Raw genomic sequence first — 144,179 nt, forward strand, 5'->3', positions numbered from 1 at the left:
ATTCAAGCCCACTCCTAAATTCATGCGCAGTGAACTTGCCTAACGACATCCTCCACGTACATTTTAGATTATCAAACCATTTTTGTCAAACAGTACATGTAATCATCATATTAAAGCAAGACAGATATGTCGCCAACAATTCTGTTGTTAGGATCAGTTAAGTTTCTGTGACAGCAAAACCAAGCAAATCTATTAGATATTGTATCAAACACATTCTAGCCTTATAGGCAACGATGCATTATGCTTTGATTTTTCAATCCAAGACTGATATCAACAGTTACAGCTTAAATAGGCTGACGTAACTCTTCAGACTAGTTAAAACTGGACATGGGCCAACATCAAGCCACTTACAAGTTGTAGCTACGTACCTTTGCATAAATTTATGGTTCTAATGAAGGTTCATCGTATCGGTGCATACAACCCCATAGCAGGAGAACCATGCCTTAAAGTATCAAACCAAGACTAAATATCGGGAGCATACCAAGTATAGGTTCGCCGAACCGGCTCCAATTCTAGATGTATCGACTCTATATCAACATGGTAGCGATACAATATCCATTTCCAAGATTGTGAACCTTGGTTCTAATGCCAATAATAAATAGGACCTAAAACCATTGTCCATAAGAACCTGCAAAAATTATATTCCCCCAAACAGTTTGTGAATGAATCTTAGTATAAACCAGTGCCCATAGGCATCAAATACATTGTCAAGATTACACTAGAAGCACTCCATCTAAATCTATCTGAAGTCGCCAGTGCTGATACCTCAGCCTCCTCTTACTAACACCGTTCCAACACACGTAAACGAGAAGTCCTACTACACCTAGAGGTGGGCATTGGGCCGAGCCGGCACGGCCCGGCATGAAGCGAGCCGTGCCTACAGTAACGGGCCGTGCTAGGCACGGTCCATAAAAGAGGGTCGGGCTAGGTTAAGAATTTCTGGCCCGCGGGCCGAGCCCGGCACGGCCCATAAGGGCCTGGGCTGGCACGATTCGTGGGCCAAGCACGGCATGGCCCGCGAGCCAGCCCGGCACGGCCCACAAGGGCCTGGGCTGGCACGATTCGTGGGCCAAGCACGGCACAGCCCGCAAGCCAGCCCAGAACGGCCCATAAAGGCCTGAACCGGGCCTGGGCCGGGCCTGGGCACGGCTCGTCCCCCTTAAAATAAATGAAAATAATTTTTTTAATAAATTAATAAATCTTAGGAACTAAGAATTTATTAATATAAAGCCACCTTAATGGTGGAGGGTTTGGCATAGACCCCTACCAGTTTATTAATTTAAATCAAAATGGTACATGAAGGGAGGTTTGGACCTTGGTCTGACCTCCAGAATACAATAAGAAAGGAGAAAAAATAGAGATGACTCACTTTAACAATTAAAAAAATAAAAATGTACAATTATAAAAAATTAAGAAATAAAAATAAATGATCAAAATCTTACTAATCATCAGTATTCACTATTCAGTAGTGTTTGTATCATCATCATTAGAGGATGTTGTATTATGTCCACCTTTATCTTGAAGTCTCGCCTCAGCATCCAACTAATCTTTGTAGCATAGAAGCATCTCAACCGTTTCGCCAGTCATCCTACTTCTCTTTTCGTCAAGAATACGCCGACCTGCACTAAAAACGGATTCCGATGCTACTGTGGACATCGGCACAGCTAAAATATCGCGTGCAATTGCAGACATAACAGGATATTGATTTTTAACACTCTTCCACCAAGATAATACATCTAGACTCTCTATTTGATTTTCATCATATGCAGACTGAAGATCATTTCGTAAATAAAATTCTAGTTCACTACTTAAAGATGAAGAAGATGAAGATGAATTTGAACCATGTGTGTGTTTTCTCTGTGCAATGAATGAAAAAATAGATGACGAACGAGAACTACTAGAAGAAGAAATAGAGCTTTGTATGAAAAATCTAGATCCACGGATTTTTTCATCATATATAGCATAAATATCATAAAGAAGTTGTTTTACCTCAATTTTAGCAGGTTCAGGATCTTGAATCATATTTTCACAATATGCATCAAGTAAAATTAGTACGTCATTCAATTTAACTCTTGGATCAAATACAGCAGCTAAGTTATGCATAGGACATATCTTGTCCCAATACTCATTCCATTTAGATTCCATTTGTTTAATAATAGGCATTAAAACATCATCATATCTATGTTCTGCAAATTTTTGACTAATCATATATGCTTGTTGTAAAAATGAACATGAAGTTGGATAATAAATACCGAAAAGAATATTAGTAGCATTATAAAAATTAAGCAAAAAATCTTCCAAAATTTTTCCTTTATTCCAATCAATTTCAGTCAATGTAAAGCCTAATCCACGATCATTAATATATGCACTTAATAAGTTTTTATATGGGTATGCATCATGTATCATGCTATATGTTGAGTTCCAACGAGTAATTACATCAAGTTTAAATTTTTTAAAACGTTTACCATAATTTATACATGGTTTCTTAAATTCTTGAAGTCTTGATCTTGAAGCATGAATATAAGAAACTGCATTTCTAATTTTTGAAATGACATCTTGAATCATGCCCATACCAGCTTGAACAGAAAGATTTAAGATATGACATGCACATCTAATATGCAATAAATTTCCATTTAACATGAGATGCAATGAGTCCTTTAATAATGTAACAGCAGAATTATTATTAGATGCATTATCAAAAGTAATAGACATAATTTTATAATTAATATTATATGAACATGCAGTTTGATAAATGGCATTTGAAATTTGTTGCCCAGAATGTGGAAAGTCAAAAGCACGAAAAGCAAGAATACGTTTATTTAATTGCCGATCATTATCAATGTAATGAGCAGTAATAGCAATAAAACAATTACTACCTATAGATGCTGACCAAATATCAGAAGTTAATGAAACTTTTACATTTAAAGTAGAGAGTGTTTCAATTAAACTTTGTCTCATTGCTAAAAAGTTAGTCATAGCTACTCTTCTAAATGTATGCCTACTAGTTCTTTTGTAAGCAGGTTGTAGGTTTAATTGAACATATTCTTCAAAATTAAAAGATTCACATAAACTAAAAGGTAATTCATCCTTAACTATCTGTTGCTGGTGGTCCAAACCGAGAACGATTGGCACAGCGGTGTGAACGGGGTTCCGTTTGAGTTGCCTTGGTTGGTGTTGATTGCGCTCCACCTTCCACCGGGAAACCTGCAAGCAAGCCTCGCACCACCACTGGGGTAGTGGGGGCCCTCCGACGATCAAGTCAGAGGAGATTGGAGGAGAAGGAGAGATAATAGTAGCAAGTAAGAGAATGCTCTGGAAGTTCTTGCTTACCCTCCCCCTTCTCCCCCCAGCCGCATATATACCAGGCTGGGGGGTCCTTTTGGGGGGTTGGTCATCGTGTAGCACGATGGAGCTGCCACTGACATGGCCGTTACAGGGCGTCGTGGGGCAGCGCTGGGTACGGCCATGACAGGGCGTAGTGGAGCTCCGCTTTGTACGGCTGTTACAGGGGATCGTGGAGCAGCGCCGGATACGACCGTTGCTGGGTGTAGTGGAGCAGAGGGCCGCGGCGTGCCTCTGGGGAATAGCCTGTCGTTGTCGAGAGATGCCCGACTCGGGGTCGGTCTGCGGAGACGAAGATGTCCGACTCGGGGTCGGATTGCTGGATCAAGGGGCTGCCGACTCGGGGTCGGGCTGCGGAGCCGAAGATGTCCGACTCGGGGTCGGATTGCTGGATCAAGGGGCTGCCGACTCGGGGTCGGGCTGCGGAGCCGAAGATGTCCGACTCGGGGTCGGATTGCTGGATCAAGGGGCAGCTGACTCGGGGTCGGGCTGCGGAGCCGAAGATGTCCGACTCGGGGTCGGATTGCTGGATCAAGGGGCTGCCGTAGTCTTCCTGGGCGCGCGTGCCGGTCACGTGGGGCATGGTGGCTAAGTTCCCCCGTAACAGTAGCCCCCCACTTCCGAGCCTGGAACCAGAAGGGGAACGGGTGAAGGGAGTGATGCTTCGAGATTGCCGCCATCCCTCGGAGAGGCGCGCGCGCTTCGAGCTCCCCGCCTTCTTTATGGCGTATGGCGGTTGTTGCTGACCTGGCAGTCTGAGGATTTCGGCGGACATCCTTCCTTAATGGCGTCGATTCGCCTTTGGGGCGCGAGCGACCCTTCGGCAGCCAGGCGTCCTCTGGCGTCACCGAGGCGTCACCCACCTTTCCGCCTATTTAACCGGGGGCCCTCCTCCGTCCGCCTTTCTCTTTACAGACATCTTTGAGTTTCTCCTTTGCGCTGCCGTCATTATCGTCGGACTGTTCGCTTGCTCCTCCTTTGACGCTCTCGGAGCCGTTCTTCCTTCTCTTCCGGTGAGTTGCCCCATTCTTCAATTTAAGGCTCTCCATACTTTCTCCTTTTGTATTAGTGTACTCCAGTCGTTCCGGTCCTTTCCCCCTTCTTGACCCCGTCCTGGCCGTAGATTCACTGGCCATTAGGGATGGGCGAAGTGAGAGCAGACCGCATTAAGTCGGAGCTGGTCGCCGAAGACCTAGATAGGTTCGTGGCTCGATACCACCTTCCCGAGGCCTGCAATGTTACGCTCCCGGGGCCTGAGGAGAGGATGTCCCATCCTCCTCCAGGGAAGGTTGCCATCAATGAGGGCATTCTTCAGGCCGGGTTCCGCTTTTCCCCCTCGGACTTAGTCGTTCAGGTGCTTCGGGGTTTAAGAGTGGCGCCGACGCAACTGGTGCCGAACTCATGGCGCGCCCTGACGGCCTTTCAGGTTCTCTGCCGCATGCACGAGGTTCCCGCCACCCTGAATGTCTTTTGGGAATGCTACGACCTGAGCGGCCACCCCCAGGACAAAGGGTGGTGGTGCTTTGCGGCGCGGCGAGGGTGCGGCCTCGTCAAGGAGGCTCCTACCTCCATTCACGGCTGGAAGGGGCGCTTCTTTTTCGTTGACGCAGATCCCTCTTGGGGAATCAGGGCAACCTGGGAGACGCCGATGAAGTCCCCGATTGGCCTATCGAGGTTGTCGAGGGAGGAATCCGATGGCGTCGCCGTCTTGAAGGGGTTGGTTGCCGAGGGCCGGCTCCCCTCGGTGGCTCGCCTTATTTTCGAGGATACCTTGGTGAACGTCGGTCTGAGCTCGGTCCCCGCTGACCGTGAGCCCGCCACCATTTCTTTTTTAGCTCTTTTCTCCTCTTTCGTCTCGTTCTTTCCTTCAGTTTCTCAACCTCCGACCACCTCGTCCTTTTTGCAGAGATCGACGACGTCATGCGGTCGGACAAGGCAACGGCTGTTGGTAGGACGTCTCTACTGGAAGCAGTCCGGAGGAAGAAACGAGCTCCTCCGAGCGGGGCCCCACCGGCGAAGAAGTCCCGCCGGCAGGCGACTCCGACGCCGACAGACGGGTCCGGACCCACCGATCAGGAGGACGCCGCGGGCGCGGACCGGCAGTTGACGCTGTATCAACCCTCCGATGCCGAGACTACCGTTTCTCCGGAGGCATCACCCGGGCGCGCCCGAGATGGACGGGTCGGACGTGATCGGTCCCCAGCCCAGCCTTCGACTCGGTCGGCTCCGGATGATACGAGGAGGGACGCGCCGAGGCCCCGGCCGAGCGGGACCCTGTCAATTCCAGGGGCGGTCCCCGCCCCGAGCATGGTCAGCATGACTCTTCCCCAAGCGATGGGTAAGGGTAAGGCTGCAGAACCACCATCCGACTCCGGGGAGAAGTCGGGGTCGGCCTTCACTTTCGCCGGCGCCCGAAACCTCATCGAGACGGTGCTGCTGGAGAAGGACCGCAGGCAGGTCCGGGAGATGAGGGTCCCTGACATTGGGGCTGCCAGCTGCGTCTGTCTCATGTCGGTGAGTGTTCTTTTGGTCGCTTTCATCATTTATAGGCTCTGTTGATCCCCGCCTGACGCCCTCGTTTTTCCTATCTTTTAGCTCGCCCAGTACATGATCCGCCTGGAGGAGTGCTACGAGGAACAGGCGAGGCTTCTGGCGAGGGCCGAGAGCCAACTGAAGGCAGTAGAGGAGGGAGGTCAGGCTGCGGCGGGGAGGACGACCAGGGACCTCGAGATGAGGCTCCAGGTGGCCGAAGAGCGGGCACTCGGCTTCGTCACCCTCAAGAAGCAACTGTTGGAGGCTCAGGAGCAACTCAAGGTTGCCTCGGGTCTCGAGGGCGAGATCAAGAAGGCGGAGGAGCGGGCCGAGAAGCAGTCCCGGAAGGCTGCCGACTACCGGGAGAGGTGGGAGAAGGCCCAGCGGTCAGCCGACAACGCCCGCAACCGAGCCCGGTCTCTTGAAGCCAAGCTGGGCGAATTGGAGTCGGCCTTGGAGAAGTCCCGCGCGAGCGACCAGGAGCTTCAGTCGCGCCTGGAGGAGGCTGAGGCTGCTCGCATTGCTGCCGAGGCGAAGCACAAGGAGGCTCAGGCTGATCTGCTGAGGATCTCCTCCGAGGCGGACGACCGGATTGTGGCGAAGGTCTTGGAGGCGAAAGCTCAGATTATGGAGCGGGCAGAGGCGGCGCTGGCCGAGAAGAGTGCGGAAATCGGGCGTCAGGCGGTACAGGCTTATCGTCAGTCCGCCGAGTTCACCCGTGATATGTCGGAGGCGGTACAGGCCTATCGTCAGTCTGACGAGTTCGTCCGTGACATGTCGGACGCGGGGTCCGACTCCTTTATCTTAGGCTTCGAGGAAGGCCTGACAAGGGTGTCGGCTAAGTACCCCGAAATTGACCTGAGTGGGATCTCTCTTCTAGACTCCTCTCCGGCGCCATTGCCTGCTGATTCTCCAACCGCCTCCCTACCCCCTGCGGACGTGCCCGGCATTCCCGACCCGGGGGTTCCTCCAAGCTGACCTTCTGTATTTTTGTTCTTTTCTTTGTGTGTTGGCGTTTTGCCAAGTTGTATGGGTCTCGGCCCTGAAACAATGAAAGTTAATGCAAATAGAGTTTCTTCATTTCACTTTCGTCCTTCTTCTTTTTAACTCTTGGTAGCGTCTCGCTGACTCCCGACTCTTGAAATTCTTCTGGCGCTAGGCCAGGTATCTGAGGGTTAGGCCTCAGGGAATTCTTCCGGCTCTAAGCCAGGCATCCGAGGGTTAGGCCTCAGGAACTTCTTCCGGCGAGCCTCGGGAAATTCTTCCGGCGCTAAGCCAGGCATCCGAGGGTTGGGCCTCAGGAAATTCTTCCGGCACTAGGCCAGGCATCCGAGGGTTAGGCCTCAGGAAATTCTTCCGGCACTAGGCCAGGCATCCGAGGGTTAGGCCTCAGGAAATTCTTCCGGCACTAGGCCAGGCATCCGAGGGTTAGGCCTCAGGAAATTCTTCCGGCACTAAGCCAGGCATCCGAGGGTTAGGCCTCAGGAAATTCTTCCGGCGCTAAGCCAGGCATCCGAGGGTTGGGCCTCAGGAAATTCTTCCGGCACTAGGCCAGGCATCCGAGGGTTAGGCCTCAGGAAATTCTTCCGGCACTAGGCCAGGCATCCGAGGGTTAGGCCTCAGGAAATTCTTCCGGCACTAAGCCAGGCATCCGAGGGTTAGGCCTCAGGAAATTCTTCCGGCGCTAGGCCAGGCATCCGAGGGTTAGGCCTCAGGAACTTCTTCCGGCGCTAAGCCAGGCATCCGAGGGTTAGGCCTCAGGAAATTCTTCCGGCACTAAGCCAGGCATCCGAGGGTTAGGCCTCAGGAAATTCTTCCGGCGCTAGGCCAGGCATCCGAGGGTTAGGCCTCAGAAAATTCTTCCGGCGCTAGGCCAGGCATCCGAGGGTTAGGCCTCAGGAACTTCTTCCGGCGCTAAGCCAGGCATCCGAGGGTTAGGCCTCAGGAACTTCTTCCGGCGCTAAGCCAGGCATCCGAGGGTTAGGCCTCAGAAAATTCCGCTCGTTGGTCGGCCAAGGCTGGCGCAAGCCGAGGCGACCGGTCGGGGCTTCAGGCTAGTTTGCTCCCGGGATGATCATCGGGTTAGCCTGGCATCCGAGGGCCAAGCCTCGGGAGATTCCGCTCGTTGGTCGGCCAAGGCTGGCGCAAGCCGAGGCGACCGGTCGGGGCTTCAGGCTAGTCTGCTCCCGGGATGATCATCGGGTTAGCCTGGCATCCGAGGGCCGAGCCTCGGGAGATTCCGCTCGTTGGTCGGTCAAGGCTGGCGCAAGCCGAGGCGACCGGTCGGGGCTTCAGGCTAGTCTACTCCCGGGATGATCATCGGGTTAGCCTGGCATCTGAGGATTGTCAGGCCTCAGGAAATTCCGCTCGTTGGTCGGCCAAGGCTGGCGCAAGCCGAGGCGACCGGTCGAGGCTTCAGGCTAGTCTGCTCCCGGGATGATCATCGGGTTAGCCTGGCATCCGAGGGTTGTCAGGCCTCAGGAAATTCCGCTCGTTGGTCGGCCAAGGCTGGCGCAAGCCGAGGCGACCGGTCGGGGCTTCAGGCTAGTTTGCTCCCGGGATGATCATCGGGTTAGCCTGGCATCCGAGGGCCAAGCCTCGGGGGATTCCGCTCGTTGGTCGGCCAAGGCTGGCGCAAGCCGAGGCGACCGGTCGGGGCTTCAGGCTAGTCTGCTCCCAGGATGATCATCGGGTTAGCCTGGCATCCGAGGGCCGAGCCTCGGAAGATTCCGCTCGTTGGTCGGCCAAGGCTGGCGCAAGCCGAGGCGACCGGTCGGGGCTTCAGGCTAGTCTGCTCCCGGGATGATCGTCGGGTTAGCCTGGCATCCGAGGGCCGAGCCTCGGGAGATTCCGCTCGTTGGTCGGCCAAGGCTGGCGCAAGCCGAGGCGACCGGTCGGGGCTTCAGGCTAGTCTGCTCCCGGGATGATCATCGGGTTAGCCTGGCATCTGAGGGTTGTCAGGCCTCAGGAAATTCCGCTCGTTGGTCGGCCAAGGCTGGCGCAAGCCGAGGCGACCGGTCGGGGCTTCAGGCTAGTCTGCTCCCGGGATGATCATCGGGTTAGCCTGGCATCCGAGGGCCGAGCCTCGGGAGATTCCGCTCGTTGGTCGGCCAAGGCTGGCGCAAGCCGAGGCGACCGGTCGGGGCTTCAGGCTAGTCTGCTCCCGGGATGATCATCGGGTTAGCCTGGCATCTGAGGGTTGTCAGGCCTCAGGAAATTCCACTCGTTGGTCGGCCAAGACTGGCGCAAGCCGAGGCGACCGGTCGGGGCTTCAGGCTAGTCTGCTCCCGGGATGATCATCGGGTTAGCCTGGCATCCGAGGGCCGAGCCTCGGGAAATTCCGCTCGTTGGTCGTCCAAGGCCGGCGCAAGCCGAGGCGACCGGTCGGGGCTTCAGGCTAGTCTGCTCCCGGGATGATCATCGGGTTAGCCTGGCATCCGAGGGCCGAGCCTCAGAAAATTCTGCTCGTTGGTCGGCCAAGGCTGGCGCAAGCCGAGGCGACCGGTCGGGGCTTCAGGCTAGTCTGCTCCCGGGATAATCATCGGGTTAGCCTGGCATCCGAGGGCCGAGCCTCGGGAAATTCCGCTCGTTGGTCGGCCAAGGCTGGCGCAAGCCGAGGCGACCGGTCGGGGCTTCAGGCTAGTCTGCTCCCGGGATGATCATCGGGTTAGCCTGGCATCCGAGGGCCGAGCCTCGGGAAATTCCGCTCGCTGGTCGTGCGCCTGTCGCTTGCCGCCCGACGGGATTTCTCCGTGGCCAGCTGCGACCGTGTTTCTCCTCCTCTCCAAGCGTCGCCTGGGGAACACCAGATGGGCATTAAATGCTAATTGAGGGGTTACCTGGGAAATCGGATCGCCAGTTGCTGCTTGCGAGGAGTGTCAGTTAAGCGGCCGCGATACGCGCGTTCTTCGAGGCGGATGCGGCCTGGGCGCGAGCGGAGATATGTGGACCTAGGGGTACAGGCCACCCGGAGTGTCCTGCACAAAGAATGCGATTAAGGAGAATAACGCTTAGGAAATCGCGGAAAGATACGCCTCGAGAGCCAGATCGGCTCTGGATTCAATGCGCCCGCATTTATTGGAGCCACCCGCATCGGAACGACCGGGGGGCCGCAGTTTGGCTATAAATATAGGTGCAGGTGCGATGGAGCCTGCCAAGCCGGAGCTGTTCAGGTTGCCATGGATCGTGGGCCTCCTCTCCGGCGCATGGTTGAGAGACCCCTACCGAAGGAACGGGAGGCGCGCCCTTCGCGACTTCCGCCAACTAGTCGTTTCATCTGGGATCAACAAGGAGGTTCTCCCCGGCGGAACTCCGCTCTAGGCGTTTCATCCGGGATCACGTCTCCCCTCCTTGAAGTTCAGCCTCCCGATTGAGCTCCGCACCAGACGCTTGATCCGGGACCGCGCCTCCATATGCTCTTCTCCCTTGTATCCCTTCTCTCCCCTAACACTGGGGAGGACCGGAATATCCCTTGGAGGGGGCGTTCCCCTGGAGGCAACGGGAGCTTCTTCTGCGGCGGCTCCTCGTCTTTTTCGTGAGGCGTGGATGGCGCCTCTGGGTAGGAGCAGTGTGGACTTCTCCTTCGTCCACTTCTTCTTCATCCGCGCCGGCTCTTCGTCTTTTTCGTGAGACGTCGATGGCGCCTCCGGTTGGAAGCACCCACTTCCGGTGGGATTGCAGCCGCTTCGGATGGAGGTTTCGGGATCCCAGATCTTCAGCTCCTCGGAGTCTCCACCTCTTCTTTACTTTCTTTACACCCTAATTTTCCTCTGGGAATTCCTTGTAATCACACGAGCACGCCATTGTAACCAAAAATTATTGAAATGAAAAGTGTTATACATTTTTGAACTGTCTTTCTGGCATTGTTGTTCTACTGGTAATACATCCGCAGGTTAGCGGAATTCCAGCTCCTTGGAATTTCTCGACCATCTAGGGCCTCCAACTGGTAGGAGCCAGGTCGGTTTACCCAGCGAACCCTATACGGGCCTTCCCAATTTGGCGCTAGCTTCCCACCTTCCGCAGGTTGAGATGCTTTAGCTCGCCTTAGCACCAGATCTCCGATTCTGAAAAGCTTCGGTCGGACCTTGGAGTTGTAATATCGGGCCACCCTCCGCTGATACATCGTCATCCGAACCTGCGCCATTTCCCTCGCTTCTTCCAAGAGATCCAGGTTCCCTCGGAGTTGCTCCGAATTGGCCTCGGGTTGGTGTGCGGCCACCCGAAGTGAGGGGAGTCCGAGCTCCACGGGGACAACGGCTTCCGTGCCATAGGTTAGGCTGAAAGGCGTCTCCCCGGTAGGGGTCCGATGCGTGGTCCGATACGCCCAAAGGACATTCTCGAGTTCTTCGACCCAAGCTTGCCCCGTCCGACCGATTCGCGCTTTGATTCCTTGGAGGATTGTCCGATTTGTGACCTCGGCCTCGCCGTTGGTTTGGGGATGCGACACAGATGTGAACCGATGCTCGATTCCGAACTCCTCGCCGAAGTCACGGAAATGCTTGTTGTCGAACTGTCGACCATTATCCGAGATGAGGACCCGAGGTACCCCAAATCGGACAATGATGTTCTTCTTCACGAACTTCCGGACTTGTGCCTCCGTGATAGTGGCCAGCGGCTCTGCCTCCACCCACTTGGTGAAGTAGTTGATTGCAACAATCAAAAATTTCCGCTGAGCTGAAGCGACGGGGAATGGTCCGAGGATATCCATTCCCCACTGGGCGAAGGGCCAGGGTGCAGTGATTGGTGCCAAGGGGACAGAAGGGACTCTCTGGACGTTGGCGTGGCGCTGGCAGGCGTCGCATTTCCGCACGTGATCCTTCGAGTCCTCCAACAAGGTAGGCCAATAATAGCCTTGCCTCATGATCTTGTGCGCTAAGGACCTAGCCCCCTGCGTTCCTCACGGGCCGGGGGCAGCCCCCAGTGATAGTGTGGATCACGCCCGCGACGGGTCGATTCTGCTCCCGAGGCTCCTGAGGAGCCGGATCGGCCGGACGCGGGTCTGCGGGGGGACGTCGGTCGTTCACATATCGACCGAGACGCCCTCGGCGGATGAGAGCCTCGATCTCGTCCCGAAGCTGGAAGCAGTCTTCGGTGTCGTGGCCGTGGTCCCGGTGGTACTCACAGTACGCCCGAGAGGGCCTCCTCCCAGGAATCTTCTTCATCTGTCTCGGGACCGGGAGGTCCTCCCGCCCCTTGATTTCCATGAGGATCTGGGCCCGGGGAGTCAGGAGAGGAGTGTACCGGTTGAAACGTCGGGGCGGAGAACGAGGGCGTAGGGCGCCGTTGTTCTTCGCCGGCGACAGACTTCTGCGCCGACGTTGAGGCGTCGGGCTCCTCCTCTGGCGTGCCTCTTTTCGCCTTTTCTTCCCGAGCTTTGGAAGGATCTCGGCGGCCTCCTTGCTCCGGTGGGCGGACGCCTCCTCGGCGTCCGCATACTGGTTCGCCCGGGACAACAGCTCCGGGAAGCTCCGCAGCAGGCGTTTGTCCAGGGAGAAGGTGAGTCTGCCCTTTCGGAAGCCACGCTTCAGGGCTGAAAGAGCCACCTCCTGGCTCAGGTTCCGGACTTCCAGCGTAGCCTTGTTGAAGCGGGTAAGATAATCCCGCAAGCTTTCTCCCTCGTTTTGCCGGACATCAAAGAGGGAGTCGGAGACCAGTCGCCGCCGGCTACTGACGGCGAAATGGGTGATGAAGAGGCGAGTAAACTGGTCGAAGGACTGGATTGAGTTAGCCTCCAAGCCGGCGAACCACGCCCTTGCCGGGCCACGGAGGGTCGCCGGGAAGGCCTTGCAGAGGAGAGGATCTGATGCTCCGTGGAGGAGCATAAGGGTCCTGAAACTCTCGACGTGATCCCGCGGGTCCGCCGCCCCGTCATAGGGCTCGATCGCCGGCATTTTAAACCCCGGTGGATTCGGGGTCCGCAGGATCCTCGAGGCAAGCGCCGGCTGGGAGGAGATCTCCAAGTCGGCGAAGGGATTTTTGGAGTGGCCCTTCAGGACCTGGAGTTGTTGGTGGAGATCGTCCACCCGCCGGTCCAGAAAGCGCGACCGATGGGTGGGAGACAAGGAGCACCGAGAGGGGGACCGACTGGAGCGCGGGTTCCTTGAGGACTGGGGGGTCTGGGAACGCGCCCGGGCCCGCTTCTCGTACCCTGCGCAGCTCCGATGGGAAGGTCCCGGCCGAATGGACCGTGCTCGAGAATCTTCCTCGCGCCGGCGCTCCTCCCCATGGGAGAGGAAGGAGCGCGGGTTGAGGAGGACAGGTGAGCGCTCAGGGAGCAGCGGCTCCTGGGCCCGCTGCGGCGCCCGAGACATCACACCCTGCAGGCTCTGCACTGCCTCCGCGAGGGTGCGAACCTGCTGGGCTAACTGGTCGAACTGAGCGGCTTCGACCATCTGAATGGGAGGTGGAGCGGTGGAGTGCTGCTGAGAATGTGTTGGAGACGCAGCGGCCTCCCGGCCGGAGGCGCGAGAGGCCCCGCGACCGGAGGCATTGGAAGCTCCACGACCACCTCGCCGTGCCATTACGACCGCTCTGAGATTCGGGCCCTTCCTCTAGCGCCAACTGTTGCTGGTGGTCCAAACCGAGAACGATTGGCACAGCGGTGTGAACGGGGTTCCATTTGAGTTGCCTTGGTTGGTGTTGATTGCGCTCCACCTTCCACCGGAAAACCTGCAAGCAAGCCTCGCACCACCACTGGGGTAGTGGGGGCCCTCCGACGATCAAGTCAGAGGAGATTGGAGGAGAAGGAGAGATAATAGTAGCAAGTAAGAGAATGCTCTAGAAGTTCTTGCTTACCCTCCCCCTTCTCCCCCCAGCCGCATATATACCAGGCTGGGGGGTCCTTTTGGGGGGTTGGTCATCGTGTAGCACGATGGAGCTGCCACTGACATGGCCGTTACAGGGCGTCGTGGGGCAGCGCTGGGTACGGCCATGACAGGGCGTAGTGGAGCTCCGCTTTGTACGGCTGTTACAGGGGATCATGGAGCAGCGCCGGATACGACCGTTGCTGGGTGTAGTGGAGCAGAGGGCCGCGGCGTGCCTCTGGGGAATAGCCTGTCGTTGTCGAGAGATGCCCGACTCGGGGTCGGTCTGCGGAGACGAAGATGTCCGACTCGGGGTCGGATTGCTGGATCAAGGGGCTGCCGACACGGGGTCGGGCTGCGGAGCCGAAGATGTCCGACTCGGGGTCGGATTGCTGGATCAAGGGGCTGCCGACTCGGGGTCGGGCTGCGGAGCCGAAGATGTCCGACTCGGGGTCGGATTGCTGGATCAAGGGGCAGCCGACTCGGGGTCGGGCTGCGGAGCCGAAGATGTCCGACTCGGGGTCGGATTGCTGGATCAAGGGGCTGCCGACTCGGGGTCGGGCTGCGGAGCCGAAGATGTCCGACTCGGGGTCGGATTGCTGGATCAAGGGGCAGCCGACTCGAGGTCGGGCTGCGGAGCCGAAGATGTCCGACTCGGGGTCGGATTGCTGGATCAAGGGGCTGCCGTAGTCTTCCTGGGCGCGCGTGCCGGTCACGTGGGGCATGGTGGCTATGTTCCCCCGTAACACTATCCATTTTACAAGTGATTTTCTTTGATTTTCATGATTATATGCAAAATTACCTAAAAGTGATCCCCCTTGTATATTAAGGGTACTTTGAAGACGAGAATCATGCATCCTATGACTCTCTTGATGTCTTTTTAAATGGCATGTTCCCCCACTACTACTACAACTATAAAGTTTAGCACATTTTTTACATTTTGCTTTCCAGACTCCATCAACCATAATTCTATCAAATTCATTCCATACAGCACTAGTCCTCTTACGAGAAGATGTTTGATCTTCACTCGGTTCACTGGTTCTAGAGGAACTAGGAACATGGGGTTAGGGATTAGTTTCTTCTCCCTCAGAAACAGGAGGAATGCCAAAATGACTTTCATCAAAAGATGACATATCTAAATTGATGAATGCAAAAAATAAAAACTAACCACAAGGAGGAATTGAGTAGATGACCAGAGGTAGAGCCGAGATTTGTGAGCTTTCTCTTATGCTCTCAACAAGGAGTGACCTTCTCTTTCTCTTGTACTTCTAACTTCTCAACAAGAACCTCCTCTTGTGTAGCACTTGAATACTTGCTAAATGCAAACTAAAAATTAAATTGCTAGAAGCCTAGAGCACTTGCTAAATATTGCTAGAAGAGAGAAATAGTAGTAGTAGAAAAGGAGAAAAGAGTTGGTTTGTTGTGGTGAGAATGAGGGAGAAAAGGGGTATTTATATGACTCCAAATTTTTTTCCCCCCAAAATACCCCACAAAATAGCCGTTTTATGACTGTTGGGAGGGATATTTTGGGTAAAAACCACAAATAGCCGTTATGGGTAACGGCTAGTTTTTTTTGCCAGACGAGCCGTGCCAGGCACGGCCCGTCTCGGGCCTAGAGACGGGTCGTGCCAGGCACGAGACGGGCCGTGCTAGGCACGGCCCTTCTTGAGCCAGGGCCCGGCATGGCCCACCACCCCACGGGCCTAGGACCGTGCCAGGCTTAGCCTTTAGGCTAAGCGGGCCGTGCCAGGCACGGCCCGTTTAGTAACAGGCCGGGCCAGGCACGGCCCGTTTAGTCTGTGGCCCGGGGGCCTAGGCTGGGCCGGGCCCGGCCATCTCAGTCTGCACCTATACATATCATGAATTTTTAAATCCTGTTTCACCAACTTTAGGTCCTAACATCAAGCAAGTGCTTTGATGATGATTACCATCCAGTTTCTATATTGCTTAGCTTAAATTCAAGTATGATTGTTCTGTCTAATTTTCAAATATAGTCACATTTTCTAAAATGAATCTATGCGTAAAGTTGCCAACTCCAAATAGTTAGGAAGAGATTGGATGGTTATGGTTATGGTATCTATGCATAAATTTCCATTTGCAACGGGCAGCAATAAGATGACCTTGTACTAGATGTATTAGATATTAGATCAAACACATTCTGGCCTTGTATGCAACTATGCATTACGACTTTGTTTTTTTTATGCAAACCTGATGTGAACAATTAGGGCTTAGGTAGGCCCACATAACTCTTCAAACTAATTTAAGCAAGAAATAGGCCAATCTCAGTCTGCTTGCAAGTTGCAGCTATGTCCCTTGCTATAGATTTACAGTTATAACCAAAGTTGCCGGGTTGGTCCATACAGCCCCATATCAAGGGTACTATACCGTACAAATATCGAACTGAGATTCGATATTGAGGGAGTACTAAGTATCGATATGTTGAACCGACCATTGTTCCAGGTGTACCAATATTGTATCATAAATTGTTGGTACCGAGCCTCGTACGTGGTTATGGTATCTACGCATAAATTTTCACTTGCAATGGGCAGCTATAAAATGACCTCACCCATACCAACTTTTCATATAAATTGTCATCACAAGGCTATTTAGGTCATTTGCTTCCTAACACTTCTGATGCAATTGACAAAAAAAAATGTCTTATAAAGTCATATGTAAAAATGATAAGGTTATGGAGGTTATGCATAATGTTTAGTTTTCTTAAAAAGTAAGACCCAAAAATTAAAGGCCCGGCCTTGACCCACACATGGTTACTTGTACAACATACTCTTTACATTAATATCTTTGGAGAATCTGAAAAGAAATCTAATTTATATTCTAAAAAAGTTGTTAGGAATGCTCAAAAGTCAAAATCATTAACAGCGTCTAATAATCTCCACTTGGGCTTGTTTGTTCCTTCTTCACTGGTGTGTCTTTCGAATAGAATCTAGCTAGTGAACAAAATAAGTTGGAGGAGGAGAAGTTAGGTGAAGGCTTCTTACTTCTTAGCTTTCAACTAACCCCTCTTCTCTAAGCTATCCTCCCTCTCTGTCTCTAGAAAAGAAAAGAACAAGGGCAGACTCCACTAGAAAGAAAATGGAACCCTTTATCATGGATTGATGCTACCAAGTGCCATTAACTACCATGGCAAGAGCATATGGGTGCAATTTGTCGGAGTAGGTGTTCAAAAGGTTTGTGTGATAGCCCAGTCTTCTTGGGCTACTGGGCCGGCCTGAAGAGGCCTAGGCCCATGGCTTAGCGTGCTCTGTTGCACGTGAGAGGCGAAGAAGAAGACTCTGTTGGGAGTCTTCTTCCTCCCCAATCTCGCTGGAATTCGGCACTCCAAGGGCAATCCAAGTTTATCTAAAACTCTAGGATCTCATCTATTAATGGTCCTCCACCTCCTCCTAAAAACTCCATCATTGAATGCTCGAGTAATAGCCACCAATTCTGAGTTATATTTCTAAATTCCTTCCTTGATTCTGCACCAGAAATGCTGTCAGATCACCTCGTCGGACCGAGGTAAACATCACTCTCTTTCTTTTCCAGTCATGCAGCCACTGTCACCTTGATTTGCACCGACGAATCGCTGGGATTCCCATCCAAAATAGGGGTAGCCTGTTTTGGCCCATTTGTTCCACGTTCACCGCTCTCGGCCATCGAGTTTGGCCGAGTTTTGTGTGGCAGCTAGTCCATGGGCTGGCCAGAATTTAGCCAACTTTGGAGTGGATCATCCTTTCTACCTTTTTCTAGTTCTTTCGCTCTTCTTTCTTGCACCGATGACCACTGTCGATGGTGGTGCCATGGCTGAAGGTTGCCCTTGGCCGCGATCGTCGAGGTTAGGCTGCCACCACCCTGATTCGAAGAGGAAAGAGAGAGATGGGCTTTCCCCTAATTTGGGGAAGAAGAAGAGAATCCTCTCTCTTCTCTCTTTTTCTCTTTCCTCTTTCTTTGTTTTCTCTTTTCTCTCCTTGTCTCTCTCTACATGGAATTAGGAGCCCTAGAGAAGGGTCCTAGGCTTTGGCACAGTTGTCACACAGAACACGAACACACAAGCACAAAAAGAAGAGTTTTTAGCACACGTAACTTGATTAGGAGAACGTCTCAGCTGTTGGCCTATTCGCTGCAGTCTTTGGCCCCTCAATAGGCCTCTGGTTAAACCTCAGTAAACAGGATCCTGAATTATGCTTGTTGTTGCGCAGTGTGTCAGCCCTCAACCTGATCCTTGTTGGAAAAGACTGGACTTTATCATCATTAATTCCTATAATGTTATCTGTACCATAGTCTAATTCTTCTTTCATGAGTTGACTAGTTGGATTGGCCAGGATGGACCGACTTAGATCGCCGAACGCTACTATCTAGTTGACCCTATCCTTCCTTCACTCCGACTTTTATCGGCTACCATTTAACCCATAACTGATAACCACTGATCTATTATCCTTTTCTTCGATATATATTTTTTGATCAGATAAATTGAATTACGTTATACTGACCGATTCAAATAATTGGGTATTGTTATCTAGCTAACCTCGTACATCTTCCTATACGAATCTCTTTTCATAGATGGCCTTGATTTTGTATAGAGGTACAGTCATCCAGGCAAGAAGAAGTCAGCAAGTAATTTTAATTAGTCTCTAAGTCGAGGTAAGATCCTAACTTTTTATTTATTTTAATTATGGGTTAAGGAAAGATGGAAGAATTATGGATAATTCAAATATTAGAACTCTGAAATTAGGTAATTAGTGAATAATTGATTCATTTATATTACGAGTGATCGAGAAGGGACAACTTGGTTTTATATTGATGTTAAATTAACTAAATATGCTTAAGGCTGCAAATGGGTCGGGTCGACCCGTGACCCGACCCGACCCGACCCGCGTAGACCCGACCCGACCCGAATTTTAGGACCCGCGGGTCCGGGTCGGGTCCTAAAATTGGACCCGAATCATTTTCTGGGTCGGGTCCTAAAATTGGACCCGAATCATTTTCTGGGTTGGGTCTGGGTTTACCAAACGGACCCGACCCGACCCGAATGGACCCGAAGAGAGAGAGAGAGGAAAAGCAAAAGAAAGTCTTTTCTTTTTCTTTTTCTTTTTCTTTTTTTTTGGCGTGGGTTGTGGTACTGTTGGTCAGTGTGGGAGGATAGCAAGTTAGCAACAAGCATAGGTTCACAGAATCCAAAGGAACGTCGGCCCGTCAGGATTCTCTCTCGATCTATTACACTGTTGAGACCTCTGGTGTCTCGGTAGCTGCCTTTTTTTTTTTTCCTTCTGTTTTTTGGTTTTTGTTTCTTTTAACTTTTGAAGGGAGAAAGTGAGGGAACACTGCAACTGAATATGGGTCATGTGCCAGTTTTCTGTAATGGAATTGGATTTTGGAAGAAGGTCTGGGATTTTTTTTGTCCTCGTGAGAGGGGAGCTGGGAGACACCGAGTTCCGTCCAATCAGTCATATAGGTAAAAAATAGTGTGATATGAAATTTGGCTTGTAGACCGACTTAGTTAGTAAGTCATGGGTCATCTGTTCTGACTGGAGCTCAATTGCAAAGTCTTTCAAGTCATGGGTCACCCAGCATCTCATAATTATGATATGACCAAATTAGATTTGCCCAAATTTTTTCCCAAAAGCACAAAAAAATTGGACCCGATCGGACCCGGACCCGACCCGAATCAGACCCGGACCCGACCCGAACCCGACTCGGACCCGACCCGACCCAACCCGATCTTCAACCGGGTCGGGTCCGGGTCCAAAATTGGGACCCGAACAAAAAACCGGGTCGGATCGGGGTCACCTAGGACCCGACCCGACCCATTTGCACCCCTAAATATGCTAGGTGTGGATTGGTAGCATTATAGCTGAGTTGGTTGTGTTAGAGGTAAGAATCCCTACACCTGATCACCAGTATATATACATGTTTATCGATTTGTACCATTAGTTTTGCATCATGAGGTTTGTGTTTATGGATTTGGTTTTGTATGAGATGATATGTTTTGTGTGATTTTCAGTATGAACATACTTGTATAATTGTTATATGTATCAGATATTGAAAACATGACTATATGAAAATAATCATAAATACCTTGAGATTGTAAAAAATACATTGTGTAATTGAAATTTGATTTGACAAGGATAGCATGTAAATCAAATGGATAAGAAGTGGTTTAGACTAACCTCGTTATAGGATAGCCTCCATGGGCTTCATATGGGATAGCCTTCACGAACTTATGCATGGGATAACCTCCACGGGATTATGCGACTCCATAGACATATGCATGGAATTTTGTTTAACGGTCTTGGACTGGGTCATGATCTTGGTTGGTCTAAAGCTAGAAAATTAATTACTATGGAACTTGAAATTAAGATAATGAGAAACGAATGATAAAACAAATAAAACTAATGCTGAATAAAAGGTTTACATATTGATATTTGTGATATATCTTTTTGATAAGTTGGATATTTGATGCATATGTTTGCAGATATTTGTCAGTTAATTAAGTTATATTGCATGTTTGAAAAGAGATTTCATAATTTATGTTTTCTTTTTGGTGTTGCTTATTACTATTTTCAAACTATATTACTATATTGGTGTGAATGTGTAGAGATACTTACTGGGCTGTAAAGCTCACAACTTCTTTTGCCTTTTCTTTTTAGAGTTGCAGGTTGCTTAGAACTTGGCTATGGTTGATATCACAGGTGAAAGGGATAAATAAATAGAGCATTATTACCGATTATATGAATAAATTTTGTAATTGTATAAGTTTTGTTATTTGTTATGAATTGAGACCATTATTGTTTAGTAATATTAAGGTTGTAATAAATTTTCAAGCCATGCATATTCTCTGTGGCCTTGCCTTAGGGTTGATGTGGCCGTGTCATATTGCTGGCCTGGGTGCCATTAATTGAATGACACATCAATGTCACTAAGAACTATCACGACTACAGAGTATTTATTCTTTACTCTACAACTATAAAACATTTCCACTTTCTAGACTATTAGGCCAAAATAATGGTTTTTCCAACAAAATTTATCAAAAATCTTATTTACCGCATTTGTAAATATATTTCATAGGATTTATATTTTATGTATATGTATTATGCATACACAACATTTATGTACATGTATAGCCATGTCCCCATGTCTAATGTTTTTTAAGACTATTGTACCGGATTCCTATAACACTTGAACATTTAGCACTCATGTCTGGATAACAACGGCACTAAATTAAGTTTGACACGCGCGGATGGGCCATTTAATCATAGTTTGCTGCCCGATTTCCCACTTCCCCAATATGAATGGATCTGATGAGCAATTGACTTTGATGATAATTAAATGCTAATTTAATGCCTAAAACTGACACTTCACCTGCATTTTTTCCGAGAGCAGAACCAGCCAGAAAAATTTGGCCATGAAAAGCAAACACCTATGCAAAAGTCTAGGTCAATGACTTCACCAAACTACACTTTCTACACTTCAGAGACTTCATAACAACATGCCGGTAACAAAAATTTATTTCATGGCCCTATCATATGTTTTTCCAAGTATAATAAGATGGCCAAAGGTTAAATCCGTATAAATGTTTCAATATGATGGCCTGTCTTAATAGGCAAACCTTTGGTACTGTACTTGCTTCAATATTACGACGGCACTCCCAATCCTCCACTTAGACAACTCTAAGCATACTAAATGCTCTTATACTAGCTTTTGATACCATGTATCTTTCTAAATTACCTTTTAAGTTAGCTAAATTGAAGACTCCTTCAATCGTTGTGCTTTTTAGATATAAATGCTATTTAATCTTGTCAAAGAGACGCTAATGAATCAGCCTTCAGTCATGATTTTAGGTAGTAAATAAGCACTATTTCGAACGAGTTATAGGTATCTTGCCTCCTACTATCATATAAGATTAACACTTGCCCAATTCCACACCCAGGTCCTATCATTCTAATTTGTAGATGTAAAGTTCAATTATGTACAAACGGCAAACTACTCTCCCCTACCTATGTTACATCATTGGTTTTTGTCGAAAACAACTTAGCTTGTTGGAATCAAATATTCTTAGATGACTACTTGAATTCCTTATTCTTTTTCTTTAGAGAAGAGCTTGATTAAAGAATCTTTACGTTGTTCACCACCCTTATGAAGAAAGTATTTGAAATGCTATTTCTAGAGCATTATCCAGCACAAAATCATTTTATTTTTAACATCAGCTGGTATCGTTTTGTACCAGTGTTGCAGCTATGTGCTCTGCTGCATAACAATGTGCAGTTCATATCAGTGCAGGTGACACTTAGTCTATCTCTTAACATTGTTTCCTCATTTAAGTTTTATTAATGCTGGTTTTCATTTAGAGTCCAGTAAACTCATCAAAAACAACCATCACATATGTAAAGGTATGAGCATGATGTGATAATGTCAGAACATGCCTTTTCATGAACACAAGGCCTATGCATGTATTGAGCGCAGGTGAGGGTCTTCATGTTGGATCCTTCGAGTATCTAAAATTTTCTGTCTTATGGATCTGTGCACAAGAGTTATACTGATAAACATGTTAAAGTCTACTCTCAGGTGTTGGAACTTAATGGAAAAAACAAAGGATCTGGATAATATAGCATAAAGCTTTACAAGTTTTTTAAATTAGAGTTTAGGATTTTAAAAGTTGATCAATACATTAAATAGTTAGCCTCCTAGTGAATTGGGGCTTACCTTCATGATCATATCCTAGTAGTCTTGAATAGGGACTAGATAGTTATAACTTGGATGGCTCTCCCTCTCTCTCTCAAAATAGGTGTTAGCTTCCCATAAAAATGTAGAGTTTTTACACACACGATCTAATGCCTGTGGCACACGATCGGAAGCTTGTGCTAGGAGAGGAGGGTGAAGAGGTGTTGCAATTTCTCTTTATTTTTTCTCTTATTGGGACGATTGGAGATGCAGGAGATTTTTAAGGTTTTTCTAACGTAGGGCTCGGCTTCACATATTGGAGCTAGCCATATGAAGCCTACGTTAAAGCCCTTCTTGTTAATGTACATGCTGCACCTCTTTTTGATTGTTCTTATTTATCAAAATCATATGTTAACATTTTTTTTATTGAAATTAACATTAAAACACTATCAAATTAAAGTTATTTAAGTCTATAATCCGAAGAATAAGACCAAGTTTTGGATTCAACTACTCCTTGAATGCAAGGAGGAATGCAGACACTCGGTAATGGCACGATTTACATAACTTATAGATTATGAACAAAGTCAATGATGGCACAGTCTTGGTTTTGGAAGATGTTTATGGGAACAAAGAGGATGAGATTATTTAATTTTAAAGAAATAAACTAGGATATTGATTCGTTAATGAGTTGGAATCCTCTGCAGTTCATGATCAGTCCCCCAGTCATGACTATCTCCGTATACGCCATGACCATGACCTCATACTCATAATAGCATCCCCATGTATTGCACATATTGAGTTGTGGATAATTCAAATAATCCATTATAAATAGAAATATCCTTTCATGGAACAATGATACTTTCAACCATTTGGAAACAATATCCTTTTCCCAAAAAAATAGAAAAAAATTCTTTTATTAGGGAAGATGAAAATTTATGTAATTACCAACCCGAATAACTTATAAATATTATATGGCAGATGATCTATGCCGAAAAATAAAGAATGACATTACCCTCAAAGGTGTTTAAAGAATGTACAACTCATGCATTATCACAAATATGCATGCGAGCAAAAAAAAAAGTGCAAAATGCTATATGAGTTTGTCGATCCCATAATCAACTGGTCTCATCTCATTTAATTTAGAGGTAACAATCTCATCAGACCGTATATATAATAGATTAAAAATTTGTCAATCCAAATCTGACTTATTTAATAAATAGGTCAAAAATATAGGTTCTAACATAGCTTTTTTATTAAACAGATAATATAGCTAGATCTATAATAAGTTAAAATAAGTTAAATAGGTTAAATGGTTAGGTATTATCGAAAATTTAAAATTTTAAAAAAAAAAATCTAGCCTGACTGGGTAATACCACGTTCTTTTCCCACCACTCCAACCCAACCAAAAAAAAACATTCATGAATAAATGAAGAATGTGCTGCCCTTGGCCGACATTATTTTCTTAAGCCGTAAGCCACCCTAAACTGAATATTTTACTCACACTACGTGATGCAGCTGGAGATTCCCTTCAATCATATCCCAAAGTGGCTTGAATGGTCCCAACGACGCAACCCAATGCCAGCTTGGTTCTTGGCGTTCCAATTGGATTTCCCTGTTCTCCGTTCATCTTGTTTGGGCTTTTTAAGCGGCTCTGCCAAGGTCTGTTCAAATCAAAACCAACAGCTTGCTTCTCGGATGCATGAAATGGGGAACCTCCTGCATGTGACGTTGATGATTAAACAATAAGGAAGGTATGATTGAGCCCCCGTGACACTGATATGAATTTATCTAGTCTCTTCTGGAACCTACTGGCTGTGGACATTAATTAAAAGAATAAAAAATAAAATGCCAGCCGACAACACTTTGCCAAGGAATATAAATAGTTATAAAAAAATCTAATGTGATCCGAAGGCCGGTGTCCGAGGAACCGTAAACGTGGCCATGCACTATACCAATCAGCTTGTCTTCTTTTGGTGGATCAATCACCGAGATGAGCTTATGATAAATGGGATCCATGAGATGATTGGGATGATATGATGCATGCAGTGTAGAGTATAACTTTTCATGCATGAGACCTAAGTTAGGGCTGCGTCGAACATATAGTGCAAGGCTACAAACTCATTACAAAGCATGCCTAATAATTAGTCGAAGAATTATTATACTTCAACTCTGAAATTAGTTGTAATTGCAAATATAAAGCCTAGAATCCTCTTATCTGTAAATTGTAACAAAAAATTTCTTCAATGGATGGATCTTGCTTAAATTAAGGAAATACTGTTTGATCCAATCTAGATTTGGCACGCCATGTGGCACGAGGTGATTGGTGTGATTCACAGGGTAACATATTGGGGCAGCGCTATAAACATATGGCAATGGATCTTTTTTTTTAAAAAAAAAACAAAATACAACATCTGAATTTTTTTAGATTCCAGGATGGGACTGTGTAGAATATTTCATAAAACAAATTAATATTCCATGGCAACTCGAATATAGTTTACAACTTGATCAATAGTTCACATTAAAGACTCGTCTGGTACATAGAAAGAGGAGGGAGAAATATATGGTTAACGAAAAAATGGAAAGATAACTTATATTTGGTTGAAGTTTTCAAAGAAGAAAGATAGAAAAATAGTTTTTCTATATAAATAAAATTTTTATATTTTATGAAAAAGAAAAACTCATATGTGACATTAGAAAGTCCAATTTCTACTAGTTGGAAATTGAGATAAATGCTTTTCTTAAAAATTTTCTTAAGCTTTTAGATAGAATAGAATCAGTTTTTTTCCTTTTACTAAGGATGAAAAAGTATTTTATATAATTTTTTTAGAAAAGTAGATGCTCGGCCAGATATAAGCCATTTTGGAATATTCGACCCTTTCATAGTTAACTAAACATGCAAAAATTATTTTCTAAAGCATCATATATCCAAACATTAGCTTTCCAAAAAAAAATATTTTAGTAAAAAAAAATTCTCTCACAAACCAAATGAGTTCTAAATATTTCTCGAATGATACAATTCCAATAAATTATAATGCTACAAGCATACTAACACCAGCCTGCACATGGCATTTAGGACAGATCAGCAGAAAGTTGTCAATGGATAAGAGCAGTTGAGGGGTTGGGAAGTAGGATTTGACTCAGATTTCTTTGCCTGCAACTAAACAAACCAACCATTTTATCTTCAAACTAAAGTTACTAAACTATCTATTCTTAGACTTTCCTCCCCGTTTTTTTGCTGACGTAGGTAGATGAGAGCCTCGGCAGAAACTAGCCCCTTCAAAACCCCAGTTGATCGATCTTTGGTGACCACCAAGGCCACATGGCACCCCACCTCACATCGTTTTCACAAAGAAACAAGCAAACGAATCAAAGAAGAAGTAATTCCCACATTTCCACCTTTGAAGCTGGTAATATAAATACAAGGAAAAAGACCTGTTCCTGCCCCCTCCCTCCTTAAATGAAAAGAAAACGGCCTAGAGAAACACTAGAAGGTTGACGAGCCTTCTTTCATTTCCCTTCCCCTCCTCTCTCTCTCTCTCTCATTGGTAAGTTGTATTCCCATTGACAGGAGGAGGAGAAGGTGGCGATGGGGATACTGAGCTTGGCAGAGCTATTCGTGAGCGCGGCGGTGCATCTGCTATTCGGATTCTACGTATTTAGCACTGCGGTGGCGTCGGACCTCTCGCAGGCCGTGACGGATCGCTTCAAGCCTAACGCATTTAATTTGGTGGCGAAGGAGGAGGAGGAGAGCAAGGAGAAGGTGGCGGTGTTCGAAGGGTCGCCGCCACCTATCGTGTTGGTGCATGGGATTTTTGGTTTTGGCAAAGGGGTGTGTGCGCGCGCGCTTGTGGATGTGGATTTCTTCAACGCCATGAATGGCTTTTTTTTTTATCGATGAACAATGGATCAATTGTGTTTGATGTTTGGGTTGCAGAGGCTTGGAGGGTTGTCGTATTTCGCCGGAGCCGAGAAGAAGGACGAGCGTGTTCTGGTTCCAGATTTAGGATCCTTAACCAGCATACATGATAGGTAGAAATTTATATTCTTGTCGAGGCTTCTTCATCTCTGCTCTTCTCTTAATGGTATTGTATGTATTTGGCTGGAAATGACTCTGTTTCCTCTCTGTTTTCCTGGAAAATGGTGTATATGGAAATTTAGAAGTAGTCTTTTGGTGGTGTTTATGGATTCAGGGCGTGCGATTTGTTCTACTATTTGAAGGGAGGGCAGGTGGACTATGGAGAGGAGCATAGCAGGATATATGGGCATTCACAATTTGGGAAGACCTATGGGCAAGGTAAACAATTGCCTTATGTTGAAGTAGGATTCATTTCATAGGTAAAAGAGTGTGACAACCCAGGCCTTCACCCAAAAAAATACTAGCCAGAAGGTAAATTTTTTGGGTATATAAGTACCCAAGATCTTCTCAGCAAATAAGGTCACAATAAAGCAACCTTAGTGTTGCATCAAGGCCGTCCCTCTGGAATATTTCACCTGATTTGTATCCTTATTCTGATTGGAATGTAGGACACTATCAAGAGTGGGATGAACACCATCCAATTCATTTTGTTGGTCACTCAGCAGGGGTGCAAGTCGTCCGCGTGTTGCAGCAGATGCTTGCTGACAAGGTACTTCATCTTTTGTTTTAGTTTCTTCTCCTTAAGTCTGAAATCCATATTAGTAAGATCAGAAGACTCAACACTTATATAGGGATCATTGTTTTAACTAAAGATCAACATTTTTCAGGCCTTCAGTGGCTATGAGAATACTTCTGAGGACTGGGTATTGAGCATCACTTCCTTATCTGGTGCACTAAATGGAACCACTAGGACCTACTACGATGGAATGCAGTAAGTGGAGTTATTTGAAAAATTATTCCTTCGGAATTCATATTTTCTTTTATTTCTCATTTTCTCAAAAAAAAATCAGATCTTTTGCAGATTTAAGTTTTGAGTGTTTTGAGAAAAAAATTCATCAATTCTGTCACAGGCCGGAAGACGGAAGGTCTATGAAATCCATATCCCTGCTCCAGCTCTGTCGAATAGGAGTCATATTCTATGACTGGCTCAACATTTCATGGCTTAAGAACTACTACAATTTTGGGTTCGATCACTTCGAGATGGGATGGAGAAAGACTGGTGTTGCTGGTCTCATTGATTTACTCTTGGGGAATACCGGACCTTTTGCTTCTGGAGATTGGATCCTTCCTGACCTCACAATTCAAGGTTCTATCAAGCTAAATTCTAGTCTCCTAACATTCCCCAACACATTCTACTTTAGCTATGCAACCAAAAGAACAAGAAAATTCATGGGACTTACACTACCTTCTAGTGTGCTTGGTATCCACCCAATGCTCTTCATTAGAGTCCTGCAGATGAGCCAATGGCGCTGCCCTTCCAATGTGCCTCCACCTTATAAAGGATACAGGTGGGTATAAAGCTGAACTAAAACCTTGTGCAATGAAGCTCTGCTTTATCTTCTCTGTTGAATGCTAATGTATGATCTTTTTGTACCATGACCACAGGGATGAAGACTGGGAAGACAATGATGGAGCGCTCAACACAATATCGATGACCCACCCTCGCCTACCCGTCGAACACCCGAGCCATTTTGTCATGGATGACTCAGAATGCCAGCCTCTGCAACCAGGAATCTGGTTTGTATCATATTTTCATCATCCTCACCTTATTTGTGATAAATACTGCAACATCGTGGCATATGAACACACATTGAAGTATCTATAAACTGTATAAAGCTCTTATTTTCGCTACTAGCTATAGTTTTTGAATTATTTGTTCATTTTTTGTATGATGAAAATCTTTCCAAATCTTACTACACCTTCAGTTTGTGGAAGTAATTTATGGATATCGACTTCTGAAACTTCTTAAATGTGTCTACAACATAAATTCCTGTCTTAGTTGCTTTTTTTTTCATAGTTCTTTGTCCTTGTTATTCTTCACTTCTAAAAATTTCATTACTTGACCTTATCATGGATCCTAAATTCGTCGATTATTCAGATTTCAGATTTTGGGCTAATGCATAGATCATTTAACATGCTCCTTTACAAGTTCCAATATTAATCTGATTCCACAGTCAAAGCTTGTATTTGGATATTAAATTGTAATTTGTTTACAATCAACCTTGTTCATAACTATGTCAGAGGAATAAAAAATCATTGTTCATGGCCTCCTCAACTTATCTCATGAGGAGATAATAGCTTGTCTTTGATTATTATGTCACAATTTGTTTACAATCAACCAAGTTGTATGAAAATGCTGTTTGGCCGCTTTCATAAATCACATTTTTGAAAAGCTTCATAAATATGGTAACATAAATATAATGAAACCTGAATAAGGTTTTACTAACATATAGTGTCATATTTCCCGTTACCAACTGCCCAATAACCAAATATGTCATTTAGGTATTATGTGTGAAAAAAAATTATATGGTATGTCACAATATGTCAAGGAGAAGGTTCTGAATTATGATAGACTAACAGAAAATAGAGAAAAATTTTGGCTGTCCATTTCTCCTAGAAAACAAAAGAGAAAAATTTCATGATCTTATTTAACCACTTGCCCTCTGATTTAGTAGGAAAACTGAAGAGCACTTTGGCCACTAGGTTCTTGGACCTGAGATTTTGTAAATCCTGACTAACAACAAAATTTTGCTTATCCATACATAATGAAAGATGCTAGAACAAATACTAATAAGAAAATTATCTCCCAAAGCCAAATCTAATGAAATTAGATATTAGGTACCTAGAAGCCCATGTTTCTTCTCAAACTCATTCTAATGATCTGAAATTTCACTGTCATAAAATCTAAATTTTTTACACCCAATCACATCCTTCCAACTCAAGAAAGAGACCTGTTTCCACCTCACCTCCTCTTCTCCATCCAACCCCCTCCTATTTGTTTGTTCCACCTCTCAAAACTCCTCCATCTACCACCTCATCTCCCTCTTTTGTCTCCCTTTTCCCCCTAAACCCCACTTAAATCACTTCTTCGATCAAAGAAGTTAAATAAAAGAAGCTGTAACCAGACCACTGTGAAAACCTGTTTTTATGATATTGTTTTAAAGAAGTAATTTTCAGCAAACTGATGGCCAAACAAGTTACAATCCATAAGAGGTCATGCCTACTTACAGGCAAAACAAAACATGTCTTCAGGTATTTCAGAATTTATTCAGGTTGAATAATGAGAACAGAATGTATGGTTCCTCTTGGCTCCCATTAATAATGCTTTGGAGCATTTGCTTGATAATTGCTGGGAACTCAGGTCTAGAGGTGATTGTATTTTGATCAGAATTCTGGCTGTATAGCTAATTTTTTTCCATTTACAGCATCAGACTTCATCATTTTCAGCATCTCTTGTAAGCTTAATTATTACCATCCCATGCCACATCTAATTGAATGGCATTTATGAATTTGCATAGGTATTACAAGATCATAGAAGCCGATCACATTCTTTTTATTGTGAATCGAGAAAGAGCAGGAGTACAGTTCGACCTTTTATATGATGGCATCTTCCAGCGCTGCAGAAAGCATGCATTTAGGACCAGTCCACCAATACTACCAAATGAAAGCTGCCAATAGCCCCATGATTTCCAATCACTTGCACAGAACATCAAGAAGTAAGAGAAAGAAGTCACCTAATAGCCAATAGGTGTTCTTAATTTTTCCTTCCAAGGTCTGTGTAAATTAATTTATTCACCAGTACCCAATTAAGCTGAGCTTCACAAAAGAGCTAGAGTGTCCATGAACCACAAAAAAAATGCATATGTTGTCATCAAGGTAGATTTCTGATTCTTATTTTTCCCCTTCTATTAGGCTTTCTGAAAATAGAATTTGATATTTTTGTACATAATTTTTGATTCATTAAAGAACACCAAATTGATTACAATAACTCCCTTGAAGGATAGGTAAATGTCATCATATCAGAGGCATCTGGTATAATATGTGCAGGAGGCAGCTCATCAGTACAGATTTTGAGTCAACTAAAACCCTAATAATGTCATTTGAGAGACCATAAAGATTAGCATAGTCCACAGCAGCAGAGCCTTTGAAACTTAACTTTGCATCAAAAAGAGTAGTATTTGTGGTGCACCACTCCTGTCTTAAATTAAAATGCAGTTAAGAAAATGACAGCACCATTAGTGAAGCTTTAAACATGGAAACCATTCTCTGGGGGCAGCAATTGAAGCATCAGGGGGATAGAGATGTTACAGTGTTTACTTCCTCTCTTGCAATCCTTGTCTGAGGAAAAAGCTGAAGTGGAGAATGACAAGCAAACAAAAGCAAGAGCTAGATATAACACTTTTTTATTGAAGGAAACTCATTACGTTCGCCAAACCAAAATGGTGGAGCCGACGGTCCAACTCCATTTCTACTTTTTTACAGTTTTACTGTCCCTGGCAACCATTTTCAGATTAGATTCGAAAAGTACCCATTAGATGAACTCTGACTTACAGCCTTGTCTCATTTATCGATCGAGGAAAGATGAGATCTTGTGCATAACTACTCTCATTTCCTTTATGGCGGGGCTTCAGCAACTCTAGCTCGAGCGTAGGACTGTTTTCTAGAAGTTCCTTCATCTTGGGTGAATAGTATCGAGGGATCTTGACACGCTCAAAAATATATTCGAACGGATCTTACATTTCTTCGTGCCATAGGAAATCTATAGGAGAGTGTTCCCCTACCTATTGGAATGTTAGTCTGGTGACCTTGTGTAAGAATCGAGGAAAGGGCGGCTCCCTATTTCTTTGCTTTTTTTTGAAGAGAAAAAGAGCATCGCAACCGGCCCACCCCCTTTTTCAAAAAAAATTCTTTGTAGTTCTTTTTCCAACCTAACAAGAAAAAACTCTGCCATTAGTGAAGAGAAACTAGAGTTCGAAGCGGAACAAGGATTAAGGTGTAAAAATGCGAATAGCTTTTTGCTCCAATTAAGGTTGCAAGTGGATTGGATTAGGCTTGGATTGAAAAATATGTCTCATCTTGAGGATAGATTGGACTTGGATAACTAAGTATCTCAGACCGAACCGGAATCAACCCAAAAAGATTGAATGTATAAAATGTAGAGCATAAAATGTAGTATTTGTTGTAGATATAATTACAGTAGCTTGTAAACGATAACCACATACATTTATAATGAGAAGATGGGATTTTTTTTTTTCTTTCTTTATTTTTTGGCGGTGATTTTTTTTTTTTTTGAGATTGGTTTGGAGGGATAGGGGACTTCGCCCTAGCTTCTTCAAAATATCTCTCTCTCTCTCTCTCTCTCTCTCTCTCTCTCTCTGCGCGCACGCGCGTGCGTGTGTGCGTGTTTTGACATGGTATCGTAGCCAAACCCGGTCTCTTGTGGTCAGTTTCTTCTCTTGGAGGTCCCACTCATCAAACACATTCAAGTTCGACGATCCACCTAGGTTGGAGGCCAGATTTGGTTTGATTCCTCTTGAGAATAATTTGGTTTAATTCTTGAAAACCCCTATCCATTTGCTCTGTGCTTAGGGGCTGTCTTGGGACTTAAATCTTTGAGCTTGCAACCTTTGGCTACGAGGATCTGTTCCTGAAGAGCCAGAACCGGTCTCCTTTAAGATGTCTGATTTTGTTTGTCATGCTATTTCTCATGGTTTCAAACTTCCGTCTTATCTCCTCTCAGTTCTAGTTCTCCTGAAATTTATGTCAATTATTGCATATCATTAACTGTTTTAGTCTGAGAGGATAAAACGACTGGCATCATTGATGGACTCTTACAGCACTGATCAAATTGAGACTCAAAAGAATTTTATTTTATTTCATTTCTTTGCACATGTTACGGTAATCATATGGAAGTCGATGTTTAGGTTGGACTAGACAGGCCTTTTTTTTTTTTTTTTTTTTTTTTTTTTTTTTTTTTTTTTTTTTTTTTTTTTTTTTTTTTTTTTTTTTTTTTTTTTTTGAAAACGGCTACTCATATCATATAGTTCGAATTTGAGTACAGCCCTCCAAATCACAAGAAAGTAAAAAGTACAACTGTGGGGGGACGTCTGCAGCAGACGTCCACAAAAAATCACCTGAGTGCCGAGCGACAAAGGAGGCGACCCAATCTGCTGCCCGGTTCGCCTCCCTAAATACATGCGCTGCCCGAAAGTCAGCCATCATCTGAGCCATCCTACGGGACTCTCGGATGAGGGGATGGCCATCCCCAAACCGATCCACACCCCGAATCCAATCAATCACCACCGAAGAATCACCCTCGAGGTACACCCGCTCGGCCCCGAATACCTGCCTCACATAGGATATACCCTCCCAGGCTGCCTGCAGCTCTGCTCCAACCACTGTAGACCCAGGCGTGCGCCGTCCTCCTGCTGCTATCATCCTGCCAAGATGGTCCCTGATCACAAATCCGACCCCTCCAAACAAACCATCTACCGACCTGCTGCCATCAAAGTTCACCTTGAGATAGCCAAGGGGTGGGGGTGCCCAAGAGACATAGGCAAACCGTGGCGCTGAGACAGCGTGATGAGCACCCCATATATCCCTGACCAGCCCAGAGGTGACTACCGAAGTCGCCCCGATAACCTCCCTCGCAAGCACCGCCGCCCGATCTACCACCATCCTCGGAGTCGCCCTCCTCCCCTCAAAAATACCTGTGTTCCTGTCCAACCATATATGGTAGGACAAGTAGGCCACAAAAATCCCCACCTCAACAAATCTGGTAGGACAGGCCCTTTTGATAATGGTTCCTCAATGAACTTTCCATCCTAACCATCAACTTTTTGCACACATTGAGCGCTTCTGAACATGTGTTCATTCTTGCATATTTTTAAATAATCAAATGACGTGGAAATTTTCCTCAAGCCCTAATGGAGGATTATACTCTACACGCGACGTACCAGTGCACCAGGCTAATGTTATTTCATCAACATAAGTTAAAAAAAAAAAAAGGCTTATCAAGTGAATGGTGAGGATGAGAGGCGTCCATCTCCTAAGCAAACAGTCTTTGAGTCCCGAACATTGGTAAAAACGAAGAAAGCTTTCGCGTTTAGAGCCGCATAGAAGGGCATTATCTATGCGAAGTTTGTTCTAGATGAGGACTGCATCATTCTCAAGGAAGACTTGACTATGGCGATTGAGTGGATTCGAGGTCGGTGCAGCGCTACTGGCGGAATGACGCTTCTCTACAATATGTGCAGACTCTTGAGAGAGTGTCATCTTTTTCGGGCCTTTGATTTTGCTAGCTGCACTCACACCTATCATATGTGAGATGGTGTTGTACCAAAAAAGAAAAACAAAACTTTCGAGCTGCTCCCTATGCCACCCTCAACAGTCTCCACCTCCCTCTCCTACTTTCGATCAAGTGCTCCACCCCACTCTCTCACTTTTCGATCGAGCGCTCCAGTTTTTGTCGTTGTTGAGTGTTAACCCTCTTCTAAAAGGCTTCAGAAGAGGTAGATGCAGAGGTGGTGCCCCGGTAGCCCGCAGTCGCAGTCGTGGTACTTCTTGTAACCCCGGTCGAAGACGACCTCGTTGGCACCCTTCGACCCTTGTTGGTCATAACGAAGACGAAGACGATGGTCAGTGAAGCAGAAGAGGTTAAAGAGGACGATGAGGAGAACATGTAGAAGAGAAGGAGAAGGTTTATAGCTTTACAGCGATTAGCCTGGTTTCCTGGTTGCGAGCCTACAATGGTCATGGCCGATGGGCGATGGCATTGGGACGGCGACTCACCCTCAGTCGTCTTGTCGAAGTAGTTGTTGGCTTTACCTCTACGGACTGTAAATTTACAATTCAATGTAGCTAGGAGTCACCGACTATAGTGGCCGATAGGTGTCAACTTTTTTAGAGGCTGGAGCCTTAGGTGACCACCTAGATCACCTAAAGCTTGGGCCGGCCATGTTCTGCTCCCATCCTCAGCCCTCCTCCTCCCATTTTTCACCGACCATATCTCAATCACCCCCATTAAATTCAAGATGGCCGCCACCTCCGAGAGCCCCCTTCTCTAAGCGGTGCTATTTTTCTTTGGGCGCCTAATGGCTCTTTTTTTTTGAAATTTATATTGACGTGGCGCGCAGTGTGATAAAATAGTATTGGCTCGGTTTACCGCTAATTTCGTAGCGCTTATGGAGGGAATTCCACGCTGGCGATCCGGCGAGACTCAATTCGACCAATAACAGCGCAGCTATACTAGTTCTGTGGGAAGACTTCTTCTGCGGACTGTATATAACAAAGCCCGACTCCTTCCCCTGTTTCCGAAAAAGCTCTCCTCCCATCGTCGGCGTTTTCTAGGGCTAGGGTTTCGTTGGCGCGATGAGTTCCACGGCTTCGACGAAGGGCGGAAGGGGGAAGCCGAAGTCCTCCAAGTCTGTCTCCCGGTCTCAGAAGGCCGGTCTCCAGTTTCCTGTTGGCCGTATCGCCCGCTTCCTCAAGGCCGGCAAGTACGCCGAGCGCGTCGGCGCTGGCGCCCCCGTGTACCTCTCTGCCGTCCTCGTGTACCTCGCTGCTGAAGTCGGTGAACAGGGCCGCTAGTGTTAGGGTTAGATTTAGCGTTTTTCGATCTTCTTCTTCTGTGCTCTTTTCTGATGTGATTTGGTGCGTGTTTAGGTTCTGGAGCTGGCTGGGAACGCGGCAAGGGACAACAAGAAGAACAGGATCGTGCCGAGGCATATACAGCTCGCGGTGAGGAATGATGAGGAGTTGAGCAAGCTCTTGGGGGCTGTCACGATTGCAAATGGTGGCGTTCTTCCCAATATCCATCAGACTCTGTTGCCTAAGAAGCAGGGTAAAGGAAAGGGAGAGGTCGGCTCCGCCTCGCAGGAGTTTTAGATCCTTCTTTTGTTGTTATCAAGGTATCTTGTTATAAATGCTTGAAGTAGGGCGATTGTTAGTATATCTTAGGGTGCTTGTTAGGAAAGTGGTGGTGTTTTGATGTAATGAGGGCGGATCGTGTCAATAAATCTGGATTTTGAATACAATCAGGATACTCGTCTTTTTTTTCAAGTAAATTCTTGGGGCTTGACTCAAGCTTTTTTTTTCCCCTTGCTTTTGATTTTGGATTCCTGGAAGAAAGTCAACTTAAGATTTACAATCTTAAGTTGTTGATTTTTTTTGTTTTTGTTTTTCTTTGTATAGATGTTTGGTGATGAGAAGGCTTCTTGATCTATTCCACTTCTTGTTGAGACGTATTGGGATGTTAAAGCTTGAAGCTTTTGGTGGATGTTACATGCTAGTGTGATTGATCTATCCAATTGTTTTTGAGGCTGTCTGCACTGTGACTATTAATTCATGCTTGGTGGGTTTTCCGCTTCCAGATTATAAAGAAACTGATGCCATCTTCTGGTGTTTTGCCCTCAGATTGGGTATCTAATATTAGATGGTTGATCAGGTTGCCTGCTGTTCTGTGTGGCTTACCTGCAGAGGTAGCAACTTGATATTCCTCAATAAATATTTGCCTTGATAGTTGTATGCTGGATAACTAATGATGGTGGTGGACTCAGATTTTATTGTGATTCTTTCTTATTTATGACTACTTGGTTAATGTTTAAAGCTTTTGATTTTTGAGAGTTGGTTCTCAGTGCAAAGAGAATGAGTTGTCTATCTTGTTCTACTTGAGGGTTTGCAGATGCTGTTTTTTTGGAGCAGCAAGTCATGTTGTCTAAACAGATGCTGTACCTGATCGCTTTGTTTTTGTTTGGGTGATTGATCCATATCTTGTTGGCTGATCTGCTGCTTAACATTTGCTGTAGTTGCTTTAGAAAGCTATCAGTTTATGGTTGGCAGTAATTTATTACATTGAGTGCTGCTAGATGCTGTATAGAATGAAACAATAATCCTTGTCTGTATATGAAGTGACAGTAAGTGAGGTTCTTTAGATCTTCATAAGATGAATGCCAATTTGGAAGAGTTTCAGTTGCTTCTTGAGTTATTTCTTTCCAATATGGGCTTCTAGCTTTAAATGATTGGGTTAGGTACAAGGTTTGCTGGACCATTATCGGGGGTTGTACTGGTCGGCAATTGATTCAATATGGTACTGATATATTCCTTAACTATTTGATGCATAGAGAACTAGGGAGAGGGAGGAGAGAGTCCCGTGGAGAGGGGGGAAGAGAGAGAGAGAGAAGGAAGGAGGAGAGAGAGGGAGAGAGAGAAAGGGGCCTATGGAGAGGGTGGAAGGGAGAAGGCAAGAGGAAAGAAGAGGGAGGGAGGGTGAGGGAGGGTTTACAGTGGGAGGAGAGGGAAAGAAGGGGGAGAGTAAGAGAAAGAGAGGGAAGGGGGCTTATCTTGTCAGGGGTGCAATCAGAACCCTTGAATAGTGTCGGTCGGCATCGAAGAGGAGAGAGAGAGCGCAGGTGAGCAAGCTAGGGCAGTGAGTAAGAAAGAGAATCCACTGGGGGAGGGGATGGGGGAAGTTTTATAACCCGAACCGCCTGCATTTGGTGCCAATTTGGGTTTTAGGTCGGTTCGGCGATCCTTCGTCAGGTATTTTAGTGACTGGCTGTGAAGATTTGCCATTTGACCTAGAGAATACCTGTAATTTTTATTAATTCATGCATCCATAATGCATGGAAAATTGGTCTAATTAGATATTTCCTTTATAAAACAGAAGATTATTGTGACATCTCTTTTGTTCTTGCCAGGGCCCGGAGTGTAATGTGGCTGCTGTAGTATTTACAAATTAAGAAGGTGACCTGTTATTGATGACAATTACGAATTGGCTGGAAATTATCAAAGCCCTATAACTAGAGCAACTGATCAGTATGCAGTATCAAGATTGATAATGTATGACTGTGATTTATGATACACCGTGCCTCTATGTAGCCAAAAGAAATTGTAGATGACTCGATATTTGAATCTATTCATTTTCTATCCATTTGGGGATGTGTAATCAGTACCGAAAGGGCTAAAGGTCCAGTTGTAGTAGAATACAGATTCACTAGCATATTTGTTTTCTAATTTGGTCCATTACTGCGATGTGCTCACTGTTAATCAGATTAACATGGTGTGCTTCTTAGACATGCTGTGCTCATTGTTAATCAGATTAACATGGTGTGCTCATTTGTTTTCTAATTTGGTCCATTACTGTCATGTGCTCATTGTTAATCAGATTAACATGGCGTGCTTCTTGGACAAAGTTCTGGTTCTTGTTTGATTTGCATTATGTGTTAACATGGATTTGAAGGCCAAAAAAATGAAAAGATTTCTCTTCTAATTAGAAATTAATTTGTCTAAGCAGCCGATGATGGCAATAGCAGGCTAAGTTCGATTTTGGGGATTTGCTTTTTAGCTATCCACCTTATTGATATTTTCTCCACTTTTGCCACAAGCTAATTTTGCACCAACTTCTGTTATTCATGATTTGTGACGCAGAGCAACTTGTTTTTGGAAATTTGTTGTCATTGTTAATAGCCAGCACGTGACATCTTTCTCAGACCTTTTATTACTTGTCTGAAGAACATAACTTTGATGCTTTGAAGCATCATTTCGCTGTTGAATTAAGCAGGTAATATTGATTTTCTGGGGTGCTTGAGTCCCACTTTTGTCAGTTTTAAAAATGCTTATGATTGTTTAGTATATGAAACAAGTAAGCAGTTGCATCTTTGGGAAGTTATAAACAGATCTTTTTACATCATTGAGCCAGTAAAACAAACTGGTCAATCGTCACTCATTTTCAGTTTTGAACTTCTATCTAGTATTTGTTTCATTGTGTAATCATGTGGAGGCACATTTAGTCTTTTATTTTACTATAGAGCAACCTTGTTGTGAACTACTGTTGCTTATGGAAATTTATAAGAGTAGAACGTATGCAAGAGTATTTATCAAATAAGGAAGGCTTTGTGACATGGTTTAGATTGAAGGGATTTGAAATCCTATCACAGTAAGTAGGCATATCTTTTGGGAACTGAGAAGCAAATCTTTATTGGCTATTGAGCCAGTAAAACAAACTGGGCAATCGTCACTCTTTCTCAGCTATAAACTTCTATCTGGTATATATATTGCATTTTATAATCTTGTGGAGACATTTAATCTTGAAGTTTACTGTAGAGCAGCTTTGTGTGAACTAGTGTTGCTTATGGACCTCTGCAATATCAAATAAGGAAGGCTCGTGATGGTTTACGTGGAAGGTTTATGAAATCTATTCATTGGGGCATCTCCTGCATGCTTATTCACAATGGTAAATTCGTTTCATGGTGTTGTTTTGGTAAAAAGACCGTTTTTGTCTCCATACGACTTATATAACTAGCTGAAATAAGATGTTTCCTCTCATGTTTTGAGTATTTTCTATAGTCTTTTTGTGGAATAAAAATGTTTTTGAGCTAGCTAGATTTAGTTTTTAATCTTCTATGCTGGTACCCAAGGAGCATTTATTCGCATTATTCTTTTACAATTGAGGTAGCATCTTTATCAGATTGATTTAAGGTTATGATGGGAGTTTCCTTCTTTGCATCCTTTTCTATCTTCTCTTCGTAATGCAAACTTGGTGTTCTGTTGATTTTACGTTTTCGGTAGCAATGAAATTACATGATCAAGAAAGCCTTCTCCCCTCTAATTGATTCAGCCTTATTTTGTCAATTTCTTATGTTCGAGATTAATGTTGTCTGCTGTAGTAAGTTTGTTTAATTGGAAATTGATGCACATGTAAACCTGGAAAACATCAGGTCACTGCCTCAAGCATGAACCAGATGAAGTTGGATCAATGATTCCTGTTAAGCAGACACTGAATGCATTAGGTGTGCTAAATTTGCATCGTTTTTTTGGTTATCATACTCTAGGATCCAAATTTTTCATTGTTGCATGATATCTATTATTGGTAAGGTATTAAATTTACCAGTAATGCTTGTAACACATTTCAGTGGAGAGTGTTTAAGATTAAGGAGATAGGATTGTTCCTTTCTTAATATACATGCGTGTGTTAGTGAGTGGATTCATGCATATGCACTCCTTGCCCTGTGAATTGACCGACCTTATATGTTTTGTGGTCGGTTCCTCTCTTGCCTAAAATTTCTTTGATGGGGACTGGGTGCTGTCAAATGGGCCTTCATCATTACCGGTCTCAGTTTGCTTCATTTTCAATGGAGTGTTCTTGATTTAGAGTGATGATCTAGAGAGTCATTTTAGTGGAGAAGGTTTGACTGATGATAGTGGTGAACAAGTTACATACCTTTCTGGCCTGCATCTACCAATGTCGTGGGTCCTGTGTTTTGGTTTACACCCTTGAAGAGTAGAAAAGAAACCTGCTTATCAATGGTCATGTACATGGAATGGTTCAGCAAGAGACTTTGGAACAAAAGAAAGGTTCATATTATTTATTGCAATATCAATAGGTTTTTTGTAATAATAAATGTCAGTGATCAAAATAATCCCTCCGACGAACAGATATATTCTTGCCAGCTTCTTTTTAAGGTTGATTGTCCTCAAATATCTGCTGGTGTGGGGTAAGAGTTGTCCCCATAATTAGACTTTCTTATAGGTCTGTTATTGGATGTAGTTATGAACATCCTTCCGAGCCACATAAGAATGTCTCTTCACCTATCCAGTTCTTGTACAAGAAAATGTATTTTACTATTTATAATTATGTCTTATATTTGCATGCAAACCTTCATGTGTATCTTGCGTCAACTTATTGAATATACCATGGTGATGTCTAATATCCTTGTTGTGGCTTTGGAAAACTTGACCATCCCATTCACACAGACTGAAGGGAATAAAGTTGGATTCAGTTTCCATTTATGAGAAGATAAAACTCGAATGATTTCTTATTTTAGGATCTTGTGTTTTAAAAACCTCTTGATTTGCTACCAACAACATGAGACTCAATATGCTATTGTCAAGTTTATTGCGTTACTAAGATGCTGCAGTGAAATGAATAAGTTAATTTCTATTATTTTAATGTTCAGAGTCATGGTATGCCCAAAGATTCCATGTACTTAGGTTATTCCTTTATTCCTGGTGAAGTATCTTTTATTTGATCAAATCATAGCTAGGCTTCAATTAACTGATGAAATAGTCTATGATGTAATCTCTGACTGTAAGGAGGGGGTCCAGTTTGTAGTGACAATCGGTGTTTTTAGAAGATGTTGACGCAACCTGCAAAGTGAAGCTGATAAGCAAGATCTGGCTCTGCATACGTATGCTAGAGGGCATGCCTTTGTTTACTCTTTTCTGTTAACACGTGGACGACTCTTATTTTTTTGTCATATATTTTTTTTGAGAGCTCAATGATGGATTGATTAACAATTGTTGTTGCAAAAAAAAGGTTGAATTGAACTAAAATAGGATGTTAAGACTGACAAGCATTTATCATCCTTTTGAAATGCACAGTGAAATATCCATCTATCATAGCATATAGATTCATTAGCATGTATTTTTTCGGTTAAGTCAGTTGATTATGTAGATGCTTGGCTGTGCAGTGACCCATGATGCAAGGTTTTAATTCTGCTGAAATTGATCTGTTTTGGCCAAGATTGAACTGAAATGAACTCTTGTTTTGGCTGAAACTGACCTAAGCCAAAAGTATATATATTTTTTTAAAAAAGGTTTTCTTTTGATGTTTGTGTCATATTGGGGTCATTTCTTTATTTACATAAGTCAATGTAATATCAATTTGCAATGCTTTTTCTTTCTCTTCATTGAATTAAAAGGGGGTACAGATAATAAACATGATCCATAACAGGCTGAATTCTCCAAAAACCCCTTCTTTATAATACCCTATAAAGACCAACATGAACAACTAAACACAATGCATTTCACAGGTATTACATCCTTTTATATATAAAATAAAGTTCTATAACTACACACATTTGATTATATAACATGTAACCACAAAAATATGAAACATGTCCCTAAATTCCATATTTTTGTAACTTCTACAAAAGCATGAAGAAAAATATTTGCACTAGGCATAAAAAGTTTCATAAGTGCATACATAATGAATTTTCAACCAATTGAAATTCAAGAATTAAATCATACATTAGTCGATGATTTTCACTTATGTATAATATTAACTTTAGCCTTAAATTGTTATAATTAAACATAAAGAATCTCTATGTAACACAAAGTACTCTAATATAGTGGAATAACATATCCTATCTTATTTTTTTTCCTTATTTTTTTCATTTTTCTTTTGAAATTTCTTGATTTTATTGATTGAAACTCCAGAATTTGGAGTGAGTTTCATACTGCAAAAAATGATACTCCACAAGGCTAGTGGAAATCAAAACTGAGTTTTCAAAAGTTAAGAATTTCTCTTAGATTTTATGTTAGTTGTCAATTAGCTGTATTTTTCTTTTTGTTAACTGGTTCTTTTTACCCTTTAGCATTTTATTTTAAATGAGGGCTAAGGTTTCTCCATCATGACCTGGGTGTTTTGGATTCAAAGCATGGAAGCAATCTTTCTGCATGCGGAGGCGAGGTTGCATATATCTGACCCTCTCCAAACCCTGTAGTAGTAGGAGCCTCATGTATTAGGATGCCCTTCTAGGCTATTTTAAATCAAGGGTTAAGATAAAAGGATCTTAGATCTTATTTGACAGTTTGATGGTCCTAGTTCGGTGGTGGTATTATGAATGATAATCATGCCTTGTTTGTTTAGTATTGGGAGTAAAAAAATTGTAAAAATTTCTTTTGTTCAAAAATGGGGGTCTCAGGGTTTTTTTTGTAAGTCAGTAGGATGGTTGTCTAAGGATAATATTCAAAGGACGCCTTGTTCTCTTAGTAGAGGTGTGAGACCTTCAACCGCTAGGTATGAGGATTGGTTTCTTAGTGGTGCGAAGCTGCTAGCTATTATCTTTTCTCTTGCCTTTACTCTTTTATCAACAGTTTGTGCTTTAATTTTTTATATTCATTTTTTCTACTCCCAAATCTGATTCCCCTGTTTTTCAAGTCCAAGTATTGATGCTCATGCTTAGGTTTATCGATCTCTAACTAGCTTCCTTTAAGCTATAATTCATGTTGCAGAAATCAGTTGTTCGACAGCTCATTCAAATCCTCTGTTTCTGTAATTTAAATTTTAGTCCACCAGTCAAATACTAAGTCCTAAACCTTAAGTTGAATTCCAGTCAATAAAGTCCTATTTCCTTTGAGAATTCAGACTTCAATTTGAACGGATAGCAAGGCATTAAATTCTGTCCTAAAAAAACTTTAAACCCTTCCATTTACTAACTGATAAATTGGTTTCATATGCTGTAGGTTTGCCACCACATTCACTATCAATTTTGTTGAAATTCCAACTCTCATAATTCAGTTTTAAATAAAACTTAAATCTGAATTGGATTTTCCTGCAATTTATGAGTTAAGCTTTATCTTAAGCCCTAAGAAGCCTCCTCCAGTACAGGACATCAATTGAATAGCTTGAGGCTTATGCTTTTGGATTTCATATCTTGGTGCTATATACCATGTCAGGTTAGGATTAACAGTGTGTTTCATGGAGATGAGTTAAAACATATTTGTCTTGATCATCTTATAGGTGTTTGATTTCATGTGGATTATGTGATAGAAGAGTTTTTTGATAGTAATAAGAATATGTCTACAGTCAACTGGAAAAGGCTAAGTACTCTGCTATAGTTTATCTCTAACAAGTGGCTTTTGACGCTTAAGCATTGATTTTGAGTGCAAATCGACATGGACGCATGATGTGTCCCTGTTTTGAATATTGATGTGTTGGCTACAAGAAACATCTTTCATGTAGTTAGCAGCATTCTGCGACGACTTTGTCATATGATTTGCCACCTGGTTTTAATCTTCTGAAGAATGTCTTCAAGACTGACTATGGATTCTAGGTAGCTGATATGGTCATCTATGATATCTGCCCCTACAAGGTGAATGGCATCCATTCTATCTACTTATCTATCTATAAATTGATGTGCAGGCTCCAAGAAACAATCTTTCATGCAAGGTGTGTATATATATATTCTGTATCAGTTAGAAGTCGTGAACTACCATTTAATTAGAATCTTATTGATTGTATGTTGTTGTCGGTGCTTGTGTGAGAATAGCTACAAGGCAATGAAGGGCTATTCTCTAGGTTGTCCATTATATAGCAATGGTGATTTTGTACCAGGTATTATATGGACGCAAGCGCATGCCATTGTTTTCTCCATGTAAACTATCTAAGAAATGATGCTTTTTATTGAGGATTAAAACCTGTTTCCCTACAGAATGAAATTTTGAGGAGCCCTGGGATGTAAACTTTTTGAATTTTTGATGCAGATACTGGTGTTTTTCTCTTTCCCCTTTTCTTTTGGTGCCGTGCTCTCTGATTTCTTGAAGGCAGCATTGTTTGGCCAGATAGATTTATGGTCATGGCTAAAGGCTTTCTCCTCATTTGTTTCTATGCTTTGATGGTGGTCAAGATTGAAGTTTGGTGATTTTTCATGTTACATCTATCATATGATGAGAAGATTGAAGGAGCCTATCCTATCCAACTGATTCAACCTTTATTGTTTTTAATGTTTCTTGTTCCTTGCTAAAAATGCCATGATTTTTGCTGCATCAAGTTTCTTTTGATGTCGATAGGAATGGTTGATGAATTATGATGCATAAAATTGACTCCAAAAAGTAGAGATAAGGCTTGATGATTATGGTTGTGCTTTGTAGATAATCAGTTTGAATTGTTGAATTTGTTCAATATATGTTGAATCAGCCATTAAGTCAATTTTATTTGGAGTGCTCAAGATTTGCATTCGAAGTTTGTATCTGCGGAGTTCATGAGTAAGATTTCAATATAAATGATGATCGATGGATTTATACCAAGTTTTTCGTGTGGATATATGAATTAATTGCAGCTGTTGTTTCATTTCCTGCTTCAGCCCTCTGTGTTTGCATGCCTGCTTGCATGTGTTTTGCTTCCTTGAGGTGTCATGGTATCCGTACAAGACTGTTAGCTTCTGTTTTTATTTTTTTTATAAAATAGTGAATATATTAATATTTAGGGTTTGTTTAGAAAATTCAGCAGTATTGAGTTGGATTTTTCGTTGGATCAAGGATATAAACTCAATCCCTCTTTATCTCAAATCATGTGAGAAAAAAAAATCTCTCTTTTTTTTTTAATCCTGCAGTCTAACAAGCCGATAGATAGAATTTAGGTTAGTAGTAGAACGGGCTTGAGAAAACAAGAGGCTGAGTAAGTTGACAGGTTCTATTTTCATAGACAATCCAGACCAATCTTATTGGATTTTCCAAATAGGCTTTTAGCCTTCTAAAATTTCTTTCATCTCGTGGGACAACACTCTGTTTTTAGGGCTCTCTTTTCTCATATGCCGAAGTTTGAAACTATTGTGTGCATCATTCCCAACTACTTAACAATCTCCCCCTATCTATGTACATATATTAGTTTGGATGGTAAGAGCACGTTCCATTAGGAAGGGGCAAGGATTCGATTTCCCCCTTCTAAATCCCATTGCTCAGTATTTGGTTCCACAAGCACCAGGCTTGATCCATCAACAGCCTAGGCTTTGACCTAGGCTGTAGGGAGAGAGAAGGAGGGTATAAAATAGAAGATAGGGTTGTATATATATATATATAAAGAGAGAGCTAGATTTGATTACACTCGAGTAGATCTCTACTCAGAATTGGTCAAGCCTAGATTGAATGATAGGGTTCTATATCGACGTCCGAGCTATTGAATATGATCTACTACCTATAAATTGCTTACATACCGAACATTATATAATTAAGAGATGCTTAACTTAAGCATTAAGTGGTTAAAAAAATTGAACAATCTAAATAATATGATATATATTTTTTGATCACTTGATGTATAGGCCAGAGATCTCCAAATTATATAATTTTTGGTGGATAAGTAGTTTAGAAATAGTAGGTCACATCAATAACTCAGATCATTGATGTGTAACTAAATCTTTGTAGAGATCCACAAGTATAGCCAAGTCCATCCCTTTATCTCTCTCTCTCTCCCCCCCCCCCCCCCCCCCTTCTCTATATAGTGCATTCATAAGATTGGCAACGCTATGTGGACATGTCTTTCTAGATTGCATGTCATGATTTAGTAACTATATAAGCGTTTTATGACCAATTTCTAAGTTGTGTACCATTCTTCAATAATTTGTAAGAGGTACATGTGGCATATGCTCTCCCAAACTAGTACTTAAAATAATTGTTAGTTCTCAATCTCTTTTATACTTTAAATGGCACAGGAATTTTTTTTATCACAATTTTTTATAAAAAATATAAAATAAGAGAAAAACATTACTCCTCCAACCTATTTTTTTCTTATAAATATTTTTATTGATCACCCATGTCACCGATCAATTCATCAATCTCATATGGTAGCCAAAGATTGTTGTAGTACTGCAATCACCTTCATACAAGATCAACGGTATGATGGATGATCTTTAGCATTTTTTTACTTAACATGTACTATCTATTAAAAATTAAATAAAAATATTTTTAAAAGAAAATATTTATTCATCTCAAATCAAAACCTCTCTCCAATGGGGAATATAACTCTTTTTTCATCATAAAGCAAATTGAATACTTAAAAATGTTGCTAAGTAAGCTAAATACTTAAAAATGTTGCTAAAATCACCCACCCATCACTACTCAATCTATCAACCCTATGTGGCGACCAAAGATTGATACGGACAAGTAGGTAGTGTCAATCACGTCCTGGATGGTTAGTTACTTTCGTTTAAAATTGGTGATCTGGTTAGCGATATGGTTGATGATTTATAGTAGTTTTCTTTACTAAACATTTTTTTTGTCTACTAAAAATTAAACAAAAATATTTTTTCAAGAACACCGATTATTTTGGTTGAAGTTGCATTTTTCATACGAAAGAATGATTCACCTACTTTTGTGATGTCAACCATTAGATCAAATAACATTATTTCGAGATCTTGAGAAAAAAGTTCAAAATACTTTGAGAATTGTGCAATATACGATCTAATAATTAATATCGTTAAAAAAAGATAAATCATTCTTCCACTCATAGTCTCGTGTCTGTTAGGCGTGACCACGAGGCCGAGACGTGCTTTTATTTTCAGAAAAATAAAAAAAAGCATATGTGTGGTCTATTGCGTATAAAGTTTGTTCTCCTGTTCACCATTCCACGTTAAAAATACTAAGGCGTTGGACCCATTCACCATTAGCCATATTCATACCCGTCGTGTGAGCCCGTCTATGTACCAAAAATATATATATATACCAAGCCGTTGGGCCCGTTCAAGAGCATTGGCTCGTGGCTGCGGCGCGCCCTCCAAAAATATCGCGGCCTCCCGAAACTCGGGGACTTAATCACGCAAGTGTTTTTTTTATTTCTTTCAGATCTCGACAGTCCTTAGTTTATTTTTTCCAACAATGTCGACATGATGTTGCAACCCGTCACCTACTCCGGTCATCCCCCCGTGGGCCCGTGATGTCCTATGTTTTTTTGGTCCAATCGTTGCCGTCCATACTCCTGCGAACGGCTGTGATTGGACCAAACAGCAGTGCCATATGCTGTTCGTAATGAGGCAGCAAATCACCACCCGCTCGCGGCCACGATGATTAGCTTTCTGGGTCTCTCTCTCCCTGTTGCTTCTGCTTTCCGCAACCATCCGAACGCACCCCTGGCCCTACCAACTTTTGGGTAACTCGAAGAGTTGTTATTATTTTTATTATTATTTTTTGGTGTGGTACAAGATAAGATGAAGTTGTATGAGGGCTTTATATCTATACATTTATCAAAAAGTGGAAGGCCTATTTTTTCTTAGATTTTATCTATCACAAACTTACAAAAAATATCTTTCAATAAATTTTAGTATACTTTTTAACAAAAGACTTTTAACAAGCTAGGTACACCAACCAAATAATCCCTCTTAACGTAAGTAGGAAGTTCATTACCAAGACATCACATATTGCTAAATAACCATATTTTACAAAATCGTTTAAATTAGTTTTCGACTAAGCAATCTACATGATTATATCCATCTTATCCTTATAAAGGATTAGAAGCACTGTACTTAACCCTTAAAGAGTAGAACCAAAGTATCACAAAACTTATACGAAGTAAGTCCAAAAATTTTACAACAATGGAACAATTAAAGTACCAATGTATAACTCCTATCAATGAGGTCCAAAATATAATCATATTAAAAGCAAAAGGCAAAACACATAAAGTTAAAGATGTTCGTAAATCATTCCAAATATATTTCAAAGTATTTGCAGTATTTGGCATTGCTATATTCTGGAAAATTTTGATCATATAATTTTAAAAAGCTTTTCTTATAAAATTAAAATTTTAATTTCAAAAATTAGAATTCTTTAACATAAATATTTTTAAGAGAATATTAAGAAGGAAGAAACTGGAAAAATCAAAAACTTGTTTGCATCACAAGCGCAATCAACAAAAGCATCCAACTACTCCAACAATCTTATCTTAAAACCTAAAAGCCTGTAACAAAATGCATGTCAAGATTAATGCTCAAAATATGAATGGAGAGAAAGTACTATGGATTGCTTAGATCTTATTGTATATAATACTGATTATGCTAAAAAAAATTATACTACACCATTAAAAGGGAGTCTAGCTCTCTCTAGAGTGTGCCAAGTGTCGGCTTTTTGAGTGTGCCTTGTGCTTATTTAATATCATGCCATTTGGCGCCTAGGTGTGGACCTCCTCTCTCTTCTATTTCTCCTCTCTTTCCTTATGGTTAGCCAAACAATACACCACCAAACCCCTACTCTTCCTTCTTCTTCTTCCATGGAGCTCTAATAGAGAATCAAGGCCAGGGGAGGAGGTATTATTGGGTTGTTGGATATTAAATTGCTAAATATATATCATTTTACTCTATACTACATACTAGTGAACATCATATTGTATATTGTAGAAATGATACATCGATTTATCTAGATATATATATATATATATATATATATATATATATATATATATATATATTGACTTATTAAATAACTAATTTATTTAGTACTTATTATTTGGCTATATAGTATGTACCATAATTTTTTTAAAAATTTTTTTAATCATATGAATGATGGTTTTGTTTGTAGAAAAAGTCTATATCTAATGAATTTCGTCTGTAAGATGTATACTAAAAAAAATATTGTAAAATAAGAAGTTTATCCTATAATTTTTTCTCTGATGCCCTTCGTTCTTGCCCTTCTCCCTACGCAAAAGGAACCCGACTCCCGCTGGAACAAAATAAGTGCTTCACACGCCAATATTGAGTGTCACTCTCATACACCAAAGCCCCAGTGTTTCCCACAGCCACGTAGCCCAAGTGTCCAATAACGCCTATTGGAGGAATGAATTCAAAATAATAATATGAGAAATATACTCTTAAATTATTCTCTTATTTATATTTAAATCGAAGACGTACATATGAGAAACATTCCCTAGATTCCGTTCTCTATTTTATCAATTGTTTCAGAAAAAGGCATCTTTGGTTCAGAGCTTTATTGCTCCTCTTACTATGGTGATTGATGGTATCAATGCAAGGATATTTATTATTGTTTGAATGCTGGACTTTGTCGACTCTAGACAAGTCCACTAATTCAATATGCATAAATGATTCAAGAGGTGAGCCATAATAAATATTCAAATAAAAGATTGGAATTTGGTATGTAACTATTATTTTGTTATAATAATAGGTAGGATTAAGAATAAAAAAATAACATCAAATTTTGATGTTTTTATCAAGATATTTTTAGCTATGATTTTTAACAAATCCAATCAATGATGGATATGCTACAAATTTCTTCACTCATATTTTAATATATAATAAATCCAAATCAGATGATATAAAATAAAAAATATAGCTTCCAGTTAGTGCGGGTTTCATGATCAGATATTCTCTGGACAGGTTGATAGCAGCTGGTGGGCGCCGCATGCTAGATCTTACTGTTGTTGGGGCAGAACTTTGAGCAGCTTGGAAGGGTATTGTAACAACACAGGATCTCACCCAAAATGGCTAGCCGGAAGTTACTATTTGGGTTCCTTGATCCTGTATAAATATCCAAGATCTACCCAGCGAATAACCGATGTGGGACTAAACACACGCCCGCACGGGTCCTCACATACTCCCCCCGTTCAAGTCCTGACGTCCTCGTCAGGCTAAGGGTTCAAATCCATTCAAATCTAATCACAACACCACGATCGGCCCGTGGTCAGTCCCAATGGATCCGTGCTGCAGTGTCCCCTAGTCCACATAGATTATGGGCCGGGTCCGCTCTGATACCATTTGAAACAACCCAGGACTTTACCCAAAATGGCTAGCCGGAAGGTATACATATCCTATATGGACTAGGGGATACTGCAGCACGGATCCATTGGGGCTGACCACGGGCCAATCGTGGTGTTTGTGATTAGATTTGAATAGATATGAACCCTTAGCCTGATGAGAACATCAGGGCTTGAACGGGGGGAGTATGTGAAAACCCGTGCGGGCGTGTGTTTAGTCTCACATCGGTTATTCGTTGGGTAGATCTTGGGTATTTATACAGTATCAAGGAACCCAAATAGTAACTTCCGGCTAGCCATTTTGGATGAGATCCTGGGTTGTTACAGGTATATCTTATGCGAGGCGGATTTTTTGTGCCGAGCAGGTGTTTCTAGAGGGAAACTCTTCCTTGGTGATCGATTGGATCCGGATTGTAGATAGGTACGGTGATGATCATCCACTCATCCGGGAGACCCGGAGGTTGCTTCAGGAGGCGGGTGAGTTTCAGATTGCCAATGTGTTTCGGGAGGTGAACAAGGCCATAAACTAGGTCGCCTCCTTCGTTGCCCGGCATTTTGGAGAGTTTTTTTGGACATCTGTAGCAGATGTTCCATCTTCTTTGAATTTTTTGCTTTCTTGTGATTTGGCTGGTTGTACTCATGTTAGAATAGTTTAAATTATCGTTTCTACCAAAAAAAAAAAAAAAAAAAGCTTCCATTAGGTTTGCTTGTTATTTTTTTATTAATGCTAATAATCTTCTTCAACATTTTTTTTTGTTGAAACTTTCAGGATGAGACGGAGGAAGCAAAATAGAAGTGAAGATTTTAGCACTCTCCTCAACCAAGGTAGAAAAAAAGAATTTTGCATAAAAAAGTTTTAATTATAATTATTTTTTTGCAAGAAAAAATGACTTCTGTATCTAGATGCCATCTAAATCTTGATATGACTGCAGTTTTTAGTAATACTTTTATATCAATAACACAGTTGTTTACTTATATTTTATTTATTTAAATTTTGTTTTATAGTTTCATATTTTTTGGTGCATTTTATTAGCAAGCAAATTGTTGGAAAATTAAGGAAGGATAGAAAAGTAGATCTATAGAATGGCTAAAAATAAATATGTAATGGTTAATAAAGCTCTTGATGGGTCTCTTCTTTTATATTCAAAATTCTTTTATGATATAATTTCATACTAAAAATTCAATAAAGATATGAATAATTTAAAAATATATTTATGCAAAATATTCCAAATAATATGATCCTAACAACTAGGCATGTGCAACGTATATATAAGAATACGTGATAATGTAAAATAAAGTTATGCTTACAGAGAGATCTCCACTAAAAATTTTAAAATTGAAGTATGATTTTTTTTTTAGCAGTTTCTTATTATTATTTAAAATAGATCTTTATTGTTAAAACTTAAAATTTCGGATCTATGAGTTTGTTTAATAGATGATCAATTGCAATTTTGGAATGGAAGAAAGTCTACAAAAAGTTAAATTATGTGCATCGATGACCCCTTTGTACCATTTCAAAATGTTAGCTTTTATTAAATATTATTAACTAAATCTAACATATATTACTCAGTAATTTTGATAAAAATATATTTGAATATTTTTTCTTCTTTTATAATAAACTGCAGATGTAACAACTTATGGCCTCATCCAAAATGGCTAGCCGAAAGGTATTATTTGGGTTCCTTGATTCTGTATAAGTATCCAAGATTTATCCAGCGAATAACCGATGTGGGACTAAATATACGCTCGCATAGATCCTCACATACTCCTTCCGTTCAAGCCCTGACGACCTCGTCAGACTAAGAGTTCAAATCCATTCAAATATAGTCACAAATACCACGATCGACTTGTGGTTAGCCCTAATGGATTTGTGTTGCAGTGCCTCCTAGTTCATATAGGTTATGGGCCGGATTTACTCCGATACCATTTGTAATAATTCAGGATCTCACCTAAAATGTCTAGTCGGAAGGTATTATTTAGGTTTTTTGATCCTGTATAAGTACCTAATATTTATCCAGCGAATAATCGATGTAAGATTAAATACACGTATGCACGGTCCTTACAGTAGATACTATTGATAATTAGTAAATTGACTTAATCATGCACTAGCGTGCTGGGATGGCTGTGGGGCCATTGCTTCCAAATTCCACAAAAACTCTTCAAACTTTTTGACTTTTTCGGGGAGAGAGAGACTCCCACAAGCGACCAAGGCCAATATTTGTGTCTCTACATTGTATGGATGAATGTCATTATTATATTTTTTAGTTTAAAACATTATGCTTACAAAATATCAGAGATCACATTAAAGTTAAAAATTGGTAATTGGCTGAAAACTCTCATATTAGTACCAATCTTAACTATTACATCCGATCGAGCGAGCGATGAATGAATAAGTGAGCGATGCCAAAATCTGATCCAGTGAAATAGTAAACAATAATTAACCACCAAAAAAAATAGTAAATAATAAGAAGATTTGAAAGAGAGTTAGGGAATAATGTATCTGATGTGCTCAAGATAGCTAGAGTGCCATTTTATAGATGAAAAGTTTTTGTTTTTGTATGGGTTGAACTTTGAAGTGCCAATTAGAGAGCTGATTTTTATTTTTTTATAAGTTTTTTTTTCACGAATACTCTTTAAAAAATTCAAATTTGCCTGAATATTTTTTTAAAATTTATATTTATTTCTATATTCTAATAAAATACTATTTTTGCACAAATACTTTTAATATAATGATTCTTCTAACATCGTTAATACAAATCATATTTATTTTAATTAAAAATAAAATAAAAATTTGAAATTATTTTTTTGTCCCTTTATTGCGGTCTATATTAGCCATTTTAATTTGAAATCGTTAATATTTTAACGGTGTTAGATGGCGTGAATATATATATATATATATATATGTAAAAATAAGAATAAAAAAATTAAAATAGTAAAACAAGTATTTTACGAGGGTATATATGTAAATACAAATTTTGAAAAGATTTTTATGCAAAATTTGATATTGAGGAGGCCCTTTTTTTTTTTTAACCTTTCGTTGTTTCACCTAGCTAAGAAAAAATTCAATCTGCCAATCAATGACGGACACGTGGCATCAAAGATACGTCGATGAATAGGAAATTCCGTGAGATCTGTTAGTTATGCAATTTGTTGTCCTATTCCTTGTTCAACGTCAAAATATCCACAACAGTACCGTCAGAGATTCGTCGCCGCCTCCGATTTAAATAATTTCCAACACTCGCGAGTCATAATTACAATATTATCATTCTAATTTCCCTTATTTTTCACCGAAAATGGCCAAGAATGTCGACATGATGACGCGCTGAAATAGGACGGAGCCACCGTGCGCCCGCGTTCGTCCCTACGCTGTTCTGTCCGATGATAGCGGTTCATGACGGCATGGACGGCTGTGATTGGACCTAGCGAAGCGCAGAGCTATGTAAAGCGACGGCAAATCCGCTCCTCCATCACCGATGTCGAGCGCGGGGCCCACCGCGTTGCTCACCAAACGGACGGTCCATTTTGCTTCAAGAGTCAGCCAAACTGCCGCCCCCACCCGTAACGCCCCCCAACCCCAACCACCGCTTGTGCCTTGGGCTTCCATCAAAACCCAGCCCCACGTCGACATGGAGACGGATCTAAATCCCGTGAAGGCGGAGCCCTCCCCGCCCTCCCCGGCGCCGTCCGCGACCGCTTCTTCGCATAGGTCTAGGGTTTCGGAAATGGAGATCCCTCCGATGACTGACGTCGCGGCTGCCGCTGCGGAGGCGGAGGCGGCGGTCTGGGATTGGGAAAATCTTCTCGCCTGCACCATCGACGAGGAGGATCCCTGGATGCTCCCATGGGAGAGCTCCGAGGATGGCCAGACTCCGATTCCTCCTCCGCCAACGGCGGCGGAGCCGTCATCACTCCCGCCGGTCCCGGCGGAGGCGGCGGAAGGGAATAACCGCGTGCGGAAGAGGGATCCGCGGCTCGTGTGCCCGAACTATCTGGCGGGGATTGTGCCGTGCGCGTGCCCGGAGGTGGACGAGATGGAGCTGGAGGAGGAGGATGTGGCGGAGGCGGTAGCCGGAGGGAGGAAGCGCGCGAAGACTGGGGGAGTGGCGGCGGCGGTGGCGGCGGCGACGGCGAGGTGCCAGGTGCCGGCGTGCGAGGTTGATATCAGGGAGCTGAAAGGGTATCACCGGCGCCATAGGGTTTGTCTCCGGTGTGCTAATGCTTCGTCTGTGGTGCTTGATGGCGAGCACAAGCGGTACTGCCAGCAGTGTGGCAAGTGAGTTGGGCTCTGAAGCTCTGTCGACTGTTCCCATTTGATTTTATTAGGTTTTCTCTGAATTTTATAAAAAATAAGGTTAAAATTTTGATTTTGATTTCTCCTTTCTTGACCTGATGCTCTTAACCACCAGAATGTTTAAATTTTGAGTATTTAAATTGGGTTTTTCTTTTCTCTCTTGAAATCTGTTCCCTAAAATTCAAAAATCTACTTTAGGACACAGATTCAATGGTTGGTCACTATGATTTTCCAAAACCAACGTGTTATCGATCAAAGGCTTTTTAACAATAAACATTATCAAACAGGACACCAAAAAACTAAAACTTCCTAGGCAATAACAAACTGAAATGCCTGGTTGGAAGGGTTCAATCAGTAAGAACCATCAAAATCAAATATCTTTTAGTCCTACAATCTCGACAGTTGTGGTTAAAAGGTTTTTCTTTTTTTCACGCATCTATTAAGGAACTACTAATCCTTAAAAGATCAAAAGTCTTCCACTATTCCAGGGGAAGGAGTCAAACAAACACTGCTGCCAACAACCGTCTAGCAAACTTAAGAGCACTTCTACCATCCTTCGATTGCTATCGTCCCATTAAAAAACTAAATGCATACACTTTGGATGCATATTTTTAGTTGGATATATGTAAGAAGGTCATATTATTGATAACGCATCAGGTTAGCCATGTTTTCATGAATTTAGAGAAAGACCGGTATTATCACTGACCTATTATGATTCTTGATGTTTTCCTTATTCCCTCAAACCCATTGCAATAAGGAATGCTTGTGAGTCAAATTAATAGAGTTTAGACTTAGAAGTGATGGACAGCTGATTGGATGACCCAATCATTTGTTTATTTTAATTTGTGCAACAAAAGGCAATAAAAATTATGTATAGGATGTCTATGAGGGCCTTTCTTTTGGGTTTAGACATTCTTTGGGGCATAAACTTTCAACAGGTTCAGGAGAAAATAAAAGAGAGTTCAAGGAAGCTTGTTGCCTTTTTTTTTTCTTTTTTTGAACTAGGACCGTCTTAACAAACAAGGAAGAAACAAGCCAGAAAAAATGCATGATCACCATTGTATAACCTATCCTAATATGGTTGGTATTCAACTTTCTTGGAGGAATCCTTCCTCAGTGAACGTTCTTTACAAGTGGAACAACAAAAGGTGTAGGGGTGACCGACCATATAAGCTCTATAAAGAATCGTTATTACCTGTTCAAATAGGAAAACTGATTTTAAGAATAACTAACTACGATCCCTGAAAAATGTTTATTTCTCCTTTTTGCTGACAGCAACTCCGTTACTAGGTATCTTATGGTGATTTGTTCTTTCACAATAGTCCTAGTTGATGAAACATAATATGTGAAATGACCCTTTTCTGTCCATTTTCTCTTCTTTCTTCTCCTATTCCTCTTCCTTCTCCTGATGACTTACACTCTCATGGCCGTTCCTTTCATAACCTAGGCAATGGAAGACTAAGTATTGCAAACTCTGAATTTTGCTTTAGTTTACAGAATTTAAAAAAGAGGCTAGTCGAAAATCTTGATTTATAGTGAACTAATTAATTTATGTTCACTTTGACAATGGGGGTGCCAACTAGTATAGTTGGTTAAGTCTTTGAGAGTTGGTGACAGGGATTTAGGTTTAAAATGCCATGTCCTTTGTATGGTCATAAATCTGAATTCTAATGCTTTTGTATATTTTTATTTGTGTTGATTAATTGATATTGTGGCAATAGGTAGTAGCTCAGCTAGTTGGTACCTATCTCTCCAAGTGAGAGGTCTCAGATTCAAACTTGAATGGTGATAAATAACCATCACATTTTTAAAAAACTGGTAATTCATTGTTAAATATGTTTAATATTATGTATTCATTATTATTTATGCATATCTACATCTTGCTTTATACCTTGTGTCTAGGCTTTTGGGGTCCTTGCCACCTTAGTGCACCTTGAGCCTTTGACTATAATAATTTTTTAGCCCCAAAAATCAAAAAAGCAAGCTTCGATGCTGCAGGCTAATCTCCCTAGGTAGTTGTCCCTTCTCCTTCATTTTTTTCTCCATCTTCAGATGGTGGAGAATGATTGCAAAAGGGGCTGTTTAAGTTATTTCAAGTAGTGCTAGGCAATTCCGCTTGATATGGGGCTAGTTTTGCTTGGTTCAGGGTGAATGAACTTTGATCCGCCTTGAGATATTCGATCTGCGATCACTTTGAGCAGTTGGATGGTATTTTCCCAAATCAATGCTCCTTTTACTGCCAAGGGGTTGATAAAGTATTTATTGATAGGTATGCATTGTGCCGGCCATTATTTGCCACCGTGATTTGAACTTGGTAGAATTAAGCATGTATTGATTGAAATCCTGAAACAGATTTGTTTTGGAATTTGGACAAAGTAACCTAAGCCAAGTGGCTTAGGGTTAGAAACATTGGATAAGATGCATGGCCACTTTTCTTTGCCCTTGTAGACCAAAAATTGCAAACTATGTTTACTAATCAACTTTTTTTATCATTAATGTTGTTGTTTTCGCTTGTATTTCCCCTTTTTTGGTAGCAGTGATTCTTATACTGATAATTTTGTCATTTAACGTGTTATTGACATCATGCCATTTTTTCCCCTTGATGTAAGTTGTTGGGGCCTAAGGCTTTCATCTATTACACCATTTAGTTATAGTCATCTATGATTATTTACTAATTTTAAAAGAGCGAGGTGATCCAAAACCCCCGTTCGGATCAAAGTAGGACATCTTAACTATTTATATATATACACCCCCACTTTAGTTGCCTCTTAGTTTCTTCTAGCTTAATTTCGATTGGCACATCTACATCCTAGATAAATGCCCATTATTTCCTTTCAAGTTTTGAGTAAGCCAACTGTTCTCTAGTTTCTAGGCATGCCAGCTGCTACAAAATTAGTTTAATAATAAAAATAAAAAATAAAGAATTCTTTTGTTCTCAAAGACTTCATCCCCACTGTCCCATTGGTTCTGCTCCAAACATCCTCCCTTCTATATTCCTTAGGCTCTCTCTCTCTCTCTCTCTCTTGCTTGCTCCCTTCCTCCCTTCCCCATGGTTTGTCTACCATTCTGCCTCCTCCTCTTGCCTTTGTCGACTTGTCAAAGTTGGAGACTCTCTCTTGTTTCAGAGCCTCACTCAGCTTTTTATCCCCCCTTGTCCCTTACTCATTTGAATGCTTATCCTTTGTCTGAGAGTTCGTGGTCGTTCTAGTGACATCTTACTATCTCGACTGAAAGGCTAAAGTTGCTGTAGGGGCCATCCATTCATTTTATGTTATTATTTAATATGTGACATCTTGCCGTCTTGATTAATAGGTGAGCTCTTATGTGTCAAATAAAAGGTGTCATGTAAGTAGATAATAGGTTGCTAAAAGGGTTTAAAAGCCTTCCAATCGATGCTATCTTGATACAAGATAGGCTTTTAAATAATGACAATTATGTAATTGTGATCCCATTATAGCAACGAAAATATAATGAAAATAACAGATGATATGTGACGTTCACTTTTCTTGAACAAGAAAAGTCTGAATGGGAATTGAAAAAATAATTTTATATTGGTGATATATGGTGACTTAAGCAAACAACATGTTAATTTCTTGTTATTGTTTATTATTTCATGTTATAATGGCTAATAATGGATAACACAATAGTTCAATATTATTGTAAATGGGCAAGTAACAGCCATTATTTATATTATAATGAGAAATAACAGTTTTGGAGGTAGTCTATTCTTTGGGAATATATTATAGTAAGAAAGGAAATGGACATCTAATTAAGATTTTCTTCAATTATTTATGTAACGTGATGAATACTCTTTTTTTTTTTTTGTTTGGTGTGCTTCTCTTATTACTTGGAGCAAAAAACTAAAACATAAGTGGGTATAGTTATAAATATGGGAGTACTATAGAGGTGAGAAAGATTGGAGGTTGTCCGAGCCTAGGAGGTGTTTAAGATGAGAGGAAGAGAAAGATTTTAGAAGGCTGTGGTTTGGATGGTTAGAATTAAGGGGAATTTGAATGGGATTGGATTCTGTCACTAACTCACTATCTTTCTTATTTAAGTAGAAGTCCAAAATTATGGGCAAGAGACCTGGATTTTATTGGACAATATTCTAGGCCCAGTTCTTTATAAAGCAAGAATTTAGAGGGGATTAAAATGTCTTGGGAAAAAATTTTGGAGGGTTAAAACTTAGCAAATAGAGGGACTTTCATCTCATGAGGACTTTTAGAGTCAAAAAGATTGGCCCCCCCCCCCCCCCCTCTCTCTCTCTCTCTCGTATGCACACTCATTCTTTTTATTATAAATGTCCACCTCTATATCCGCGCTAGAATGATTATGAGAAAGAAGTCAATGAGTTGAAGGAGCTCTATACTTATCAGCTCTACTTCAATCCTCAAACAGTCTTGATTGGTGGGATTGTGCAATCCATCAAATTTCTGTTCTCGAGGATGATCATGTGTTTCACACCAGATGAAATCAGTCTTCTGAAATCTGTTTTGGGAGGTATGTTGTCATGGCCAGGGGGCTGGGAGCAGCATATGGAGAAACAGTGAATAGGAAGGGATTGGATGGTGGAGAAGAGATGGGAGATTGATGATGGAAGATGCAGATCTTTAGCACAAGGAAGACTACATGGTGGAGAAGGAAGTGCTCGATACTTATCTGATTATGTTCTGCATAATGTTCTTTGATGGATGCTTCATCCTCAAATTCAATGTTTAGCTGACGGGTTTTTGAGATAAATTTGGTTGTGTGACATGCACAAATCACTTATTAAATGCTTTACCTTCTTTCCAAGATTGGAGGGTAATTTTACTGACATATTTGATGTTTACATTAAATTTTGCCAATTTATGCTGCTTTTTAGTTGCATAATTTTTATTCTGCTTCTAATCAAGGAACTGGTACAGAAAAACCTTCTCTATAAGGTACGAAATGGTGAATTGAGATAGACTCATGATCCTGTATTGATTAAAAAATAAAATTTTGAATTTTCTGTTCTCAAACAATGAATTGCAAAGTTGAATTAGGTTTCACACACGCATGCACCTGCATATTTTTAAAGTATTTAAGTGATAAACCTACTTAGCAGCATGTGCTATGCATGCATGAATTCCCTTCTTTATCAAATATATACTGGACATAATAGTTGTTAAAAAGGAGTGTCATAAAAAGCTAACTTTAGGCTGTTTAGGAAGCAGTGGCTTCCATGGAAATGGGCATCTTTTGCCCTATTTTGTTATGTGATAATAGAGTATGGTGTACCCTTTCCTTAGTTAATTACAGCTTTGTAGAGTGAACTGTTGGTTGGGTTTGTGAAATTAATTATAATTGTTCGTTTCATAATATCCCTGGTGTTTGAGCTGAGAACAAAGCTCTGTGGTATATTGCACCTCAACACATATATGTTTTTTCCATAGTTTTAATGGCATAACGAAGAAATGACTGCATTTATGCTTCTAGATGATAGGAAAGTTATAAGCATAATGTTGAGCCCAAACTCAACTCCAACCAGTTCTTTCAAAGTGAATTTTATCAGATATTTAAGATTTTATGTGCCTGAATTTTATCAACTCTTTGTTTTTATATGTTATAGTCACCATAACCATTGACAATATCGGTATTAAAAGCTGGTAATGATAGGGATATTGCCAGTTAAGAGCTTGTTTATCCTTTTAGTTGCGTGGTCTGTTAAAGGAAGAAATTTGGGCATGCTTATCCTGGATGAATTAATGTATGGCCCGTAGTATTATGATTCCTTGTTGAATCAAATTTTATGCCGTAGCTTCATAATTAGCAACAAGTAAATGCATACTTTACTATTGGAGGCTAAAATGTAGTAAAACTTTGTAATAAATATTTATTACTAAAATGTGCTCTTTTTTTAATTAAAGGGACATTATTATGAAAACTTATTGATTCCTGAATACATGCATGGCGAAATTATTACTGAAGAATTGGAGAAGTAAATGATGATGCTGACAACAATGATTGTCAATTTTTTAAAGATAGAGAAATGAACTGTGGTGATTGTAACTGTTTTCTTGACAAGATATGCTTTTTATCTTATATTAATCAAAAAATGGAAGCCCTTAAATGCTCTTTGATTTACCACTTAAAGTTTGCAAAAATATTTCAGCAGTATCCCTGGTGACGTTCTTATCTAGATTTCCTATAAAAAAGTGTCGTGTTTGTTTTGTAATCGTAGTTTTCTTGTGACATCAGAAGTGTGAGTACTTTAATTTATTGCTCTTTAACCATGGGAATGGTATGATCAAGTAAACTTTGGCTTGGACCTTGGAGATACCATGCCTTTTCGATCTTAATGTAATTCAATTAAGTATGGAACCTTTTTCCGTACTTGGAACAGGTCCCTATATTATGAATGGTGGGTTATATAGTACTAAAATTTGTATTCCTTGGGAATTAAAAAATGGTAAAGTTGGTTTAGTGCTACCATGATTTTGATCAATACTATCTTCTGGCATTCCAGGTTTCATTTGCTGTCAGATTTTGATGAGGGTAAACGTAGCTGTAGGAGAAAATTAGAGAGACACAACAAAAGGAGGCGGAGAAAACCTAGTGATTCAAGAAATGTTGTGGAGAAAGAATTGGAAGCTCAAGGAGACCCTCCAACTGATGTTATTTGTAATGGCAAACCTGGGAAAGGTATGACTATTGTGTTAGACAGTAGTTGCAATGTTTATCTTATGGCCGTGAGCTACTCTGATCAAAATTATATACCAAGGCATGCAAGATGCTGTGTTAATTGGGTTTTAGCATCAATATTGAGATGGAAAGGCCTTTTCCCCCTTTCCTTTTTGTATATGGCTGGTACTGATGAAAAAAATCGTTCATTTTATCTGATGCATTATTATTTATCTGAATAAGTCCAGTCATATGTTTTTCAGGTTTTCTTCGTTATGTACAAGTATTGCTGTATTTTGTTCAAGTGACAGGACAGACGTGTGACTGATCGTGTTTCAGTTTGCTATGTCCTACATCATATCATATGTTCATAAAGTGTTTATAGAATTAGCAACGATGGAGCGATAATTCCCATTTAGTTAGTATTCAATGTGGTTAGAGTTTTATAACTTTGAGATAACCCTCGGAAGTGATCATCTTCTCTTAGTGACATCCTTTTAATATATGCTTGTAACGGTTTTACTGTGCATAGAGATGGTTGATATTTTCCCATCTGACCTTTGGGTTTTTTGGTTACAGATTCAGGCCTTGTTTTGGAAATGTTAATCAAAGTGTTGAGTCATTCAGATAGTGTTCCTTTCAACTAAGAAATGATGGATAAAACCTTTTTTTCAGTGCATTCCATTAAAGGTCATACTGACTAGATCCATCAGCACAAGTTGCTTTTTTATAGTGTGTCTGCATTTAAGGTTCGGAAGACAAATAGAAGACAAGCATTTCCTCTGTATTACCTCAATGTATCCACATTTATGCACAACTTAGTTGCATGTTTTTTCATGCCACCATGTGATTGCTTCTATTCAATAGAAGTAGACTAAACAATGATCATTTCATTCAGTTGGTTATTTTTTTAGGCTCTTTGGCTCTGGTTAGTTCTATGTTTTGAGTAGGTCACTGCCTGATGAATGATAGCAGTGCTTGGATTATTTGTTCATAATGAACTAAACAAGTAACTTGGCCCATAAGGCCATAACCATGCTTATGAGTAGCACCTGCATTATGGGTAGCACCCGCATGACCTGACCCATCCACAAATTGCAACCAACAGTGCCATTTGAGCCGTGGTCAGCCTCACTACACTTGCATATATCTTGAATATATCCACATTTATACTCAATTTAGTTGCATTTTTTCATGTATCCATGCGATTGTTTCTATTCAATAGAAGTAGACTAAATACCATCATTTCAATGTGTTGGTTAATTTTTCTTAGGCTCTTTTGCTCTGGTTAGTTCTATATTTTGAGCAGTTCATTGCTTGATGAATGATAGCAGTGCTTGGATTATGTGTTCATTATGAACTGAACAAGTAACTTGGCCCATAACCATTCTTATGGGTAGCAGCAGCACCTGCATTATGGGTAGCACCCGCATGGCCTGACTCATCCGTCAAATTGGAACCAACAGTGCTTTCTTGAGTTGTGGCCAACTTCACTACACTTGCACCTATTTTGAACCATGCTTGAATTGCGCCACAAATCATGTCTGTCATGCTAGCTTAATTATATGAGTGTTGAAAAAATAATCCCCAAAACCACTCTTTAGGGAATTGAACATGACCTCCATTTAGAAGGCTGATGACATGCTAAAATATTATGAATTTGACCACCATAGTCTGGGCGATTGTGTTAGAGATGTTAGGGCGAGGTTATGTTAGAGCGGAACTTGCCTTCTTGGGTCTGGACATACTATTGTACAAATTTAAATCTTTGGTCTTCTGTGCTACATAACATTTACACCATATCTTAATGTAGACTGACCATAAGGTGGGGTGTTGTATTTATGGATAAACTCTTTTATGGATCTAGCTTATTTGCAGTAAGGCTCTTTTGTTACTCAAAATCCTTTCAATAGTGCTGGCAATAATTACAAGAGCATTGTCTAACTGATAACTATTGTGTAATCAATCTTTGTGGCCTCATATTCTATGGTCTGGTGACACATCATAGATGGTGTTGATTCAATCTAAACGATAGGATCCACAATAGGCAGGGATCTGAAATAAATGTCAGATCTGAAAATGAATGTGATATTGAAAACTTCTTCAGATATGTGCAGAAAATCTGTAATCAAACATATTTATGCTTTAGAAGGTGCTTGTTTCTGTGATCTGTGGGACTTTTCATGCCAAGTAGAGAGTGGAAGAGTCATGGCATGTTCAATATTGCTTAAAAAAAGTACTATTATGATTTTTAAATCAAGAAAGTTCTTCACAAAAAAAAATATTGTTTGGTAACATCATCTAAAAAATGCATCTATAAAAAGAAGTCAAAAACTGCTTTTAGCTAGAAAACCTAGCATTTAGCTTCTCCTCTTTTTCTAAAGCAGAAGCAACACCAAACATGCCCTTAGAGAACAAGAAGACAGATAAATAGGAAGAAAGAAGTAACAATATTCATTGCTCATCACCAAAATGAATCTTGTGCTTTCTTGCCTCTATTGCTCAAGTTAAACTTAATAACATTCCTTAGACTTTCCTCCTAAAGAAATGAAGCAAATAGATACTTCATCTTCTAAAAATAGCAAAATTTGTATCTTTCAAAACTCTACAAAGAAAGTTGTCTGAACCTGTGTATCCAAAAAAAGTGAAAAACCATTAGAATCAATTCAACACACAATCCTGGTGACCTAAAATCTTTCCTAGCCCAACCTAACCATCTCCAAAAAGATTTAAATATAAGGTTCCTATGATTCAATAAAACAGCAAATAACTGAAAATAAGATTCTAAACTTTAAATTAACTAAATACAAAACCTAATTTAAATCTAAACTACATACATAGAGGTCGGCAATGGCAGAGCATCCAAGCGCATGTGCTCTCGCCACTGCGGGGTTTGGGAGGGTCAAATGTATGCAGCTTTAACCCCACGTGCATTGAGGCTTTTTTTGTGTGTCGAACCCATAACATCCAGGTCACAATGGAGAAATTTTACCGTTGTGCTAAGGCATGTTCTCATGTTCAACTAAGGAGGTACTTATGTTCAACTATTGTCTATATCCATGATATCATATTAGAAAATAAGTAAGAGCTCTCGCCATAAAGATTTAGAAATAAGTCAAATAACTATTGAAAATTTATGCATTCATTTCTATGTTTAAATTGTAAAATAGAAGCCATTTGTTCCAATGCTGAAGGCAGTTTTCATGCAAAATTTCCGAAAAATTCCCTGGAGCTATACTTGTAAGAGCCCATCCATCTTAAAACTATTTTATTATAGAGCATGGCTTCTATTTCATTTATCTGGGCTTGATGGTGATTAGATTCTTCTGTGTGCCAATTCTAGACTTTCTACACTTGTGCTGGCAAGAAATACTCTTTTATTTACTTGTTCTCTTTAGATGCCATTTCTGATCTCTATATGTGTGTGTGTGTGTGTGTTTGCTGTCAACAATGTAGCATTACTTGGCCTTTAATATCTGCTTCTTGTATTCTGCTTTTGTTATCTGTGCAGATATGTCAAATATTGCTTGTGACACAGTTGAGACTGTTGTGAGCAACAGAAGTTTGGACAGAGAAACACTTCTGGGATCTGAAGATGGGAATGGTTCTCCCATTTGTTCCATTCCTAGCTTCCAAAATGACCAGAATGCTGGTCTAGTTTCTTTAGCAGCTTCTGATGAAGCTCGTGCTGATGAAAGAATAGATATTTCGAAGTCTGCCCTTTCCTCTACACTTTGTGACAACAAGAGTACTTATTCATCTGTTGTGAGTTTCTTTGTTTCCTTGGTTCTTTTGGCAGCTTGGTTGAAATTCTTTCTCCTTTGGCTAGCATTATATTTCAATGACGTATATGCATGCTGTTTCATAATACCACCTGGACTAAGATGATGATGCATTACTTGATTGTAGTGTCCTACAGGTCGTATTTCATTCAAGCTTTATGACTGGAATCCTGCAGAATTTCCTAGACGACTACGCCACCAAGTATTTTTTGAAGTCTTCAAGTGAAACTTTTGTATATAAAAGAGTTGTGCCTTTTCAATGAAATGTTTGAGGTGAAATGAAATTCAATTTTGTTGAAAACCTGCAGATATTTGAGTGGTTGGCCAACATGCCTGTTGAGTTGGAGGGTTATATTCGTCCTGGATGTACGATCTTGACTGTATTCATTGCAATGCCACAATTTATGTGGGAGAAGGTACTGTATGTTGTACACATAATGATCTTTTTCATATTTGGTAGAGTTGAATCATATTTCTTGTGCTTTCGTTTGAAACTCAATCCATTTCCAGGTGCTAGGGTGTTAAGGCATCACAGACATCAAAAATATAAAACAAACTTAAGCACCATTCTATTATGCCAAGATGTTAGACATGATTTTTTTTAATATTTTGTAAATGCCTATACATTTTTGATGAGTTCCTGTGTGTCCATTGATAGAAAATGGTTGTTTTTCTTCATGAAGTGGATCACTGTGTATAATTCGTTATTACAAACCTGCACCTGACTTGTGAGTAATGACCCTGATTTGGACCTAAACAAAATTTGGGCTCATGGTTGATGCAAACCAAGATGTGTACTACAAACTTGGCGAGTATGGGTATGGCATACTTGATCAAACCTAGCTAAACCTGTTCATGTTCAGCCATGACTATCTCAAGGAAATGGGTCAAGCCACATATAGCTTACTCAATGCTTTAACCTGTTTGGAAATGAAAACCAATCCATCGAATGAATAAGTTGCATTCAGGTCTAGATCATATACCCAAAGCCATTTGTCAAATCTGAATCAAACTCAATATGATCCTGTCCCTAACTTGTTGCATGCCTAGCAACAAAGCTTGCTTCTGAATCATAGGATAAAGTGTATCGAAGATCATATGGAAATGGAATTTTTGTAGCTTGGAAGGATTTTATGAGTTGCCTTGACAAGAGTGCCAATGTAGTTATGCAAAACATATAGCTTGGAAGACTGTTGGGAATGGTACTGGATACTTAAATTGCCAAAATCAACAACTGATAGGGGAAAATGAGATAATCCTGTGATATATACAAGGATGGTTAAGATTTCATTGTTGATCTTTCCTCAGTCCAAAGATGAGTTGTTTGGACATAAGCTGTTGATATTTGTGTTTTATATTTTCTGATAATTATATATATTAGACTTAATGAAGGAGCATAGTAGATAAATGAATATTGATTATTTGTATATTTGATTATAATAAATGTTTATCTATGTGATTTTTATTAATAGTTATGTGCTTGTTCGTTGCTAGTAATGGGATGGTATTGGTGCTGGAAGTTGAGAGAGAAGAAATAACATCATTTAGATGATACACTAATAGTAGACCAAAATTATGGGGAACAGGTACAATATGCTGCACGCTTTAGAGTTTAGTTATCTGCCCGTAATTGTCAATCAAGTGCAGTCAAGCACCAAATTAACAATATTAAAGACTGTTGAGTTGCTTAGCTGGTAGGCTGCCTTTGAGTTTGCAACATGGAATAGTGTGTTGATCATACTGTACATTACAAAAGAGAGGAGTGCTTACTGTTTCACATTGACCGTATTGTGTTGTATTAGCATGCCAATGGTCGTGGTTGGGCTATTATGCAACGATATGGGCTCATAAACTAATTTTCCCCTGTTATGAAAATCTCTTGAATGACCTTTTTTGAGGTTGCTTAAACAGTTCTGTTTTTGTTTAAATACTGTTTGAAGATATGTAGGCATTATCTATTGATCACATGCTTAATTATACAAAATCATTGTTCTATATGAGATCAGAGAATTGGAATCAGAAAAACCCATATTTCTTTATCTTTTTGGTTTTCTCATTATAGGATCAATTTAGGATATGTATTTTCTTGCTTCAAATTCAAATCAAACCATGACAATAAAAGGGATTACACTATAGGTGGTATCACATTCTACTACTGCTACAAGAGACACAGCATTAAGGCTGTTAGGGAAGTCTTCTTGCACATGCCTTTGGATGATCTCCATGTAGACAAGATATTTTGATGATTGGTCACATGTTTGTGGAGAATTATTCTATACTTCTGCTGTTATATTTTCATTGTTTTCACTTAGGTACTGATTTCAATATTGCTAATGATTCTTAATAATAAATCCTCCTCAAAACCATTTCTTTAAACTATGTTAGAGATGTCTGATACCTATTCCAAATATGGGTTGTTCATGCAAATTTGAATACCTAAATTTTGAGTCATTTTGCTAGACAACCTATTGCGAGCAGATGCCAACTTGATATGTAATATGCATTCACTGGTATAGCTCCAAAAGCCTCATGCAATAGATGTTACAATATGTATTCCAGTATGGTGCCAATGACAACTAAAGTTTACAGGATTTTCTCACAATACAAGGAGCATGTCTACAGCACCAATACAGTGCTGATGATTTGTAGAGCAAATAGTTGCATGCCACCTATAGTTGTTACCATGAATTTTTGAGCTTATATGCTGTTAACGTAGAAATAGTTTCAGTCTCGGTACTGTCATGCACCTGTATTGATATATGGTATGCAGCTGGAGTTGGCACACTAACTGTACCATATATCAGAGTGGTGCGGTATTGAGCCTCCATAGTCCATACCATATAGGTACAGTAGTGGGCCAGTATGAGTACGGGTGAGCGCTGAAAACCGTGCTTGCAACTATGCTGGTTAAACAATAATTGACATAGACATCTTGGATGATGTAGTGCTATGCCTATGGATCAGTCAAAAAAGTCATGTTTTTTTTGCTCCAAATATTTTTGTACAAGAATATAACACAAAATGCAGTTTAGTTAGAAAAGAATCAAACGATAGTGTGTTGGTTGTAAAACTTTTGACAAACATTTTTTGATGTTGTGTGGGGTGAATTGTTGACAAGGTACATCATGGTATGTATTACCATGCTGGCATGGCAAAGGCATAGTACATGATATTAATCTTTGGTCTGTAGGACTGAAAGCAGACTTCGAATAGAAACCACTGGAATGATGAGATGATGTTATGGGATAACCCATTACATTCTTGAAGATGGTAGATGTTAATAGAGGCTAATTTGGAATTTGATCATCAGCTACAATTTTTTTGAAAATCCGTTAACCAGCATCAGCATGGTGCATAATGTTTTGGTTGCTGTCTTCTAGGGCTGAAAATGCACTCAGTGAAATGCTTGTGATGAGACCCCTTATGCAAAATTAGATTGATACTCGCTGAAATATATTTGAGGTCTGAACACGTGGATAATCTCTTTAAAAACATGATCCATGAAAAGAGTTACTGAAGGGAAGAAAGAAAAGAAGCAGGGTGTAGAAGAGGAAACTAAGTTGACAGAAAGGAAAGACAAGACCTTAGAAAAACAAAACCTCCATAGAGCCAATCTGTGCTATATTAAGGAGAGCATTGGGGGGACTATTGGGTCTAGTTAATTTTTCCCTTGAGTAGAAAATTAGTTACTTATCTAAAGAACTTCATTATATTATAACTATGAATGCGGTCAATTTTGGAAAAAGAAGTCTGCTGAAAAGATAATATATAGTTGCCTAACTACCTCCCTGGTATCTATTTCTAACTGATCTTATCTCTTCTAATATACTCTCTCTTGATATCCTTGTTTCCATTAACAAAACATCCCCTTTTTCTTCGCTCTTCCGGAACCGGTACAGAAATTGGTGCTTTTTCTATTTTGTTTACCTTAGTGACTGGGGGGTTTCGGGAAAAGCCTATGTGGGGTACCCTTCAGGTGTGGGATGCTTGTTTAACTTCTGTATTCATCTTGTTCCTTATTTACCTAGGTGCACTGCATTTTCAAAAGCTTCCTGTCGAACCGGCTCCTATTTCAATCCGTGCTGGACCGATCAATATACCAATAATAAAGTCTCCAGTCAACTGGTAAATTTTAAATTTTTTTCCTGATCATGCACTTGCGTGTGCCTTCTATGATAGAACAAATATTGGCCCTTCTATCATCTGGCAAACATCAAATAAGATTGGCAAAATTAGGTGAGCAGCTGATCATCCTGAAACATATTTATGCCCTTTTGTTTGAAGTAGGTGGTATCTATGTTAGCCCTCGTATAGTTCCAGAAAGAAACACAGTCGCTTTTACACTAATTTGTGGATGAAGGTAGCTGAAATTTACAATCATATGATCTCCATCTGCAGTTACTCCAATGATGCCACAAATCTCCATCAGAATGAGGCATTTTGTAATTGAATAAAAATGAGGAGCTGAAGAATGATTGAACCTATGCCTGCGATGTTGCATTTTGCATCAGTTAATTTCTTACAGGTGGGGAGAATCTACCTCATCTTATTCATAGAATGCTGTTGTAGGAAGACTCGATCTGGTTATTGAAATATTACAAGCAAAGCCAGTTGGTCGGAAGAAGTATCCCTTAGTAGCAGAATTAACTGTTTTCAAGGTAGAGCTTTGCTCTTGTTCATAAAATTCGAAGTTCCCACATTTAATAACTCTTTGAGAGGCTGGTAGTCTGGAATCGTAAGGTGTTAGTTCTTTGGAGCATAACACGCACAGAATGATGGGCATTCACCTACTAATTTAAGTCAGTCTCTAGGAACGGGGACATGCCAAAATATAAAGCATCATAGATTTGAATTTATCTCTTCATTGCAAGCAGACGGAGTTTAGCAGACAAATTTTTAATGTTCCAAAAGAAAATTTTGGAGCAAAATCAACAAACAAATATCCAAATATTAGAAAGGATTCACAGGAAATTTATATCATTTTGTTGAGGGTTTGATATCATCTAGGCCTCAGTATGTATTGATCTACCATTGTATATCATTTTCAGCAATTAGATATATGCGCTTTAGTTGCCTTGTTGTTAAGTATGCATTATGGAACTTCTTTGACTGTTCTAAGGGTCAGTACCGTTTTCACTTCTTTATTGAATTTTGTCTTCATCTTTGCCTAAGGTTCGCCAAACTGGTAGTGGGGCTCGTACCGGTTGGCAACCGGCACGGTATGGTACAAATCCATACTGTGCCATTTTGGGACATACTGAAATAGGAAAAGGGAGGGGGAGAGGGAGAAGGGGAGAGAGAGGGTGATAGAGCTCCCCGTATTCTTCTCGCTGCTCACGCTCGACCTCCTCCTCTGCCTTCTCTGTCATGGAGTTGGCGGAGATGCTGAAGGTGTTCGAACCCTCCACCCCTTCAAACCACTGAAGCTCGATGGAAAAGAGTTCTGGAGAGGGCCTTCTTCCCTAAAGGGCGAGATGGGGGCCATGGTGTTGCCCAAGGTGACAAGCCAAGAGGGGGGGGGGGGTGAATTGGTTTCTTCTAAATTTTGGTGCTTTAAACGTTTTCTTAATTAAGTGCGGTGGATGCTTCCTTAAACTATTTGAATGATTTAAACTAGTGCAAAGATAGAAGATGATGCAAGAATAAACGTAAGCACAAGCACAACACAAACACAACAATATATAGTGGTTCGGTGCTCTCCTTAGCACCTACGTCCACTCCCCAAGCGTCCCCTTGGGAATTCACTATAATCCCGCGGATTACAGTTGGATTGTTTTCCGGGCTCACAATCCAAAAACCTTTGTTGGTTTTACGGGCTCACCAACGAACCTATACACTTTGGTTTTCCGGGTTCACCAAAAATCTTTGTTGGTTTTGCGGGCTCACCAACGAACCTTTACACTTTGGTTTTCCGGGTTCACCAAAAACCTTTGTTGGTTTTGCGGGCTAACCAACGAACCTTTACAAAGTGTTTGACAAACAAAAAGAAAAGATTCAAACTCCTAAATGAGCATATGAAACAATATAAACTACAAAGAAGAGTTAGAAAGTATTTATCGCTTTGAAGTGGCTTTGCTCTTCTTTGTCAAGGATGCTTCACTCTTCAAGGGGGGATGGAGCTCTTGATGCCTCTTTGAATCTGCTCAATCCCTTTCTTTGATTCTTGAATGAAGCTCTTGATGAAGAAGATTAGGGAACTTTTTTGTTCTTGAGTACTCTTTGATATATCTTTCAAAAGTTGTTCTCTCTGATGAATAGTGCCCCTTTAAATAGCTTCCCACCTTCTTTGGTCAAGCCCCAATGGTTAGAATTCAAAAACTAGCCGTTACTGACCTTGGGAAGGACAAAAAGTACATCTGCAGAACTAGCCGTTACTGTTCAGCCCGTGTTTGGGTCGGCTCAACCTGTCCTTGGGTCGACCCAACTTTGCCTTGGGTCGACTCAAACATTCCTTGGGTCGACCCTCTCAGAGAACACAGAAACTTTGATTTCAGCCTTCCTTCACTTGGGTCGACCCATCCTTTCTTTGGGTCGACTCAAAGTTCACTTGGGTCGACTCAACTTCTTCTTGGGTCGACCCTCTCAGTAATTTCAGAGAACCATTTTCTGTCTGTCTTTCTGTCTTGCCTTTGGGTCGACCCTCTCAGAGTTTGGGTCGACTCAAGCTTGGGTCGACTCAACCACTGTTTGGGTCGACCCTCTCAGTAAATCCATAGAACATATTTCCTTCATGTTTTGAGGTTCTTGAAGTTTGGGTCGACTCATGCTTACCTTGGGTCGACCCAACCAACTGTTCATCTGTGCCATTTTTGCAGGAGTGTGCCAAATGATTTCTTGATGTGCCGGGGTCGACTCAAACAATCTTTGGGTCGACTCAATCCACACTTTGCTGCATTCTCAAGGTTAGATTCATTCAAATGAACAAAGCATGTATCTATTATCAATCACACAAATATACTGAGAGTAATGAACTTATAAATGAAGTATCAATTTAACTTATAACATACTCTTGATAATTACTTGTTAATCATCAAAATAACACTATCATCCTCAATCTCCCCCCTTTTTTTTTTTTTTTTGCTTAAAACGGTTCTTCAGACAACGCGTGTCCGAATACACCCAAGAACGTCAAAATACAAAATCTCGCGTAGTGCCAATGGCAACTCCCGCTCTCCTGCCCACAGGGCGTATCCCGAATGGTGTGCTGCATATGCAGCTACCCAGTCAGCCGCCCCGTTGGCCTCCCTGAATACATGCTTAGCCTCAAAGGCCACAACATCCCTCATCATCATCCTAATATCCCGGATCAGAGGATGGTCAATGCTCTCCCGCCGAATCCACCCAATGACAGTGGATGAGTCGCCCTCCAAGATGATCGAGCTAGCCCGTAGTACCCGCCGCGCATGGCAGAGGCCAGTCCAGGCAGCTCGCAACTCCGCCGCTGGCACTGATGTGTCGAATAGCCGGCAACCGCCCGCTGCCACTACCCTAGAACGAGGGTCTCGTATGACGAAGCCGGCACCGCCTCGTGTACCACTGTCTAGTACTGAACCATCAAAATTGACCTTGAGGAAACTCGGGGGTGGGGGCTCCCAGGTGAAAAACACCATCCGAAGAGCTGCCTGAGCAGAGAAAGAACCCCAGGTGTCCCGAGCTATCAAGGTCGTATCTGAAGGGCTGGTAGGTCTGGACTCCATCGCCAATACTCGAGCGGACTCCGCAACAAATCTCGGCGACATCCTACGCTCGCCAAAAGTGCGAGCGTTCCTTGCCAACCAGATCTGGTGGGCGGTGCAAGTCGCTCGGATAGCCTCCTGACATGTTCGGGGACTAGCCAGCCACTGTCGTATCATCTGTAGAAACAGTCTCCTCTCCCGCCAAACCTCCTCTGGGATACCCGTCCACTGCCATGTCTGCCTCGCCCAAAAGCATCCAAATAGTACATGATCAACTGACTCATCCGCACCGCAGGCCCCACACTCCGCAGGGATCCCCAGACCACGTCGGCTCAGCACAGCTCTCGTCGGAAGGCGGTCCCACATCACCTTCCATAGAAAAAGTGCTGCTCTCGGATGGAGCCTAGACCTCCAAATCCAGGCACCGTCCCATCCACTCTCATGCTCGCGCTGAATAACCCGGGCCAGATCACCCAGCCTTACACTGGCCCTGCATGAAGTGCTCCAAACCCTGACATCTGGGCCCTCGCATCCTGGTACTGGCAGCGAAAGGATCCTCTCGGCTAGATGTGCCCCGAACAACTGATGGAGTCTGTCCGCGTCCCACTCTGCCCTCCCTGGTGCTAAGAGGTCGCACACCCGGAGCCCCACTGCTGCCTCGAAATCCACCGTCGTCGGCCAATATCTCAAGGGAATGGTATCTACCCACGGGTCATCAGTCACAACAATGGTCCGGCCATCGCCCATCAGCCACCTGGTATGAGCTAACACGGTCGGCAGGAACCTCCCAATCTCACGCCACATGAAAGAGATGCGGCGACCACGCCGTGCCACCTCAGGGCTCCCTCGGCCATATCTGGCTGCCATCACCCGACTCCAAAGCCCATATGGCTCCAACAAAAAACGAGCTGCATGCCGTGCAATGAGTGTCTCACGCCGCTCCAGAAGGGACTGAACTCCCAGACCACCCTCACTGGTGGGCCGGCATACCCGCTCCCAGGCCACCAAATGTACCCCACGACCCCCACCATGGGACCCCCAGAGGAAGCTCCGGAGAAGACGTTCAATCTTCAACAGAGTCGTCTTAGGGACCACAGTGTTGGCCATGAGATATACCGGCATGGACCCAAGCACCGATCTGACAAGTGTCAGCCTCCCCATCATGGATAGAGAAGATGCCCTCCATCCCTCCAGCCTACTCTCGACCCGTTGCACCAACCCCGAGCACTCCGCCACACGTAGCCTCCGGCCCGTGATGGGAACTCCCAGGTAAACCAAAGTCCCCTCATGCTCGGGCATCTGCAAGATACTCCTGATCTCCTGTCTGACTCTGCTCTCTGTGCTAGGGCTGAACTGGATGGCTGACTTCGTGAAGTTGATTCTCTGTCCGGATGCCGCACAGTAAGCTGCCAACACTCTGCGAAGTACACGTGCCTCCGAAACCCGCGCCCTGGACAAAAGAAGACAATCGTCAGCAAAAAGTAGGTGAGAGACAGGTCCCGCCCCCGGTGCTGGAACATAGGACTCCAGCTCCCGGCTTGCACACGCCCTCTGGAGGGCACGGGACAATATATCAGAACAAATGATAAATAAGTAAGGGGATAAGGGACATCCCTGCCGCAGCCCCATAGTGGACTCAAAAAACACCGAAGGTGTGCCGTTGACCAAAATAGAGAACTTTGGCCCCTGGACACACCCTAGGATCCATCCAATCCATCGCCTGTGGAAGCCATAAGCCTCCAGTGCCCTCCGGAGAAAACTCCATCTGATCCTGTCATAAGCCCTCTCCATATCCAGCTTGACAGCCATCAAACTGCCCCGCTTCGATGCTCGCTGGAGATCCCACATCATCTCCTGAGCCAGCATGACATTGTGGGAAATGTTCCTTCCCGCAATGAATGCCCCCTGCTCTTGGCTGATAATGCCTGGCAGTAGGGGCTTTATCCTGCCTACCATGATTCTCGCCACAACCTTGTACAAGGTTGTGCACAGACTGATGGGTCTAAAGTGACTCGGCTCTACTGCCTCTTGGCGCTTCGGGATGAGCGTAATGAAGGTGGCCTTCCAATCCTCAGGCATGGCTGCCTGAGTGAAGAAACACTGAACAGCCTCGATCACAGCTCCCCGAATGATACCCCAATATCTACGGAAGAAGAAAGGGGGGAAACCATCTGGTCCTGCAGCTTTGTCCGCTGCCAGTGCCCAGACTGCCTCCCGCACCTCCTCCGCACCTCAATCTCCCCCTTTTTGATGATTACAAAATAAAGAGTATAAGCCTATTGATACTTGTCTTTAAAATCAGTTTATAAAAGGGATTAAATTGCTGAATTTCAGCTTTTCATATATAAGAGTGAAATCTCCCCCTATATCATTTAAATGTTGCCAATTTGACTCTTTGAATTGCTCCCCCTTTCATTTATAATTCATTAGTGATGAAACTTCAAAAATTTGAGATAAAATATGAGTTTCAGCTTATGTATCGGGGTGCGAGAGGTGCGTGCCAAATTCTGAATTTATATGTGCCAAATTCTGAAATTTGATAGAAATTTTTGATTTAATCAATTTCATTGTTACAAATTGCTCCCCCTTAGATGTATAAGCTTTCTTATATGATTTTCAATTTGTTTGCCCATTTATTTCTCTTTTCTTGCATAAGTTCTTATTTCTCTTTCTTTACATAATCCTTTCTTTAGCTTGCTTTACTTACTCTTAAGACATCTTTACTTCTCCCCTTTTTGTTACTTTGTTTACTCTCTAAACAATATCTTTACTTCTCCGAAAATTAATACTCTTTCTTTACTTCTCAAATTAAATACTCTTTCTTTTCTTCTCCCCCTTTTTGTTATCATCAATTAGGTACATGGGAAAAGATGCAATAAATACCAAACTTCAAACTTCATTGATCAAAATAGGAACATTTTAGTATATCAAAAGCAAAAGCAAATACAATATTCCTCAATCAAAGTTTAAAGATGCATGATAACCACTAAATACATATGAGAACTAGATACATATCCTAGTCTCTAAACAAGATCGTGAGACTCTCCCGGATCGCTTGGCTACGGCTCTCTCGGGTCCCATTTCTCCAAGATCTTGAAGTAATCTACTGTTTGGAGATGATTGGAGAAGATTTGAGAGTGGAAAATAAGGTTTTCGGAAGAGGACAAAGGGTAAACAGTGCCCTAGATAGCTCACGGGTCCCCCTTAATTAATCATTCCATTTGAGAGTTTTAGAATTTGTTCAATAAAATTGTCAATCTCGAAAATATATTTTATTTTCATAAGACTCAAGGTTTGAGATAAGACAACCTTTATAGAACTCATCTCAAGGTATAAACTTATTATATAATTAAAGCAAGTCTTGCAGTATAAGGAGGTTCATCAAAATCAATCCATAAAATTCAAGGTATGCATCAAATTAAAGTAACTTTAGGATAAGATACTGAATATCTAAAGCTCCCGCTTAAAAGATGCATTCTTCTTTAATTATTCTTATCTTTTGTTGAATTTCAGATTTTAATGATAAACGTGAATAAAACTGAAACTTTATGATATCAAGAATGTAGAGTGATCTAGAATTATTCAAAATTTATAGCAATCACTCTTTTTAATCTTTTAAGAACAAGTTATGCTTCCTCTTAATCTTTGAGAAAATGTATTGAAATATTAATCAGAAAATAATTCATTTGAAGCTCAAATTCTTTCAAAAGCATTTACATTTTCTTTCTTTTAAGAATCATTTGAGTGAGCTGAAATATTTCTAAACTTAAGATCATTCACTCTTTTAATAATATATATATACATATATATTTTGATAGAAGTCTTTAATAATGTAGGAGAGGAAAAAAACATATGGATGATCATTGAAGTATATATATTTATAGAACTCAATTTCTTAATCAAAGTTTTTCAGCAATGTATATATGAAGCACAATAAATCTTTTCAATATCAAAATAAAATCACATATTTAAAAATATTTGTTTGCAATCAAGATCATCGAAAGACACATCATTCAGACCAATATTAGTACACTTTGAAGATAAGAAATGATATGTTTCAGATGCGTATCGGGGCAAGCAATCAAGGCATCAGAATTATTCTATTTTTCTTAAGCTGTAGTTTTATCTAGAAATTCATATTGAGTTTAAGCTTTTATACAAAATCAGATTCTGAATTTCATAAAGATTCTCAAGGAGGCTTTCAAAGTTGTAATTTGAGATATGTATCTTCACATTGTAGCTCATCTTAAATCATTACGATTGAAAATACATATTTCAAACATATAAGAGCATATTCAGAATATTTGTATTTATGTTGAGTTTTGGTATGAATTTGAACATTATATACCAAAGTTAAGCAAGTTGAAGGATAAAACAAAATCAATTTATTTTGCCTAAATAGAGATATCCTTCTCTTCTCCTTTTTACAAATTTATTCAACTTTCAGATTTTAAAGATGATTGTGAACGACAATTCTGAAATTTCTTTTCAATAATACCAAATAAAAATTTTATGTAGTATTTCAAACATTCAATCAAATTGTCCAAGCATGGAGCATTACAAAATATTGAGAACCCATAATTCAAGACATCATGCCATATGCAAAATATATTATGTGTTAAGTCATGCATTAAAATATTAAGAGCAAGCATGTCAATGATCAAAATCAATTCTTTTCAAATAAACTTCTCCTATTTAAATATAATCTTGCACTGATTTCATCCTTAAAGTGTGTTTTCAAGTGATTAAAAATTTGACTTGATTCTTCTTATATACTTTCATTTTTACCTTCTTATGCTCTATACTCTATTTGCTCCCTATCCGGTGGAGTTGGAAGGGGCACGAGGTACTACCACTAGCCTCCCTCTTGTGCCGTCCCTAATATACCCTACACCGAATAGTTGGGTCAAATAGTGCCGGGTACTACCCCTAGCCTCCCCATTGGCACCATCCCTATAATGAGCAATATAGAAATGTTAAACTGTTCTCTTTAGCAACAAGATATTCACTCCAAACTCTCCCTATTTAAATATAATTAATTACGGATTTTATTCCTTCCAAAAGAATGTTCACACAAGTCTCACAAATATGCTGAATATATCATGCTTGCGCTGCTTTTACTTAAGATTGGAGTATTTACTTAGCTTTTACTTCTTCTGAGCAATGTTCATTTTCTTTTTCTTTATCTCTCTCTCTTTTTGTTATTTTCAAGTAGTTACATGAAAGAGCAGAATAAAGAATTAATCTAATATGCTGCATATAAATATATATCATGCAAACAGCATTTTCATTATGCCCAATGATTCATAGCTTATCACAAGTTATTTTGAATTAGAGATTTGAGGCATAAACTTGTGTATTTCATGGTTATGCATTATAAAGGAAAGAGTAAACTTCAATTTAATCATACCATGAAACAATTATCACTAGCATGAGAATGAAGCATGATATCAAGATGATCAGCAATTAAAGGTTTAATCATGCTACCATATAATTTCAAACTATTGATTTTGCTCAACTAACTTACAAGAGAAGAGTTTAGATTACCAGTGCATTTAGCATTCTTCAAGCCAAATACCTTTTAGATTCTTTACACCCTTGGCTGAAGAAAATCTCTCTTTTTTTTTTTGTTTGCAAGAGAATGTTTATTGTATCTTTCATCGAGGTGTCCTTCAAGTTGAAATTTCTTGCTCATAAATCCTGTATCATTAATAAAATCTTTTTCTTTCTTGAAGGAAAGTCATTAGTTTCTTCAAGATACAAAACATTCATACAATATATTTCTTAGCTAGATGACTCAACATAAGATATGACAATAATTGAATATTAAGTCACTTTACTCAAGAGATTGTCTAAATATAAGCAAGCACAAGTCACTTGAACTAAAGAGATAACTTCATTAAGTAAAATGGTTCAAGGACAAGCATGTGAGGCAATAGAAGGATTCATCAAGGTCAAATCAATTTTTTTTTTTTATTTTCAGAATTAATTTAGCTTATATTCTATTTGCTTAAGACAATTATCAATAAGATATACAAGTTGAGTTTTAATCAAATTATCTTAAACAATTGTTTCTATCAAAATTCAGATTGTTACATAGAATCAAAGTGATAAACTATATTCTCAATAAAAGATCTAGTTTTAATAAGAATAATATAAATTGATCTTTCTACAACTAGTATCTTTTCATTGAATATTCTATATGCATTGCTTAAAGAGTAATATCCAAAGAAATACTTGTTTTATCAGATTTGGCATATATTTCATTCTTGAGAACATAATATGTATAACTGAAAAAACATGAAGGTATGCAACATTTGATTTTCTGTTTTTCATGAGTTCATATGGGGTTTTCTTTAAAAATAGATTTAATAGAAACCTTATAATATGACAAGCTGTGATGATAGTATTAATCAACTGCTATCACAAAACATTGTCCTTACACAACAAAGGTTCTATTTTTTTTTTATTTTTATAACCCCTATATGCAATAGTGTTCTTGGTGCAAGCACAATTGTATTCAATACCATTTTATCAACAAATTGGTTTTCAAAGCTGTGCCATGAATTTTCACAGTTTGCAAACCTTTTTCATTTGAAACCTTTTGTAAGTTTGTGCCAAAGCAGAAAATATTTCAATTTAAGTGCCAAGAATAAAACCAACATTAGCTTTGAGAAATCATCCATAATTACAAAATTAGAGAGCTTATCTCCTAGGTTCACAATCCTAGAGATCCAAATAAGTTCTTATGGAGAATTTCCAACGGCTAAAAGGTGGAAACAATATTTTCAAATTTAGAAATGATTCTAGTTTATTTTTCTAGATGACATACATAGCAAACTTTGACCTTGCAAAAATTAATCTAAGTGAACCAATGACAAGGTCTTTTGAGATTAAGTCCATACTAGTATGAGTTGATTTTATATGCCAAAAGTGGTTTCTTTAATCTTGGTATTCATAGTGCATATATTTAAAGGCATACCAAGTATACATTCTCATGTCTATGATCAATAAGATAATACCATTGATAAAAACTCTCAATCAAGTAGATAGAGAATTCATAGAGTTATTCTTAATAAATTGATTAATCATTTAGCAACTTATCCAGCAGTAAGTAAGGCATACTATAAAATGAAGTGATTTGATTATATTTTTAAAAATATTACCTATATCACAAAATTGATTAATACCTCCAATTTATGTTTTAATTAGATACTAAGGCAAAGAGAATGATGAGATGCAAGGATTACTAATTTCATTATTCTTTTCATTTCAATTATTTTTCTAAAGTATATTTTAAGTTTCATTCTTTAATATATGTCTAGAGCACCCAATTTCTAAATTAGCATCTTTTGTTGGAGCCTTGAGTGCTAGACACACCTACAGAAAATATTCAGATTTTCAACTTAGGAACCCAAGCTCTTTTGGGTCCTTGTAGGTTAGCTATTATTGTTCTTTTTGGAACCCATATTTTCTTAATGGCTATTTTGTCCATAGGCTTGCAGAATTTAGGATTATAAGGAATGTATTTCTGCATACTCTTATTAAATTTAACAAACATTGATTTAATATAAGTGGATGATGGATTTTTAATTTTTTGTTTTTGTTCATTAGGTTCATCAGATAAATTAGAATCCGTTTTAGGATAGATAGTGGAGGATTTAACACATATATCATTAAGGAATTTTTGTGTGTACCAAGATTGATATCCTAATCCAGCCTTTTCAAATTCAGCTCTTTGATTATTTATCATTAAGTTCAGTTTTTCAGAGCTGATAGTAAATTTTTCAACTATAGGCTTAAATTTGTTAACTTCTTTAGTTAGCCTTTCATTGTCTTCTGAAAGTAATTTATTATTTTTCTGAGTTATATTATAGCTTTCAGCAAGAGATAGATTTTTCTGATTTAGCTTTTTATTCTTTAAACTAAGCTTCTTATATTCTAAGTATAAATCAGAAAAAGCATCATGAAGTTCATCAAATGTAAAATCAGATTGAGCTTCAGTATGTACTTGATTTTTGAATGAGAAATCACTTTGTGTTCGAGTACATACCTCATCTTCATGTGCTCCAAAGCATAGATTTTCAGTTTCAGTTTGATGCTCTTCTTCTTCGGAACTAGTTTCAAATTCACTAGAAATGTTAGTGCATTCATATTTAACTTCAAGCATATTCCATATTTCCTTAGCAGTTATGCAAAAAGATATGCTATTAAGTTCACTATCATCCAATGCACAATATAGAATATTCATGGCTTTTGCATTTTGCTGAGCCCTTTCTTTATCATGATTAGTGTTTGTGTGTAGCCCATTGACTATGATACTCCATAAATCGTAGTCATGTGCTTGAATGAAAATGCGCATGCGTGCTTTCCAATATGTGTAGTTTATACCATCAAATAGTGGAGGTCTATCAATTAATTGTCCCTCACTCATAGAATATCCCACTTGGGTTGTCATGATCTTTAACTCTTGATTGTGAGATCAATGAGTACTATTAGGGCACCTTGCTCTGATACCACTTGTTGCCCAAGGTGACAAGCCAAGAGGGGGGGGGTGAATTGGTTTCTTCTAAATTTTGGTGCTTTAAACGTTTTCTTAATTAAGTGCGGTGGATGCTTCCTTAAACTATTTGAATGATTTAAACTAGTGCAAAGATAGAAGATGATGCAAGAATAAACGTAAGCACAAGCACAACACAAACACAACAATATATAGTGGTTCGGTGCTCTCCTTAGCACCTACGTCCACTCCCCAAGCGTCCCCTTGGGAATTCACTATAATCCCGCGGATTACAGTTGGATTGTTTTTCGGGCTCACAATCCAAAAACCTTTGTTGGTTTTACGGGCTCACCAACGAACCTATACACTTTGGTTTTCCGGGTTTACCAAAAACCTTTGTTGGTTTTGCGGGCTCACCAACGAACCTTTACACTTTGGTTTTTCGGGTTCACCAAAAACCTTTGTTGGTTTTGCGGGCTAACCAACGAACCTTTACAAAGTGTTTGACAAACAAAAAGAAAAGATTCAAACTCCTAAATGAGCATATGAAACAATATAAACTACAAAGAAGAGTTAGAAAGTATTTATCGCTTTGAAGTGGCTTTGCTCTTCTTTGTCAAGGATGCTTCACTCTTCAAGGGGGGATGGAGCTCTTGATGCCTCTTTGAATCTGCTCAATCCCTTTCTTTGATTCTTGAATGAAGCTCTTGATGAAGAAGATTAGGGCACTTTTTTGTTCTTGAGTACTCTTTGATATATCTTTCAAAAGTTGTTCTCTCTGATGAATAGTGCCCCTTTAAATAGCTTTCCACCTTCTTTGGTCAAGCCCCAATGGTTAGAATTCAAAAACTAGCCGTTACTGACCTTGGGAAGGACAAAAAGTACATCTGCAGAACTAGCCGTTACTGTTCAGCCCGTGTTTGGGTCGGCTCAACCTGTCCTTGGGTCGACCCAACTTTGCCTTGGGTCGACTCAAACATTCCTTGGGTCGACCCTCTCAGAGAACACAGAAACTTTGATTTCAGCCTTCCTTCACTTGGGTCGACCCATCCTTTCTTTGGGTCGACTCAAAGTTCACTTGGGTCGACTCAACTTCTTCTTGGGTCGACCCTCTCAGTAATTTCAGAGAACCATTTTCTGTCTGTCTTTCTGTCTTGCCTTTGGGTCGACCCTCTCAGAGTTTGGGTCGACTCAAGCTTGGGTCGACTCAACCACTGTTTGGGTCGACCCTCTCAGTAAATCCAGAGAACATATTTCCTTCATGTTTTGAGGTTCTTGAAGTTTGGGTCGACTCATGCTTACCTTGGGTCGACCCAACCAACTGTTCATCTGTGCCATTTATGCAGGAGTGTGCCAAATGATTTCTTGATGTGCCGGGGTCGACTCAAACAATCTTTGGGTCGACTCAATCCACACTTTGCTGCATTCTCAAGGTTAGATTCATTTAAATGAACAAAGCATGTATCTATTATCAATCACACAAATATACTGAGAGTAATGAACTTATAAATGAAGTATCAATTTAACTTATAACATACTCTTGATAATTACTTGTTAATCATCAAAATAATACTATCATCCTCACATGGGGTCTTTCGCCTTGGAATAGGTGCACGATAAGCAACAATGAGGGAGGGAGAGAGGACCTAGGGCTTTGGTTGGGGCATGGATTGGGGTGCTAGGGATGCACAACGACATCTTGGGGGCATGCAAAAAGTGGAATGAGGGCATGGAGAGGCCTAACAGGAGGCTCAGAATATTTTTAACAGCTAAACTGGCCTGACCGCCCGAGCCGTTCTGATTCTTGATCGGTTTGGCTTGGTACGGCTTGAACTGCCCGCTTCGGGTCCGTTCAGCCAAACTCGTCTTCGTCTCTTTATTTCATCTCTTATGCTTATTTTCTCTGCTTTTCAAAGAAGATTCAGAAAACTTCAGCTTTTTGCTTTTTTATATGGAGCACGACAATCTGGTTAGTTCTTTTTGCAAATAGTTCAATGCTCGATTAGGATGAACTTCTGAATTCATATAGGACCAGGATTTTTCTTTGAGTTCTTAAACTGGTTTGGAAACAATAAAGGTCCTATGTCTGATAACCCACTTATTTGACGATTTTTTTGAAGCTGATATCTGGTTGCTAATAATTAATATTCTGAATATCAAAGATTATAACAACTCTGTCTTGATTAGATATAATAAATTTTTACCCTCAATCATGTAAATTTAAGGAATGTGCTAACGTAAATTGGTTTGTAGAGTATAAAGTAATTTAAATCATTTAATGTATATTATTTAGTTTTTGGCATAACTATCTTATGGATTCCTGATGTCTTTGTCCCATTTCAATGCCTTAATGATATGAACAACAGTCGATATGGCTTCAATTGATGAAAATATTTGCATGATATTATTTCCATATTTTTGCTCTGTACTGAACTACATCAAAATCTATAATATTTATTCAGGATTGCAGTTGTGCGCTTCTCTTGCTGATTATCATTTAATGATGTATTAGAAATGAGTTTATTTCTATATTATTTTATCAAGGCGTAAGTTCCAAAATGTTGTAAAATTTTAAAATAAACTTGCTCCAAACAGTTATATCGAGATGCGGCCCAATACATAGGAGACTTAGTTAATGCACCTGGAAGTTTGCTGTTGGGAAGAGGCACCTTTTTTATTTATCTTAGTCATATGATCATTCACATTTTGAAAGGTACGCATTATTAAACTGACTTTACTAGAAAATGTCAATGTATCTCATCTTATTTCTTTATTTTACACCGACTTGACTTTGTTATATTTGTTCTTTATTTCTGACTAGGTAATGGCAATATAATTTTGATCGTATTCTGAAATAGTTTTTGATTTTAGATTGCTGGAGACAGTGATGCTCTTCAACTTCTAGCTTCATCTTTGATTTGGATATTATCTCATGATATTTTTACCACTTTTATTGATGGGAGTTCTCATGCTTAAATACCCATGAAGTTTTGGGTGTTTTATATGTTTTTGTTGAGTTTAATTAGTCTAAGAATCTACCCATTATTGAATCCCTTTCCCATTGGACTGTGGACGATTAATATTTGTGATTTAGTTGATTTAGTATTCTTTTATTCGTAATATATGCCTCAAAGTAGAATTAGCAAATGCTATCATCTGTCCTAGCTGTCTTGATTCTGTCTCGTGGTATCCTGGGGGTATGTTTCCTCATTGCATGAGCTTTATTTGCGGACAATAAAATGGGTCTTCCTACCAACTGGCCTTTTAGGTTTCATGGTTTTCTTGGCCAGGTAGTTTTCATCAAATCTTTGGAGTCTTGACATCAAGTCGATATCAGGCAATAAAATCAAGGATATTTGCACTCAATTAAGGAAAAAGGTATTCACATTGTAAGTTCTGTGTTTAAAATTTTGGTTTGAAATTGATGCAGTAATCACCACCTCCTGAATAACTTGAACATCTGTTGTATTACCAGCACAAAACGATCTGAATCAGATTTTGGTTTTAATATGAAATCTAAATTAAAAAAGAAAGATTTTTAAACAAAAGCTTAAAGAATGAAAGGGTCCGCAGTCTCGGTTGCGGATACTGTATCGATACCATACTGGTTTGGTGCGGTACGGTACGCACCCTATAGTCCTATACTGCATGGTCTGACGAACTGGCCCGAACTGGCCGGTTCGAGCTGTATCGGACCGGTCCGGCGTGTAACCGGTACGTTGGAGCTGTGAAAACTAGCACGAGCCGAACCCAGCCGGAGCCGGGGAAGACGAAAAGAAGGGGAGAGAGCGGGGAAGAAAGGGAGGGAGGAGAGGCCTCCGCTGCCCGCAGAGGGCAGGCGGAAGCTTGGGGGGGGGGTGCGGAGCCCGCGGGGGCAGCGGAGGTTTGTTGACTTCACTTAAAAATCTAATTTTTTTTCCGCAGCCGCTTCCCCTGTTTTATTTTTCTCAATTTTCATCTAGTTGCATCTCAGCACAAGTTAGTACGCCTTGGTATAGGTTGGTACACACCTCGGTACTAGTTCCCTCCTGGTATGGTACGGTATGCCCCCTGGGCATGATTTTGAGCTTGCTTCTTGTATGACAACTTTTATGTGAGCATTTTCTTTGGAGAAACTCTTTGTAGAAATCCAACCAAAGAAATTTTTGCTATTGGTGGAAATCCTGTTCACAGTACTTGTACGTGTTGTTACGTTTGGATAAGACTACAGAGGTATGGACCCTAAAGAAAACTAAAATAGGCATCTCTTTAAGTGTGAAAACCGTCCAGTGATTAAATGGTATGGCAACGATTCAACCATTATACTCAATTCAAAATATTTTTTGCAGCTGAATTGTCAAGTTAGAGAACCATTGATTGCATTGAATGATCAGACTGCATGTATCTTCTCCATCAGATGAGTAGCATGTTTTCATCTTGTTCTTGTAATTTGTAAACTTAGATTTACTAGCTAATCGATGCGGCATGTTAAGGCATAATTTATCGGTGCAGTACTAGTTGCATGCCAAGTATGGGTACAACATGGCATGGTACGTATTGTGGTAGGCTAGGTCGGCATGCTACTGTCGCATGTTATGCCATCCATGCTTGTGAGATGTTCTCCAATAATGCATTTCATGCTTGCATGGCTGCATATGAATCATAGTATTGCGTCCCATTGACAGATTATTGCATTCAAGACATTCACACTAATATTCTTTCAAGTAAATAAGGTGGTGGCCATGATCATGGTTTCAAATGAAGGTGGGATGTCTCGCAGGATGCCATGATGGGGTACTGTCCTAAGCAAGGTTCGCCGTACCGTACCGATTCAAGTAAATAAGGTGGTGCCATGATCATGGTTTCAAATAAAGGTGAGATGTCTCGCAGGATACCAGGATGGCATACTGTCCTAAGCAAGATTCGCCGTACCGTACCGAACTGGGCTACACGAGGTATACTATACCGGTTCGGTATTGGTACATGATATGGTGGGTGTACTGATATCCGGTATGTCAAACTAGCTCCGTACTATACCATACCGACATAGCGATAGTATGGCACCGGTACGGGGCCCGGTACTAAGACGGCATATCTTAGTTCCAAGCACTAGGTCGGGACATCCTGCCATTGTCCTAGCATCTCGATCAATGCATTTTGGGACATCCCTCTCCCAAGTGTCAGGATGGGGCAGGAAGGTGGTGCATGCTTTTCCATGGAAAAACCAGGACAATCTTGTCCAACGGGATTTAAAACCTTGATCATTACCATTTTTTGAGTCCTATTTTATTTTTAGCAATGGTGAGAATATGACTCATAAGCAATGCAACATAAATGGGGCGGGGCTTCTTAGTAGTTATTAGATCAACTTACATGTATAGCAATGTATATGTTGTTGTGGAACACTTCTAGCTTTCTATTCTTGGGTGGAAAGTTTGTTATTTATTGGTAAAACATCATAAGCACAAATTTATGTCACAAATACTTTAGAGTCATATTCCTTAGGCACAAACAATTTTTACTTCATTTCTAAAGAGTGCATTTTGAAATGTTAGGATTTCTAAGGACATTTGGGGAAACCACTAATGTCACAAGCATCAAGAAAAATGAAAGGCAGAAGTAACTAATTCTGTGCTAGAAGAATTTGCTAGTTTAGGTGATAGTCTGGAGAAAGGTGTCATGAATCTTGAACTTATCATGCTAACTTTGGAGCTGAAATTTTTTGATGTTTTTAATGCATGATGTATAGATTATGTTTTAGTGAATTGCATGATAGGATTTTTGACTGACAAATATGTGGGCATATGCAGACGCTATCCTTCGTTTTTCATGAGACTGCTATTTGAGCACTAGAGAGGCTTCATTAATTTTTGATTCAAGTAAAAGTCTTGCACCTTTATTTTATTGTAATCATTTACATGTGATAGGATTTTGATTGACAAATTTGTTAGCCTAGCTGCATAGGTTATTCCTTTTCTTCCCTTGGGACTACTATGGTGAACACTCAGATAAGCTTCATATTGATTGATTTAAATAAAAGGCTTAGACTTCTATTTCATTAAGAAAATGCATAAGATGCTAGTCTCATGAATCACAGATAGTTGTCTGCATCATCTCAGTGACAAGTGCAAGTCATATAAAAACATTATAGTCATGTCATATAGGAACATTTTAGTTATGTAGGCTGATTTCAAAGTGTCCTTTGTTTGAGCACATCTGATGATATTGTTTTCTATTTATATCTTTAGCTTGGAACATTCTGTTTTCTCTTTTTTTCCTTTTCCCTATTAGTGTCCTATGGATGAGGGCATGTGGTGAAGCCTCAGATTTTTTACTTGTGATTTTAGATGGAACATCATTGATGAACATCAAGATGGAGGTTCAAGCTCCAAGGCTACATTATGTTTACCCTACTTATTTTGAAGCTGGCAAACCAATGGAGTTTGTTGCCTGTGGAAGTAATCTTAACCAGCCTAAATTTCGGTAATGTATCAGTCGTTTTATGACTTTTGCTGCATGATGTATAAGTGAATCTCTGCACTTATGGATGACCACAAATTCTAAAATATGCTGTATGGAATTGTGATGCTCTACTAAGATTGATTGGTCCTTTAGCTTACAAAAGTTTCCTTTTTCCACAATATGTATTGGGTGAAAATGTTAAACTATTTATTTTGTATATTGCAATCAAATTTTAATTTTTTATTCAGTTATTTAGGTAAGTGTTTCGAATATTTGATTACATTAACTTCTCTAGTTTGAGGAGCTGCTTGGTTTACAGGTTTCATTAAAACAGATTTATGCAAAAACCTGAAAAAACAAGGTATATAAAGACACTTGTTCTGTTGATTTTCAAAACCTGTTTCGGGAACACTGACAGGATGTGAAAAATGAATTTTATGAAAAACAGTATATTTCATAATATCTGTTCTATTATAATCTACAAATACTACTGATTTCCTCCTTGCTGGTGAAACTTAAGCTTTTTTACCAAATTTAAATGTTCTGAGTAGCATAGATTTCTAACAAACTTGTGCTTATTCTCAAACTGAATGTTAGGAAATATGCAAGTTATGCCAATGAACTGATGGAATGAAACTAATATGCACCTTACACAAATAGTACTGATTTCCTCCTTGCTGGTGAAACTTAAGCTTTATTACCAAATTTAAATGTCTTGAGAAGCGTAGACTTACTGATTCTCAAACTGAACCTTACGAAATATGCAAGAGGTATGTCATGTGGCAGGAACCAACAACATATGCTGCTGGTAGCTAAATTAAATATATAGTAAATTTATCTGGAGAACCTGATAGGAGCTGTCTATCCGTCTATAGATATTTAATTCACCTTTCACCTACAGTCTTCTATTCACTCGAACCTTTCTTCCTTTCTTTTTCTCTTTCTCACTGTTCGAACTTGTGGAGCCATGACTTTGAACTGCTTGATTTAGCTGCTGAAGTTTGAATTTTCAGATAGGAGACTTGCAAACAGAGAGCATCTGGTGATGATTAAGGGCTTTAATTGAGTCCATGGAGTCTTAGCTAATTGAGTCATTTGAGTCTTTTGATCTCAGTTTTATGGTTTGAGTTGTTAGTTGGGTTCATGTAGTTTTCTATTGTTTTCTTGTATTTTGTTTGGCCAAAGTTAAATTGAGCATGAACTTATTGTTATTTTAATTTATCTTAGTCACATGGCTGACTTGTAATTAGATTATAATTTATAAGAACAGGTGCATTTTGGCCCCATGCCACGATTAGGTCAACTTTAACTTGTCGCTGCTCCCTCTGTTAGGGTTGTGATGACAGTGTCGATTCATGGATTTATTTATGTTTTGCTTTGAGATCTCCTTTGATACGAAGTTGGTTACGATGCCTCAGGAGTGAATCCAAGTTATCATCTCTTCTTTCTTGATTCTCTTCTCTTATTTCAGGGATGATGCTCAATCTTGGAGTGAAACCACCCCAGATTGAGTCTGGATCATATCCCTCTCCCTTCTTTTATTATATCTGTTTTCTTTTATGTTTTTCTAAACATTTTTTTCTGATGTTTATGATCTAACACTAGATCGTCAACCCAAGATTAAACCCTAATCGTTTGTTCCATATTTTTCATCAGGAGACTTAACATGTAGTTCATTTTTATTTACAGTGCAGATAGGAACAGAAATTTCTGCCATCTCTCAGTCTAGCCTCGGCATCCTGAAGCCCCAAATCTCTCTTTCCCCAAGGCTGTCCTGCGTCACTACCTTAATTAGTGCCATCCTGAAAAGAAAACCTGGTTAGTATCATTACTAATACAATAAGACAGGAATCGCTGTCTCCCTTGGTCCTTTTCCAGGGGGTCATGCAAGCAGAGTATACCTACTAGATCATGATTAATAAGTTCGGTCTTCATATATGTGTGGCAAAGACTTTCTTCTTTCGTTGAACCAGTGTATTGGTCGAATAATCTGATTATGGTCTTTTATCCATAATCATTCCTCTCTGCTGACTGTGCTCATTTCTAGCTTGAGATATGACAATAAGGAGGGTGATACATTCCAAGCATTCTCCCATCACATAATTTTTTTTAAACTTGATCAAACAATATGAGAAAATGCATATGAAATACTACTAGAAGTGCATTCTAATTCGACTGAACTTAGGGACGGTGCACATATCCCAAAATTTAAACTTGATTACACTGTTAGTTAAAAGATTTGAAAGGAAATCAGTGCTAGCCTCATGACATAATCAGAATTATTTTTAGCTAACAAGCTTATGTTTTAGCAAAGGAAAATGCGAAATTTTGGAGGTGAAGGTTTATGTTCCACTTGTTGTAGTCACTCAAAGGGTGCCGGAAGTGGGGAAAAATTTTAAGATCCTATAATGGTCACCAATATTCAGCTTCGTGTGAACATGTGTGCATGTGCGTGTCTGTGTGTGTGCTAGTGCAAGATCTATCAAGCTACTTTCTTGCTATCACAAAGAGAAAATTTTTAATTTTTTGTTCATCTGGATGGTTATAAATAAGACTGAAAGAGAAGAAAGTGGATTGTTAAACCATGTGGACAGTGACGTGCATGCTTAATAACCTGAATTTCCATCTGTGGTTAGCCCATGAGGTTTAGTAGGCTCCAAGGGGTATCTGCTAAGGAGATGATGCTGCAATACTAAATGAGGCTATAACATGAATGCTTGGGGCATTGGGAGTATAAATGCTATCCTACAGGATTAGCTTGCTGATATCAAGTTGGGTTCCGCTAATGAGAAACAGGCTGCAATTAGAATTTATAATCAGGAGGTATCCTTAAGTTATTGTATAGAGCTTAGAAAGGTGAGATCATAAAGACATATCCCATGCAATTGAAGCATGGTGTATATGAAGTGCTCTTTAATGTTTGCACCAGAGGTTTAAAGTTGTTAGAGAATTGTTTTACTAAAAATGGTTTGTAAATTAGATGCAGACCTTCTGTGCACAATAGCTTCTGTTCCACTTATAAAAAAATATAGCATACTTGCTTTTGACATGATAATAAGTTTTTAATTGCCGTTATCCCTGTTTGAATTGTGCACTGCTTCCGCATGGTTTCAATAACAGCTGTATGACCAATTTAAAGGTGGTGGGTTGGAGGTGTCCCATTATGTAGCAGTTTCTTCTGAGCCCCTGAATGTTTAAATTGCTGCTTCTTATTTGGGTCTTAAAATCTTTACATATGGAAGATTCCAAAAAAAGGAAGAGTTCATTTTGCATTTATCAGCTATGATTTTGTTCTAATATTATCAGTTGATTTATAATAATCTTGTTGCAATTTTCTTCTCTATTATATATATTATGTTTGTCATCAACATGTTACTATAATGATCGTAACGTTTCTTTTATATTTCGTGAGTACCATTTTGAGGTCGTGAATACCCTGTGAATATGTTATTTTGGTATTTCTTTTTATGCAATAACCATGAATTGTATCAGTGTTTGTGATCAAAATATTTTATTAAGAAGAGAAGTCACTAAATTGATGTAATTTATCTTTAATGACAGGTTTCTTGTGTCATTTGCTGGAAAATATCTCAACTTCGATTCTTGTTCTGTCATATGTCATGGGAAGAGCAAGTATTATGATGAAAATGGGGTGGAGTACCTCCACAATTCTGACCATGAGATGTTCAGGATAAATATAACTCAGACAGACTTGGATGTTTTTGGCCCTGCATTTATTGAGGTCTCTCTCTTCTTGCTCTTGTCTCTCTCATTTTGACTTGTACGCTTTCTTCTGTCGCTGCCTGATTTTGGTGATATTTGACTATGTAAAAGACAATTTCAAAAATGAAGCATTTTTAATTAATTTTAGTTTTTATTTGCTCATGTAAGTAATCAAAATTCCTTCTTGTTGTGGTATTATCAACCATTGAATATCAACATACACCTTTGATGGTTTACCTTCATTGACAGTTAATTTGTTTTTAATTACAACTAGTGAACATGTGTGTTTTGCACTGAACAATCATTCAACCCTGTGAACATTTAGATTAGTTCTGACAATTTAATGGTTGCATTGTTTCAGTGCCTTAATGCTTGATGGGTGGTCGCCTAAAAAAAGCAAACCCTAACACCTAAGTTCTGTTCAAGGTGATTGAATAAAGTGACATGTTCACATTTCATAACTAGGTGATAGAGTTATCAAATATGAAATCCATAATTGAAACATGTACTTCCTCTCCATGGTTTTTGTCTTCAATCACCGTGCTATTTATGACCATTGCGAGACCCTTGTAGGTCTTGCAGGTTCCTTCACAAGTGTTTTTAGCTGGAAAGTCTCAACTCTATGTCATGGTGATCGAAGATGACAAACCCATAAAAAATGGGTTTAGGTTGGCTTGTCATTGGGCCTTCAGATGCCTTGAGTCACTTTCTATTGGGGATGGGGATTGATCATCACAGGGGATCTATAAATTTTTTGATCAACAATTTTCTTCAATCCCAGCACCCCCTCCCTGCAGCAGCTCTCAAAAGAAAAAAGAAAGTTCTAAGAACAAATGATCCCGTGGTCCAAGAGAATCAAAGTGCATAACTTGTAAAGATGAAAAGTAAATTATATATGGTACCTTATGTTCAATGATCAAAGAGACAAGTGGGGATGAAAAGAAAAAGAAATAAGGGCACCGTATCATCCCATGCTTGATCCCACTATATTCTTCTTCTAGTCTTGTTCTTAAATCCAATCATGAAACCAAAAGAAAATATACTATCTCACTTGTAGCTGAAATAAAAAGGTGAAGGAAGAAGGGCAGCCAAGTAGAAGGAGGAGGTCAAGGGCTTAGGCTGTGTTTAGTTTGAGAAATAAGAAAAAGTGGGACATGTATTGTTATTCCTATAGGAATTGTTATTCAAAAGCTATCCGTTTTTGTTTGGTTAACATTTCTGAAATAACTTTGGGCTGACAGTGCTCGTGTCCATAGGAGCAATAATAATTCAAGGCATGGCAGGAAAAGCCTATGATGTCTTTACCTTGGAATAGTTACAAGCAGCATAAGTGCTTTGTTTACAGATACTTTAACTGTCCAAAATTTCTGGATATGTCATAATAGAAGATCGTGCAGATATGCAGTTCCAAGCCATAGAATTCTTTAATGTGTAGCTTCTTGTTTGAGTTACATTTTATTGACAATATTAAGCATATCTAGCTACACAGGTTTGACTATATTTTTAATTTTAGCACACATGTTTCTCTGGCTACTTCATCTGACTACTGTTATTGTATCTAAACATTGAGTTGGTAGATTTTCTTACACAAAAGTTGGTGGGGAAAGAAATTTTCAAATTACTTGGTGGTCTGCACACAATGTTTCTGTGTCTCATTGACTTCCTAGCCTTATTGACAGTTAAATTTGTTGTTATTATGATGTATCTTCATACCTGCTAGAACTGTGTTTTTGATGTTTCTTTTGCCCAAGGTCTGTGGAACCATCCTGAGCCACCTGGTTTGGGGTGTCATGGGCCCTATCGGCGGCCGATTGGGACAGTTCTGCCATGGATATCGAGACGGGTTGCTGGAGGGGAAGGAGAAGAGGAAAAGAGAGAGAGCGGAGAAGGGAGGGGGAGGGAGAGGGAGAGGAAGCAAGAGAGGTTGGTCGGGGCCAGCCTCGGCCGTCCTTTCTCTTTCCTCCTCTCCCTCTCCCTCCCTCTTCCGCTCTCTCTTTTCCTCTCGTTCTCCCTCTCCCTTGCCGTAGATGTGTCGGTACGGCCCCGACACGGCACGACGCTTGCCTATACCGACTCGTCCTACCAGGCAACCGGTACGGTGCCTGGTACCGGTTCCGCCGTTCTTGCTTTTGCCTATTTTGGAGATTTGATAAAAAATACTGCGAGATATTAGTATGATATAGGAATTCATAATTAAAAAATAACACTTTTTGACTGATATAAGTGCCATTGTTACAATTTTACTTGCTTTTGTCTGCCATGTTATTATCTAGATTAGGACGAGAACTTAATTTCCTAAAAAGCTGATCATTATTTTATTATTTCAATTGAGAATATTCTGCAGTACAATTAATCCAGTTTTTCTTTTGTAGGTTGAGAATGTATCTGGAATATCCAACTTTGTCCCTATCCTCGTTGGTAACAATAATGTATGCTCTGAAATGAAGAGGATTCAGGATGCATTAGGTGAACCCTATTGTGCAGATAGCATCATGTCGCAAAATGCAGTTAGTGGTGCTAGTCCAGCCTTTTGTGAGTTTTTTGTGTCAAGACAAAATGCAATCTCAGAACTGCTTTTGGACATTGCATGGTTACTGAAGGAGCCTCACATCAATGAAAGGGAATCTCTCTTTAGTTCGGAAAATATTCAGAGATTAACTTCTTTACTAAAATTTCTGATACAAAACAGATTTGTTAGTATCGTCGAGGTTGTACTGCATTATTGGGATAATATAGTCGATGGGAAGGGTTTTGATAAGTCAGAAAATTGGTATTCTGATGCTGATATGAGGCTATTACATGAGTATGTGAACCATGCTAAAGAAATTCTTTGTCAGATAACTTTACATGATGTGGAGCCGGAACTAGATTCAAAAAACTCAATTGATGGAAATGATGTGCTGCAAAGATATTTGAAGAGTGGTGTGGTCTCTGCCATGCCTTGCACAAATCAAGTAGGGTTTTTCCCCCTTTCCCCCGGTTCTATTATACTTGTGAACTATGATTCTTTGTTATCATAGTCTGAGTATTCTGATCAAAATAATTATTTGAAATGTTTTCTGACATCACTCTTTCCACTCTTAGGTATCATACATAATTGGAGAAGTTGTTAGTTGTTAAATAAAATGCACATGTATATCTTTTGAAATACTTGTCATGATCATTAACATTAAATACTATATATAGTTAAAGCACCAGAGATTTGTTGCTCTAAATATCTATCCAGGATTAGTGGTACCTCTCTGATTTGCTCTGGTAAACTAGTAAATTATTGATGCCGTTTTCTCTAATCATATCTCTAGTCGCCGTAAAGATGTCCATGTGTCTCCAATTTGTGTTTGTGTTGAGCGTTTTTTACCAACCAAGACGTAGCCGTTCCCAGTAAGCATTATCCATACTATTTTTATGATGTACTCATTTATTCATTCTCTATTAATCCTATTATGCACAAATGTGTCATGTATTATTATGAAATCCTTCCTCTTTTCTCCCATTTAGCTTTTTATTGTGATACCCCTTTCTCTCCTGATTCTTTACCGCAGGACCAACTGTTTCCCCTTATCAAATCGTTTGATCTTTATGCTTTCTCCAGGGCTATCTAAGAAACGATCTGTTAGTGAGCAGCTTGTGTTCAGCTCAAAATTTGGCTCGAATTTGGCTTGCTTAATTAGTAAGCAATCCAAGCTGGTTTTGAGTCCAGTGTTTTAAAAAGTGGAAGCGGTATGCAGGCAATCAAATCACTGCATAGCGCAGATGCAGGTGCATATGCAGTCGCAAATGCTGTTCATATTTTTAAATATACAAATTGTTAAAAAATGAGAAATAAATAAAAATTTTAGAAAAAAGTAATAAAACGATTTGTCTTGCTACAACTACTCTTAGTGCTTAAAACTGCACCTTTTCTTATTGTGCAATGATTTTTATGAAAATGACAGTTATGCTTTCATGAAACCTATTCCATGCCTCATGTTTCAGTCCACTCAACTCTACATCCACAACAACAAAAAAAATGACGATTAGATGGCTAAATTTGAATAGAAATGCTTAATTTCTTTTAAGACTAGTTTAATTTTCAGTAATTATTTAAATGACAGGATATTGTTAACCAAACTGTCAAAATTAGCTCCAAAATCATTTTCTTAATCAAAGCAATATGATCATCTGAGAAGGGGTTAGGACTGAAAAATTAGGTTACAGACAATATAATGTGGAGAATTTGTCTTGATAATTATTAAGAAATTAAACGGTGTAAAAAACTTAAATGATATTTTTTTAGTACCAACATAATTTCATAACACTAATAGTCTTTTAAATAAAAAAAAAATGTTTTACTTAAATCCATGAGATTTTGTTATTTATTATTGTCAAGCAATTTATATATAGGTAAACTATAGTATAAAGATGAAGAGGTAATGCTTTTGTGGAATGTCATCTGTTATCTTATAGATATTAGTTTAAATTATGTCCACTAACAATTTAGAATTTATTGATATATATATATTTTTTTACTTGATACAAACAGATCAAATAAAATTGTTTTATAATAATTATATTTTTATGGCCTATTGGCGGATCTTATTTTAAAATATGATTGTTGTTGATTTCTTTTGCCACTTTAAAAACTTCATCACACTGAATAGGATGATGAGGGCACTTAAATCTATATTTCTTATCACATTTCTTGCAAACCAAAACAAAGAAGGATTTTGAAGGCCAAATTAGGCTGTACCAGGGGCATGCTAACCATGTCATCTTTTATTGGTACAAAATGTGATATGATATTACCACATGCAATCTTGGTCGAGGTTTGATACTTGAAATAGATTAGGTCCCTTCAAGAAAATTTTGCCCCTTTATGTTCTATAGGATTTCCTCTCTATTTTTTAGTCATTTTATTGCCAAACACCTTAACAATCTTTTTATCTTGCTTCCTTAACAATTGAATAAAACCTTAAGGCTCACCAGCATATTTCTAGTACTTTCTTAATGTAAGCTCGATGCTTTCTGGTGCTTTGACAAGCTATAAAATTAATTTTTCTTGCTTTCAACTATGGGGCCTTCTCCAATTCATATATTCCCAACTCCATTTTGTGCTCCATGGACAAGAATGGTTATTGTAAAATTTGGATTGTTGGCAGTATCAGTAAAAATTGAAGAGGTTGTGATGCAATTTGATTATGTTCATACACAGAATAATATTTTGATATATCAAGACATATAAATCTCTAAATGTTGTATCAAGATGGTAAGTGTTACTGCTGTTGCTTAGAACTATTAGCTTTACACTGAAGTAACTAATTCATGACAAATCTATAACAGGACGAAGGAGCGAGGAATGAAGATGGTCCGTGCTCAGCCACAAGTTCAGCAACTCAAGAGGATGATGAAAATGTTCCACTTGTATCGAACAAGATTATTCACAGGCGACACTGTTACCCACACCAGGGTTCCAAATGGCTTCGTCAATCTTGGGGTGACATTTTCCCCACTAACATGATGAGGAGACGTCTTGGTGTAATTTTAATGGTTAGTGTTGTTATGTGTTTTGCAGCATGTATCGTCCTTTTTCACCCTCACAAGGTTAGGGAATTTGTAGTTTTCAGGAGGTGTTTGTTTGGTGGTCCCATGCAACAGAAAATAGTAGGCAGGCACGTTCCTTAATCACTGCCAGTTCACTCAAATCCTGTGTTGATTGTAAATTACCAGGCTATCATGTGCATTTGCTCATTTGCGCTTGAAGGATTCCGTGATATTTTTGGAATAAATTCTAGCCTTTTTTGGTGATCAGGGGATGTTTGCTTGAAAGTTGAAACAAATGCAATCTCACTTCATGTCCATGCACCATCATTGACAGTGGTGGTCACCAAATGGTTTTTCTTTCAGTGTAAAGCACTCCCTTGGAAAGATCTTGTTTTATGCTTTCTGGTTGAAAATACTTGGGCTTGCATCTCATCATATTTCTATTTGAAGAATGTGGAACCGCCTACTCATTTTCCATGTAGCTGCCTGTTTAAGAATATTTATGCTGCATATCGTTTGTACAGCTGAAAAAGGATCGGAATGGAATGGGAATGAAAGGCGAGGAATAGAATTCATAGTTCTTGTTCTATTGTTTGTGTGTGAATCAAAAAAATGCATGGAAAAGGAATATCAATTTACTTCAGTGTTTAATTTAATTTATGTAGTTACACACTCGAATGTAGTCAATTTTAGATTATTTTGTCTATATTTTGAGATTTTTTCGTTATTTATTATTATTATTTTTTATTTCTACTGTATCTTTCTGTATTTTTTTACTGACTATGCTCTATAGTTTATATACTTTATTTTTAGTTTTCTGTTTTATGTGTTAGTTTTTTTTTTTCATTTTATTTGGATTTCATATTTTAATTTTCTTTATTTATGTTTTTGTTATATTTTTAATTTTTATTTTTATTCATATTTTTGCTTGTTAATTAATACATTTTTCTATATTTGTATTTTATATTCTCTAGTATTTTAATGTATTTTAATATACTTCTTTTTTTTTTTTTTGTCCAATACAATTTAATAAACTATACTATTTTTAAAAATTCTTCCTAATTATTTTAATTTGAAAATATATATTCATTTTCATTTTGATATGAATGGCTATTTTTTATTTAAAAGTGGAATCATCGTTTCTTCAATTAAAGTGATGGCTATTTTAATGCAAAATTTGTTTCCTAAATTTATTGCCATACCAAACAATGAATGCTAAAATTCCCATTCCATTCCCACTCTTTTCAATGAATCAATTATAGCACTATAGATCCTTCAATTGTCGGCCAGTGTACTGATTCGCATAATATGCAATTACCCTGTTTTTGACTCACCTATGCGTCAAGCAGGACTTAGTGTGCTGTTTACAGAGGTGTTCATATCATCCTGCATTCACTATAACCCTAAGTGCTGGACAATTAGGCAAGGGTGAGGGGGTAAAGTGGCATCGCAAGTTAATTAACTGCAAATTTAGGGATATAGTGCTCGTGGTGATAGTTAGGTCAATATGTTACCAACAACCGTTGATTTTGTTCCATATCAGAATTTTAAGTATTTGGCTGCAGATGTATACATATGATAAGTTCTAATTTATGTATAAAGACCTAAATACGTGTCGATCGACAGTTGGTCGGGACCTTGTCGCATAAGAAAATTGCAGAGAGGCTTCCAATTTTCACAAAAGATTTTGTTGTTCAGTGTGTAAAATATGTAAAAAAAATGGATCTTGCACAAGGTGGGCTGTGAACAGAGAATGGAGGTCAAGTGAATGTTAAAACCTCTTGTAATTAATACAAGAGACTTCTCTCTCAAAGAAGGAAAATGTAATAGAAAGAAGAAGAAGACTTGGTTCTTGAAAAAAAAAGGGGGCGGGGGCGAAGTAATAAAAAGTAAGAATAATATTAAACTCAGGAGCAAGCTGGATGTTGAACTCTTTAGCATTCATGGGTTGATAAATTTTGATGAATTCTGTTTGACAGCTAACTTGTAAACGTCGACCTACGAATATTTGGAAAAGAGCAGCTGGACCACCCTACTTAGCTGACTTTAGAAAATTGAAGCCCCGCTGCTCCATAGAGCTGGACTCATCAGTTGTCTAAGTTGATGACATGCCATGACCTGACTCCCCATAAAAGAAACCCTACCCTCATAATCTGAGGTTGGTGGAGGCTCTAACCTATAATCAGCTTGTATATGCCCAGAGTAATTTTTTAACAAAAAAAAAGAAAAAAAAAAGAAGCAAAAACGAAAAGAGAGAGGGAGAGAGAGAGAGAGAGAGAGAGAGAGAGAGAGAGAGATCCATACCTTTCCAAATTGAAATCTCATGATCTAAACCCATGCCAAAAAGAATCAAGCTAAGGTGGCTGGATGCATTTTTGTCACCTCTTTAAGCTACGTAAATCTTAAGGAAAATAGCAACTTTTCAGGAGTTTAAAATAATTTCCCGTAAAAAGGGTCATTCGTCTGTTCTAAAAATTATCCATTGGGTGGCATGTAGTAGCTATGTCACAGTGATTAGGTAGAAGCTATCAAGCATTACATCAAGCAGGAAAGTTGTTGGACATGTTGTCGCCATGAAATTATTGGAGATGTGATCAGCAAGTGAGAATCCGAGAAATAGTTCCTAAATAAAGATGAGAGGACATAGGATGGTTCAAAATTAGTTCCTCAAAGTTTGTTTCGTACGAATTTTCAAGTTCAAAATGGAAGACTGGATCCACAAACATTGCTCTCTCTGCACTACTTCCTTACCAAATATTACCTACAACCGCCATGATTTCCTTAGGAGAATTTTCGTGAACTTCTTGTGTCTTTATTCTCCAGCATTGCAACCATTGATTTCTCTATCCATGAGTTATTACTTTTTTTTTAGTAATATTCTTGTTCTAATGAGAAATTTTAAATCCTTATACTAAGGCAAACCGAATCCCGTCTCCTGGTCGACCTAATTTTTCTAATTGATCTGATTGATTTGGTACACTAGCGACCTAATTATCAATCACTAATTTAGTTTTTTAAGAGAAAAGAGCACAGAAAATTATGGGCGTGCAAGTGTTCATACTGAATAGATAGTGTAGACGCTCCATCACTCTGATTCTTCAATTTCATAGATTTCTTATCCCTTGGTCAACAAATATTTTCACTCATTCCCTCAGACACACCTAACCACCATTGACTCATCCAAGAACTCAAGCGTCACCCTGTGCAGCCGTCTTATAGTAATACCTCTTTGGATCGCATGATATACAAACAAGTCCATAAACGACATGGACTTGGTGACCTTTGTTTAAAACTCCTTCCATAGTTGGCCATTATTTGATATTTGTTTGGATTTCTTATTAGATATTCAAGGAACATATGATGCTTCTTTCGATGATGTCGGTATCATTGAAATAATGAATTTATATTTGATCTTATAGTTGTTAGATTCTTGAATTGACATTAATCATTATTGTGATCCTACATCGGCTATGCATTAGGTAGATTTTAAGTACTTATATAGGACCGAGAAATTTAAACAATACCTTTCGACTAGTTTTTTTGGATGAAGTCCTGAATTATAATAAATGATATTATAGTGAATCTGGCTCATGGCCCATGTGGATTAGGAGACACTGCAACACAGGTTTAGACTTGATTTATGGTACATGTGATTGAATTTGATTGAATTTGAATCTTTGATGGATTAAGAAATTTAAATAATATCTTCCAGCTAGCCTTTTTGGGTTCAGTCCTGGGTTGTGACAAGTATGCTGTTAAGAATGGTGTTTCTTATGTCAAATCCTCAGGATTTAGCACGAAGGAGGAATCAAATCTTCAAGATTCTCCTAGGTTTATAAGATTCTAGTCAAGGAGGGGAAAAAGCAAGGATTTACAGATTTTTCTTTTACTAAATCATAGAATAGTAGATTTCTAGTTGCTGAGTTGTGATTAACTTGGTGAAGATGAAATGCTAATCAATCTTTATAAAATGCTGTTGCTTCTTACTATAACCTGTCTTGAATCTCCTCGCCGAGTTGCTCATTTCTTAATAGACTCTGGTGGTTCACTGTTGCATTGTATTTTTAACTGTAACTATCAGTTTCTGGGATATAACGTACACAACGAGGCTCATTTACATGACTAACACTACGCAGGTAGGACTACTTCTTGGAGCATTGAGATATCCTCCAAATGCAGTAGGATACTTAGCTGGATCTGAAACATTTATTGGACAAAGTGTTCTTATTCCTCTATGAGCCATGTATTCGTATTTTGCGCTATACGAAGGATTTGTCCAATTTACTCTTCCTTCAAATCTGCGATGGTCACCAACAGCCAAAAGCGAGGAACAACTTTGAAGAGTGTTAAGACCTCTCCCTCCATCTCCTGCAAGACCATTTTATCGGCATGAGGAGGTTGGTTATGGTTTGGTTGCTGAAACTGACCGAGAACTAGACCCCAATCTCTGGGATATGAGGATGCGAGCACATAGATTGATCTGGGATGCTTACTGATTACTATGTTTCTGTTGCGCTTTTCTATGCATTATTTTTCAAGTTCTATGGGGAGAATGTATGATAATTTAACCTGTTTGACATGCAATCCCGTGCACCAACTTATCCTGATTCTGCATGTACATCGAACAAAAATCATATGAGACGGGCACCAGAGAGAGAAGAAAATATAGGGCATGTTTCCTATTTTGCCACATTTCCAAAAAAAAGAAAGAAAATTGCATGCGGCATTCTCTTTCTTCTTCATTATCAGAATATGCTTTTTACCGGTAGACACTAACATGACTAGATGAGACATATCAAACAAATTAGCCATCTAGCAACTCAATACACACCTCTAGGTAAATTAATATATAGTTTTCAGAATATGGTGTTCAATAGTACATAGTATATGCTTAGATGATACACTTAGAAAACTAGTAATCTAATAACCCATCACACACTTCCAAGCAAATTGTTACAGTTTCTAGAACATCATGTCATCTGTACATACTGCATAGCTAGAGGATACACACTCATCGACTTTTTATTACAGACTATAATCTTCTTTGATATATACCCAACAGTGATTCAATATACACTTTTAGGTAAATTGATATACAGTTTCTAAAATACGTTTTTTTACCGGTACACATTATATAGGTAGGTGATACACATTTGGCAAATTAAGTCATCTAATAAGCCAATATGTACCTGTAGGTAAATCAATATATAATTTTTAAAACATGATATTAACCAATATCAGCACACATGCATAGTTTTCTAGTTTTGTCTATCATAAAAAAATTATATATATATACTATTTCTTAGATTCTATGAACTCTTAAGTTTAAGATCATAGAAAAAACAGAGGAATTTGGAGGAGAAGAAAAGAACTCGAAAGGAAGAAAGAAAACCTCATGGTTAGGAAAGGCAACTTGACAAGAAAGAGGATAGATGGAGAGGCTCGACGAGGAAGAAGAAAATACTGCATGTGATTCTCTTTTCTTCTATTTTTTTTAGAATTATGGGACCGACGACCCTGTTGGTAGGAGAAGTTTTTGACTTTTAGGTTTTTGCTTTAATAGGGGCACTAGGAGAAATATGAAAAAAATAAGATGCATGCTTTATATTTTCTTCTTTGGTGCCTGTCCCATATGATTTTTGTTCATGTACATCAGAGGGAGTGTTGACTGAGCTGCAGGTTCAACTTAACATAAATTTGATGTATCACATTCTATATGTGATTTCAATTCTTCCTAATTAAAATGTGTGATCTTGAATTCTGATGGTTGGTAATCTCTTGTTCCAAATCACAGCATACAAATATCCTGAGAAGATCAAGTCATGCTATCGAATCTTTTGATCTCTCCATTCTTTTTCTCAATATTGATCTCACTATCCAACACAGCTGTATTTTGTACAAGTAGTAATCTTTTATATACTTGGTAGATTAAGGAGTGAGTTGGTGATCAGTTCATTGGTCTGGTTTTGATTTCTATTTACTTCACATATTTATAACTCAGTTGGATATTTGAAATTAGATGAAATTGGAATTAGTAATGTAGCAAGTGGCAAGCACAAAATCAGATGCACATGCTATGTATTTTTAGGACTTGTGATTTGATGCGCTACTTGAACTTCTGTGCATAGTTTGGTACTACCAATTTTGTTATCCTTCTTCGGAAGCTTTTAGCTGGGCTGTCTGATACTACTCCACTGAAGTTATTGATGCTGGATAGCCTCAACTTATGCTGGCTTGTTAAGAGAAAAAGATGCAACCATGGATGCCTGGTAATGTTGGAACAAACAGTATAGAGATGAGTTCATTCATGAAAAATCTAACAGTAGAATTTAAGAAGAAACATTTTGAGACAGCAGTACGACAGGCAACAAACTTTGAAACAAATATCTTGTTCATTTTGATTTAAGCTATCAAACCCCATATCTCGTTATCACAGCAACACACTGGAGCTAAAAAATATGAACGGTCTCATGCAGTTCTTGGCTAGTTCAGAAAGCAGCACCAAAACAAGAAGCTAATGGTGGGATACATCCCAAACCTTCTCCTCTTGGAACAATGCCTGAGAACTTCAGTTCAAGAAGAAGAGTAATTTACCTTCCAAATAGTAAACTTCACTCAATTACATCATGCAGGATCTGATTTCAAACTTTATATTCTCATAGATACAAACTACCCTAATAAATCGATTCGATGCCACCAAAACAAGTTGCAAATTTGCAGCACAAAACTATTTACAAACATCACACAACATCCACCCCATGACCAAGCTTTCTTTGATTTTTTTTTTTTTTTGGGTACAACGGCCGCCCATACAGCTCTTACATGAGTAATGTTGGGGCTTCAATCACACTATTCTTATCACAGGGAGAAAGTGCATAAGCCAAAGAAGACCTGTCGACAGCACGAATATTTTTGTCCAAGGACAAATTGTTCAGTAGGAGATCCAAGCCTTTGAATCCCTTCAAACCGGCGCGCGCCCCGTGCGCCACCAGGCACAGCGCCACCTCCGCGTGCCCCGCCTCCACGGCACACCGTAGCGGCGTGTATCCCTCGTGGTCCACCGCATCCAGCTGCGCTCCGCCGTCGATCAGCGCCCTCACCACCTCGATCCGCCCCTTGAACGCCGCCCGGTGGAGCGCCGTCCACCCGTTTTGGTCCCTCCCGTCCACCGCTGCCCCCCGCGCCAGGCAGCTCCTCACGCTGGCGACGTCGCCGCCGCGCGCTGCCCGGTGGAGCGCGTCGCCCAGCCCGAGCGCGTCGTAGAGCCCCGCGTGGCCACCGTCGATGGCTAGGTCGAACGGTGTCTTCCGCCCGTCTCTCGTCCGCACGAGCCGAGCGTCGTAGGCGGACTGGCCGATCAGGAACATGGCGACATCCAGGTACCCGCCGGCAGAGGCGCAGTGGAGTGGGGTCCACCCGCGGGAGTCGGCCCGGTCGGGATCGCCGCCGCCGGAGGCGACGCAGAGGCGGACGGCGTCTAAGTGCCCGGCCGCCGCCGCGGCGTGAACGGGCGTCCGGCCGTCGGGTCCGGTGGCGCTGGCCCAGGCCGGGTCGGTGCAGGATCCGGCGAGGAGGGAGATGAGGTCCGCGCGGCCGGAGGCGGCGGCGGCGTGGAAAGGGAGATCGGGGGCGGCGGGGTCGACCCGAGCGCCGGCGTCGAGGAGGGCGGCGACGGCGTTGGAGCTGCCGGAGGCGATGGCGAGGGCGAGGGCGGAGCGGCGGTCGTCCCCGCGGACGGCGGGGTCGGCGCCGGCGGCGAGAAGGGCGGAGACTAGGCGATGGTCGCCGGCGGCGGCGGCGGGGAGGAGGAGGGCGGTGACGGAGGCGGGGGAGCAGGCGGAGGCGGCGCGGGAGAGGAGGAAGGCGGCCTCGAGGGAGCCGCGGGATTGGAGGAGGGAGCGGAGGACGTGAGGGCCGACGAGGGCGACGGGGAGGACGGCGTCGCGGAAGACGGTGGCTTTGGCGGGGGCGCGGGAGAAGAGGCGGAGGAGGGCGGCAGGGCTATCGGGCTTGCCGGTGAGGAGGAGGACGGAGCGGACGAGGAGGGAGTCGGGCGGGGAGGCGAGCGGGGGGCTGGGGGATGGGAGGAGGAGGAGGGAGAAGGTGGTGGAGGAGAGCGGTGGGAGGACGGCGACGGCGGCGGGGTGGACGGAGAAAGCAGTGGGGCGGGTGGTGGAGAGGTGGACAGCGACGGCCATGGTGTGCATGAGGTTGGTCACGCGGAACGCGGCGGAGGAGCACCGCTGCGACGGCCGGAATTCGATCTCCAGCTCCTTGGCGTCCACGCTCACCAGCCGGTCCATACCAGGCCCAGTTTGGAACGAGGAGGATTGCAATTCCAGGGATAGGGATAGTTATTCTCTGTATCCCACCCAATTCCGTGGCGGTGGTGGTTGCTGAGGGGAGCGGAAATGGGGGTTAAGGGAAGATTAGACTTTAAAGGAAGAAGATGACGGAGATGATTAATGCTGCTAACAATAACTATAACCAGGAAATTGTTTATTCTTTAACGTAAGAATTGTTTATTCTTTAATATAATATACAAAGACGACGGTGGAACAAGGTTTTGTCTCCTAATAAATTTTAAAATTCAATGCCATTAATAATATTACTATGCTGATTCCTATATTTTGTTTTTATTTTAATTTACTTTTTTTCAATCCTATATTTTATGTTTTGGAGAAATAAAATGGTCAAAAAGAAAGAGGGAGAAGGTGCCTGAGCCTGAGCTCCTCTTGGCCGACCACTGTCCGTGTGTGAAAAGTTTGGAGAAAAGCAGGAATAAGTCCGCAAGTGGTAGGGACTACGCTTGGGTGCACTAATTTCTGAGAAACTACTTGAATAAATTCACCAATTAACAGTGAGAATGGGAGACTTACAGATAAGACTCTCTAAGCTTTTTATCTCAGGGTTAGAATCTAATTTTAGCTTTTTTTTTAGGGCAAGAGTCCTATCGGATTTAGACTTTATTTTGATTGTCCTCAATCATCCTATATTTATATTCTTAATAACTTTTTTGTATCAAAGATATTAGAGGTGCATAATTTAAGAGGGAAAGAAAGTGAGCACTTCTTATTTCTTTGATCTGATTCTTCTCTTTGCTATCAATATTATTTTTTCATTGTAAGCATTTGATAGATTTTAAGTATCTTAATTTCATGTAAAAGAATTTGCAGATTCATCTAAACTCCCTGATCGACCTAAGATGGTCAATAACAAATAAAAATTAAATGTACGAACAAAATTTAAAAACTCTAAATGCAACCAAGGTATTTCCCTTTTGTCTACTTATCAAATTACAAAGAATTATAGAATGCCCATTTATTAGTTGATTTAATTCTTCATACTTATATTGAACATTAGAGTTTAGGAAAAATTTTGAAACAGGGGTCTAAGAAAGATGTCGAAGAGACAAAGGAACAAACAAGATATTGTTGTTTTTTAGGTGAACTATAAAAGGAAGGCGATGATAGGTTAGAGTATATGGATATACTACAAGGTATATAACTGTCTTTGTAAAAGGATATTTCTTTGGAAATAAAACTCTTTTTATATTTTTTTTAACTAAATCCTACTATAAGTAAAATTTGAGAAAAGCTAGTAAGGCATGTCTGGCTTTTCTTTGCCTCGTCAAATGAGAGTATTTAGCTTTTCTGGTAAAAATAGTTTTTGTTTAGAAAATGCCAGTTACAACCAATCCTCCCTTCTCATATGCTAATATTCCTCTCCTTGTCTGTTTGCATTATATCTAGAACGATTATGATATAAAGGCCAATACTCATGACGTGGGAGGAGTGGGGTAGCTATATTTATCTTTCCATCACCCATGATGGGAGAGGAGGGATAGCAATACCTAATATGTACGAAAATAGTAGGCTTTGCGCCATACAATAGTAAAGACCAGCATCCAAGATGAGTAAGTTTTCATATATTGAGAGAGGACCTCGCAACACATGAATAAATCCAGCTTATCTTTAATTGTCTTTACTTTATTTTTATTTCTCGCTCGTAGTTTACCAATAAGACTCTAAATCTATCTTCAGAAGTAGTAGCAGTAGTAGATCACTTCAATCATGGCTCCCGCCATATTTTATCCTACCTCATCTATCTTCTTTCAAACGAGCTGTGCGACAATAACGAAAACCCACGCTACTTTCATCATCTTTTTTGATCATCCTATTTCTAACTAATTCAATCCGGTGGCATGCCCATTGTCACAATTTTTTTGGCGCATTCCTATCTCCATCCCTATTCCTCCCCTTCCGCCACTAACCCTGATTCTCTCCATCTATCTCACACAAACCCCTACCTTGGGTGATATCTTTCATTCCCCGAGACATTAGCCCCTTCTCATCTTCTCTCTGGTTTAAATTACATAAAGTTGTAAGACCGAATCTACCTTGATTCTTTTTCATCCAATGGCAGTTTATCTCCAGCCTCATCAATTTTAAATAAATATTCCTGATGATATAAGTAATTCATGAAAACAACTTCAAATTTAGAAAAGAAATCCAAAAAAACTTTGTTAACTTCTCTTTAAAAAATGGTAATACATCGCCGTTCAAATGGGAACCTGAATATGAAAGAAGCATAGAACAATAATGGCAAACATTGAGAGTGACTGGAGAGAAGTAAAATAACAAGAGCCTACATAGAGTTTGTTACTATGATTAGTTCTCTCATTGATCTGTTATTTATTTATTCTTCTCAAAGAAGCATAATAGTTTTATCAAACTCCAGATACTATGCCTAGATGATAAGAGAGGGGAGTAGAAGTGTAAATGAGAGAAGATATGGAGATCTCTTGGACTATAAGGGACAATTTATTGATACTATGCCTTCATGTAAATGTATTAAAAACTATAAGGGACAATTTATTGATACTTACATGGTACTTTCAAGGACATCTCTTGGAAACACTAAAGACATATCACGAATACTAGCATCATACAAACTTTAGGAGATACTATGTAGAAACTCTAAAAGACATGACTACATGAAAACTCCAAACAATATTCATGAATATTTAATTAATTAAAAAACTTAACTATTAACCTGTTGACTCTTTGATCATTCCACATAGAATGCCTTGTAGGATTCCATATAGGTTGAGTCAAGTGGTACCCAAAAAAAAAACACAACAAATTTAGGGTATTTCTTAACACTCTAAACTAGAGGGCATGGTAAAAATGTTGCTCCTCCATTTTCATGAAATCTATTGCATGCATCACTAAAAGAAACAAATTTCATGTCCATCTCCACGAATGTGAAGGGCTTGTGAAGTTCTTTTGCTTGCACCCATAGTATCATCACTTGAATATGCTCTAACTTATTTGTATATGCAAATCATCACTCGAAGTTTTTTTTTACCTTGGAATTTTACTTGTTCCACTTGATTGAAAAAAACTTCCAATATATATTATAGGACTTTATATTTTTCTATGTTATATTGGTTGCATATGAAAAATGATTTTTTTCTTGAATTTCTATATTCTTGTGCAATTTCAATTCTCTAACTTCTCAATATTCTGTTTTGTGATGTATTCAAATTCCTCTAATTTGCAATCTTCTCTTCTATTTTCTCATCTTCTTTTACACTTTTCTTTACTGTCTTCTTTTTCACCACATTCTTTTCTCCTGATCATTTTTCAAGTTTAGCATTTTATACATTTCCAACCTTGTATTCTTGTTCAATCTCTTCAACATATTCTTTTCCATCCTTCTCACTAATTTCAACTTCTTCCATCTTTACATTTTCTCTCCTAATCTTTTTTTTTTCTTACCCAACTTCACTCTCCTCTTCTTCTTCCACATCCTTTTCAACTAATTGTTCATCCAGTTCTTTCAAAAATTAATTACCTCAAAATCTACTAACCAATAATCTATTGGTAACGCTTGATTCTTTGTCACAAAAGCATGTCAATTTAAGCTTCTCCCATACCTGACTTGGAGACTTTTGATCTTTGGCATGCTACCAAACTTCTTGATGCACACCTTTTTGCAAATTCTTCCTTTCTTTCTTGCAGTTTCTTTGATATGCAGCCTTCGGGCTTCTCAGTGACATCTCATACCTCACAAACTTGTACTAGAAACTTGTTTGAACACTCCGAAGTTTGCGGTTTGAATGTATAATTTCTCTTGGGCGCAAGTCAACTCCATCTTCTAGTTTTTTCCCTCCTCTCCTAATGGATAAAGTGTGTCTTATTGGAGCTACTTTTAGCTTCTCTTTTCTTTTTTGCCACAACAATGACACTCGGAGCTTCCTTGCTCTCGAACAATCATTTATTGTTGTTTATCTTTCTCTTTTACCACCTTGTTAGCTTTAAGGGATTGTTTGATTCGCGGGAAGCATTTTTCCTTTTAGAAATATGATTTTTGGGAATCAGGTTCGTAGGAAGAGTATACTTAGGAAATTACTTTTGGCATGTTTGGTAGACCATGGAAAAGTGACAAATTTCTAAAGTGCTTATGTTTGGTTGACTATCCACTTTCTTGGGAAAGTTATGTATAATTTCTATTATGCCCCTAATAAAAATTAGGTTTTTAATGCCTCTTTAATGCTTTTTAATGCTGAAGGGTATTTTTGGGAAAAAATAAAAAAAATGAGTGATTCCCGCCTCATGGAAAAGTAATTTTCCCATGTTTCTCATGGAAAAGACTTTTCCATGAAATATGGGAATCATATTCCAATGGGAATACAACTTTTTCTTCTCTTTTCTTTGAAAACTCCAACCAAACAAGAGACATCTCATTACTGTTCTGTTGACCATAATTTTCCCCCTTCTTGTCCCGCGAACCAAACGAGCCCTAAATGTGTAGTGGGCTCATAAACTTGAGCTCTAATACAAATGTGTAGCGGGCTCGTAAACTTGAGCTCTAATACCATTATATTGGGGGCAGCGGAAGCATCAAGTTCAACTATAATTTTAATTGATATGGTGGTAGAGAGTATGAGAGGGTGGATGGAGCATAACACTCTAATATTGTTTCATTCTATCACTTTTTCCTGCTCGATTACTTCGTTACAAGATATCCCATTACATGGTTTTGTATAGTTATATGATGACTCTTGATATACCCCTTACATAAACATACTAGAACATCTCAGAGACATTTTTTTTTTAGTACAACGGCAATTCACACCTGCCCAAGATGGGTGCAGCCTAGAGAGACAATTATTAATACTTACAAAGAACTTTGGAAGACGCCTCTTGGGGACCCGGCATATCATTGATACTAACATTACATAGACCCTAGAATACATCGTGTAGAAACTCTAAGAGACATGACTATATGAAAACTTCTAAAGATATTCGTGAATATTCACTTTATTAAATGACTCAACTCATGTGACTCTTTGCTTGCCATGATACTTAGACTATTCACTGGTCGACCTTTTGACCGTATCATATAAGATGCCTTATAGGATGCCATGTAAGTTGAATCAAGCGAGAGCACTCTTAAATTTGATTTGATTATCCAACATTCAGGACGTACAGAGTTGGTGAACTATTCTACTAGGGGTATCATGGAAAGTCTTTATTTTAGGAATGGAAAATGCCAAATTTCTTTAATTGCCAGGATTTGCTAGTTGGCAATAACCAATCAAAAAGCATGAGATAATGCATAGAAAAACTAGCGTGTGAAAATATTTTTACTTATTTGAATAATTTACCTAGATTATAAATTTAGCTTCATTTTGTTTAATGAATTTCTCCATTTGTTATTTTTTTTCATTTGCTACTTACAAATCTAATAAAGGAGATTCATTAAACCTTGAAAGGAAGAAATCAAGATCTTCGATGAACAAGCAAAAAATATCATTATCATTTCTATACAAAACAATATAAAAATGATGATGAATTCCTTTTCTTCTCACAGGTTGAAGATTGGAAGACCAATAACTATTCCTAAAGACATTTTTCCTTTTGAGGCTCCTCCTCTTTTGCTTGTGGAATTTGAGGTGGTCCTCGACATCGAGCTAGGTAATTGAATCTAATTAGTTTTATTGCGGCGGAATTTGGGCCGAGGTGGGAGTGCAGCTCAGACGACCCTATGGTCGGTTGGAGATGAGCTAAGCAGGTTGGTTGAGGTGTCAGGTACTAGTCTTCTCTGCTGGGTAGCTTGCAAAGTCTACTTGCCAAAGAATTTCCGACAGAAACCTTTTGCTCTCCTTATATAGGGAAGCTACTTTGTCATTATCTAAGTCGACGTGACTTGCAATGATGGATAGGCAGTAGCCGATAGTACGACTGCGATATGGGTGCTAGTCCACGTAGGCGACAGAATGCGCTAGTGGGGTGCAGGACATAATGCCGCCGCTACTGCGGACTATAAGAGTTGTCAGTTGTTGGGACTGTTAGCCCTTGTCGACCATGCCAATTATCCTGCCCGGTAGATGACTCCTCAGTCGATCGCTCTTCGGTTAGGGCCAAAGAGTTCATGTCGGATGGTCGGCTGCTCGACTGTAGATGAGGTAGTTCTCTTTGGCTTACATTCGAGGTAAAGGGAGATATCTGGTTTGAGGTTGAGGTACTTCTCCATCACCCCCCCCCCCACTTTCGAGGCCGACCCGCACTCTGCAACGACCCTTGGGAGGTCGGAGCGTGGCGTTGCAAAGCACATGATGCATCGTGGGTTCCTCATGACTTCATTCTAGTTGTTTCCCCCTTTGGTTAATGTTTATGTAGTTGGGGGATGGGCCCTCCTTCTAGTGCCAATTTGTTGTCGCATAATTTAGGCAGAGGTGGGAGTACAACTCGGATGACCTTGTGGTCGGCTGAAGATGAGATGAGCATGCTACTTGAGGTGTCGGGTACTAGTCTCCTCCGTTGGGTGTTATGCAAGAAGTCTTTCTGCCGGAGAGTTTATGGTGAGGACCTTCCGATGTCTAAGTCAGAACAACGGGGCAACAGTAAGGAAGGGAGAGAGTTTCAACAGAGGGTCACTCTATGCGTAGAGTTGCATATATATTGCATACCTGAGGTCCCCCGAATTGCTCTCCTTATATAGAAAAGCCAGTTTGTCGTTACCTGGGCTGACATCGTATGCAATGATGGTCAGACAATGGCCGGTGGTATGGCCGTGGCGTGGGTGCCAGTCCACGTAGGCGGCAGAGTACACTAGTGGGGTGCAGGACGTGATGCCGCAGCGACTGCAGACTACCAAGGCTATTAGTTGTTGGGACTATCACTCCTTATTGACTTGTGCCAATTATTCTGCCCAGCCGATGACTCCTCGGTCGATCGGCTCTTTGGCCGAGTGTTGACTATTTTGGACTTTGCTCCAAATATTGGTTTTTGAGAGGGACCTATTTGCAAAATGACATTTCATTATATAAAAGGTACATGTTACCTCTTTTCCCGTGGGATGAAGGGCTTTGTTTTGTTTTTAGGTTGAAAGGGTTTTTTCAGCCGCCGCCGCTCCCATCTTCTTCCTCTCGTGCGCTCTCGGTCTCCTGGCAACATCTGACTTGGTTTTCCTTCTGTCTTCACTCGCTGGAGGCTTTCTTCCTTCTTCCTTCTTCAACCGTGGCTTCTTCCTGTGGCTTCCCTGTTTCCGTGAGCCCCTTTCTTCTTTGCTGTTCACAGAAATTGCAACAAGGGAAGGTATGGTTTTGATACTCATTTGATCTACCATTGGAGCCGTAGAAAGGTTGATTTGCATACTACACTTTTGATCTATTATTGTGGCTGCAGAAGGGTGATCCGATCAGGTTGTTTCTTGCTTTATATTTGGTTTTATATTGCCTCATATTGTGATCATTTGGCAGTCCATATTTTGGGCTCTTATGTATCTATGTTTGTACCCTATTGGGAAGATTGATATAGTGGATTGCTCCTCCTCCCCGTGGATGTAGGCACTTGCTGCCGAACCACGTAAATTTGGTGTCTTTGTGCTTATCTTTTCATGCCTGTGATGTGTTTGATGGAATGCCTGAATGAGACTAATTGTTAATTGGTAAGCCGGATACAGTGAGTTTTGTGCCCAGTAATCTCAACAATTGGTATCAGAGCTATGGCTACTGTTGGGCAACAAAATTCATCTAGGGCTAACGATTCGGCTTCTGTTTCACATTCCACTACCATAAGGCATGAAGTGGCTGTATTTGATGGCACAGGGGACTTCTCACTATGGAAGGTAAGAATGAAATACCTGTTGGTTAAGGAGGGTGTAGCAAAAGCCCTCAAGGGTATGGATGCAATCCCAGGAGATAATGAGGCTGTCAAAGAAGAGATTAATGAGAGAGCACTAGGAACTTTGTTTTCGGGTTTGAGTGATAAAGTCCTGCGAAATGTTGTGGATCTTGATACAGCTAAGGGAGTATGGGAAAAATTAGAGAGTCTATATATGGCAAAATCCCTTACTAATAGATTGTATTTGAGGGGAAAGTTGCACACATTTCGTATGGCAGAAGGGACTTCACTCAAAGATCACTTGGATGAGTATAATAAGCTCCTACTTGATTTATCAAATATTGGTGTTGAAGTAGATGAAGAAGACAAGGCTTTGATCCTCATCTACTCATTGCCTAAGTCCTTTGAGCATATTACTACTACTATGCTCTATGGAAAAGAGACAATAAGTCTTGAAGAGGTAGAAGCTACTTTGTTATCCAATGAGCTTAGATTGAAAGTACAGCTACAACATCAAGTTCAGACTCCAGCTCAAGGACTATAGTTAGAGGTAGAGATGAGCATAAGAAAGGTGGACAAGGTAGAAGCAAATCCAAAATCAGATCAAAGTCTAGGTCTAGAAGACCAGGTGTTTGTCACTATTGTAAGAAATCAGGCCACTGGAAATCAGAATGTAGACTACTACAGTCTAAGAAAGAGAGGGAACAAAAGGATAAAGGAACCGTCTCAGACTCGGCAACGGTTGCAGTTTCATCAGCAGGTCACAACAGTAATGATAATGATGCAATATTTACAGCTGCTTGCAGTGTCAGTCATCCTGATACTTGGATTGTGGACTCTGGAGCATCTTTCCACATGACACCTCATAAGGAATGGTTTTCTTCTTTTAGATCATGTGAGGGGGGCACCGTTCTTCTTGGAGATGATGGTATTTGTAAAGTGGAAGGTGTTGGTACAGTTCAAATTAAATCTAATGCAAACACTATCGTGACTTTGAACGATGTCAGATATGTTCCTCAACTAAAGAGAAACCTTCTCTCAGTACATGCATTCGATAGTGCAGGTTTTGAGGGCAGATGGGGTAGAGGATCAATAACTATCAATAAAGGAGTATTGACTTTATTGAAAGGGAAATTGTGTGGGACCCTTTACTATTTGGATAGTAGTACAATAGTTGGACAGGCTTCAGCAGTACAGTCTTCTACTGAGCAGTTGACACACCTGTGGCATCAGAGATTGGGCCACATCTCAGACAAGGGTTTACAGGAGCTGAGCAGACGTGGTTTGCTAAGTGGTCAGAAGGTTGGTGCACTTGGATTCTGTGAGCATTGTGTGTTCGGAAAACAACACAGGGTCAGCTTTTCTACAGGCGTGCACAGGGCAGCTGGTATATTAGATTATATTCATTCTGACCTATGGGGACCAGCCCCAATTACATCTAAGGGTGGATCTAAGTATTTACTCACTTTTATTGATGACTACTCCCGCAAAGTCTGGATATACACTATCAGAAATAAGAGTGATGTGTTTGACACATTTAAGAAGTGGAAGGCTATGGTCGAGAGGCATACTGATAGGAAGTTGAAAACCTTCCTGTAATGTCCGGGCCCAATACAGACCGGGCCCAATACTGTAGGGCCCAGTTGAAGGGATTGGGCCAGGGTGAGGGGTTAACAGCCTTGCAGGCCCAGGGAAAAACCAGAATGCCATCTTCCCCGATGGCTGAAAAGACAGGACCACCAGGTGGCCAAAGAAGAGACCCCCACAAGCATGCACAACCAGAGCCCGCCACCTCCTCCTCCTCCTCGGCAGCTGAACCCTGAGCTGGCCTGAAGGGAGGGGCAGGTGGTGGCTCCCGAAGCACTGAGGAAGGAGAGAATGCCACCTCTCCTTGGGGTCAAATCCTAAGCCAAGCTTTTATAGCCCAAAGCCTGCAAAACCCCCCGGAACCTTGCATCTACCCTCCCTAACCTCTAACCCCCTGGAATTGCTGTACCAGGAAGCTAGTCCCAGGAGCTGGAGGTAGAAGGTACCCGCAGCCCCAGGAGAGGAAGGAGGGACTGTGAACCGAAGTGATACCCCACAGCTTCAACCGACCACAAGAAAAGGTAAGGCTCTGTAAGTAGGTCTCTAGGCAAGGACAGAGTGGAGGTACCCCTCTGTGGGGTATTCTCCCCTCTGTTTCACTGATGAAACAGAGGGGAGGAGACTGGCACAGAGAAGAGGAGACCGGCATGGGAGAGAAAAACAGGAGGAGGGCCGTGGGTCGGACCCACGGGCTGCGGGCCGGATCAACAGGCCGCGGGCCGGCCTGAGAACGGCCCAAGCCGAGCCCAACGCCACCCGGGCCGAGCCCAGCCGGACTCGGCCTGCGGGTGACAGGCCCCGGCCATGGCTGCCCTAGGGCTGAGGGGCAGCCAAGGGCCGCCGGGTCTGCCGTGCCGGCGACCAACGCGGCCTCAAGGCCGCCAGCCCCAGCCGAGCCCCACCTCTCCGCCGGCCGAGAGGTGGTGGCGAGACTCCCACAAGAAAAAGGAAAAAGGGGGAAGAAGGAAACAGAAGAAAAAAAAAAAAGAAAAAAGAGAGAAACATTAAAATACTTACCTCGGACCACGACCTTACCTCGCCGTGGTCGGAGCCGGTGAAGACCCCCGGAGGAGGTCCGGCCTCGACCTCGCCTCCCGGCCCTCCCCTCTCTTCTCCGGCATCACTTCGGAGAAGGGAAGAAGGGGTCGGCCTCCCGCCGTCGTTGCCCGAGGGAGGAGAACCCTTTCGGCCGATGGATCGGGGGCCGCAGCATCTCCCCGGTCGACTGCGAAGGAGGGAAGGCGGCCGGGAAGGGGCTTCGGCCGGAACAGGAGGGAACCGGAGGCGGAGGAGGCCGGGAAGGGCCTCGGCGGAAAGCGGGGGAGACGAAGAGACCGGAGGAAGGGGAAGGTGGAGAGACACGGGCGAAGAAGGGGGCCGAAGTCTCTGGAAGCCCCCGGAAGAAGAAGAAAGAAAGAAAGAGAAAAAAAAAAAAAAAAGAGGGGGAGAAGGCCCTTAACGGGCTGCCTAGCGGGTCGGATCCAAGTTCGGATCCGAAACCCGTTAGGCCCAAATAAATGCAAATAGGTTTGGGTGAGCCCAATGATCCAAGCCCAATCGAATTAAACGGGTCGACTAAGCCTGATTGATGTTGGGTCTGAACCCGACCAAGCCTGAATGAACCCAAAGTAAGCAATTGGGCTAAATGTGAACCCAATTAAACCCAATTCAGCTGGGTCCGAACCATGTTCATAACAGGTTGACCCCAGCAGGCCCAATTAGCCCTAAAACAGGCCCAGACCAGGCCCAATTAAATTGGCAGAAGGCCAAATTGGCTAGAAAAAAGTGGACTTAACCACAAATCAGGCCCAACCTTTCCCTTAGGGGCCCAATCAGGCCTGGTAGACTCAAATTTACTTAAATTGAGCTAAAATTTAGGATAAATAGAGGATAATGCAGGTCTTATATGGTTCTAGGAATTAAAGACCCGCCGTCTGGACTCAAGAATTGACAACAACTTATTGTAAGTAATCTATCTTAATCCTATCGTAGATCTTGCATTACGTTTTATAAGATGAACCAGTGTTTTTCATATAATTTGAATTGTATGCATGATTAGTGAAGAATGTAAGTAACCGTCCTAATCCTGTGGTGGATCATGTCATGTTATTAATGTTTTCCTAAGCATTTATTTTAAGTATATATGTTTCATGCATGATATGTTACAATGCATAAGTAACTTGCATGATCCCAGAAGCTATGGCTATGTATGCAACATGATGATACTGATATTTTAATCATGCATGTAAGTTTATAAAGTCTTAGCTAGCCCAGAGGCACTATAATGGGCTCAAAGATGCTACTGAGAATGACTGAGCTGCCATTGGCTGAATAGTAACTGAGCTGCCCCGCCAGTGGCTGAATAGTAACTGAGCTGCCCCGCCAGTGGCTGAATAGTAACTGAGCCTGCCCCGCCAGTGGCTGAGTTGGAATTGGGCCTGCCCCGCCAGTGGCTGAATAGTAACTGAGCTTGCCCCGCCAGTGGCTGAATAGTAACTGAGCCTGCCCCGCCAGTGGCTGAATAGTAACTGAGCTGGCCCCGCCAGTGGTCGAGTCTGACTTCGCAGTAGCATCCGAGAGAATGGACCACGGCATGCCGGGGGCACGGTTTTATATGCATATATTATGAAAATTTTGTGATTTGCACTACTACCTTGTTTAAATTGCATACATATTATACCATGATGATTATTAGATAAACATGCATGTCAGCTTCTCAAATCCTGATTTACATATTTAGCCTACTGGTTGATCCGGTAGGATTATGCAGGATTACTTACTGAGCCGTGTAGCTCACATCTGTTTATGCTTCGTTTTCTTTCAGATCCTCATCAGTGATCGCCACCAGATATGTTTTTATTTTGTTACAGAGCTTCATATTTTTGGAGAAGCTTATATACTTTTGTACATTTGAATAGCATAGAAGTTCTGTATTTTTGGTTTCAAACTTGAAGGTTGTACTGCAAAACTTTTAATATATATATATAAGTTTGAATCCTTTTGGCTACCTGTTACCCCTGTATGAGGCTGCGTGCTACTGTGGGCGATAGTCGGCAATAGCACGGCCGTGTCACGGATCCGGGTCCGGGGCGTGACATTCTAGTGGTATCAGAGCCTTAGGTTAAACAATAGGATAACCATAAAATGCCTAAGGAAAGGGGTAGTTAAGAATGCCACCGTCATAGAAAATGTTATAATATGCTAGTTTATCATAACCTCACTTTAAAAAATTTTTGACTGCTAGGCGATCATTAGGAAGATATGGACGACGACCGGAGACCACCCTCCCCGGAGCCTAGTGAGCAGTCGGTTCCCCCAGATACTCCACGATCTGCAGCAGGTCAGGCAGGCCTAGCCGGAGTGTACCAGCTTATGGCACAAGTGCTGCAACAGCAGCAGATGATGCAGCTGGCCGCTATGCCACCGGCAGGCACCTGCTATGAGAGGTTTCGCCGACTAAACCCTCCGACCTTTGAGGGTGGGCCTGACCCTATGGCAGCAGAAGCATGGATCCGGGAAATAGAGAAGATGTTCCGAGCTCTTCTTTTCCCCGATGAGGTGAAGGTCCGGCTGGCGACCTCTATGCTGACAGGAAACGCCGAATACTGGTGGACGGCCATGGAGACGGCTTATGCCGTTGACGGACTTACATGGAGGGACTTCAAGAGGTTGTTTTACAACCAATATTTTCCGGATTCAGTCAACCAGTCTAAGCAGAATGAATTCTTGGCGCTGACCCAGACCGACCGGATGTCTGTTCTGGAGTATGCCAATAAATTCAACGAGCTGGGACGATTTTGCCCCCAGTTCATGGAGGAGGAGAGAAGTAAGGTGAATCGGTTTGAACAGGGATTGAGGTACGGGATTCGATCCCGAATATCCTCTCATCTGTTCTCAAGCTACAAGGATGTACTGGACCGAGCCTTGAAGGTTGAGGCTGACCTGATACGGTCCGGGAGGGAGAGAGAAGACATGAAGAGGACCCGATCGTCGGGAGCTCAGAGTAGTGGATCCGGGGGCAGCAAGGGGTCGGAGCCCAAGAAGAAACAGAACAGAAGCTGCCCCACCTGCGGTAGGAACCATGGCGGACCCTGCTTAATGAAGACCGGAGCTTGTTTCTCTTGCGGGCAGATAGGACACATCGCCCGCGACTGCCCGAGTCGAAAGAAGGACGAGCCCAGACACACTGCACCTGAGGACCAGAGATCGAGGGGTAACCCTCGAGTTTTCGCGCTGACTCGACAGGATGCCAGTGCTAGCGATCAGGTGGTGACAGGTACACTTCTGGTCAACTCGGTTCCTGCCCTCATTCTATTTGATTCTGGTTCTATGCATTCTTTCGTGTCAGTTAGCTTTTTCAGACAATTACATAGCACATCTGAGAAATTAGTGGAACCATGGCATGTTGCTACACCCCTTCAGAAAACCGTAATTGTTGACACTAAATATGGAGATTGCATAATTCAGATAGGGGAAAAAGAATTAGAGACAAATCTTTTACAGCTTGACATGCAAGACTTTGATATTATCTTGGGCATGGACTGGATGTCACAGTATCACGCCCACATTGATTGTTACCACAAGAGGGTGGTATTTCGGATACCTGGGGAGCAAGAATTTTTTCTTTCAGGGCGACATACCCCTTTAGGGTGCTCCCACATTGCACTTCATTTCCGCTTTGAAAGCTGGAAAGGCTCTGAAAAAGGGGTGTATGGCCTATCTGGCTTGTGTAAAGAATGCTCAGAAAGAGATCAAAACTGGTGGATATTCCAGTAGTCAAAGAATATCCGGACGTTTTCCGGAGGAATTACCGGGATTACCCCCAGACCGAGAGATCGAATTTGATATCGACCTCACACCAGGAGAGGGGCCAGTCTCCAAGGCTCCTGATTAAGCAAAGGCTTCAGGCTGCCAAGACAGACAGAAAAGATGGGCTGACAGAGGAAAAAGGGCCTTGGAATTTTTGGAGGGGAACCTTGTCTTCCAAAAAAAAAAAAAAAAAAAAAAAAATTTTCCATCGAAAGGTATCACCCGATTCGGAAGACACGGCAAGCTAAGTCCTCGCTACATTGGCCCATTCGAGGTTCTTGCTAGATTAGGCAAGGTTGCCTACAAATTGGCCCTACCCCCGGAGCTATCAGGCGTACACAACGTCTTCCACGTCTCCTTGTTACGGAGGTATGTTCCGGATCCCAGCCATGTGGTGCCACATGAGCCTCTGCAATTAAATGAAGATTTAACCTATGAGGAGGCTCCCCTGCGCATCATAGACAAAAAAGAGCAAATCCTCCGAAGGCGCACCATTCCCTATGCTAAAGTCCAGTGGACCAACCACACTGAAAGGGAAGCTACCTGGGAATTGGAGGAGGAGATGCGACAATGCTACCCTCAGCTCTTCGAGAACCAAGGTATGCTTAATTTCGAGGACGAAATTTATTTAAGGGGGGAAGGATGTAATGTCCGGGCCCAATACAGACCGGGCCCAATACTGTAGGGCCCAGTTGAAGGGATTGGGCCAGGGTGAGGGGTTAACAGCCTTGCAGGCCCAGGGAAAAACCAGAATGCCATCTTCCCCGATGGCTGAAAAGACAGGACCACCAGGTGGCCAAAGAAGAGACCCCCACAAGCATGCACAACCAGAGCCCGCCACCTCCTCCTCCTCCTCGGCAGCTGAACCCTGAGCTGGCCTGAAGGGAGGGGCAGGTGGTGGCTCCCGAAGCACTGAGGAAGGAGAGAATGCCACCTCTCCTTGGGGTCAAATCCTAAGCCAAGCTTTTATAGCCCAAAGCCTGCAAAACCCCCCGGAACCTTGCATCTACCCTCTCTAACCTCTAACCCCCTGGAATTGCTGTACCAGAAAGCTAGTCCCAGGAGCTGGAGGTAGAAGGTACCCGCAGCCCCAGGAGAGGAAGGAGGGACTGTGAACCGAAGTGATACCCCACAGCTTCAACCGACCACAAGAAAAGGTAAGGCTCTGTAAGTAGGTCTCTAGGCAAGGACAGAGTGGAGGTACCCCTCTGTGGGGTATTCTCCCCTCTGTTTCACTGATGAAACAGAGGGGAGGAGACTGGCACAGAGAAGAGGAGACCGGCATGAGAGAGAAAAACAGGAGGAGGGCCGTGGGTCGGACCCACGGGCTGCGGGCCGGATCAACAGGCCGCGGGCCGGCCTGAGAACGGCCCAAGCCGAGCCCAACGCCACCCGGGCCGAGCCCAGCCGGACTCGGCCTGCGGGTGACAGGCCCCGGCCATGGCTGCCCTAGGGCTGAGGGGCAGCCAAGGGCCGCCGGGTCTGCCGTGCCAGCGACCAACGCGGCCTCAAGGCCGCCAGCCCCAGCCGAGCCCCACCTCTCCACCGGCCGAGAGGTGGTGGCGAGACTCCCACAAGAAAAAGGAAAAAGGGGGAAGAAGGAAACAGAAGAAAAAAAAAAAAAAAAAAGAGAAACATTAAAATACTTACCTCGGACCACGGCCTTACCTCGCCGTGGTCGGAGCCGGTGAAGACCCCCGGAGGAGGTCCGGCCTCGACCTCGCCTCCCGGCCCTCCCCTCTCTTCTCCGGCATCACTTCGGAGAAGGGAAGAAGGGGTCGGCCTCCCGCCGTCGTTGCCCGAGGGAGGAGAACCCTTTCGGCCGATGGATCGGGGGCCGCAGCATCTCCCCGGTCGACTGCGAAGGAGGGAAGGCGGCCGGGAAGGGGCTTCGGCCGGAACAGGAGGGAACCGGAGGCGGAGGAGGCCGGGAAGGGCCTCGGCGGAAAGCGGGGGAGACGAAGAGACCGGAGGAAGGGGAAGGTGGAGAGACACGGGCGAAGAAGGGGGCCGAAGTCTCTGGAAGCCCCCGGAAGAAGAAGAAAGAAAGAAAGAGAAAAAAAAAAAAAAAAAGAGGGGGAGAAGGCCCTTAACGGGCTGCCTAGCGGGTCGGATCCAAGTTCGGATCCGAAACCCGTTAGGCCCAAATAAATGCAAATAGGTTTGGGTGAGCCCAATGATCCAAGCCCAATCGAATTAAACGGGTCGACTAAGCCTGATTGATGTTGGGTCTGAACCCGACCAAGCCTGAATGAACCCAAAGTAAGCAATTGGGCTAAATGTGAACCCAATTAAACCCAATTCAGCTGGGTCCGAACCATGTTCATAATAGGTTGACCCCAGCAGGCCCAATTAGCCCTAAAACAGGCCCAGACCAGGCCCAATTAAATTGGCAGAAGGCCAAATTGGCTAGGAAAAAGTGGACTTAACCACAAATCAGGCCCAACCTTTCCCTTAGGGGCCCAATCAGGCCTGGTAGACTCAAATTTACTTAAATTGAGCTAAAATTTAGGATAAATAGAGGATAATGCAGGTCTTATATGGTTCTAGGAATTAAAGACCCGCCGTCTGGACTCAAGAATTGACAACAATTTATTGTAAGTAATCTGTCTTAATCCTATCGTAGATCTTGCATTACGTTTTATAAGATGAACCAGTGTTTTTCATATAATTTGAATTGTATGCATGATTAGTGAAGAATGTAAGTAACCTGTCCTAATCCTGTTGTGGATCATGTCATGTTATTAATGTTTTCCTAAGCATTTATTTTAAGTATATATGTTTCATGCATGATATGTTACAATGCATAAGTAACTTGCATGATCCCAGAAGCTATGGCTATGTATGCAACATGATGATACTGATATTTTAATCATGCATGTAAGTTTATAAAGTCTTAGTTAGCCCAGAGGCACTATAATGGGCTCAAAGATGCTACTGAGAATGACTGAGCTGCCATTGGCTGAATAGTAACTGAGCTGCCCCGCCAGTGGCTGAATAGTAACTGAGCTGCCCCGCCAGTGGCTGAATAGTAACTGAGCCTGCCCCGCCAGTGGCTGAGTTGGAATTGGGCCTGCCTCGCCAGTGGCTGAATAGTAACTGAGCTTGCCCCGCCAGTGGCTGAATAGTAACTGAGCCTGCCCCGCCAGTGGCTGAATAGTAATTGAGCTGGCCACGCCAGTGGTCGAGTCTGACTTCGCAGTAGCATCCGAGAGAATGGACCACGGCATGCCGGGGGCACGATTTTATATGCATATATTATGAAAATTTTGTGATTTGCACTACTACCTTGTTTAAATTGCATACATATTATACCATGATGATTATTAGATAAACATGCATGTCAGCTTCTCAAATCCTGATTTACATGTTTAGCCTACTGGTTGATCCGGTAGGATTATGCAGGATTACTTACTGAGCCGTGTAGCTCACATCTGTTTATGCTTCGTTTTCTTTCAGATCCTCATCAGTGATCGCCACCAGATATGTTTTTATTTTGTTACAGAGCTTCGTATTTTTGGAGAAGCTTATATACTTTTGTACATTTGAATAGCATAGAAGTTCTGTATTTTTGGTTTCAAACTTGAAGGTTGTACTGCAAAACTTTTAATATATATATATAAGTTTGAATCCTTTTGGCTACCTGTTACCCCTGTATGAGGCTGCGTGCTACTGTGGGCGATAGTCGGCAATAGCACGGCCGTGTCACGGATCCGGGTCTGGGGCGTGACCTTCCGAACTGACAATGGATTAGAATTTTGTTCTACTGAGTTTAATGACTTTTGTAAATTAGAGGGCATTATCAGACACAGAACCACAGTAGGTACACCTCAACAGAATGGTGTGGCAGAACGCATGAATCACACACTAATTGAGAGAGTAAGATCTATGCTATCTACTTCTGGATTAACTAGAGATTTTTGGGCAGAGGCCGCTCACACAGCCTGCTACATTATAAACCGATCTCCAGCATCAGCATTGGGCATGAAAACTCCGAAAGAAATATGGACAGGAAGACCTGCAGACTATTCAGTACTCAGAGTCTTTGGGTGTCCAGCTTATGCACATGTAAGAGATGGAAAGTTGGACCCTAGGGCTAAGAAGTGCGTATTTCTTGGATACACATCTGGGGTAAAAGGCTACAGATTATGGTGCACAGAGCCTGGATCCCAAGGTTTTTTAGTAAGTAGGGATGTGACATTTCATGAGATAGCTACTCCTTTAAGGCAGCTACAGCCAAGTTCTTCTAAAGAGATCAGGGTCAGGATTAGATAGATAGGACTGTTATGAATATTGATCAGACTATCAGATCACAGCAGCAGCAGGCAAATGAAGATACTTTTATTCTGAATGAGCAGCAACAGCAGATAGATGCAGAGATACAGACTCAAGAGGAGGTTACCATGGAAGGTCAGGATCAAATTGATAGCATTGCCACTCGTAGACCCAGGCGTCAGATCAGAACACCACAAAGGTATGGCTTTGAGGATTCAGCTTGTGCTGGGTTAGTTTATTATGCTCTGAGCATTGCAGACACTATTGGTGATGAGCCGACCACATATCAGGAGGCTATTAGTAGTCCACAGGCTGAACAATGGACCATGGCTATGGTTGAAGAATTACAATCTTTAGAGAAGAATCAGACTTGGAAATTAGTCAGATTACCAGAGGGCAAGAGGGCAATAGGCTGCAAATGGATCTTCAAGAATAAAGAGGGAGCCAGTCATCAGGATTTTAGATATAAGGCCAGGTTAGTAGCTAAGGGCTATTGTCAACGGGAGGGAATTGACTATAAGGAAATATTTTCTCCTGTAGTTAAACACTCTTCTATTCGTGTGTTGCTTGCCTTAGTTGTTTCTCAGAATTTAGAGCTGGAACAGCTAGATGTTAAAACAGCTTTTCTTCACGGTGATTTAGAGGAACAGATTTATATGCAACAGCCACCTGGTTTTGAGGTTCCAGACAAGGAAGATCATGTATGTTTGCTCAAGAGATCATTATATGGTCTCAAGCAGTCTCCAAGACAGTGGTATCGCAAATTTGATAAGTTTATGGTCGACCATGGATACAACAGATCTCCATATGACAGTTGCGTATATCGCCAGCGGTTTTCAGATGGATCCTTTTGTTACTTATTACTGTATGTGGATGATATGATGATAGCAGCCAAGGATATATCAATCATCCGAAATCTGAAAGCTGAGCTCAGTACTGCATTTGAGATGAAGGATCTTGGACCGGCAAAGAAAATACTTGGGATGGAGATCAGTCGTGACAGGCAGTTGGGTAGACTTTTTCTTACTCAGCATGGATATATTAAGAAAGTCTTGGATAGATTTGGTATGTCCACGGTCAAGGCAGTCACTACTCCTTTTGCCAATCATTTCAAATTATCTGCCACACTCTGTCCCCAGACTGAGGATGAGGAGAGATATATGTCCAGAGTGCCATATGCAAGTGCAGTAGGTAGCATCATGTATGCAATGGTCTGCACTCGACCTGATATTTCACAGGCAGTAAGCGTAGTAAGCAGATACATGGATAAGCCTGGAAAGGCTCACTGGTCAGCTGTGAAATGGATACTTGGATATCTAAAAGGCACTTCCAATTTGGGATTGGTATTCTCCGCAAGAGTAATTGCACTGTTACAGGATTTTCTGATTCAGATTATGCTAGTGATTTGGACAGGAGGAGGTCATTAACCGGATATGTATTTACTCTCTCTGGTTGTGCAGTCAGTTGGAAGGCTACTTTGCAGCCTACAGTTGCTTTGTCTACTACAGAAGCAGAGTATATGGCGTTGACAGAGGCAGCAAAGGAAGCTATTTGGTTAAGAGGACTAGTACAGGATTTGGGTCTCGAGCAGGACCGTTTGGATATTAATTGTGACAGTCAAAGTGCTTTGCATCTTGCCAGAGATCAGATGTATCACGAACGCACTAAGCATATAGATGTCAGGTATCACTTCATCAGAGATTTGGTGGAGAATGGTGATGTCCGAATTCAGAAAATCTACACTGCTCATAATCCGGCTGATATGTTCACTAAACCAATCACAGCAGTTAAGTTCAGGACTTTCTTGAACTTGATTGGTGTGAGCACTTGTTAATGCCCTTCTGGGCTTGTGGTGAGGAGGAGGTTATTTTATCAATCCATATTTGATGATAGGTACATAATTTGTCGCAAGGAGGAGGATTGTTGACTATTTTGGACTTTGCTCCAAATATTGGTTTTTGAGAGGGACCTATTTGCAAAATGACATTTCATTATATAAAAGGTACATGTTACCTCTTTTCCCGTGGGATGAAGGGCTTTGTTTTGTTTTTAGGTTGAAAGGGTTTTTTCAGCCGCCGCCGCTCCCATCTTCTTCCTCTCGTGCGCTCTCGGTCTCCTGGCAACATCTGACTTGGTTTCCCTTCTGTCTTCACTCGCTGGAGGCTTTCTTCCTTCTTCCTTCTTCAACCGTGGCTTCTTCCTGTGGCTTCCCTGTTTCCGTGAGTCCCTTTCTTCTCTGCTGTTCACAGAAATTACAACAAGGGAAGGTATGGTTTTGATTAGAATGGGCACTGGGCCGGGCCGCCCACGGCCCGGCACGGCACGGCACGAAGCGGGCCGTGCCTGGCACGGCCCGCCAGCTACAGTGCCGTGCCGTGCCTGGCACGGCCCGCTTTGGGCCTGGGCCGGCACGGCCCGGTCTAGGCCCGCGGGCCAAGCACGGCACGGCCCGCGGGCCAGCACGGCACGGCCCATAAGGGCCTGGGCCGGGCTGGCACGCGGGCCTGGCACGGTCCGGGCCTGGGCCCGACTCGGCCCGATAAAAATTAATGCTTCATAAATTTTTTTAATAAATTAATAAATATTGAACACTAAGGATTTATGAATATAAAGCCACCTTAATGGTGGGGGGTTTGGCATAGACCCCTACCAGTTTATTAATTTAAATCAAAATGGTACATGAAGGGAGGTTTGGACCTTGGTCTGACCTCCAGAATACAATAAGAAAGGGCCGAGGTTTGGACCTTGGTCTGACCTCCAGAATACAATAAAAATGTACAATTATAAAAAATTAAGAAATCTTACTAATCATCAGTGATTCAGTGAATCAGTATTCACTCTTCAGTCTTCACTCTTCAGTCTTCAGTCTTCAGTCTTCAATAGTGTTTGTATCATCATCATCAGAGGATGTTGTATTATGTCCACCTTTATCTTGAAGTCTTGCCTCAGCATCCAGCCAATCCTTGAAGCAGAGAAGCATCTCCACCGTTTTGCCCGTCATCCTACTTCTCTTTTCGTCAAGAACACGCCGACCTGCACTAAAAGCGGATTCCGATGCTACCGTGGACATCGGCACAGCTAAAATATCACATGCAATTGCAGACATAACAGGATATTGATTTCTAACACTCTTCCACCAAGATAATACATCTAGATTCTCTATTTGATTTTCATCATATGCAGACTGAAGATCATTTCGTAAATAAAATTCTAGTTCACTACTTAAAGATGAAGAAGATGAAGAGGAACTTGAAGCATGTGTGTGTCTTCTCTGTGCAATGAATGAAAAAATAGATGACGAACGAGAACTACTAGAAGGAGAAATAGAGGTTTGTATTTGTGTTCTAGATCCACGAATTTTTTCATCATATATAGCATAAATATCATAAAGAAGTTGTTTTACCTCATTTTTAGCAGATTCAGAATCTTGATTCATATTTTCAGAGTATGCATCAAGTAAAATTAGCACGCCATTTAATTTAACTCTAGGATCAAATACAGCAGCTAAGTTATGCATAGGACATATCTTGTCCAATACTCATTCCATTTAGATTCCATTAGGTCAATAATAGGCATTAAAACATCATCATATCTATGTTCTGCAAATTTTTGACTAATTATATATGCTTGTTGTAAAAATGAACATGAAGTAGGGTAATAAATACCAGAAAGAACATTGGTAGCATTATAAAAACTAAGCAAAAAATCTTCCAAAATTTTTTCTTTATTCCAATCAGTTTCAGACAATGTAAAGCCTAATCCACGATCATTAATATATGCACTTAATAAGTTCTTATATGGGTATGCATTATGTATCATGCTATATGTGGAGTTCCAACGAGTAATTACATCAAGTTTAAATTTTTTAAAACGTTTACCATGATTTACGCATAATTCCTTAAATTCTTGAAGTCTTGATCTTGAAGCATGAATAAAAGAAACTGCATTTCTAATTTTTGAAATCACATCTTGAATCATGCCCATGCCAGCTTGAACAGAAAGATTGAAAATATGACATGCACATCTAATATGCAGTAAATTTCCATCTAATATGGGATGCAATGAGTCTTTTAATAATGCAACAGCAAAATTATTATTAGATGCATTATCAAAAGTAATAGACATAATTTTATCATTAATATTATATGAACATGCAGTTTGATAAATTATATTTGAAATTTGTTGCCCAGAATGTGGAAAATCAAAAGCACGAAAAGCAAGAATACGTTTATTTAATTGCCAATCATTATCAATATAATGAGCAGTAATGGCAATAAAACAATTACTACCTACAGATGCCGACCAAATATCAGAAGTTAATGAAATTTTTACATTTAAAGTAGAAAGTGTTTCAATTAAATTTTGTTTTATTGCTAAAAAGTTGGTCATAGCTACTCTTCTAAATGTACGCCTACTAGTTCTTTTGTAAGCAGGTTGTAGGTTTAATTGAACATATTCTTCAAAATTAAAAGATTCACATAAACTAAAAGGTAATTCATCCTTAACTATCCATTTTACAAGTGCTTTTCTTTGATTTTCATGATTATATGCAAAATTACCTACAAGTAATCCCCCTTGTATATTAAGGGTACTTTGAGTTTGAGCATGAGAATCATGCATCCTATGACTCTCTTGATGTCTTTTTAAATGCCCTGTTCCCCCACTACTACTACAACTATAAAGTTTGGCACATTTTTTACATTTAGCTTTCCAGACTCCCTCAACCATAACTCTATCAAATTCATTCCATACAGCACTAGTCCTCTTACGAGAAGAGGTTTGACCTTCACTCGGTTCACCAGTTCTAGAGGAACTAGGAACATAGGGTTGGGGATTAGTTTCTTCTCCCTCAGAAACAGGAGGAATGCCAAACTGACTTTCCTCAAAAGATGACATATCTATGATTAATTCAAAAAATAAAAACTAACCGCAAGGAGGAATTGAGTAGAGGGTCGGGGGGCAGAGGCAGAGCCGAGATTCCGAGCTTCCTCTTGTGCTCTCAACAGAAGCGACTTTCTCTTCTCAACAGGAACCTCCTCTTGTGTAGCACTTGAACAAACTAAAAATTAAATTGCTAGAAGAGCACTTTAGAAGAGAGAAATAATAGCAGTAGAGAAGGAAAGAATGAGAGGTTTGGTGTGGTGAGAATGAGGGAGGAATGGGCTATTTATAGAAGCCCAAAATTTTTTTTCCCAAAATACCCCTCAATTCAGCCGTTATTGGACTGTTGGGAGGGGTAAAAGGGTCATTTTCACGAAAATAACCGTTGAAAACGGCTATTTTCCTCCCCCCTCTCCAGACGGGCCGTGCCAGGCACGGCCCGTCTGGAGCCGTTACGGGCCGTGCCAGGCACGGCCCGTCTGGAGCCGTTGCGGGCCGTGCCTGGCACGGCCCGTTATCGCCCGTTACGGGCCGTGCCTGGCACGACCCGTGGCGTGCCGTGCCCGGCCCGGCCCACCAATAGAGGGGCCTGGGGCCGGGCCGGGCTGGTGTTCCGTGCTGGACGGGCCGTGCCAGGCACGACCCGTTTAGTCCTTAGGCCCGGTGGGCCTGGGCCGGGCCGGCCCGGCACGGCCCGTTGCCCAACTCTAGTTTTGATACTCATTTGATCTACCATTGGAGCCGTAGAAAGGTTGATTTGCATACTACACTTTTGATCTATCATTGTGGCTGCAGAAGGGTGATCCGATCAGGTTGTTTCTTGCTTTATATTTGGTTTTATATTGCCTCATATTGTGATCATTTGGCAGTCCATATTTTGGGCTCTTATGTATCTATGTTTGTACCCTATTGGGAAGATTGATATAGTGGATTGCTCCTCCTCCCCGTGGATGTAGGTACTTGCTGCCGAACCACGTAAATTTGGTGTCTTTGTGCTTATCTTTTCATGCCTGTGATGTGTTTGATGGAATGCCTGAATGAGACCAATTGTTAATTGGTAAGCCGGATACAGTGAGTTTTGTGCCCAGTAATCTCAACACCGAGGCCATGGAGTTCACGTCGGATGGTCTGCTGCTCAGTTGTGGCCGAGGTAGTTCTCTTCGACTTACATTTGAGGTAAAGAGGGAGATCTGGTCTGAGGTCGAGATACCTAATATTTTCTCCATCAAGTTTTATCTTTAGTATTTTTGTAATGGAGTTTGAAAAGGGTTGTAACTAAGAATGATTATCATCTTTACCCTGCAAATCTCTCTCTACATGTAATTGCACAAGGAGTAGTATATAGCGCAACCTTTTTTCTATGTATGATCTACAAGGCAATTTCGAGTACTTCTATTACTTCAAAGAACGGGGCCGCCGACTGTGTTGCCTCTTATGCGGCTCATCATTCTGATGGCTTTATTTGGAGGGCCCATGGGGCGGTGTCGGACTGTCTGAGTAACCTTTTATTTTTTGACTTTGTTGGCCGCATTCACACTCGCAAGGTGTGAGCCGCCGTTGTATCAAAAAAAAAAAAAAAAAAAAAAGGGGTATTGGGGCATTGTTGGCTCTTTGAGCTGCCTCCTTTCAAACCCAATTATTGTCCACTGGATGCTCCCTCACTTAATCTTGAGTAACTAATTTTTTTGATAGCTTTGTCTCCATTGACTTGGGGGTTTTCTTTGATAGAGATTGTAGGGAACACATTTAGTTAGCCAAACTAAGAAGGTTTGCAATTTGTTTTGTGCACCATGCCTAGTTACTAGCTGCTTGGGATGAAATATATACATTGCTCTTAATAAATTTAAAGCAAAAGGAAATATGGCTCCAGGGTAGCTTAGCAACTGCTATCTCATGGATCTATCTCATGTCTCATGAGGTCTCGTAGTGAATTTAATCCTTTTCTCTCAAAACATTTAAATAATTGTTGATTCTTTTCAATGGTTGCGAGCTACCAACATTTATTATGGAAGGAATCAGCTAGCAGATTGAATAAGGCTGGGTGTAGCTGGTCAATTTTTGATAGCGGTTGGCATCGGCATCTTACATTACATTATTCACAATGTTCATCAACTAATCCGACAAGTGACAAAGTATTTGCATCCAGCAAATAAAACAATGAGAACAACTATTTAAATATTGCATGCCCTAAGAAACATACAGGGCCACAAATCCTTTATTCAAGCATAAATATTGTAAAAAATATAGCCACTAAATTTGCAAACAATGCATTGTATATAAATGTGTCTCCAAAGGTGGTAGCATGATTTATTGTTTAAATGAAGTCTCTATCAATATAGATTTCAGAAAAATGAATGTCTCTATCGACATGGAGGGGTTGATCTGTTCTTGCCATTCTTCCTATCGTCCTCTTTTCCTTGTGCATTGTACCTTCTCACCTTGTTGCACAACTAGTGATTTGAAAAATAGCAGTTGCTCCTTCTCTTCACATTGTTACTGTTCATTGGAAAAAGAAAGGAATAAAAATTGGATAGAAGAAAGAGAAAAGCTCAAGGCATTAAGCATATGACAACCTAAACGTTTTCTAATTTGCCCAAACAAGCCTTTCCATATAACTACAATTGGATGTTCGTTGATTTAACTACAACTGGATGTAAAAACAAATTTAAGAGGATTTAAACAACGTTTATGCCGACTAGAAGAAATCATAGAATCCTCAACACATAAAAAATGATGGAAAAAAATACCGCTCATTATATCGCCCGTATTTTTTTAAAATGCTAGAGAAGTGCCAAGGACTATATCCCCACATTTATGAAATTTGGAGATTTAGTCCTAGTAGAATATTATATGGATAAAAAAAATATCTAAAGACCATTTAATGTACCTCCTGAGCTAATAACCCTTAGTTGGGTAAGAACCACCCAATCGCATGACAATAATCTACATATTTAAAGCTAGGGTTTATTATAATTCTTAAAAACTTATTCATATTATAAAATATACTAATTTGAAATATATCATGATATTTCATATTTTAATAATTATTTCCTTTCATTAAAAAAATTCAATCCTTGTCTCTTTAATAAAAAATGAATAATTAACTTCATTTTATCATTTCATAATATTTTCAAAACTATTTTGTTTAAAATATTTAAGAATATCAATATCTTCAATATATTCCTATATTTGTATATAATTTTTTCTTAAGAGTTCTGTAAAATATAGATATTTTGACCTATACTAGAATTAACGAGGAATCATGGTATTAATATATAAATTTTTAATTAGTACATTTATATTATATATTTTATTTAAATAATTTTAATTTTTAATTTATTTGCCAAATCAGTAATCAAGATATTTAGCTAAATTGATCTCACATCTCTATATTTAGGTTTGGTATTGTACCCAGCACTAATGTTTACTCTTGGAGAGCATTTTTATTTAATGTTAGCTAATTACATCTTTAAAGAGCATTTCTTTTCACAAAAAAAGGTATTTATTGCCTATCGATAAGAAAAATAAAGATATGCTACAAACTAATATCCAAAAAATAGTCATAAATATGGGGTAAAGTGTTAAAAATGTCATCAAATAATGTAGCTGATTCGATAATAAAGAGGAGTTATAAGCTAATACCCGATAATTTATCATAAATATGATGCAATGTATTATTTTCTAGTATTTTTTAAAAATACCACTAAGGGCATGTTTGGCTGGAGAGAGTCAGACTATGAAATAGAAATAGAAGTGGGAATGAGTGACTCCCATTCTAGACGTTAGGTGGAGGGGAGTCCTATTCCCATTCCGATTTCGGGAGAAAATGAAAATATCTAAATTCCTCCAAACGAAAATCCTAATCTCACCTTGTATTCAAATTCCTTTCTGATTCCGATTTTGATTTCGGACATGAATTAAAACACATTGGAGGATATGGCCATTCTAATTTCTATTCCAATTCTAGTTGGGAACCAAATGCGCCCTTAAATAATATCGTGGATTCTATAATTTCTTGCATGTAGATCTCATTTGAGTATGTTCTTTGTACCACTTTTTCCTAAAATGCATCCCCCTCCTCCCCATCATACATACATGTATAGAATAATCTTGGGGGATAAAATATACTTGGAGCAATAAATATGTAATTCTCAATTCTCGAAAGATTAGTCACCAAATACACACTCTTTTTCTGAGGGCTTCATATGCAAATGAACAATGTAACCAAAATACATATTTATCCCCTTAATAAGTTATGTATACTCAATTTTGCTTCAAGCTATTCTGTTAGCACATGTTGGCCATATGTAGTTCAAACTGCTGACAATACCCAAAACTACAATGGATTGCACTAAAATGCACGTACATTGCGTGGAAACTTGCTAAACTGCGCTAACCCAAAGTCTACATCATTAAGTTTTTAAACGTGGAATCCCAGTAGTAGGGGCGGCTCAATGCATTTCGAGGCCTAAAGTGAACTTACTAAGAAAGACCTTTTTTTTAAAAAAAATAAAAAAAATATTAATAAGTGCAAAAAACTTTAAAAATTTATTTAATAAGTTCAGTTCCAACTCATTGAATTTCTTTACAAAATCGAAAAAACTCCATCTTGTAGACAAGATGAAGTTTATCCTTGGCGACACATCTTACAGATAAGAGGAGGAAATAATGGAGGATTAAATAAATGTAGCATATGAATTTTATAACTAAATAATGGAGGGCAGGCCAATCGCTCCCTAATAATAAAAGAAGATCAAGTATGTTCATATCGGGAGAGCTCCAATTCTTTCTTCCGAATAAAAATTAAACAAGATCTTGACAATCATGAATTCAATTATTTAGCGAAAAAGGAACAAAGTATATCAAAGTAACATTCAAGATTTACACATCTAATCAGATACCTCACTTTCCAAATTACAAAATCTCATTGTGCATATTATATCCAAAAGGAATCCAAAAAAATAACGCATCAATATAAAAAAGATTCGAAAAGAAGGCTACCCGGCTTTCAGCAGCAACAGAGAACCGGCCCACTTAGCCCGGAGCGAAACCTGGACGTTCTTCGGCCGATGGTTCTCGGCGAAGCACAAGTCTTCGGCGAACCTCAGGACGAGGAGGAGAATGATCAAGAACACCACAGAAACCCTCGATCGGCGACGGAACTCCATGGTAGGATGGATCTTGGGAAAGAAAAGCTCCCACATGCGTGGAGAAATCCGATCCTAGCTTCAATGTAAGGTAGATCTCATCGAGGTTTCTTCGCGAGAAAACAATCCAAATTTAGGGTTAGAGATTTTATATCCTTCCGTCTCCACCGAGCGAAGGGTGAGAGAGAGAGGATCCAACGCTCTGGTGGACTTGGGCCAGATCCTTCCGTCTACTTTATTGTGGACTATGGTAGGCCTTTCTTTGGGCTGGGGCTTTAGACGACCGCTTCAGCCGCCTAAGAGTTAGATTGGCCCTACCCAGAAGACCCCCAGTACTTCAAATGTAGGCCCTCTTTGACAGTACTGGCTTTGAAAATAAAAGACTTCCCTCGTTGTGTTCGAATTGCAGACTAGAAGTTGAAGTTTATATTAAAAAAAATATAAACTAATGTGAATTCTGTGGTGGCCATAGGAAAAAAATAAATCTTTTTACCCGGGTACAAGGTAATCAACCATTGCGGTCTGCTTCTCTGGCCAAAGCTTGCATCTGGTCCTTCTTACAGAGTCTGTAAAGGTTATTAGATTAATCTATTATATCTTACATAATGAACACTCAAGGCCTCCAGCTGGTAGAGTTTCATTTGATTCCAAGAAACTTAGTAGGCCAGGGTGCTTTTGTACGTAGTGCTTATAACTTCTCCAAGTCTTCTCACAGTTTCTACATATCACTAATGTCCAATAAATGCAAAGCAATGCGTGCTTGGAGACTCAGCATCACTCCAATCTCTCCAACCAAGATATCCATTACTGCAGCCATTGCCTTCCAGATTTGTTTAACACTGTAAGAATTCCCAGGCTCACCAACAACAGATAGGGCACAGGTCTTAGTTTTGCCCCTTGGACCTTGAGAAAACTAATACTCAGGTTGAGTTCTTCATGAAACTTTGGCGGCCAACTATTGTTTATGTCAGTGTGGTTGCACTACAAGTGAAGAATCTGTAATTTTCTAATGTTCCTTGAAAATAGTGGAAGAGCTAAATCCTTGTTTATGATGTGTTTTCCACCATATTTTGACTCTTGTTCTCTTGTCTCCATTCTCAGTTAGTTGTAATGTGGGAGCGGTTGGGGACTTGTCCTGAGCTTCTCTCCATTTAAAATAAGGCTGAGGTGAGTCCTTTCTCCATTTTAGAACACCTCCATGGGTGTGATCACCAGACTCCACACTGGGGTCTTTATCTGGTCTCGGTTCGCTTCAGCCTCAAATATTACAAAACCCCACTTGTTCCAAACAATTGATGACTAATTAAAGTTCATCAGAACCTGCAAACAAATTACAAGCTATGATACTTGGAGAACATATGATAGGGGCATCTGGAAGTTAGAAAGTGTGGACACACAGCCCGCTCGACATGCATTTAAACTAAAGATAAGAAATAAAAACAAAAAGAAAAGGAAAGAAGGAATGAAAGAAAAATAGTTTGAAAGCATTCATCCAACCAACTCCAGCCACAATAATCCCACAAGTTACTAATGGTGCATGATATATTCTAAAGATGCTACCTCTTTTCATTAATTGTTTAATCGGATACGACACAATCTAAAGAAGAAATTCAATTCATGGAGTCACGGTTTCTTCTGTAATCTTTCTTGTGATCTGGTGAAATCTGCTTTCATGGATGACTAGCCACTGAATCAATAATTAATAGAGACTTGTATTCACATTTTCAATTTCTGTTACAGTGTTTTACAGGAAAAGAAACAAAGAAAAGTAAATGAAAAAGTTTATTCTTGTATATGCATGCAGATCTGCATGTAAATGATCAGATTCTGCACTTGACTAGATCAACATGTAACTTCATTCACGAGCACAGACATAATAATATATTGCTCAAAGCAAATAGGTAAACGGAACAAATAGAGGTCCTACAGTGTAGGAACCCCTGAATGTTTTTCATCTCCATCAAACATAATGTAAATATAGAGATGTGGGAGGGATGTATGTGAGAAATCATCTCAAGCAAAATAATTTTATATATTGATAATATTGGTGATACGCACTTCCAGCCATAATTGTTCAAATATTTGATTAGAGTTTATCCACAAGAAGACTTTAAGAAGTAGGAGTCTTCTAATCTATGCCTCCATAAAAGTTATAAAACTGATGGATATCACAGGCTTAAAAATAAGCTAGACTAGGCACCCTTATCAGATAATTAAATATGATCAGTTTTCTTCCATCAAGAAAACTACCTTAGGTATAACTAGAGATAGTGGATAATTACCTACCTCCTAAAGTTATCCAAGTAAACTATGTATGTGGGCCACATAGAGACATATCCACCATGTAATAGATGAGAGGCTTCAGCAAACGAGACAGTCAAACAAAGTTCTATAATAGATTCAGGCAGAAATTTCATTCATGATCACCTCATGCATCGGCATATTCCATTAGGTTTCTACTAAACTATAGACAAGCTTTAAGCAAAATAGTAAAGACTAGAAAACAATCTAACTGTTGGACCAGAGTCCAAATTGTTTATTGGATATTCACCTTAGTTTCGTTTGGTTCGGTTTTTCTTTTTAATTTAATAAGAAAGTAGGTTTATGTACCAAAAAAAAAAAGAAGAAAGAAAGTAGGTTTCTCTATGATTCCATTTCATTGGGAAGTTGAAATGAATGATGGCAGCTTTGAATCTACATCATACATGTGCCTTAAGAAGATGATATTGAAGCCTACTTGTTGATTTCTCTAACAATATACTACAAGGTTGATGAGGCCTTGAAGAACCTTACTCTTTCTCCATCCAGATTCTCCACCAAATGGACATAACCAGAAAATTCCAGCATTCTCTGAATTATTTCTTAATTCTGGCCACCTTATAGCTATATTTCAGCAAGAAATCAAAGATCCTGGAGAAACTTTTACCTTGCATTTTGTTTTCAAGTGAGCCTGTATCCTTTTAATAATTGGACAGCCCAACACTAGATAAGAACCATTTTCAAAGGCTCCTGTAAGCTTATACTGCCAATAGCCCGTAAGACTCTTTCACTGAATCCCAGATGGTTGCATTTCACTTTATCTATCAGTGAAAAAAAAAAAGAGAAGTGAAAAAGACTAGTTCCAACCAAAACAAGTTTGAAAAAGAAAGAACAAAGAAGAATAGTTTTTATTCAGGTCAAATCTATTTATTCCTACCATAACTATATCAAGAAAGTTTGCAACAAATTTATTTCCAGAACAAGGTTTCATTTATTCCCGACTTTATCTATCTGTGGGCAAAGGCTCATTCAGCCTAGAGTTGTTCCAGAAATTTTAATCAAACAAAATATGATTTGTTGAATAACTATTCCAAATGAAGCTATTCTTGTTCTATCTTTTCTCACTCCTGAACCAAAGGTAACTCGTGTACAAAGAGAAAAAAATGTTTTCTTTTTTCTGGCTGTACTTGCATTGCTATTCTTCGATCCATCTTTGATCCTCTCGACCGAAGACACAACCGATGTAGTCCAGAATGTCACCCCATTACTTTTATCCTCGAATTTGTGAGCAAAAACTAGGAATCCGAGTTAGGAAAGGCCAAGTTCTGGGACCCAGGCACAATACTGCCACCTTTCTCACACATTGGATTTTGTCTTCCCCTTTATTTTTTTTCCTCTCTCTCCTTGTTACCATCTTTCATTATTCCTTCAACAAACAAACAAACAAACAAACAAATATATATATTTATATAAACTTTAGAATATGCTTATTGACTTATGTATTCATCCAAATGTGTGTGTCTGTGTGTATATATATATTCTTAAAAATCATATATCTATTACTGTTTTGGTGGGTAGGGTTTTGAGGCCTCATCCAAATTATTGAGATAAGAATTTGGCGAGAACATAGGCAAGATACAAATACAAGTCATTGAGAAATTATACCCTACACCAGGTGCACCACATCAATGGTGCACCACAGGAACAATCTAAGATAAGATGGGAGAGTGCAATAATTCTAGATGCGCTGTATAATGAATGGTGCATATAGAAATGAAAATTTTGGTTGGCGTGGCGCATCGTTGATGTGATGCACATGGTGTAGGGTATCATTTTTTCAAGTCATTGATGATAATAGTGAGCAATTTTTCCAGTTGAACCAGTTGAAACCCTTTATCTATAGAATTATAACCTTCCCATATCATCAAAATCTAATTGTTTAATGCCAAGAGGCTACATGCCAATAGATTTGACATCCAACCAAGGATTGAGAATTTGATCCAACATGGCTCATGCCAAGCGTCTCAGATTAGATCAATGTGGTATCAATACCTAAGACATCCTCAATACCCCAAGTCCCTACAAACTGGGCATGACCACCCCCATCAGTTTGCTCAGTATGTTTAATACCTTCTGGGAAATCAACAAATTCTCCTCTCCCATCCCTCCTCTGCGCTTGCCATCTAAAAATAATTAGACATCACAGAACTAGTTGATATTATACCAAATTTTTACATTTGGCATTAAACTTTTATATTTATAAGTTGGATGTCAACAAGTAATACCACGTTTTTTCATCATATACTTCATTCTTATATAGTTATCTCATTTTAAGAATAAAATAATGTTTAAGATAAAAGTAGTAGCATATTTGCATGGTAGTTATACACATGCCACCATAATATTACTAGAATCATAGTAGTTTTAAGCATGTTGGCTAGCACAAAAACTTAATTTCAAAATTAATCGAACCAAAAGGTTTTATTCATGTTGAGAAACGACAGCTAAGAAATAATTTTCGAGACATATAGATTTGATCAAACGACAGCTAAGAAATAAATGATCCATAGATTCAATGAAATCTCCAAACACAGAACATCCTCTGAAGTCTTTCCTAGTCTTCCTTTCCAAATTTTCCCTCATGTTTAAACAATTTCCATGGCATAACCAAAAAAATATTTTGATCTTTTGCAGGATTGACAGCTTCCATAGAAATTTATAAAATGAGGTAGTTGAGAAACTCTAAGCAGCATTGGCATTCCATATAAAGTCGCTTGCCCCAGAGATTATTCTGATACTGGATAGCCTGTCAAACAACTTCCCCATGTCATATCACACTTCCAACTTTGAGCTCTTGTTACCTTAATCTACGAATATGAATGTCTTTTACTCTGTTGGGGGGAAAAAGTTGTGCCCGAGCAGGTGGCGGCCGAGCATCCCTCCGAGCAGGAGGCGGCCGGGCACCCCTCCGAGCAAGGGGCGGCCGAATGGGTCCCAATTCAAGGGTTTGAAAGTGCCTGAGGATGATAGTGTTACTTTGATGATTAACAAGCAATTATCTAGAGCATGCTATAAGTTAAATTGATACTTCATTTATAAGTTCATTACTCTCAGTATATTTGTTTAATTGAAAATGGATAAATGGCCTTGTTCATTTGGATGAATCTAACCTTGAGAATGCAGCAAAGTGTGGTTTGAGTCGACCCACAGGTTGATTGGGTGGACCCCGGTACATCAAGAAGTCATCTAGCACACTCCTGCAAAAATGGCACAAATGAACAGTGAGTTGGGTCGACCCAAGGTAAGCATGAGTCGACCCAACCTCCAAAGAACCACAAAACACAACAGAAGAATGCTCTCTGGATTTAGTGAGAGGGTCGACCCACACAGTGGTTGAGTCGACCCAAGCTTGAGTCGACCCAAACCCTGAGAGGGTCGACCCAAAGGCAAGACAGAAAGACAGACAGAAAATGGTTCTCTGGAATTACTGAGAGGATCGACCCAAGAAGAAGTTGAGTCGACCCAAGTGAACTTTGAGTCGACCCAAAGAATGGTTGGGTCGACCCATGGGAAGGAAGGCTGAAATTGAGGTTTTTGTGGTTTCTGAGAGGGTCGACCCAAGGAATGTTTGAGTCGACCCAAGGCAAAGTTGGGTCGACCCAAGGACAGGTTGAGCCGACCCAAACACGGGCTGAACAGTAACGGCTAGTTCTGCAGATGTACTTTTTGTCCTTCCCAAGGTGAGTAACGGCTAGTTTTTCAAATCTGACCATTGGGGCTTGTCCAAGGAAGGTTGGAAACTATTTAAAGGGGCACTATTCATCAGAGAGAAGAACTTTTGAGAGGGATATCAAAGAATACACAAGAAAACAAAAGAGCCCTAATCTCCTTCATCAAGAGCTTCATTCAACAATCAAAGAAAGGGATTGAGCAGTTTCAAAGAGGCATCAAGAGCTCCATCCTCCCTTGAAGAGTGAAGCATCCTTGACAAAGAAGAGCAAAGCCACTTCAAAGCGATAAATACTTTCTAACTCTTCTTTGTAGTTTATATTGTTTCATATGCTCATTTAGGAGTTTGAATCTTTTCTTTTTGTTTGTCAAACACTTTGTAAAGGTTCGTTGGTTAGCCCGCAAAACCAACAAAGGTTTTTGGTGAACCCGGAAAACCAAGTGTATAGGTTCGTTGGTGAGCCCGCAAAACCAACAAAGGTTTTTGGTGAACCCGGAAAACCAAGTGTATAGGTTCGTTGGTGAGCCCGCAAAACCAACAAAGGTTTTTGGATTGTGAGCCCGGAAAACAATCCAACTGTAATCCGCGGGATTATAGTGAATTCCCAAGGGGACGCTTGGGGAGTGGACGTAGGTGCTAAGGAGAGCACCGAACCACTATATATTGTTGTGTTTGTGTTGTGCTTGTGCTTACGTTTATTCTTGCATCATCTTCTATCTTTGCACTAGTTTAAATCATTCAAATAGTTTAAGGAAGCATCCACTGCACTTAATTAAGAAAGTCCTTTTTAAACACCAAAAATTTAGAAGAAACCAATTCACCCCCCCCCCTCTTGGCTTGTCACCTTGGGCAACAAGTGGTATCAGAGCAAGGTGCTCTAATAGTGCTCATTGATCTCACAATCAAGAGTTAAAGATCATGACAACCCAAGTGGGATGTTCTATGAGTGAGGGACAATTAATTGATAGACCTTCACTATTTGATGGTATAAACTACACATATTGGAAAGCACGCATGCGCATTTTCATTCAAGTACATGACTACGATTTATGGAGTATCATAGTCAATGGGCTACATATAAATGCTAATCATGATAAAAAAATGGCTCAGCAAAATGCAAAAGCCATGAATATTCTATATTGTGCATTGGATGATAGTGAACTTAATAGCATATCTTTTTGCATAACTGCTAAGGAAATATGGAATATGCTTGAAGTTAAATATGAATGCACTAACGTTTCTAGTGAATTTGAAACTAGTTCCGAAGAAGAAGAGCATCAAACTGAAACTAAAAATCTATGCTTTGTAGCACATGAAGATGAGGTATGTACTCGAACACAAAGTGATTTCTCATTCAAAAATCAAGTACATACTGAAGCTCAATCTGATTTTACATTTGATGAACTTCATGATGCTTTTTCTGATTTATACCTAGAATATAAGAAGCTTAGTTTAAAGAATAAAAAGCTAAATCAGAAAAATCTATCTCTTGCTGAAAGCTATGATATAACTCAGAAAAATAATAAATTACTTTCAGAAGACAATGAAAGGCTAACTAAAGAAGTTAACAAATTTAAGCCTATAGTTGAAAAATTTACTATCAGCTCTGAAAAACTGAACTTAATGATAAATAATCAAAGAGCTGAATTTGAAAAGGCTGGATTAGGATATCAATCTTGGTACACACAAAAATTTCTTAATGATATATGTGTTAAATCCTCCACTATCTATCCTAAAACGGATTCTAATTTATCTGATGAACCTAATGAACAAAAACAGAAAATTAAAAATCCATCATCTACTTATATTAAATCGATGTTTGTTAAATTTAATAAGAGTATGCAGAAATACATTCCTTATAATCCTAAAATCTGCAAGCCTATGGACAAAATAGCCATTAAGAAAATATGGGTTCCAAAAGGAACAATAATAGCTAGCCTACAAGGACCCAAAAGAGCTTGGGTTCCTAAGTTGAAAATCTGAATATTTTCTGTAGGTGTGTCTAGCACTCAAGGCTCCAACAAAAGATGCTAATTTAGAAATTGGGTGCTCTAGACATATATTAAAGAATGAAACTTAAAATATACTTTAGAAAAATAATTGAAATGAAAAGAATAATGAAATTAGTAATCCTTGCATCTCATCATTCTCTTTGCTTTAGTATCTAATTAAAACATAAATTGGAGGTATTAATCAATTTTGTGATATAGGTAATATTTTTAAAAAATATAATCAAATCACTTCATTTTATAGTATGCCTTACTTACTGCTGGATAAGTTGCTAAATGATTAATCAATTTATTAAGAATAACTCTATGAATTCTCTATATGCTTGATTGAGAGTTTTTATCAATGGTATTATCTTATTGATCATAGACATGAGAATGTATACTTGGTATGCCTTTAAATATATGCACTATGAATACCAAGATTAAAGAAACCACTTTTGGCATATAAAATCAACTCATACTAGTATGGACTTAATCTCAAAAGTCCTTGTCATTGGTTCACTTAGATTAATTTTCGCAAGGTCAAAGTTTGCTATGTATGTCATCTAGAAAAATAAACTAGATCTTTTATTGAGAATATAGTTTATCACTTTGATTCTATGTAACAATCTGAATTTTGATAGAAACAACTATTTAAGATAATTTGATTAAAACTTAACTGGTATATCTTATTGATAATTATCTTAAGCAAATAGAATCTAAGCTAAATTGCTTTTGAAAATAAGAAATTGGTTTGACTTTGATAAATCTTCTTATTGCCTCACATGGGTGTCCTTGAACCATATTATTTAATAAAGTTATCTCTTCAGTTCAAGTGACTTGTGCTTGCTTATATTTAGGCAATCTCTTGAGTAAAGTGACTCAAATTCAATTATTGTCATGTCTCATGTTGAGTCATCTAGTTAAGAGATATATTGTATGAATGTTTTTGTATCCTAGAGAACCTAGTGAATTGCCTTCAAGAAAAGAAAAAGATTTTGCTAATGATATAGGATTTGTGAGCAAAAAATTTCAACTTGAAGGACACCTCGATGAAAGATACAATAAACATTCCCTTGGAAACAAAAAAAGAGGAAGATTTTCTTTAGCTAAGGGTGTAAAGAATCTAAAAGGTATTTGGCTTGAAGAATGCTAAATGTACTAGTAATCTAAACTCTTCTCTTGTGAGTTAGTTGAGCAAAATTAATAGTCTGAAATTATATGGTAGCATGATTAAACCTTTAATTGCTAATCATCTTAATATCATGCTTCATTCTCATGCTAGTGATAATTGTTTAATGGTGTGATTAAATTGAAGTTTACTTTTTCCTATATAATGCATAACCATGAAATACACAAGTTTATGCCTCAAATCTCTAATTCAAAATAACTTGTGATAAGCTATGAATCATTGGGCATAATAAAAATGCTGTTTGCATGATATACATTTATATGCAGCATATTAGATTAATTCTTTATTCTGCTCTTTCATGTAAATTACTTGAGAATAACAACAAGAGGGAGAGATAAAGAAAAGAAAATGAACAATTATTCAAGGAAAGTAAAATCTAAGTAAAGGCAAATGCTCCAATCTTTAGGAAAAGCAAAACAAGCATAATATATTTGGCACATTTGTAAGACTAATATGAACATTCCTTTGGAAGAGATAAAATCCGTAATTAATTACAAGAAAAGTTTGAAGTGAACATTTTAACCCTTCTATATTGCTCATCATAGGGATGGTGTCAATGGGGAGGCTAGTAGTAGTACCCGACACTATTTGACCCAACTATTCGGTGTAGGGCATATTAGGGACGGCACAAGAGGGAGGCTAGTGGTAGTACCTCGTGCCCCTTCCAACTCCACCGGATAGGGAGCAAATAGAGTATAGAGCATAGAAAAGTAAGACCAAAAGAAATGAAGATTAGAATGTTCACTAAGTGGTTAAAGGAAGAAATTCAAAAATGAGGAAATGAATGACAAGATAAATGAAAGTATATAAAAAGCTTGTGAAAAGCCAAATGAAGTTTCGATCACTTGAAAACACACCTTTAGGATAAAATCAGTGTAGAATTATATATAAATAGGGAGAGTTTATTTAAAAAGAATAAATTTTGATCCTTGACATGCTTGCTCTTAATGTTTTAATACATGATGTTATGACTTAATGCATATTATGTTTTGCATGTAACATGATGTTATGAATTATGTGTTTTCAATATTCAAATAACAAAGATCTTTCCTAAATATAACTTGTAATGCTTCATGCCTATAAAATTTGATTGAAACATGTTATTACCAACAACAACATCATTTTGTTTTAATGAATATATTTTGAAAAATAAAAGAAAAGAATAATTTGAATTTGCAAATTAGGCAAAATGAATTGATTCTGATTTATCTTTTATCTTGTCTAACATTAGTACATAATGTCCTCCAATTTGTATCAAAATTCAATATGAATTACAAAGATTCTGGATGTGCTCTAATGTTCTTGAAATATGTGTTTTCAATCTTAATAGTTTAAGATGAGCTACAATGTAGAAGATGCATATCTCAAATTATAATCCTGAAAGCCTCCTTGAAAATTTTTATGAAATTCAGAATCTGATTTTGTATAAAAGCTTAAACTTAATTTAAAAAAATGCTTCTATCATTGCATTTTTGTAACTTTCATTATATGCTTCAATGATTACATCATTTTGAGGAATAACTCAATATGATTCCTAGATGAAAACTACGGTCTAAGAAAAATAGAATTAATTTTGATGCCTTGATTGTTTGCTCCGATACGCATCTGAAACATATCATTTTCTATCTTATAAGTTTATTAAAATTAGTCTAAATGATGCGTTTTTCAATGATCTTGATTGCAAATAAATGGTTCTAAACATATGATATTATTTTGATATTAAAAAGATTTATGGTGCTTCATATATACATTGCTGAAAAACTATGACTAAGAAATTAATATTTTGAATATACACTCCTACATAATTAAATGCTTCTATCATTAAAAAGAAAAGCTATTTTTAAGAAGAGAGTTAATGATCCTAAAGCTTAGAATATTTCAACTCACTTCAATAATCCTTATAGGAAAGAAAATGTAATTACTTTTGAAAGAAATTTGAGCTTCAAAAGAATTATTTTCTGATTAATATTTTCATACATATTCAAAAAAAAAAAAGAGAAAATATAATTTATTCTTGAAAGATTAAAAAGAGTGATTGCTATAAATTTTGAAAAATTCTAGATCACTCTACATTCTTGATATTATAGAAGAACAAA

At 40.3% G+C, this 144,179-nt stretch overlaps 6 protein-coding genes across 8 annotated transcripts; 5 read left to right on the forward strand and 1 right to left on the reverse strand.

Moving 5' to 3' along the window:
* The first annotated feature begins 5,640 nt into the window (after positions 1-5,640).
* LOC149751018 (uncharacterized) lies at positions 5,641-7,077 on the forward strand. The gene is made up of 2 exons (XM_089928264.1): positions 5,641-5,856; positions 5,938-7,077. The coding sequence occupies exons 1-2, from the start codon at positions 5,650-5,652 to the stop codon at positions 6,850-6,852; spliced, it is 1,122 nt and encodes a 373-aa protein (XP_089784390.1). The 5' UTR covers positions 5,641-5,649; the 3' UTR covers positions 6,853-7,077.
* Positions 7,078-25,774: 18,697 nt separating this feature from the next.
* On the forward strand, positions 25,775-30,235 carry LOC103697246 (uncharacterized). Of its 2 annotated transcripts, none has more exons than XM_039132732.3 (8): positions 25,775-26,163; positions 26,269-26,363; positions 26,525-26,628; positions 26,859-26,959; positions 27,078-27,181; positions 27,321-27,758; positions 27,856-27,987; positions 29,769-30,235. In XM_039132732.3, the coding sequence occupies exons 1-8, from the start codon at positions 25,921-25,923 to the stop codon at positions 29,926-29,928; spliced, it is 1,377 nt and encodes a 458-aa protein (XP_038988660.3). In that variant the 5' UTR covers positions 25,775-25,920; the 3' UTR covers positions 29,929-30,235. The 2 variants fall into 2 exon arrangements, with proteins under 2 accessions (XP_038988660.3, XP_088569514.2); XM_088713388.2 differs by having other exon boundaries at positions 25,789-26,163; positions 27,261-27,758; positions 29,769-30,076.
* Positions 30,236-34,555: 4,320 nt separating this feature from the next.
* LOC103697247 (histone H2AX) lies at positions 34,556-35,285 on the forward strand. The gene is made up of 2 exons (XM_008779069.5): positions 34,556-34,818; positions 34,915-35,285. Exons 1-2 carry the CDS (start codon positions 34,621-34,623, stop codon positions 35,134-35,136), a joined length of 420 nt encoding a protein of 139 aa, XP_008777291.4. The 5' UTR covers positions 34,556-34,620; the 3' UTR covers positions 35,137-35,285.
* Positions 35,286-52,981: 17,696 nt separating this feature from the next.
* On the forward strand, positions 52,982-96,346 carry LOC103721038 (squamosa promoter-binding-like protein 9). 2 transcript variants are annotated; one of them, XM_008811069.6, is made up of 10 exons: positions 52,982-53,774; positions 60,283-60,458; positions 63,949-64,202; positions 64,347-64,421; positions 64,528-64,635; positions 82,991-83,108; positions 86,722-86,857; positions 90,398-90,578; positions 92,932-93,513; positions 95,879-96,346. In XM_008811069.6, exons 1-10 carry the CDS (start codon positions 53,128-53,130, stop codon positions 96,218-96,220), a joined length of 2,619 nt encoding a protein of 872 aa, XP_008809291.4. In that variant the 5' UTR covers positions 52,982-53,127; the 3' UTR covers positions 96,221-96,346. The 2 variants fall into 2 exon arrangements, with proteins under 2 accessions (XP_008809291.4, XP_088569664.2); XM_088713538.2 differs by lacking the exon at positions 95,879-96,346 and adding an exon at positions 94,152-94,328 and having other exon boundaries at positions 53,059-53,774.
* A 5,952-nt stretch (positions 96,347-102,298) lies between these two features.
* On the reverse strand, positions 102,299-104,520 carry LOC103721039 (protein VAPYRIN-LIKE-like). Its single transcript, XM_088713703.2, has one exon. It carries the CDS (start codon positions 104,380-104,382, stop codon positions 102,898-102,900), a length of 1,485 nt encoding a protein of 494 aa, XP_088569829.1. The 5' UTR covers positions 104,383-104,520; the 3' UTR covers positions 102,299-102,897.
* An 11,384-nt stretch (positions 104,521-115,904) lies between these two features.
* LOC148699610 (uncharacterized) lies at positions 115,905-118,578 on the forward strand. The gene has a single exon (XM_089928250.1). It carries the CDS (start codon positions 117,064-117,066, stop codon positions 118,576-118,578), a length of 1,515 nt encoding a protein of 504 aa, XP_089784376.1. The 5' UTR covers positions 115,905-117,063.
* Positions 118,579-144,179: the final 25,601 nt, after the last annotated feature.

This window comes from Phoenix dactylifera, chromosome 17 (assembly GCF_051530095.1).
Source record: "Phoenix dactylifera cultivar Ajwa chromosome 17, Ajwa_hap1_PhDact_Kaust_v1.1, whole genome shotgun sequence".
Lineage (NCBI taxonomy): Eukaryota > Viridiplantae > Streptophyta > Magnoliopsida > Arecales > Arecaceae > Phoenix > Phoenix dactylifera.

What these genes read in the sequence shown, in the direction of transcription:
- LOC103721039 (XM_088713703.2), bottom strand. Translation starts at nt 104,382, where the DNA reads ATGGACCGGCTGGTGAGCGTGGACGCCAAGGAGCTGGAGATCGAATTC.
- LOC149751018 (XM_089928264.1), top strand. Translation starts at nt 5,650, where the DNA reads ATGGTCAGCATGACTCTTCCCCAAGCGATGGGTAAGGGTAAGGCTGCA. An exon ending in GCTGCGTCTGTCTCATGTCG is followed by an intron (nt 5,857 to 5,937) that starts GTGAGTGTTCTT and finishes CCTATCTTTTAG; the next exon opens with CTCGCCCAGTACATGATCCG.
- LOC148699610 (XM_089928250.1), top strand. Translation starts at nt 117,064, where the DNA reads ATGGACGACGACCGGAGACCACCCTCCCCGGAGCCTAGTGAGCAGTCG.
- LOC103721038 (XM_008811069.6), top strand. Translation starts at nt 53,128, where the DNA reads ATGGAGACGGATCTAAATCCCGTGAAGGCGGAGCCCTCCCCGCCCTCC. An exon ending in TAATGGCAAACCTGGGAAAG is followed by an intron (nt 60,459 to 63,948) that starts GTATGACTATTG and finishes TTATCTGTGCAG; the next exon opens with ATATGTCAAATATTGCTTGT. An exon ending in CTTAACCAGCCTAAATTTCG is followed by an intron (nt 86,858 to 90,397) that starts GTAATGTATCAG and finishes CTTTAATGACAG; the next exon opens with GTTTCTTGTGTCATTTGCTG.
- LOC103697246 (XM_088713388.2), top strand. Translation starts at nt 25,921, where the DNA reads ATGGGGATACTGAGCTTGGCAGAGCTATTCGTGAGCGCGGCGGTGCAT. An exon ending in TTTTTGGTTTTGGCAAAGGG is followed by an intron (nt 26,164 to 26,268) that starts GTGTGTGCGCGC and finishes TTTGGGTTGCAG; the next exon opens with AGGCTTGGAGGGTTGTCGTA. An exon ending in CCACCTTATAAAGGATACAG is followed by an intron (nt 27,759 to 27,855) that starts GTGGGTATAAAG and finishes CCATGACCACAG; the next exon opens with GGATGAAGACTGGGAAGACA.
- LOC103697247 (XM_008779069.5), top strand. Translation starts at nt 34,621, where the DNA reads ATGAGTTCCACGGCTTCGACGAAGGGCGGAAGGGGGAAGCCGAAGTCC. An exon ending in TCGTGTACCTCGCTGCTGAA is followed by an intron (nt 34,819 to 34,914) that starts GTCGGTGAACAG and finishes GTGCGTGTTTAG; the next exon opens with GTTCTGGAGCTGGCTGGGAA.